The sequence below is a fragment of the Bombus fervidus genome, chromosome 4 (assembly GCF_041682495.2).
Source record: "Bombus fervidus isolate BK054 chromosome 4, iyBomFerv1, whole genome shotgun sequence".
Taxonomy (NCBI): Eukaryota; Metazoa; Arthropoda; class Insecta; order Hymenoptera; family Apidae; genus Bombus; species Bombus fervidus.
The window spans coordinates 33,454-177,632 of NC_091520.1; positions in this window are offsets into that span (position 1 = coordinate 33,454).

The window sequence follows — 144,179 nt, forward strand, 5'->3', positions numbered from 1 at the left end:
ATTCCAACCCTGTAGAAAGCATTCCAACCCTGTAGAAAGCATTCCAACCCTCTAGAAATCATTCCAACTCTGTACGAAGCATCCCAACTCTGTACGAAGCATCCCAACTCTGTACGAAGCATTCCAACTCTGTACGAAGCATTCCAACTCTGTACGAAGCATTCCAACTCTGTACGGAGCATTCCAACTCTGTAGAACTTTTTCCAACTATGTACAAAGTTTTCCAACCCTGTCGAAAGCCTTCCAACTCTGTACAAAGGTATTCCAACTCTGTCGAAAGCATTCCAACCCTCTAGAAAGCATTCCAACCCTGTACAATGGTATTCCAGCTCTGTCGACAGCATTCCAACCCTGTAGAAAGCATTTCAACCCTGTACAATGGTATTCCAACTCTGTCGAAAGCATTCCAACCCCCTAGAAAGCATTCCAACCCTGTACAATGATATTCCAACTCTGTCGAAAGCATGCCAACCCTGTAGAAAGCCTTCCAACTCTGTACAAAGGTATTCCAACTCTGTCGAAAGCATTCCAACCCTCTAGAAAGCATTCCAACCCTTTACAATGGTATTCCAACTCTGTCGAAAGCATTCCAACCCTGTAGAAAGCATTCCAACCCTGTAGAAAGCATTCCAACCCTCTAGAAATCATTCCAACTCTGTACGAAGCATCCCAACTCTGTACGAAGCATCCCAACTCTGTACGAAGCATTCCAACTCTGTACGAAGCATTCCAACTCTGTACGGAGCATTCCAACTCTGTAGAACGTTTTCCAACTCTGTACAAAGTTTTCCAAACCTGTAGAAAGCATTCCAACCCTGTACAAAGGTATTCCAACCCTGTAGAAAGCACGCCTACTCTGTCGAAAGCATTCCAACCCTGTAGAAAGCATTAAAACCCTGTAGAAAGCATTCCAACTCTGTAGAAAGCATTCCAACCCTGTCGAAAGCATGCCAACCCTGTAGAAAGCCTTCCAACTCTGTACAAAGGTATTCCAACTCTGTCGAAAGCATTCCAACCCTCTAGAAAGCATTCCAACCCTTTACAATGGTATTCCAACTCTGTCGAAAGCATTCCAACCCTGTAGAAAGCATTCCAACCCTGTAGAAAGCATTCCAATCCTCTAGAAATCATTCCAACTCTGTACGAAGCATCCCAACTCTGTACGAAGCATCCCAACTCTGTACGAAGCATTCCAACTCTGTACGAAGCATTCCAATTCTGTACGGAGCATTCCAACTCTGTAGAACGTTTTCCAACTCTGTACAAAGTTTTCCAAACCTGTAGAAAGCATTCCAACCCTGTACAAAGGTATTCCAACCCTGTAGAAAGCACGCCTACTCTGTCGAAAGCATTCCAACCCTGTAGAAAGCATTAAAACCCTGTAGAAAGCATTCCAACTCTGTAGAAAGCATTCCAACCCTGTAGAAAGCATTCCAACTCTGTACAAAGGTATTCCAACTCTGTACAAAGGTATTCCAACTCTGTAGAAAGAATTCCAACCCTGTACACAACATTCTGACTCTGTACAAAGGTATTCCAACCCTGTAGAAAGCATTCCAACTCTGTACAAAGGTACTCCAACTCTGTCGAAAGCATTCCCACCCTATCGAAGGCATTCCAACCCTGTCGAAAGCATTCCAACCCCCTAGAAAGCATTCAAACACTGTAGAAAGTATTCCAAAGCTGTACAAAGCTGTTCCAACCCTGCACAAAGTAATTCCAACCCTGTAGAAAGCATTCCAACTCTGTAGAACGCATTCCAACCCTGTAGAAAGCATTCCAACTCTGTACAAAAGAATTCCAAACCTGTAGAAAGCATTCCAACTCTGTACAAAGGTATTCCAAACCTGTAGAAAGCATTCCAACTCTGTAGAAAGGTATTCCAACTCTGTAGAAAGAATTCCAACCCTGTACATAACATTCTGACTCTGTACAAAGGTATTCCAACCCTGTAGAAAGCATTCCAACTCTGTACAAAGGTATTCCAACTCTGTCGAAAGCATTCCAACCCTGTAGAAAGCATTTCAACCCTGTAGAAAGCATTCCAACACTGTAGAAAGCATTCCAACCCTGTAGAAAGTATTCCAACCCTGTAGAAAGCATTCCAACTCTGTACAAAGGTATTCCAACTCTGTAGAACGAATTCCAACCCTGTACATAACATTCTGACTCTGTACAAAGGTATTCCAACTCTGTCGAAAGCATTCCAACCCTGTTGAAAGCATTCCAACTCTGTACAATGGTATTCCAACAATGTCGAAAGCATTCCAACCCTGTCGAAAGCATCCCAACCCTGTAGAAAGTATTCCCACACTGTACAAAACGGTTCCAACCCTGTACAAAGGTATTCCAACTCTGTCGAAAGCATTCCAACCCTGTAGAAAGCATTCCAACCCTGTAGAAAGCATTCCAACTCTGTACAAAGGTATTCCAACCCTGTAGAAAGCATTCCAACTCTGTACAAAGGTATTCCAACTCTGTCGAAAGCACTCCATCCCTGTCGAAAGCATTCCAACCCTCTAGAAAGCATTCCAACCCACTAGAAAGCATTCCAACCCTCTAGAAAGCATTCCAACCCTCTAGAAAGCATTCCAACCCTCTAGAAAGCATTCCAACCCTCTAGAAAGCATTCCAACCCTCTAGAAAGCATTCCAACCCTCTAGAAAGCATTCCAACCCTCTAGAAAGCATTCCAACCCTCTAGAAAGCATTCCAACCCTCTAGAAAGCATTCCAACCCTGTAGAAAGTATTCCCACCCTGTACAAAGCTGTGCCAACCCTGTACAAAGGTATCCCAACTCTGTAGAAAGCATTCCAACTCTGTACAAAGGTATTCCAACCCTGTAGAAAGTATTCCAACTCTGTACGGAGCATTCCAACTCTGTAGAACTTTTTCCAACTATGTACAAAGTTTTCCAACACTGTAGAAAGCATTCCAACCCTGTACAATGGTATTCCAACTCTGTCGAAAGCATTCCAACCCTCTAGAAAGCATTCCAACCCTTTACAATGGTATTCCAACTCTGTCGAAAGCATTCCAACCCTGTAGAAAGCATTCCAACCCTGTAGAAAGCATTCCAACCCTCTAGAAATCATTCCAACTCTGTACGAAGCATCACAACTCTGTACGAAGCATCCCAACTCTGTACGAAGCATTCCAACTCTGTACGAAGCATTCCAACTCTGTACGAAGCATTCCAACTCTGTACGGAGCATTCCAACTCTGTAGAACGTTTTCCAACTCTGTACAAAGTTTTCCAACCCTGTAGAAAGCATTCCAACCCTGTACAATGGTATTCCAACTCTGTCGAAAGCATTCCAACCCTCTAGAAAGCATTGCAACCCTGTACAAAGGTATTCCAACTCTGTCGAAAGCATTCCAACCCTCTAGAAAGCATTCCAACCCTTTACAATGGTATTCCAACTCTGTCGAAAGCATTCCAACCCTGTAGAAAGCATTCCAACCCTGTAGAAAGCATTCCAACCCTCTAGAAATCATTCCAACTCTGTACGAAGCATCCCAACTCTGTACGAAGCATCCCAACTCTGTACGAAGCATTCCAACTCTGTACGAAGCTTTCCAACTCTGCACGAAGCATTCCAACTCTGTACGGAGCATTCCAACTCTGTAGAACTTTTTCCAACTATGTACAAAGTTTTCCAACACTGTAGAAAGCATTCCAACCCTGTACAATGGTATTCCAACTCTGTCGAAAGCATTCCAACCCTCTAGAAAGCATTCCAACCCTGTACAATGGTATTCCAACTCTGTCGAAACCATTCCAACCCTGTCGAAAGCCTTCCAACTCTGTACAAAGGTATTCCAACTCTGTCGAAAGCATTCCAACCCTCTAGAAAGCATTCCAACCCTGTACAATGGTATTCCAGCTCTGTCGACAGCATTCCAACCCTGTAGAAAGCATTTCAACCCTGTACAATGGTATTCCAACTCTGTCGAAAGCATTCCAACCCCCTAGAAAGCATTCCAACCCTGTACAATGATATTCCAACTCTGTCGAAAGCATCCCAACCCTGTAGAAAGCCTTCCAACTCTGTACAAAGGTATTCCAACTCTGTCGAAAGCATTCCAACCCTCTAGAAAGCATTCCAACCCTTTACAATGGTATTCCAACTCTGTCGAAAGCATTCCAACCCTGTAGAAAGCATTCCAACCCTGTAGAAAGCATTCCAACCCTCTAGAAATCATTCCAACTCTGTACGAAGCATCCCAACTCTGTACGAAGCATCCCAACTCTGTACGAAGCATTCCAACTCTGTACGAAGCATTCCAACTCTGTACGGAGCATTCCAACTCTGTAGAACGTTTTCCAACTCTGTACAAAGTTTTCCAAACCTGTAGAAAGCATTCCAACCCTGTACAAAGGTATTCCAACCCTGTAGAAAGCACGCCTACTCTGTCGAAAGCATTCCAACCCTGTAGAAAGCATTAAAACCCTGTAGAAAGCATTCCAACTCTGTAGAAAGCATTCCAACCCTGTAGAAAGCATTCCAACTCTGTACAAAGGTATTCCAACTCTGTCGAAAGCATTCCAACCCTGTAGAAAGCATTTCAACCCTGTAGAAAGCATTTCAACACTGTAGAAAGCATTCCAACACTGTAGAAAGCATTCCAACCCTGTAGAAAGTATTCCAACCCTGTAGAAAGCATTCCAACTCTGTACAAAGGTATTCCAACTCTGTAGAACGAATTCCAACCCTGTACATAACATTCTGACTCTGTACAAAGGTATTCCAACTCTGTCGAAAGCATTCCAACCCTGTTGAAAGCATTCCAACTCTGTACAAAGGTATTCCAACTCTGTCGAAAGCATTCCAACCCTCTAGAAAGCATTCCAACCCTTTACAATGGTATTCCAACTCTGTCGAAAGCATTCCAACCCTGTAGAAAGCATTAAAACCCTGTAGAAAGCATTCCAACTCTGTAGAAAGCATTCCAACCCTGTAGAAAGCATTCCAACTCTGTACAAAGGTATTCCAACTCTGTCGAAAGCATTCCAACTCTGTAGAACGAATTCCAACCCTGTACATAACATTCTGACTCTGTACAAAGGTATTCCAACTCTGTCGAAAGCATTCCAACCCTGTCGAAAGCATCCCAACCCTGTAGAAAGTATTCCCACCCTGTACAAAACGGTTCCAACCCTGTACAAAGGTATTCCAACTCTGTCGAAAGCATTCCAACCCTGTAGAAAGCATTCCAACCCTGTAGAAAGCATTCCAACTCTGTACAAAGGTATTCCAACCCTGTAGAAAGTATTCCAACTCTGTACGGAGCATTCCAACTCTGTAGAACTTTTTCCAACTATGTACAAAGTTTTCCAACACTGTAGAAAGCATTCCAACCCTGTACAATGGTATTCCAACTCTGTCGAAAGCATTCCAACCCTCTAGAAAGCATTCCAACCCTTTACAATGGTATTCCAACTCTGTCGAAAGCATTCCAACCCTGTAGAAAGCATTCCAACCCTGTAGAAAGCATTCCAACCCTCTAGAAATCATTCCAACTCTGTACGAAGCATCCCAACTCTGTACGAAGCATCCCAACTCTGTACGAAGCATTCCAACTCTGTACGAAGCATTCCAACTCTGTACGATTCATTCCAACTCTGTACGGAGCATTCCAACTCTGTAGAACGTTTTCCAACTCTGTACAAAGTTTTCCAACCCTGTAGAAAGCATTCCAACCCTGTACAATGGTATTCCAACTCTGTCGAAAGCATTCCAACCCTCTAGAAAGCATTGCAACCCTGTACAATGGTGTTCCAACTCTGTCGAAACCATTCCAACCCTGTCGAAAGCCTTCCAACTCTGTACAAAGGTATTCCGACTCGGTCGAAAGCATTCCAACCCTGTCTAAAGCATTCCAACCCTGTCGAAAGCATTCCAACCCTGTCGAAAGCATTCCAACCCTGTCGAAAGCATTCCAACTCTGTACAAAGGTATTCCAACCCTGTAGAAAGCATTCCCACTCTGTACAAAGGTATTCCAACTCTGTCGAAAGCATTCCAACACTGTCGAAAGCATTCCAACCCTGTAGAAAGCATTCCAACCCTGTAGAAAGCATTCCAACCCTGTATAAATGTATTCCAACTCTGTCGAAAGCATTCCAACCCTGTAGAAAGCATTCCAACCCTGTACAATGGTATTCCAACCCTGTACAATGGTATTCCAACCCTGTAGAAAGCCTTCCAACTCTGTACCAAGGTATTCCAACCCTCTAGAAAGCATTCCAACTCTGTAGAAAGCATTCCAACTCTGTAGAAAGCATTCCAACACTGTACAAAGTATTCCAACTCTGTACGGAGCATTCCAACTCTGTAGAACTTTTTCCAACTATGTACAAAGTTTTCCAACACTGTAGAAAGCATTCCAACCCTGTACAATGGTATTCCAACACTGTCGAAAGCATTCCAACCCTCTAGAAAGCATTCCAACCCTGTACAATGGTATTCCAACTCTGTCGAAACCATTCCAACCCTGTCGAAAGCCTTCCAACTCTGTACAAAGGTATTCCAACTCTGTCGAAAGCATTCCAACCCTCTAGAAAGCATTCCAACCCTGTAATATGGTATTCCAGCTCTGTCGACAGCATTCCAACCCTGTAGAAAGCATTTCAACCCTGTACAATGGTATTCCAACTCTGTCGAAAGCATTCCAACCCCCTAGAAAGCATTCCAACCCTGTACAATGATATTCCAACTCTGTCGAAAGCATCCCAACCCTGTAGAAAGCCTCCCAACTCTGTACAAAGGTATTCCAACTCTGTCGAAAGCATTCCAACCCTCTAGAAAGCATTCCAACCCTTTACAATGGTATTCCAACTCTGTCGAAAGCATTCCAACCCTGTAGAAAGCATTCCAACCCTGTAGAAAGCATTCCAACCCTCTAGAAATCATTCCAACTCTGTACGAAGCATCCCAACTCTGTACGAAGCATCCCAACTCTGTACGAAGCATTCCAACTCTGTACGAAGCTTTCCAACTCTGCACGAAGCATTCCAACTCTGTACGGAGCATTCCAACTCTGTAGAACTTTTTCCAACTATGTACAAAGTTTTCCAACACTGTAGAAAGCATTCCAACCCTGTACAATGGTATTCCAACTCTGTCGAAAGCATTCCAACCCTCTAGAAAGCATTCCAACCCTGTACAATGGTATTCCAACTCTGTCGAAACCATTCCAACCCTGTCGAAAGCCTTCCAACTCTGTACAAAGGTATTCCAACTCTGTCGAAAGCATTCCAACCCTCTAGAAAGCATTCCAACCCTGTACAATGGTATTCCAGCTCTGTCGACAGCATTCCAACCCTGTAGAAAGCATTTCAACCCTGTACAATGGTATTCCAACTCTGTCGAAAGCATTCCAACCCCCTAGAAAGCATTCCAACCCTGTACAATGATATTCCAACTCTGTCGAAAGCATCCCAACCCTGTAGAAAGCCTTCCAACTCTGTACAAAGGTATTCCAACTCTGTCGAAAGCATTCCAACCCTCTAGAAAGCATTCCAACCCTTTACAATGGTATTCCAACTCTGTCGAAAGCATTCCAACCCTGTAGAAAGCATTCCAACCCTGTAGAAAGCATTCCAACCCTCTAGAAATCATTCCAACTCTGTACGAAGCATCCCAACTCTGTACGAAGCATCCCAACTCTGTACGAAGCATTCCAACTCTGTACGAAGCATTCCAACTCTGTACGGAGCATTCCAACTCTGTAGAACGTTTTCCAACTCTGTACAAAGTTTTCCAAACCTGTAGAAAGCATTCCAACCCTGTACAAAGGTATTCCAACCCTGTAGAAAGCACGCCTACTCTGTCGAAAGCATTCCAACCCTGTAGAAAGCATTAAAACCCTGTAGAAAGCATTCCAACTCTGTAGAAAGCATTCCAACCCTGTAGAAAGCATTCCAACTCTGTACAAAGGTATTCCAACTCTGTCGAAAGCATTCCAACCCTGTAGAAAGCATTTCAACCCTGTAGAAAGCATTTCAACCCTGTAGAAAGCATTCCAACACTGTAGAAAGCATTCCAACCCTGTAGAAAGTATTCCAACCCTGTAGAAAGCATTCCAACTCTGTACAAAGGTATTCCAACTCTGTAGAACGAATTCCAACCCTGTACATAACATTCTGACTCTGTACAAAGGTATTCCAACTCTGTCGAAAGCATTCCAACCCTGTTGAAAGCATTCCAACTCTGTACAAAGGTATTCCAACTCTGTCGAAAGCATTCCAACCCTCTAGAAAGCATTCCAACCCTTTACAATGGTATTCCAACTCTGTCGAAAGCATTCCAACCCTGTAGAAAGCATTAAAACCCTGTAGAAAGCATTCCAACTCTGTAGAAAGCATTCCAACCCTGTAGAAAGCATTCCAACTCTGTACAAAGGTATTCCAACTCTGTCGAAAGCATTCCAACTCTGTAGAACGAATTCCAACCCTGTACATAACATTCTGACTCTGTACAAAGGTATTCCAACTCTGTCGAAAGCATTCCAACCCTGTCGAAAGCATCCCAACCCTGTAGAAAGTATTCCCACCCTGTACAAAACGGTTCCAACCCTGTACAAAGGTATTCCAACTCTGTCGAAAGCATTCCAACCCTGTAGAAAGCATTCCAACCCTGTAGAAAGCATTCCAACTCTGTACAAAGGTATTCCAACCCTGTAGAAAGCATTCCAACTCTGTACAAAGGTATTCCAACTCTGTCGAAAGCACTCCATCCCTGTCGAAAGCATTCCAACCCTCTAGAAAGCATTCCAACCCTCTAGAAAGCATTCCAACCCTCTAGAAAGCATTCCAACCCTCTAGAAAGCATTCCAACCCTCTAGAAAGCATTCCAACCCTCTAGAAAGCATTCCAACCCTCTAGAAAGCATTCCAACCCTCTAGAAAGCATTCCAACCCTCTAGAAAGCATTCCAACCCTGTAGAAAGTATTCCCACCCTGTACAAAGCTGTGCCAACCCTGTACAAAGGTATCCCAACTCTGTAGAAAGCATTCCAACTCTGTACAAAGGTATTCCAACCCTGTAGAAAGCATTCCAACTCTGTACAAAGGTATTCCAACTCTGTAGAAAGAATTCGAACCCTGTACATAACATTCGGACTCTGTACAAAGGTATTCCAACTCTGTCGAAAGTATTCCAACCCTGTAGAAAGCATTCCAACTCTGTACAAAGGTATTCCAAACCTGTAGAAAGCATTCCAACCTTGTACAAAGGTATTCCATCTCTGTAGAAGGAATTCCAACCCTGTACATAACATTCTGACTCTGTACAAAGGTATTCCAACTCTGTCGAAAGCATTCCAACCCTGTAGGAAGCATTCCAACCCTGTCGGAAGCATTCCAACCCTGTCGGAAGCATTCCAACCCTGTAGAAAGCATTCCAACCCTGTAGAAAGCATTCCAACCCTGTAGAAAGCATTCCAACCCTGTAGAAAGTATTCCCACCCTGTACAAAGCTGTGCCAACCCTGTACAAAGGTATCCCAACTCTGTAGAAAGCATTCCAACTCTGTACAAAGGTATTCCAACCCTGTAGAAAGCATTCCAACTCTGTACAAAGGTATTCCAAACCTGTAGAAAGCATTCCAACCTTGTACAAAGGTATTCCAACTCTGTAGAAAGAATTCCAACCCTGTACATAACATTCTGACTCTGTACAAAGGTATTCCAACTCTGTCGAAAGCATTCCAACCCTGTAGAATGTATTCCAACTCTGTACAAATGTATTTCAAACCTGTAGAAAGCATTCCAACTCTGTACAAAGGTATTCCAACTCTGTAGAAAGAATTCCAGTCCTGTACATAACATTCTGACTCTGTACAAAGGTATTCCAACCCTGTACAAAGGTAGTCCAACCCTGTAGAAAGCATTCCATCTCTGTAGAAAGCAGTCCAAACGTGTAGAAAGCATTCCAACTCTGTACAAAGGTATTCCAAACCTGTAGAAAGCATTCCAACTCAGTACAAAGGTATTCCAACTCTGTAGAAAGAATTCCAACCCTGTACATAACATTCTGACTCTGTACAAAGGTATTCCAACTCTGTCGAAAGCATTCCAACCCTGTAGAAAGCATTCCAACTCTGTACAAATGTATTCCAAACCTGTAGAAAGCATTCGAACTCTGTACAAAGGTATTCCAACTCTGTAGGTAGAATTCCAACCCTGTACATAACATTCTGACTCTGTGCAAAGGTATTCCAACTCTGTAGAAAGAATTCCAACCCTGTACATAAGATTCTGACTCTGTACAAAGGTATTCCAACTCTGTCGAACGCATTCCAACCCTGTAAAAAGCATTCCAACTCTGTACAAAGGTATTCCACACCTGTAGAAAGCATTCCAACTCTGTACAAAGGTATTCCAACCCTGTAGAAAGCATTCCAACTATGTACAAATGTATTCCAACTCTGTAGAAAGAATTCCAACCCTGTACATAAAATTCTGACTCTGTACAAAGGTATTCCAACTCTATCGAAAGATTTCCAACCCTGTAGAAAGCATTCCAACTCTGTCGAACGCATTCCAACACTGTAGAAAGCATTCCAACTCTGTACAAAGGTATTCCAAACCTGTAGAAAGCATTCCAACTCTGTAGAATGCATTCCAACCCTGTAGAAAGCATTCCAACCCTGTAGAAAGCATTCCAACTCAGTACAAAGGTATTCCAACTCTGTAGAAAGAATTCCAACCCTGTACATAACATTCTGACTCTGTACAAAGGTATTCCAACTCTGTCGAAAGCATTCCAACCCTGTAGAAAGCATTCCAACTCTGTACAAATGTATTCCAAACCTGTAGAAAGCATTCGAACTCTGTACAAAGGTATTCCAACTCTGTAGGTAGAATTCCAACCCTGTACATAACATTCTGACTCTGTGCAAAGGTATTCCAACTCTGTAGAAGGAATTCCAACCCTGTACATAAGATTCTGACTCTGTACAAAGGTATTCCAACTCTGTCGAACGCATTCGAACCCTGTAAAAAGCATTCCAACTCTGTACAAAGGTATTCCACACCTGTAGAAAGCATTCCAACTCTGTACAAAGGTATTCCAACCCTGTAGAAAGCATTCCAACTATGTACAAAGGTATTCCAACTCTGTAGAAAGAATTCCAACCCTGTACATAAAATTCTGACTCTGTACAAAGGTATTCCAACTCTATCGAAAGCATTCCAACCCTGTAGAAAGCATTCCTACTCTGTACAAATGTATTTCAAACCTGTAGAAAGCATTCGAACTCTGTCGAACGCATTCCAACCCTGTAGAAAGCATTCCAACTCTGTACAAAGGTGTTCCAAACCTGTAGAAAGCATTCCAACTCTGTAGAAAGCATTCCAACCCTGTAGAAAGCATTCCAACCCTGTAGAAAGCATTCCAACTCAGTACAAAGGTATTCCAACTCTGTAGAAAGAATTCCAACCCTGTACATAAAATTCTGACTCTGTACAAAGGTATTCCAACTCTATCGAAAGCATTCCAACCCTGTAGAAAGCATTCCTACTCTGTACAAATGTATTTCAAACCTGTAGAAAGCATTCGAACTCTGTCGAACGCATTCCAACCCTGTAGAAAGCATTCCAACTCTGTACAAAGGTATTCCAAACCTGTAGAAAGCATTCCAACTCTGTAGAAAGGTATTCCAACTCTGTAGAAAGAATTCCAACCCTGTACATAACATTCTGACTCTGTACAAAGGTATTCCAACCCTGTAGAAAGCATTCCAACTCTGTACAAAGGTATTCCAACTCTGTCGGAAGAATTCCAACCCTGTAGAAAGCATTCCAACCCTGTAGAAAGCATTCCAACTCTGTACAATGGTATTCCAACCCTGTAGAAAGCATTCCAACCCTGTAGAAAGCATTCCAACTCTGTCGAACGCATTCCAACCCTGTAGAAAGCATTCCAACTCTGTACAAAGGTGTTCCAAACCTGTAGAAAGCATTCCAACTCTGTAGAAAGCATTCCAACCCTGTAGAAAGCATTCCAACCCTGTAGAAAGCATTCCAACTCAGTACAAAGGTATTCCAACTCTGTAGAAAGAATTCCAACCCTGTACATAACATTCTGACTCTGTACAAAGGTATTCCAACTCTGTCGAACGCATTCCAACCCTGTAAAAAGCATTCCAACTCTGTACAAAGGTATTCCACACCTGTGGAAAGCATTCCAACTCTGTACAAAGGTATTCCAACCCTGTAGAAAGCATTCCAACTATGTACAAATGTATTCCAACTCTGTAGAAAGAATTCCAACCCTGTACATAAAATTCTGACTCTGTACAAAGGTATTCCAACTCTATCGAATGCATTCCAACCCTGTAGAAAGCATTCCAACTCTGTCGAACGCATTCCAACCCTGTAGAAAGCATTCCAACTCTGTACAAAGGTATTCCAAACCTGTAGAAAGCATTCCAACTCTGTAGAATGCATTCCAACCCTGTAGAAAGCATTCCAACCCTGTAGAAAGCATTCCAACTCAGCAAAAAGGTATTCCAACTCTGTAGAATGAATTCCAACCCTGTACATAACATTCTGACTCTGTACAAAGGTATTCCAACTCTGTCGAAAGCATTCCAACCCTGTAGAAAGCATTCCAACTCTGTACAAATGTATTCCAAACCTGTAGAAAGCATTCGAACTCTGTACAAAGGTATTCCAACTCTGTAGGTAGAATTCCAACCCTGTACATAACATTCTGACTCTGTGCAAAGGTATTCCAACTCTGTAGAAAGAATTCCAACCCTGTACATAAGATTCTGACTCTGTACAAAGGTATTCCAACTCTGTCGAACGCATTCGAACCCTGTAAAAAGCATTCCAACCCTGTCGAAAGCATTCCAACCCTGTACATATAATTCTGACTCTGTACAAAGGTATTCCAACTCTGTAGAAAGCATTCCAACCCTGTACATAAGATTCTGACTCTGTACAAAGGTATTCCAACTCTGTAGAAAGAATTCCAACCCTGTACATAACATTCTGACTCTGTACAAAGGTATTCCAACTCTGTCGAAAGCATTCCAACCCTGTCGAAAGCATTCGAACCCTTTAGAAAGCATTCCAACCCTGTAGAAAGTATTCCAACCCTGTAGAAAGCTTTCCAACTCTGTACAAAGGTATTCCAAACCTGTAGAAAGCATTCCAACCTTGTACAAAGGTATTCCAACCCTGTAGAAAGCATTCCAACTCTGTACAAACGTATTCCAACTCTGTAGAAAGAATTCCAACCCTGTACATATAATTCTGACTCTGTACAAAGGTATTCCAACTCTGTAGAAAGCATTCCAACACTGTAGAAAGCATTCCAACGCTCTAGAAAGCATTCCAACCCTCTAGAAAGCATTCCAACTCTGTACAAAGGTATTCCAACCCTGTAGAAAGCATTCCAACTCTGTACAAAGGTATTCCAAACCTGTAGAAAGCATTCCAACTCTGTACAAAGGTATTCCAACTCTGTAGAAAGCATTCCAACCCTGTAGAAAGCATTCCAACCCTGTAGAAAGTATTCCAACCCTGTACCAAGGTATTCCAACTCTGTACAAAGGTATTCCAACTCTGTAGAAAGAATTCCAACCCTGTACATAACATTCTGACTCTGTACAAAGGTATTCCAACTCTGTAGAAAGCATTCCAACCCTGTAGAAAGCATTCCAACCCTGTAGAAAGCATTCCAACCCTGTAGAAAGCATTCCAACCCTGTAGAAAGTATTCCAACCCTGTACCAAGGTATTCCAACCCTGTACCAAGGTATTCCAACTCTGTACAAAGGTATTCCAACTCTGTAGAAAGAATTCCAACCCTGTACATATCATTCTGACTCTGTACAAAGGTATTCCAACTCTGTAGAAAGCACTCCAACACTGTAGAAAGCATTCCAACGATCTAGAAAGCATTCCAACCCTCTAGAAAGCATTCCAACTCTGTACAAAGGTATTCCAACTCTGTACAAAGGTATTCCAACCCTGTAGAAAGCATTCCAACTGTGTACAAAGGTATTCCAACTCTGTAGAAAGCATTCCAACCCTGTAGAAAGTATTCCAACCCTGTAGAAAGCATTCCAACTCTGTACAAAGGTATTCCAACTCTGTAGAAAGAATGCCCACCCTGTACATGACATTCTGACTCTGTACAGAGGTATTCCAACTCTGTCGAAAGCATTCCAACCCTGTAGAAAGCATTCCAACTCTGTACAAAGGTATTCCAAACCTGTAGAAAGCATTCCAACTCTGTACAAAGGTATTCCAAACCTGTAGAAAGCATTCCAACTCTGTACAAAGGTATTCCAACTCTGTAGAAAGAATTCCAACCCTGTACATAACATTCTGACTCTGTACAAAGGTATTCCAACTCTGTCGATAGCATTCCAACCCTGTAGAAAGCATTCCAACCCTGCAGAAAGCATTAAAACCCTGTAGAAAGCATTCCAACCCTTTAGAAAGCATTCCAATTCTGTGCAAAGGTATTCCAACCCTATAGAAAGCATTCCAACTCTGTAGATAGAATTCCAACCCTGTACATAACATTCTGACTCTGTGCAAAGGTATTCCAACTCTGTAGAAAGAATTCCAACCCTGTACATAAGATTCTGACTCTGTACAAAGGTATTCCAACTCTGTCGAACGCATTCCAACCCTGTAAAAAGCATTCCAACTCTGTACAAAGGTATTCCACACCTGTAGAAAGCATTCCAACTCTGTACAAAGGTATTCCAAACCTGTAGAAACCATTCCAACTCTGTACAAAGGTATTCCAACTCTGTCGAAAGCATTCCAACCCTGTCGAACGCATTCCAACCCTTTAGAAAGCATTCCAACCCTGTAGAAAGTATTCCAACGCTGTACAAAGCTGTTCCAACCCTGTACAAAGGTATTGCAACTCTGTACAAAGGTATTCCAAACCTGAAGAAAGCATTCCAACTCTGTAGAAAGCATTCCAACCCTGTAGAAAGCATTCCAACCCTGTAGAAAGCATTCCAACTCAGTACAAAGGTATTCCAACTCTGTAGAAAGAATTCCAGCCCTGGACATAACATTCTGACTCTGTACAAAGGTATTCCAACTCTGTCGAAAGCATTCCAACCCTGTAGAAAGCATTCCAACTCTGTACAAATGTATTCCAAACCTGCAGAAAGCATTCGAACTCTGTACAAAGGTATTCCAACTCTGTAGGTAGAATTCCAACCCTGTACATAACATTCTGACTCTGTGCAAAGGTATTCCAACTCTGTAGAAAGAATTCCAACCCTGTACATAAGATTCTGACTCTGTACAAAGGTATTCCAACCCTGTAGAAAGCATTCCAACTCTGTACAAAGGTATTCCAACATTGTCGAAAGCATTCCAACCCTGTCGAAAGCATTCCAACCCTGTCGAAAGCATTCCAACCCTGTAGAAAGCATTGCAACTCTGTACAAAGGTATTCCAACCCTGTAGAAAGTATTCCAACCCTGTACAAAGCTGTTCCAACCCTGTACAAAGGTATTCCAACTCTGTAGAAAACATTCCAACACTGTAGAAAGCATTCCAACGCTCTAGAAAGCATTCCAACCCTCTAGAAAGCATTCCAACTCTGTAGAAAGCATTCCAACTCTGTACAAAGGTATTCCAACCCTGTAGAAAGCATTAAAACCCTGTAGAAAGAATTCCAACCCTGTACATTATAACGTTATACATTATAAGGTAATAGTATATAACGTTATACGTTATAACGTAATGCTACATAACGTTATACGTTATAATGTAATAGTATATAACGTTATACGTAACATCGTAGTGCTACAGAACGTTATACGTTATAACATAGTGCTACATAACGTTATACGTTATAATGTAATAGTATATAACGTTATTCGTTATAACGTAAGGCTACATAACGTTATACGTTATATGGTAATAGTATACAACGTTATAGGTAATAAGCTAATAGTATGTAACGTTATAACGTAATAGTATACAACGTTATACGTTATAACGTAATGCTACATAACGTTATACGTTATAAGGCAATAGTATATAACGTTATACGTTATAACGTAGTGCTACATAACGCTATACGTTATACGGTAATGCTACATAACGTTATACGTTATAAGGTAATAGTATATAACGTTATACGTTATAACGTAATGCTACATAACGTTATACGTTATAAGGTAATAGTATATAACGTTATACGTTATAACGTAATGCTACATAACGTTATACGTTATAAGGTAATAGTATATAACGTTATACGTTATAACGTAATGCTACATAACGTTATACGTTATATGGCAGTAGTATACAACGTTATACGTTATAACGTAATGCTCCCTAACGTTATACGTTATAAGGTAATAGTATACAACGTTATACGTTATAAGGTAATCGTATATAACGTAATACGTTATAACGTAATGCTACATAACATTATACGTTCTAAGGTAATAGTATGTAACGTTATACGTTATAACGTAATGCTACATAACGTTATACGTTATAAGGTAATAGTATATAACGTTATACGTTATAACGTAGTGCTACATAACGCTATACGTTATAACGTAATGCTACATAACGTTATACGTTATAAGGTAATAGTATATAACGTTATACGTTATAACGTAATGCTACATAACGTTATACGTTATAAGGTAATAGTATATAACGTTATACGTTATAACGTAATGCTACATAACGTTATACGTTATATGGTAATAGTATACAACGTTATAGGTAATACGCTAATAGTATGTAACGTTACAACGTAACAGTATACAACGTTATACGTTATAACGTAATGCTACATAACGTTATACGTTATAATGTAATAGTATACAACGTTATACGTAATATCGTAGTGCTACAGAACGTTATACGTTATAACGTAATAGTATATAACGTTATACGTTATAAGGTAATAGTATATAACGTATAACGTTATAAGGTAATAGTATATAACGTTATACGTTATAACGTAGTGCTACATAACGCTATACGTTATAACGTAATGCTACATAACGTTATACGTTATAAGGTAATAGTATATAACGTAATACGTTATAACGTAATGCTACAGAACGTTATACGTTATAAGGTACTAGTATATAACGTAATACGTTATAACGTAATGCTACATAACATTATACGTTATAAGGTAATAGTATGTAACGTTATACGTTATAACGTAATGCTACATAACGTTATACGTTATAAGGTAATAGTATATAACGTTATACGTTATAACGTAGTGCTACATAACGCTATACGTTATAACGAAATGTTACATAACGTTATACGTTATAAGGTAATATTATATAACGTTATACGTTATAACGTAATGCTACATAACGTTATACGTTATATGGTAAAAGTATACAACGTTATAGGTAATACGCTAATAGTATGTAACGTTACAACGTAACAGTATACAACGTTATACGTTATAACGTAATGCTACATAACGTTATACGTTATAATGTAATAGTATACAACGTTATACGTAATATCGTAGTGCTACAGAACGTTATACGTTATAACGTAATAGTATATAACGTTATACGTTATAAGGTAATAGTATATAACGTATAACGTTATAAGGTAATAGTATATAACGTTATACGTTATAACGTAGTGCTACATAACGCTATACGTTATAACGTAATGCTACATAACGTTATACGTTATAAGGTAATAGTATATAACGTAATAAGTTATAACGTAATGCTACAGAACGTTATACGTTATAAGGTAATAGTATATAACGTATAACGTTATAAGGTAATAGTATATAACGTTATACGTTATAACGTAGTGCTACATAACGCTATACGTTATAACGTAATGCTACATAACGTTATACGTTATAAGGTAATAGTATATAACGTAATACGTTATAACGTAATGCTACAGAACGTTATACGTTATAGGGCAATAGTATACAACGTTATAGGTAATACGCTAATAGTATGTAACGTTACAACGTAACAGTATACAACGTTATACGTTATAACGTAATGCTACATAACGTTATACGTTATAATGTAATAGTATACAACGTTATACGTTATAACGTAATGCTACATAACGTTATACGTTATATGGTAATAGTATACAACGTTATAGGTAATAAGCTAATAGTATGTAACGTTATAACGTAATAGTAGACAACGTTATACGTTATAACGTAATGCTACATAACGTTATACGTAATAAGGTAATAGTATATAACGTTATACGTTATAACGTAATGCTACATAACGTTATACGTTATAAGGTAATAGTATATAACGTTATACGTTATAACGTAATGCTACATAACGTTATACGTTATAAGGTAATAGTATATAACGTTATACGTTATAACGTAATGCTACATAACGTTATACGTTATATGGTAATAGTATACAACGTTATAGGTAATACGCTAATAGTATGTAACGTTACAACGTAACAGTATACAGCGTTATACGTTATAACGTAATGCTACATAACGTTATACGTTATAATGTAATAGTATACAACGTTATACGTAATATCGTAGTGCTACAGAACGTTATACGTTATAACGTAATAGTATATAACGTTATACGTTATAAGGTAATAGTATATAACGTATAACGTTATAAGGTAATAGTACATAACGTTATACGTTATAACGTAGTGCTACATAACGCAATACGTTATAACGTAATGCTACATAACGTTATACGTTATAAGGTAATAGTATATAACGTAATACGTTATAACGTAATGCTACAGAACGTTATACGTTATAAGGTAATAGTATATAACGTAATACGTTATAACGTAATGCTACATAACATTATACGTTATAAGGTAATAGTATGTAACGTTATACGTTATAACGTAATGCTACATAACGTTATACGTTATAAGGTAATAGTATATAACGTTATACGTTATAACGTAGTGCTACATAACGCTATACGTTATAACGTAATGCTACATAACGTTATACGTTATAAGGTAATAGTATATAACGTTATACGTTATAACGTAATGCTACATAACGTTATACGTTATAAGGTAATAGTATATAACGTTATACGTTATAACGTAATGCTACATAACGTTATACGTTATATGGTAATAGTATACAACGTTATAGGTAATACGCTAATAGTATGTAACGTTACAACGTAACAGTATACAACGTTATACGTTATAACGTAATGCTACATAACGTTATACGTTATAATGTAATAGTATACAACGTTATACGTAATATCGTAGTGCTACAGAACGTTATACGTTATAACGTAATAGTATATAACGTTATACGTTATAAGGTAATAGTATATAACGTATAACGTTATAAGGTAATAGTATATAACGTTATACGTTATAACGTAGTGCTACATAACGCTATACGTTATAACGTAATGCTACATAACGTTATACGTTATAAGGTAATAGTATATAACGTAATACGTTATAACGTAATGCTACAGAACGTTATACGTTATAAGGCAATAGTATACAACGTTATAGGTAATACGCTAATAGTATGTAACGTTACAACGTAACAGTATACAACGTTATACGTTATAACGTAATGCTACATAACGTTATACGTTATAATGTAATAGTATACAACGTTATACGTTATAACGTAATGCTACATAACGTTATACGTTATATGGTAATAGTATACAACGTTATAGGTAATAAGCTAATAGTATGTAACGTTATAACGTAATAGTAGACAACGTTATACGTTATAACGTAATGCTACATAACGTTATACGTAATAAGGTAATAGTATATAACGTTATACGTTATAACGTAATGCTACATAACGTTATACGTTATAAGGTGATAGTATGTAACGTTATACGTTATAACGTAATGCTACATAACGCTATACGTTATAACGTAATGCTACATAACGTTATACGTAATAAGGTAATAGTATATAACGTTATACGTTATAACGTAATGCTATATAACGTTATACGTTATAAGGTAATAGCATATAACGTTATACGTTATAACGTAATGCTACATAACGCTCTACGTTATAACGTAATGCTACATAACGTTATACGTAATAAGGTAATAGTATATAACGTTATACGTTATAACGTAATGCGACAGAACGTTATACGTTATAACGTAATAGTATATAACGTGATACGTTATAAGGTAATAGTATATAACGTATAACGTTATAAGGTAATAGTATATAACGTTATACGTAATACGGTAATAGTATATAACGTTATACGTTATAACGTAGTGCTACATAACGCTATACGTTATAACGTAATGCTACATAACGTTATACGTTATAAGGTAATAGTATATAACGTTATACGTTATAACGTAATGCTACATAACGTTATACGTTATAAGATAATAGTATATAACGCTATACGTTATAACGTAATGCTACATAACGTTATACGTTATAAGGTAATAGTATATAACGCTATACGGTATAACGTAATGCTACATAACGTTATACGTTATAAGGTAATAGTATATAACGTTATACGTTATAACGTAATGCGACAGAACGTTATACGTTATAACGTAATAGTATATAACGTGATACGTTATAAGGTAATAGTATATAACGTATAACGTTATAAGGTAATAGTATATAACGTTATACGTTATAAGGTAATAGTATATAACGTTATACGTTATAAGGTAATAGTATATAACGTTATACGTTATAACGTAATGCTACATAACGTTATACGTTATAAGGTAATAGTATATAACGTTATACGTTATAACGTAATAGTATATAACGTTATACGTTATAACGTAATGCTACATAACGTTATACGTTATATGGTAATAGTGTACAACGTTATAGGAAATAAGCTAATAGTATGTAACGTTATAACGTAATAGTATACAACGTTATACGTTATAACGTAATGCTACATAACGTTATACGTTATAAGGTAATAGTATATAACGTTATACGTTATAACGTAATGCTACATAACGTTATCCGTTATAAGGTAATAGTATATAACGTATAACGTTATAAGGTAACAGTATTTAACGTATAACGATATACGGTAATAGTATATAACGTTATACGTTATAACGTAATGCTACATAACGTTATACGTTATATGGTAGTAGTATAAAACGTTATACGCTATAACGTAATGCTACATAACGCTATACGTTATAACGTAATGCTACATAACGTTATACGTTATAACGTAATGCTACATAACGTTATACGTTATAAGGTAATAGTATGTAACGTTATACGTTATAACGTAATGCTACATAACGTTATACGTTATAAGGTAATAGTATATAACGTTATACGTAATATCGTAGTGCTACAGAACGTTATACGTTATAACGTAATAGTATATAACGTTATACGTTATAAGGTAATAGTATATAACGTATAACGTTATAAGGTAATAGTATATAACGTTATACGTTATAACGTAGTGCTACATAACGCTATACGTTATAACGTAATGCTACATAACGTTATACGTTATAAGGTAATAGTATATAACGTAATACGTTATAACGTAATGGTACAGAACGTTATACGTTATAAGGTAATAGTATACAACGTATAATGTTATAAGGTAACAGTATTTAACGTATAACGATATACGGTAATAGTATATAACGTTATACGTTATAACGTAATGCTACATAACGTTATACGTTATATGGTAGTAGTATAAAACGTTATACGCTATAACGTAATGCTACATAACGCTATACGTTATAACGTAATGCTACATAACGTTATACGTTATAACGTAATGCTACATAACGTTATACGTTATAAGGTAATAGTATGTAACGTTATACGTTATAACGTAATACTACATAACGTTATACGTTATAAGGTAATAGTATATAACGTTATACGTAATATCGTAGTGCTACTGAACGTTATACGTTATAACGTAATAGTATATAACGTTATACGTTATAAGGTAATAGTATATAACGTATAACGTTATAAGGTAATAGTATATAACGTTATACGTTATAACGTAGTGCTACATAACGCTATACGTTATAACGTAATGCTACATAACGTTATACGTTATAAGGTAATAGTATATAACGTAATAGGTTATAACGTAATGGTACAGAACGTTATACGTTATAAGGCAATAGTATATAACGATATACGTTATAACGTAGTGCTACATAACGCTATACGTTATAACGTAATGCTACATAACGTTATACGTTATAACGTAATGCTACATAACGTTATACGTTATAAGGTAATAGTATGTAACGTTATACGTTATAACGTAATGCTACATAACGTTATACGTTATAAGGTAATAGTATATAACGTTATACGTTATAACGTAATGCTACATAACGTTATACGTTATAAGGCAATAGTATATAACGTTATACGTTATACCGTAGTGCTACATAACGCTATACGTTATAACGTAATGCTACATAACGTTATACGTTATAACGTAATGCTACATAACGTTATACGTTATAAGGTAATAGTATGTAACGTTATACGTTATAACGTAATGCTACATAACGCTATACGTTATATCGTAATGCTACATAACGTTATACGTAATAAGGTAATAGTATATAACGTTATACGTTATGACGTAATGCTACATAACGTTATACGTTATAAGGTAATAGTATATAACGTTATACGTTATAACGTAATGCTACATAACGTTATACGTTATATGGTAATAGTATACAACGTTATAGGTAATAAGCTAATAGTATGTAACGTTATAACGTAATAGTATACAACGTTATACGTTATAACGTAATGCTACATAACGTTATACGTAATAAGGTAATAGTATATAACGTTATACGTTATAACGTAATGCTACATAACGTTATACGTTATAACGTAATGCTACATAACGTTATACGTTATAAGGTAATAGTATGTAACGTTATACGTTATAACGTAATGCTACATAACGCTATACGTTATATCGTAATGCTACATAACGTTATACGTAATAAGGTAATAGTATATAACGTTATACGTTATGACGTAATGCTACATAACGTTATACGTTATAAGGTAATAGTATATAACGTTATACGTTATAACGTAATGCTACATAACGTTATACGTTATATGGTAATAGTATACAACGTTATAGGTAATAAGCTAATAGTATGTAACGTTATAACGTAATAGTATACAACGTTATACGTTATAACGTAATGCTACATAACGTTATACGTAATAAGGTAATAGTATATAACGTTATACGTTATAACGTAATGCTACATAACGTTATACGTTGTAAGGTAATAGTATGTAACGTTATACGTTATAACGTAATGCTACATAACGCTATACGTTATAACGTAATGCTACATAACGTTATACGTTATAAGGTAATAGTATATAACGTTATACGTTATAACGTAATGCTACATAACGTTATACGTTATAAGGTAATAGTATATAACGTTATACGTTATAACGTAATGCTACATAACGTTATACGTTATAAGGTAATAGTATATAACGTTATACGTTATAACGTAATGCTACATAACGTTATACGTTATAAGGTAATAGTATATAACGTTATACGTTATAACGTAATGCTACATAACGTTATACGTTATATGGTAATAGTATACAACGTTATAGGTAATACGCTAATAGTATGTAACGTTACAACGTAACAGTATACAACGTTATACGTTATAACGTAATGCTACATAACGTTATACGTTATAATGTAATAGTATACAACGTTATACGTAATATCGTAGTGCTACAGAACGTTATACGTTATAACGTAATAGTATATAACGTTATACGTTATAAGGTAATAGTATATAACGTATAACGTTATAAGGTAATAGTATATAACGTTATACGTTATAACGTAGTGCTACATAACGCTATACGTTATAACGTAATGCTACATAACGTTATACGTTATAAGGTAATAGTATATAACGTAATACGTTATAACGTAATGCTACAGAACGTTATACGTTATAAGGCAATAGTATACAACGTTATACGTAATATCGTAGTGCTACAGAACGTTATACGTTATAACGTAATAGTATATAACGTTATACGTTATAAGGTAATAGTATATAACGTATAACGTTATAAGGTAATAGTATATAACGTTATACGTTATAACGTAATGCTATATAACGTTATACGTTATAAGGTAATAGCATATAACGTTTTACGTTATAACGTAATGCTACATAACGCTCTACGTTATAACGTAATGCTACATAACGTTATACGTTATAATGTAATAGTATACAACGTTATACGTAATATCGTAGTGCTACAGAACGTTATACGTTATAACGTAATAGTATATAACGTTATACGTTATAAGGTAATAGTATATAACGTATAACGTTATAAGGTAATAGTATATAACGTTATACGTTATAACGTAGTGCTACATAACGCTATACGTTATAACGTAATGCTACATAACGTTATACGTTATAAGGTAATAGTATATAACGTAATACGTTATAACGTAATGCTACAGAACGTTATACGTTATAAGGCAATAGTATACAACGTTATAGGTAATACGCTAATAGTATGTAACGTTACAACGTAACAGTATACAACGTTATACGTTATAACGTAATGCTACATAACGTTATACGTTATAATGTAATAGTATACAACGTTATACGTTATAACGTAATGCTACATAACGTTATACGTTATATGGTAATAGTATACAACGTTATAGGTAATAAGCTAATAGTATGTAACGTTATAACGTAATAGTAGACAACGTTATACGTTATAACGTAATGCTACATAACGTTATACGTAATAAGGTAATAGTATATAACGTTATACGTTATAACGTAATGCTACATAACGTTATACGTTATAAGGTGATAGTATGTAACGTTATACGTTATAACGTAATGCTACATAACGCTATACGTTATAACGTAATGCTACATAACGTTATACGTAATAAGGTAATAGTATATAACGTTATACGTTATAACGTAATGCTATATAACGTTATACGTTATAAGGTAATAGCATATAACGTTATACGTTATAACGTAATGCTACATAACGCTCTACGTTATAACGTAATGCGACATAACGTTATACGTAATAAGGTAATAGTATATAACGTTATACGTTATAACGTAATGCGACAGAACGTTATACGTTATAACGTAATAGTATATAACGTGATACGTTATAAGGTAATAGTATATAACGTATAACGTTATAAGGTAATAGTATATAACGTTATACGTAATACGGTAATAGTATATAACGTTATACGTTATAACGTAGTGCTACATAACGCTATACGTTATAACGTAATGCTACATAACGTTATACGTTATAAGGTAATAGTATATAACGTTATACGTTATAACGTAATGCTACATAACGTTATACGTTATAAGATAATAGTATATAACGCTATACGTTGTAACGTAATGCTACATAACGTTATACGTTATAAGGTAATAGTATATAACGCTATACGGTATAACGTAATGCTACATAACGTTATACGTTATAAGGTAATAGTATATAACGTTATACGTTATAACGTAATGCGACAGAACGTTATACGTTATAACGTAATAGTATATAACGTGATACGTTATAAGGTAATAGTATATAACGTATAACGTTATAAGGTAATAGTATATAACGTTATACGTTATAAGGTAATAGTATATAACGTTATACGTTATAAGGTAATAGTATATAACGTTATACGTTATAACGTAATGCTACATAACGTTATACGTTATAAGGTAATAGTATATAACGTTATACGTTATAACGTAATAGTATATAACGTTATACGTTATAACGTAATGCTACATAACGTTATACGTTATATGGTAATAGTGTACAACGTTATAGGAAATAAGCTAATAGTATGTAACGTTATAACGTAATAGTATACAACGTTATACGTTATAACGTAATGCTACATAACGTTATACGTTATAAGGTAATAGTATATAACGTTATACGTTATAACGTAATGCTACATAACGTTATCCGTTATAAGGTAATAGTATATAACGTATAACGTTATAAGGTAACAGTATTTAACGTATAACGATATACGGTAATAGTATATAACGTTATACGTTATAACGTAATGCTACATAACGTTATACGTTATATGGTAGTAGTATAAAACGTTATACGCTATAACGTAATGCTACATAACGCTATACGTTATAACGTAATGCTACATAACGTTATACGTTATAACGTAATGCTACATAACGTTATACGTTATAAGGTAATAGTATGTAACGTTATACGTTATAACGTAATGCTACATAACGTTATACGTTATAAGGTAATAGTATATAACGTTATACGTAATATCGTAGTGCTACAGAACGTTATACGTTATAACGTAATAGTATATAACGTTATACGTTATAAGGTAATAGTATATAACGTATAACGTTATAAGGTAATAGTATATAACGTTATACGTTATAACGTAGTGCTACATAACGCTATACGTTATAACGTAATGCTACATAACGTTATACGTTATAAGGTAATAGTATATAACGTAATACGTTATAACGTAATGGTACAGAACGTTATACGTTATAAGGTAATAGTATACAACGTATAATGTTATAAGGTAACAGTATTTAACGTATAACGATATACGGTAATAGTATATAACGTTATACGTTATAACGTAATGCTACATAACGTTATACGTTATATGGTAGTAGTATAAAACGTTATACGCTATAACGTAATGCTACATAACGCTATACGTTATAACGTAATGCTACATAACGTTATACGTTATAACGTAATGCTACATAACGTTATACGTTATAAGGTAATAGTATGTAACGTTATACGTTATAACGTAATACTACATAACGTTATACGTTATAAGGTAATAGTATATAACGTTATACGTAATATCGTAGTGCTACTGAACGTTATACGTTATAACGTAATAGTATATAACGTTATACGTTATAAGGTAATAGTATATAACGTATAACGTTATAAGGTAATAGTATATAACGTTATACGTTATAACGTAGTGCTACATAACGCTATACGTTATAACGTAATGCTACATAACGTTATACGTTATAAGGTAATAGTATATAACGTAATAGGTTATAACGTAATGGTACAGAACGTTATACGTTATAAGGCAATAGTATATAACGATATACGTTATAACGTAGTGCTACATAACGCTATACGTTATAACGTAATGCTACATAACGTTATACGTTATAACGTAATGCTACATAACGTTATACGTTATAAGGTAATAGTATGTAACGTTATACGTTATAACGTAATGCTACATAACGTTATACGTTATAAGGTAATAGTATATAACGTTATACGTTATAACGTAATGCTACATAACGTTATACGTTATAAGGCAATAGTATATAACGTTATACGTTATACCGTAGTGCTACATAACGCTATACGTTATAACGTAATGCTACATAACGTTATACGTTATAACGTAATGCTACATAACGTTATACGTTATAAGGTAATAGTATGTAACGTTATACGTTATAACGTAATGCTACATAACGCTATACGTTATATCGTAATGCTACATAACGTTATACGTAATAAGGTAATAGTATATAACGTTATACGTTATGACGTAATGCTACATAACGTTATACGTTATAAGGTAATAGTATATAACGTTATACGTTATAACGTAATGCTACATAACGTTATACGTTATATGGTAATAGTATACAACGTTATAGGTAATAAGCTAATAGTATGTAACGTTATAACGTAATAGTATACAACGTTATACGTTATAACGTAATGCTACATAACGTTATACGTAATAAGGTAATAGTATATAACGTTATACGTTATAACGTAATGCTACATAACGTTATACGTTGTAAGGTAATAGTATGTAACGTTATACGTTATAACGTAATGCTACATAACGCTATACGTTATAACGTAATGCTACATAACGTTATACGTTATAAGGTAATAGTATATAACGTTATACGTTATAACGTAATGCTACATAACGTTATACGTTATAAGGTAATAGTATATAACGTTATACGTTATAACGTAATGCTACATAACGTTATACGTTATATGGTAATAGTATACAACGTTATAGGTAATACGCTAATAGTATGTAACGTTACAACGTAACAGTATACAACGTTATACGTTATAACGTAATGCTACATAACGTTATACGTTATAATGTAATAGTATACAACGTTATACGTAATATCGTAGTGCTACAGAACGTTATACGTTATAACGTAATAGTATATAACGTTATACGTTATAAGGTAATAGTATATAACGTATAACGTTATAAGGTAATAGTATATAACGTTATACGTTATAACGTAGTGCTACATAACGCTATACGTTATAACGTAATGCTACATAACGTTATACGTTATAAGGTAATAGTATATAACGTAATACGTTATAACGTAATGCTACAGAACGTTATACGTTATAAGGCAATAGTATACAACGTTATACGTAATATCGTAGTGCTACAGAACGTTATACGTTATAACGTAATAGTATATAACGTTATACGTTATAAGGTAATAGTATATAACGTATAACGTTATAAGGTAATAGTATATAACGTTATACGTTATAACGTAATGCTATATAACGTTATACGTTATAAGGTAATAGCATATAACGTTTTACGTTATAACGTAATGCTACATAACGCTCTACGTTATAACGTAATGCTACATAACGTTATACGTAATAAGGTAATAGTATATAACGTTATACGTTATAACGTAATGCGACAGAACGTTATACGTTATAACGTAATAGTATATAACGTGATACGTTATAAGGTAATAGTATATAACGTATAACGTTATAAGGTAATAGTATATAACGTTATACGTAATAAGGTAATAGTATATAACGTTATACGTTATAACGTAGTGCTACATAACGCTATACGTTATAACGTAATGCTACATAACGTTATACGTTATAAGGTAATAGTATATAACGTTATACGTTATGACGTAATGCTACATAACGTTATACGTTATAACGTAATAGTATATAACGTGATACGTTATAAGGTAATAGTATATAACGTTATACGTTATAACGTAATAGTATATAACGTTATACGTTATAACGTAATGCTACAGAACGTTATACGTTATAAGGCAATAGTATACAACGTTATACGTAATATCGTAGTGCTACAGAACGTTATACGTTATAACGTAATAGTATATAACGTTATACGTTATAAGGTAATAGTATATAACGTTATACGTTATAAGGTAATAGTATATAACGTATAACGTTATAAGGTAATAGTATATAACGCTATACGTTATAACGTAATGCTACATAACGTTATACGTTATAAGGTAATAGTATATAACGCTATACGTTATAACGTAATGCTACATAACGTTATACGTAATAAGGTAATAGTATATAACGTTATACGTTATAACGTAATGCGACAGAACGTTATACGTTATAACGTAATAGTATATAACGTGATACGTTATAAGGTAATAGTATATAACGTATAACGTTATAAGGTAATAGTATATAACGTTATACGTTATAAGGTAATAGTATATAACGTTATACGTTATAAGGTAATAGTATATAACGTTATACGTTATAAGGTAATAGTATATAACGTTATACGTTATAACGTAATGCTACATAACGTTATACGTTATAAGGTAATAGTATATAACGTTATACGTTATAACGTAATAGTATATAACGTTATACGTTATAACGTAATGCTACATAACGTTATACGTTATATGGTAATAGTGTACAACGTTATAGGAAATAAGCTAATAGTATGTAACGTTATAACGTAATAGTATACAACGTTATACGTTATAACGTAATGCTACATAACGTTATACGTTATAAGGTAATAGTATATAACGTTATACGTTATAACGTAATGCTACATAACGTTATCCGTTATAAGGTAATAGTATATAACGTATAACGTTATAAGGTAACAGTATTTAACGTATAACGATATACGGTAATAGTATATAACGTTATACGTTATAACGTAATGCTACATAACGTTATACGTTATATGGCAGTAGTATAAAACGTTATACGCTATAACGTAATGCTACATAACGCTATACGTTATAACGTAATGCTACATAACGTTATACGTTATATGGTAATAGTGTACAACGTTATAGGAAATAAGCTAATAGTATGTAACGTTATACGTAATATCGTAGTGCTACAGAACGTTATACGTTATAACGTAATAGTATATAACGTTATACGTTATAAGGTAATAGTATATAACGTATAACGTTATAAGGTAATAGTATATAACGTTATACGTTATAACGTAGTGCTACATAACGCTATACGTTATAACGTAATGCTACATAACGTTATACGTTATAAGGTAATAGTATATAACGTAATACGTTATAACGTAATCGTACAGAACGTTATACGTTATAAGGTAATAGTATACAACGTATAATGTTATAAGGTAACAGTATTTAACGTATAACGATATACGGTAATAGTATATAACGTTATACGTTATAACGTAATGCTACATAACGTTATACGTTATATGGTAGTAGTATAAAACGTTATACGCTATAACGTAATGCTACATAACGCTATACGTTATAACGTAATGCTACATAACGTTATACGTTATAACGTAATGCTACATAACGTTATACGTTATAAGGTAATAGTATGTAACGTTATACGTTATAACGTAATACTACATAACGTTATACGTTATAAGGTAATAGTATATAACGTTATACGTAATATCGTAGTGCTACTGAACGTTATACGTTATAACGTAATAGTATATAACGTTATACGTTATAAGGTAATAGTATATAACGTATAACGTTATAAGGTAATAGTATATAACGTTATACGTTATAACGTAGTGCTACATAACGCTATACGTTATAACGTAATGCTACATAACGTTATACGTTATAAGGTAATAGTATATAACGTAATAGGTTATAACGTAATGGTACAGAACGTTATACGTTATAAGGCAATAGTATATAACGATATACGTTATAACGTAGTGCTACATAACGCTATACGTTATAACGTAATGCTACATAACGTTATACGTTATAAGGTAATAGTATGTAACGTTATACGTTATAACGTAATGCTACATAACGTTATACGTTATAAGGTAATAGTATATAACGTTATACGTTATAACGTAATGCTACATAACGTTATACGTTATAAGGCAATAGTATATAACGTTATACGTTATACCGTAGTGCTACATAACGCTATACGTTATAACGTAATGCTACATAACGTTATACGTTCTTACGTAATGCTACATAACGTTATACGTTATAAGGTAATAGTATGTAACGTTATACGTTATAACGTAATGCTACATAACGCTATACGTTATATCGTAATGCTACATAACGTTATACGTAATAAGGTAATAGTATATAACGTTATACGTTATGACGTAATGCTACATAACGTTATACGTTATAAGGTAATAGTATATAACGTTATACGTTATAACGTAATGCTACATAACGTTATACGTTATATGGTAATAGTATACAACGTTATAGGTAATAAGCTAATAGTATGTAACGTTATAACGTAATAGTATACAACGTTATACGTTATAACGTAATGCTACATAACGTTATACGTAATAAGGTAATAGTATATAACGTTATACGTTATAACGTAATGCTACATAACGTTATACGTTGTAAGGTAATAGTATGTAACGTTATACGTTATAACGTAATGCTACATAACGCTATACGTTATAACGTAATGCTACATAACGTTATACGTTATAAGGTAATAGTATATAACGTTATACGTTATAACGTAATGCTACATAACGTTATACGTTATAAGGTAATAGTATATAACGTTATACGTTATAACGTAATGCTACATAACGTTATACGTTATAACGTAATGCTACATAACGTTATACGTTATAAGGTAATAGTATATAACGTTATACGTTATAACGTAATGCTACATAACGTTATACGTTATAAGGTAATAGTATATAACGTTATACGTTATAACGTAATGCTACATAACGTTATACGTTATATGGTAATAGTATACAACGTTATAGGTAATACGCTAATAGTATGTAACGTTACAACGTAACAGTATACAACGTTATACGTTATAACGTAATGCTACATAACGTTATACGTTATAATGTAATAGTATACAACGTTATACGTAATATCGTAGTGCTACAGAACGTTATACGATATAACGTAATAGTATATAACGTTATACGTTATAAGGTAATAGTATATAACGTATAACGTTATAAGGTAATAGTATATAACGTTATACGTTTTCACGTAGTGCTACATAACGCTATACGTTATAACGTAATGCTACATAACGCTATACGTTATAACGTAATGCTACATAACGTTATACGTTATAAGGTAATAGTATATAACGTAATACGTTATAACGTAATGCTACAGAACGTTATACGTTATAAGGCAATAGTATACAACGTTATAGGTAATACGCTAATAGTATGTAACGTTACAACGTAACAGTATACAACGTTATACGTTATAACGTAATGCTACATAACGTTATACGTTATAATGTAATAGTATACAACGTTATACGTTATAACGTAATGCTACATAACGTGATACGTTATATGGTAATAGTATACAACGTTAGAGGTAATAAGCTAATAGTATGTAACGTTACAACGTAACAGTATACAACGTTATACGTTATAACGTAATGCTACATAACGTGATACGTTATAATGTAATAGTAGACAACGTTATACGTTATAACGTAATGCTACATAACGTTATACGTAATAAGGTAATAGTATATAACGTTATACGTTATAACGTAATGCTACATAACGTTATACGTTATAAGGTAATAGTATGTAACGTTATACGTTATAACGTAATGCTACATAACGCTATACGTTATAACGTAATGCTACATAACGTTATACGTAATAAGGTAATAGTATATAACGTTATACGTTATAACGTAATGCTATATAACGTTATACGTTATAAGGTAATAGCATATAACGTTATACGTTATAACGTAATGCTACATAACGCTCTACGTTATAACGTAATGCTACATAACGTTATACGTAATAAGGTAATAGTATATAACGTTATACGTTATAACGTAATGCGACAGAACGTTATACGTTATAACGTAATAGTATATAACGTGATACGTTATAAGGTAATAGTATATAACGTATAACGTTATAAGGTAATAGTATATAACGTTATACGTAATAAGGTAATAGTATATAACGTTATACGTTATAACGTAGTGCTACATAACGCTATACGTTATAACGTAATGCTACATAACGTTATACGTTATAAGGTAATAGTATATAACGTTATACGTTATAACGTAATGCTACATAACGTTATACGTTATAAGGTAATAGTATATAACGCTATACGTTATAACGTAATGCTGCATAACGTTATACGTTATAAGGTAATAGTATATAACGCTATACGTTATAACGTAATGCTACATAACGTTATACGTAATAAGGTAATAGTATATAACGTTATACGTTATAACGTAATGCGACAGAACGTTATACGTTATAACGTAATATTATATAACGTAATAGGTTATAACGTAATGGTACAGAACGTTATACGTTATAAGGTAATAGTATATAACGTTATACGTTATAAGGTAATAGTATATAACGTTATACGTTATAAGGTAATAGTATATAACGTTATACGTTATAAGGTAATAGTATATAACGTTATACGTTATAACGTAATGCTACATAACGTTATACGTTATAAGGTAATAGTATATAACGTTATACGTTATAACGTAATAGTATATAACGTTATACGTTATAACGTAATGCTACATAACGTTATACGTTATATGGTAATAGTGTACAACGTTATAGGAAATAAGCTAATAGTATGTAACGTTATAACGTAATAGTATACAACGTTATACGTTATAACGTAATGCTACATAACGTTATACGTTATAAGGTAATAGTATATAACGTTATACGTTATAACGTAATGCTACATAACGTTATCCGTTATAAGGTAATAGTATATAACGTATAACGTTATAAGGTAACAGTATTTAACGTATAACGATATACGGTAATAGTATATAACGTTATACGTTATAACGTAATGCTACATAACGTTATACGTTATATGGTAGTAGAATAAAACGTTATACGCTATAACGTAATGCTACATAACGCTATACGTTATAACGTAATGCTACATAACGTTATACGTTATAACGTAATGCTACATAACGTTATACGTTATAAGGTAATAGTATGTAACGTTATACGTTATAACGTAATGCTACATAACGTTATACGTTATAAGGTAATATATATATAACGTTATACGTAATATCGTAGTGCTACAGAACGTTATACGTTATAACGTAATAGTATATAACGTAATACGTTATAACGTAATGGTACAGAACGTTATACGTTATAAGGTAATAGTATACAACGTATAATGTTATAAGGTAACAGTATTTAACGTATAACGATATACGGTAATAGTATATAACGTTATACGTTATAACGTAATGCTACATAACGTTATACGTTATATGGTAGTAGTATAAAACGTTATACGCTATAACGTAATGCTACATAACGCTATACGTTATAACGTAATGCTACATAACGTTATACGTTATAACGTAATGCTACATAACGTTATACGTTATAAGGTAATAGTATGTAACGTTATACGTTATAACGTAATACTACATAACGTTATACGTTATAAGGTAATAGTATATAACGTTATACGTAATATCGTAGTGCTACTGAACGTTATACGTTATAACGTAATAGTATATAACGTTATACGTTATAAGGTAATAGTATATAACGTATAACGTTATAAGGTAATAGTATATAACGTTATACGTTATAACGTAGTGCTACATAACGCTATACGTTATAACGTAATGCTACAAAACGTTATACGTAATAAGGTAATAGTATATAACGTTATACGTTATAACGTAATGCGACATAACGTAATACGTTATAACGTAGTGCTACATAACGCTATACGTTATAACGTAATGCTACATAACGTTATACGTTATAACGTAATGCTACATAACGTTATACGTTATAAGATAATAGTATGTAACGTTATACGTTATAACGTAATGCTACATAACGTTATACGTTATAAGGTAATAGTATATAACGTTATACGTTATAACGTAATGCTACATAACGTTATACGTTATAAGGCAATAGTATATAACGTTATACGTTGTAACATAGTGCTACATAACGCTATACGTTATAACGTAATGCTACATAACGTTATACGTTATAACGTAATGCTACATAACATTAGACGTTATAAGGTAATAGTATGTAACGTTATACGTTATAACGTAATGCTACATAACGCTATACGCTATAACGTAATGCTACAGAACGTTATACGTTATATGGTAATAGTATATAACGTTATACGTTATAACGTAATGCTACATAACGTTATACGTTATAAGGTAATAGTATATAACGTTATACGTTATAACGTAATGCTACATAACGTTATACGTTATAAGGCAATAGTATATAACGTTATACGTTATAACGTAGTGCTACATAACGCTATACGTTATAACGTAATGCTACATAACGTTATACGTTATAAGGTAATAGTATATAACGTTATACGGTATAACGTAATGCTACATAACGTTATACGTTATAAGGTAATAGTATATAACGTATAACGTTATAAGGTAACAGTATTTAACGTATAACGATATACGGAAATAGTACGTAACGTTATACGTTATAACGTAATGCTACATAACGTTATACGTTATAAGGTAATAGTATATAACGTTATACGTTATAAGGTAATTGTATATAACGTTATACGTTATAACGTAGTGCTAGATATCGTTATACGTTATAAGGTAATAGTATGTAACGTTATACGTTATAACGTAATGCTACATAACGTTATACGTTATAAGGTAATAGTATATAACGTTATACGTTATAAGGTAATTGTATATAACGTTATACGTTGTAACATAGTGCTACATAACGCTATACGTTATAACGTAATGCTACATAACGTTATACGTTATAACGTAATGCTACATAACATTAGACGTTATAAGGTAATAGTATGTAACGTTATACGTTATAACGTAATGCTACATAACGCTATACGCTATAACGTAATGCTACAGAACGTTATACGTAATAAGGTAATAGTATATAACGTTATACGTTATAACGTAATGCTACATAACGTTATACGTTATATGGTAATAGTATACAACGTTATAGGTAATAAGCTAATAGTATGTAACGTTATAACGTAATAGTATGCAACGTTATACGTTATAACGTAATGCTACATAACGTTATACGTTATAATGTAATAGTATATAACGTTATACGTAATATCGTAGTGCTACAGAACGTTATACGTTATAACGTAATAGTATATAACATATAACGTTATAAAGTAATAGTATATAACGTTATACGTTATAACGTAATGCTACATAACGTTATACGTTATAATGTAATAGTATATAACGTTATACGTAATATCGTAGTGCTACAGAACGTTATACGTTATAACGTAATAGTATATATCGTTATACGTTATATGGTAATAGTATATAACGTTATACGTTATAACGTAATGCTACATAACGTTATACGTTATAAGGTAATAGTATATAACGTTATACGTTATAACGTAATGCTACATAACGTTATACGTTATAACGCAATAGTATATAACGTTATACGTTATAACGTAGTGCTACATAACGCTATACGTTATAACGTAATGCTACATAACGTTATACGTTATAAGGTAATAGTATATAACGTTATACGGTATAACGTAATGCTACATAACGTTATACGTTATAAGGTAATAGTATATAACGTATAACGTTATAAGGTAACAGTATTTAACGTATAACGATATACGGAAATAGTACGTAACGTTATACGTTATAACGTAATGCTACATAACGTTATACGTTATAAGGTAATAGTATATAACGTTATACGTTATAAGGTAATTGTATATAACGTTATACGTTATAACGTAGTGCTAGATATCGTTATACGTTATAAGGTAATAGTATGTAACGTTATACGTTATAACGTAATGCTACATAACGCTATACGTTATAAGGTAATAGTATATAACGTTATACGTTATAACGTAGTGCTACATAACGCTATACGTTATGAGGTAATAGTATGTAATGTTATACGTTATAACGTAATGCTACATAACGTTATACGTTATAAGGTAATAGTATATAACGTTATACGTTATAACGTAATGCTACATAACGTTATACGTTATAAGACAATAGTATATAACGTTATACGTTGTAACGTAGTGCTACATAACGCTATACGTTATAACGTAATGCTACATAACGTTATACGTTATAACGTAATGCTACATAACGTTATACGTTATAAGGTAATAGTATGTAACGTTATACGTTATAACGTAATGCTACATAACGCTATACGTTATAACGTAATGCTACATAACGTTATACGTAATAAGGTAATAGTATATAACGTTATACGTTATAACGTAATGCTACATAACGTTATACGTTATAAGGTAATAGTATATAACGTTATACGTTATAACGTAGTGCTACATAACGCTATACGTTATGAGGTAATAGTATGTAATGTTATACGTTATAACGTAATGCTACATAACGTTATACGTTATAAGGTAATAGTATATAACGTTATACGTTATAACGTAATGCTACATAACGTTATACGTTATATGGTAATAGTATACAACGTTATAGGTAATAAGCTAATAGTATGTAACGTTATAACGTAATAGTATGCAACGTTATACGTTATAACGTAATGCTACATAACGTTATACGTTATAATGTAATAGTATATAACGTTATACGTAATATCGTAGTGCTACAGAACGTTATACGTTATAACGTAATAGTATATAACGTTATACGTAATATCGTAGTGCTACAGAACGTTATACGTTATAACGTAATAGTATATATCGTTATACGTTATATGGTAATAGTATATAACGTTATACGTTATAACGTAATGCTACATAACGTTATACGTTATAAGGTAATAGTATATAACGTTATACGTTATAACGTAATGCTACATAACGTTATACGTTATAAGGCAATAGTATATAACGTTATACGTTATAACGTAGTGCTACATAACGCTATACGTTATAACGTAATGCTACATAACGTTATACGTTATAAGGTAATAGTATATAACGTTATACGGTATAACGTAATGCTACATAACGTTATACGTTATAAGGTAATAGTATATAACGTATAACGTTATAAGGTAACAGTATTTAACGTATAACGATATACGGAAATAGTACGTAACGTTATACGTTATAACGTAATGCTACATAACGTTATACGTTATAAGGTAATAGTATATAACGTTATACGTTATAAGGTAATTGTATATAACGTTATACGTTATAACGTAGTGCTAGATATCGTTATACGTTATAAGGTAATAGTATGTAACGTTATACGTTATAACGTAATGCTACATAACGCTATACGTTATAAGGTAATAGTATATAACGTTATACGTTATAACGTAGTGCTACATAACGCTATACGTTATGAGGTAATAGTATGTAATGTTATACGTTATAACGTAATGCTACATAACGTTATACGTTATAAGGTAATAGTATATAACGTTATACGTTATAACGTAATGCTACATAACGTTATACGTTATAAGACAATAGTATATAACGTTATACGTTGTAACGTAGTGCTACATAACGCTATACGTTATAACGTAATGCTACATAACGTTATACGTTATAACGTAATGCTACATAACGTTATACGTTATAAGGTAATAGTATGTAACGTTATACGTTATAACGTAATGCTACATAACGCTATACGTTATAACGTAATGCTACATAACGTTATACGTAATAAGGTAATAGTATATAACGTTATACGTTATAACGTAATGCTACATAACGTTATACGTTATAAGGTAATAGTATATAACGTTATACGTTATAACGTAATGCTACATAACGTTATACGTTATATGGTAATAGTATACAACGTTATAGGTAATAAGCTAATAGTATGTAACGTTATAACGTAATAGTATGCAACGTTATACGTTATAACGTAATGCTACATAACGTTATACGTTATAATGTAATAGTATATAACGTTATACGTAATATCGTAGTGCTACAGAACGTTATACGTTATAACGTAATAGTATATAACATATAACGTTATAAGGTAATAGTATATAACGTTATACGTTATAACGTAATGCTACATAACGTTATACGTTATAATGTAATAGTATATAACGTTATACGTAATATCGTAGTGCTACAGAACGTTATACGTTATAACGTAATAGTATATATCGTTATACGTTATATGGTAATAGTATATAACGTTATACGTTATAACGTAATGCTACATAACGTTATACGTTATAAGGTAATAGTATATAACGTTATACGTTATAACGTAATGCTACATAACGTTATACGTTATAAGGCAATAGTATATAACGTTATACGTTATAACGTAGTGCTACATAACGCTATACGTTATAACGTAATGCTACATAACGTTATACGTTATAAGGTAATAGTATATAACGTTATACGGTATAACGTAATGCTACATAACGTTATACGTTATAAGGTAATAGTATATAACGTATAACGTTATAAGGTAACAGTATTTAACGTATAACGATATACGGAAAGAGTACGTAACGTTATACGTTATAACGTAATGCTACATAACGTTATACGTTATAAGGTAATAGTATATAACGTTATACGTTGTAACGTAGTGCTACATAACGTTATACGTTATAACGTAATGCTACATAACGTTATACGTTATAAGGTAATAGTATGTAACGTTATACGTTATAACGTAATGCTACATAACGCTATACGTTATAACGTAATGCTACATAACGTTATACGTAATAAGGTAATAGTATATAACGTTATACGTTATAACGTAATGCTACATAACGTTATACGTTATAAGGTAATAGTATATAACGTTATACGTTATAACGTAATGCTACATAACGTTATACGTTATATGGTAATAGTATACAACGTTATAGGTAATAAGCTAATAGTATGTAACGTTATAACGTAATAGTATACAACGTTATACGTAATAAGGTAATAGTATATAACGTTATACGTTATAACGTAATGCTACATAACGTTATACGTTATATGGTAATAGTATACAACGTTATACGTAATATCGTAGTGCTACAGAACGTTATACGTTATAACGTAATAGTATATAACGTTATACGTTATAAGATAATAGTATATAACGTATAACGTTATAAGGTAATAGTATATAACGTAATACGTTATAACGTAGTGCTACATAACGTAATACGTTGTAACGTAGTGCTACATAACGCTATACGTTATAACGTAATGCTACATAACGTTATACGTTATAACGTAATGCTACATAACGTTATACGTTATAATGTAATAGTATATAACGTTATACGTAATATCGTAGTGCTACAGAACGTTATACGTTATAACGTAATAGTATATATCGTTATACGTTATATGGTAATAGTATATAACGTTATACGTTATAACGTAATGCTACATAACGTTATACGTTATAAGGTAATAGTATATAACGTTATACGTTATAACGTAATGCTACATAACGTTATACGTTATAAGGCAATAGTATATAACGTTATACGTTATAACGTAGTGCTACATAACGCTATACGTTATAACGTAATGCTACATAACGTTATACGTTATAAGGTAATAGTATATAACGTTATACGGTATAACGTAATGCTACATAACGTTATACGTTATAAGGTAATAGTATATAACGTATAACGTTATAAGGTAACAGTATTTAAGGTATAACGATATACGGAAATAGTACGTAACGTTATACGTTATAACGTAATGCTACATAACGTTATACGTTATAAGGTAATAGTATATAACGTTATACGTTATAAGGTAATTGTATATATCGTTATACGTTATAACGTAGTGCTAGATATCGTTATACGTTATAAGGTAATAGTATGTAACGTTATACGTTATAACGTAATGCTACATAACGCTATACGTTATAAGGTAATAGTATATAACGTTATACGTTATAACGCAGTGCTACGTAACGCTATACGTTATAACGTAATGCTACATAACGTTATACGTAATAAGGTAATAGTATATAACGTTATACGTTATAACGTAATGCTACATAACGTTATACGTTATAAGGTAATAGTATATAACGTTATACGTTATAACGTAATGCTACATAACGTTATACGTTATGAGGTAATAGTATGTCACGTTATACGTTATAACGTAATGCTACATAACGTTATACGTTATAAGGTAATCGTATATAACGTTATAGGTTATAACGTAATGCTACATAGCGTTATACGTTATAAGGCAATAGTATATAACGTTATACGTTGTAACGTAGTGCTACATAACGCTATACGTTATAACGTAATGCTACATAACGTTATACGTTATAACGTAATGCTACATAACGTTATACGTTATAAGGTAATAGTATGTAACGTTATACGTTATAACGTAATGCTACATAACGCTATACGTTATAACGTAATGCTACATAACGTTATACGTAATAAGGTAATAGTATATAACGTTATACGTTATAACGTAATGCTACATAACGTTATACGTTATAAGGTAATAGTATATAACGTTATACGTTATAACGTAATGCTACATAACGTTATACGTTATATGGTAATAGTATACAACGTTATAGGTAATAAGCTAATAGTATGTAACGTTATAACGTAATAGTATACAACGTTATACGTTATAACGTAATGCTACATAACGTTATACGTAATAAGGTAATAGTATATAACGTTATACGTTATAACGTAATGCTACATAACGTTATACGTTATATGGTAATGGTATACAACGTTATAGGTAATAAGCTAATAGTATGTAACGTTATAAGGTAATAGTATATAACGTTATACGTTATAACGTAGTGCTACATAACGCTATACGTTATAACGTAATGCTACATAACGTTATACGTTATAAGGTAATAGTATATAACGTAATACGTTATAACGTAATGCTACAGAACGTTATACGTTATAACGTAATGCTACATAACGTTATATGTTATAAGGTAATAGTATATAACGTATAACGTTATAAGGTAATAGTATGTAACGTTATACGTTATAACGTAATGCTACATAACGCTATACGTTATAACGTAATGCTACATAACGTTATACGTAATAAGGTAATAGTATATAACGTTATACGTTATAACGTAATGCTACATAACGTTATACGTTATAAGGTAATAGTATATAACGTTATACGTTATAACGTAATGCTACATAACGTTATACGTTATATGGTAATAGTATACAACGTTATAGGTAATAAGCTAATAGTAGGTAACGTTATAACGTAATAGTATACAACGTTATACGTTATAACGTAATGCTACATAACGTTATACGTAATAAGGTAATAGTATATAACGTTATACGTTATAACGTAATGCGACAGAACGTTATACGTTATAACGTAATAGTATATAACGTGATACGTTATAAGGTAATGGTATATAACGTATAACGTTATAAGGTAATAGTATATAACGTTATACGTTATAAGGTAATAGTATATAACGTTATACGTTATAAGGTAATAGTATATAACGTTATACGTTATAAGGTAATAGTATATAACGTTATACGTTATAACGTAATGCTACATAACGTTATACGTTATAAGGTAATAGTATATAACGTTATACGTTATAACGTAATAGTATATAACGTTATACGTTATAACGTAATGCTACATAACGTTATACGTTATATAGTAATAGTGTACAACGTTATAGGAAATAAGTTAATAGTATGTAACGTTATAACGTAATAGTATACAACGTTATACGTTATAACGTAATGCTACATAACGTTATACGTTATAAGGTAATAGTATATAACGTTATACGTTATAACGTAATGCTACATAACGTTATCCGTTATAAGGTAATAGTATATAACGTATAACGTTATAAGGTAACAGTATTTAACGTATAACGATATACGGTAATAGTATATAACGTTATACGCTATAACGTAATGCTACATAACGTCATACGTTATATGGTAGTAGTATAAAACGTTATACGCTATAACGTAATGCTACATAACGCTATACGTTATAACGTAATGCTACATAACGCTATACGTTATAAGGTAATAGTATATAACGTTATACGTTATACGTTATAAGGCAATAGTATATAACGTTATACGTTGTAACGTAGTGCTACATAACGCTATACGTTATAACGTAATGCTACATAACGTTATACGTTATAACGTAATGCTACATAACGTTATACGTTATAAGGTAATAGTATGTAACGTTATACGTTATAACGTAATGCTACATAACGCTATACGTTATAACGTAATGCTACATAACGTTATACGTAATAAGGTAATAGTATATAACGTTATACGTTATACGTTATAAGGCAATAGTATATAACGTTATACGTTGTAACGTAGTGCTACATAACGCTATACGTTATAACGTAATGCTACATAACGTTATACGTTATAACGTAATGCTACATAACGTTATACGTTATAAGGTAATAGTATGTAACGTTATACGTTATAACGTAATGCTACATAAAGCTATACGTTATAAGGTAATAGTATGTAACGTTATACGTTATAACGTAATGCTACATAACGCTATACGTTATAACGTAATGCTACATAACGTTATACGTAATAAGGTAATAGTATATAACGTTATACGTTATAACGTAATGCTACATAACGTTATACGTAATAAGGTAATAGTATATAACGTTATACGTTATAACGTAATGCTACATAACGTTATACGTAATAAGGTAATAGTATATAACGTTATACGTTATAACGTAATGCTACATAACGTTATACGTTATATTGTAGTGCTACATAACGCTGTACGTTATAACGAAATGCTACATAACGTTATACGTTATAACGTAATGCTACATAACGTTATATGTTATAAGGTAATAGTATATAACGTATAACGTTATAAGGTAATAGTATGTAACGTTATACGTTATAACGTAATGCTACATAACGCTATACGTTATAACGTAATGCTACATAACGTTATACGTAATAAGGTAATAGTATATAACGTTATACGTTATAACGTAATGCTACATAACGTTATACGTTATAAGGTAATAGTATATAACGTTATACGTTATAACGTAATGCTACATAACGTTATACGTTATATGGTAATAGTATACAACGTTATAGGTAATAAGCTAATAGTAGGTAACGTTATAACGTAATAGTATACAACGTTATACGTTATAACGTAATGCTACATAACGTTATACGTAATAAGGTAATAGTATATAACGTTATACGTTATAACGTAATGCGACAGAACGTTATACGTTATAACGTAATAGTATATAACGTGATACGTTATAAGGTAATAGTATATAACGTATAACGTTATAAGGTAATAGTATATAACGTTATACGTTATAAGGTAATAGTATATAACGTTATACGTTATAAGGTAATAGTATATAACGTTATACGTTATAAGGTAATAGTATATAACGTTATACGTTATAACGTAATGCTACATAACGTTATACGTTATAAGGTAATAGTATATAACGTTATACGTTATAACGTAATAGTATATAACGTTATACGTTATAACGTAATGCTACATAACGTTATTTGTTATATAGTAATAGTGTACAACGTTATAGGAAATAAGTTAATAGTATGTAACGTTATAACGTAATAGTATACAACGTTATACGTTATAACGTAATGCTACATAACGTTATACGTTATAAGGTAATAGTATATAACGTTATACGTTATAACGTAATGCTACATAACGTTCTCCGTTATAAGGTAATAGTATATAACGTATAACGTTATAAGGTAACAGTATTTAACGTATAACGATATACGGTAATAGTATATAACGTTATACGTTATAACGTAATGCTACATAACGTTATACGTTATATGGTAGTAGTATAAAACGTTATACGCTATAACGTAATGCTACATAACGCTATACGTTATAACGTAATGCTATATAACGCTATACGTTATAAGGTAATAGTATATAACGTTATACGTTATACGTTATAGGGCAATAGTATATAACGTTATACGTTGTAACGTAGTGCTACATAACGCTATACGTTATAACGTAATGCTACATAACGTTATACGTTATAACGTAATGCTACATAACGTTATACGTTATAAGGTAATAGTATGTAACGTTATACGTTATAACGTAATGCTACATAACGCTATACGTTATAACGTAATGCTACATAACGTTATACGTAATAAGGTAATAGTATATAACGTTATACGTTATAACGTAATGCTACATAAGGTTATACGTAATAAGGTAATAGTATATAACGTTATACGTTATAACGTAATGCTACATAACGTTATACGTTATATGGTAATAGTATACAACGTTATAGGTAATAAGCTAATAGTATGTAACGTTATAAGGTAATAGTATATAACGTTATACGTTATAACGTAGTGCTACATAACGCTATACGTTATAACGTAATGCTACATAACGTTATACGTTATAAGGTAATAGTATATAACGTTATACGTTATAACGTAGTGCTACATAACGCTATACGTTATAACGTAATGCTACATAACGTTATACGTTATAAGGCAATAGTATATAACGTTATACGTTATATTGTAGTGCTACATAACGCTATACGTTATAACGTAATGCTACATAACGTTATACGTTATAACGTAATGCTACATAACGTTATATGTTATAAGGTAATAGTATATAACGTATAACGTTATAAGGTAATAGTATGTAACGTTATACGTTATAACGTAATGCTACATAACGCTATACGTTATAACGTAATGCTACATAACGTTATACGTAATAAGGTAATAGTATATAACGTTATACGTTATAACGTAATGCTACATAACGTTATACGTTATAAGGTAATAGTATATAACGTTATACGTTATAACGTAATGCTACATAACGTTATACGTTATATTGTAATAGTATACAACGTTATAGGTAATAAGCTAATAGTAGGTAACGTTATAACGTAATAGTATACAACGTTATACGTTATAACGTAATGCTACATAACGTTATACGTAATAAGGTAATAGTATATAACGTTATACGTTATAACGTAATGCGACAGAACGTTATACGTTATAACGTAATAGTATATAACGTGATACGTTATAAGGTAATAGTATATAACGTATAACGTTATAAGGTAATAGTATATAACGTTATACGTTATAAGGTAATAGTATATAACGTTATACGTTATAAGGTAATAGTATATAACGTTATACGTTATAAGGTAATAGTATATAACGTTATACGTTATAAGGTAATAGTATATAACGTTATACGTTGTAACGTAATGCTACATAACGTTATACGTTATAAGGTAATAGTATATAACGTTATACGTTATAACGTAATAGTATATAACGTTATACGTTATAACGTAATGCTACATAACGTTATACGTTATATAGTAATAGTGTACAACGTTATAGGAAATAAGCTAATAGTATGTAACGTTATAACGTAATAGTATACAACCTTATACGTTATAACGTAATGCTACATAACGTTATACGTTATAAGGTAATAGTATATAACGTTATACGTTATAACGTAATGCTACATAACGTTATCCGTTATAAGGTAATAGTATATAACGTATAACGTTATAAGGTAACAGTATTTAACGTATAACGATATACGGTAATAGTATATAACGTTATACGTTATAACGTAATGCTACATAACGTTATACGTTATATGGTAGTAGTATAAAACGTTATACGCTATAACGTAATGCTACATAACGCTATACGTTATAACGTAATGCTACATAACGCTATACGTTATAACGTAATGCTTCATAACGTTATACGTTATAACGTAATGCTACATAACGTTATACGTTATAAGGTAATAGTATATAACGTTATACGTTATAACGTAATGCTACATAACGTTATACGTTATATGGTAATAGTATACAACGTTATAGGTAATAAGCTAATAGTAGGTAACGTTATAACGTAATAGTATACAACGTTATACGTTATAACGTAATGCTACATAACGTTATACGTAATAAGGTAATAGTATATAACGTTATACGTTATAACGTAATGCGACAGAACGTTATACGTTATAACGTAATAGTATATAACGTGATACGTTATAAGGTAATAGTATATAACGTATAACGTTATAAGGTAATAGTATATAACGTTATACGTTATAAGGTAATAGTATATAACGTTATACGTTACAAGGTAATAGTATATAACGTTATACGTTATAAGGTAATAGTATATAACGTTATACGTTATAAGGTAATAGTATATAACGTTATACGTTGTAACGTAATGCTACATAACGTTATACGTTATAAGGTAATAGTATATAACGTTATACGTTATAACGTAATAGTATATAACGTATAACGTTATAAGGTAATAGTTGTCGCATAGTTGTCACCAGGCAGCGAGTTCTGGAATCGTCGATTTCGGACCGTTATTTCTAACAAAGAAGTCGGCCTGCGTGATCATTATGCGCTCGTCGATAGAATGTATGTTTTTCGTCCGGCAGATAATAGGATATATCTGCGACGCTGGAGGAACGCGAGCGACGGTTGGAAATATGATATCTACTGAGCCTCGTGGCGTAACACAAATGAAATTCGAATATTTATAAAATTCTACATTACTGTTAAAAGATTAAAAATATCGCGGTCGAAAACATTCTAAAAGTTATGGTTCTAAGAACGAACAATCACCAGCATTAATTCCAATCGCAATGAATTAAATTTTAAAAAATATTTCAAGCCTTCATAGCAACATTAAGATATTTCATTATAATACTTTTTTACGCATGAAATCGCTCACAATTTCATACATGTAAACAGTATGACATATATATACATGTAATAAATGTATGTAATGTAATAATGTAAATATATACATGTAAATATAAATTATACATTCATAGTAAAGTTTTGTATTTTAGCAGTCATGGTAACAAAGGAATATGTCTTATAGCAGTATTTTCAGTAATAAACGTAGTAATAAGGGGTGCATTAATAAGGGACTCTGAAAAATAAACAAAGCAGTAGCCAGAAGGGCTACTAAAATTCAATCGTCTTCCACTCTATATAAACCCGATCAACGCGCCGAGAGTGGAACTGAATATTCTTGTTTCGCAACGCTAATTTACTACTAATATTTATGAAGCAAAAAATTCTCAAAATCAAACGCGAAGAGTGCTTCGTTATATCTGCAATATCAATTAATTTATCATTAAAAAAAAAAAAAAAGAAAAGTCTGAAAATTCCCGAAACGAGACGCAACGCTAATAAATTTAAATCTACGCACTCGTATTTAAACAATACGCAACACTAATAGCGAGAGATCGTAGTGCAACCATTTAGGAGGTTGCTGATGAACGACCACACTTGCACAGCTCTTGCAGCTGTATCGTGTGATCCAGGAACAGTGTCCGACAAATACAGTCGGAAGGTTTGTGCATTCTGTAAACGCAACTCTACTTAACAAAACGCGATAATTCGTTGTCGCAACGCTAAAGGGAAAAATAAGTAGAACTCGCGATGGAACAACATCGCAACGCTAACTCTCAAAGTGAATTTAATGAAAATTATTATTTACTATATGAAAAAGCTACTTTAAATATTCTGGTATTGCTACTTGCAATACTATAAAATTAATTAAACACTTTTATAATCTAATTTTAAACAATGCAAAACAGGAAAAATTCTAAAAATTGCAAAAGGCAATCGCGATATCGCAATTCGCAACTCTAAAGCAAACGCGATTATCATTTTATCGCAACTCTAATACAACCCGTAATTAATTTATCGCAACACTAATAAGAAAAATCACGAGTGGAGGGCTGGCATATCGCAGTGCAACCATTTAGGAGGTTGCCGATGAACGATCACACTTGCACAGCTCTTCCAGCTGTATCGTGTGAGCCAGAAACAGTGTCCGACAAATGCAGTCGGAGGGTTTGGGCATTTTATAAACGCAACTCTACTTAAGAAAACGCGATCATTCATTATCGCAACGCTAACAGGAAAAATTAGTAGAACTCGCGATGGAACAATATCGCAACGCTAACTCTTAAAGTGAATTTAATGAAAATTGTTCTTTACTATATGAAAAAGCTACTTCAAATATTCTGATGCTGAAACTTGCAATACTATAAAATTAATTGAAAACTAACATTTTTATAATCTAATTTTAAACAACAGAAAAGAGGATAAATTCTGATACGTATAGTTCTATAAGAAATTCTAAAAATTCATAATAAAATTTGCAAAAGACGATTCACTACTCTAAAGCAAACGCGATTATCATTTTATCGCAACTCTAATTCAAACCGTAATCATTTTCTCGCCACACTAATGCAAAGCCGCGATATTATTTCGCAACTCTAATACAATCCGTTATTAATTCGTCGCAACACTAATACGAAAAATCGCGATTGGCCCAATGGGACGATGGACCGATATATACATCGGCCAAAAACTACTACTACTATTACTACAAACACTAAAAGCGAGCATAGTGACAAAGTAGTAACGATAATGACTTCCCATGCTCTGGACGACCCAGAGGATGGGTAGCCATTGGTAGTTGCCCTCTTGAGTGACAGTTTGTCGGGCCTCTTCGGCATATAGCCTCTTCTTTCTTCGAGCGCAATGCCCGCTGAAACTTAAATCTAAGCTCGAGACTTCTAAATCGCAAACAAAAAAAAAACTTATAAAGGTGAAATAAAAATATAAACCGCGGAAGCTGATGGAAGTGCGCATGGACTGGCCAACGATCACAGCTGTGATCGTTGTCCACTCGCATGTGCGTGCTCGAGCGATAAACGTTCGTTTCGAGCCCACTCGCGACCGCGACCGCGAAATTCGAAAAATCGAGGGGCAAAACCAAAGACGAGAGCATGCTCTACTCGTGCCGGTTTCACCGTCGATTTTTCAAATCAATTTCCAGAAACAGGTTGGTCACACGAAAACGCGCCTACCCGACCAGAGACTGTGCCAACCTGCCCGGCCCTACCTACTTATAATTAACAGACACACCAGAAAGTATACTACCTATCCTACCTAGCGCTATATTTAAAAATGGCAAAACAGGCACACCAACACACTCGCTCCACGGTTCTCACGCAAACGCCCGGGTGCAAAGGACCTACACTAGAGAGGACGTCCCGGGACGCCTCCGACACCCGAGCTTAGCAAACATGCACACTCTAAGGGTACGTACTTTTTTCCTGAAATCGACTGTCGAAGGCTAGTGATCATTGCGTACAACGTGATAAAACACGTCTCCAGAAATTATATTTTTTAAATGAATACAAGTAAACTTGGAATTATATTTGCAATTGATAGCAATATTATGAGTGCATATACACTTAATCGCGTGGATGATATTATCACAAAATATGATTGTATCGAGACGTAAATTGAATCGATATATGTCTCGATATTTTTAATATTTGAAGTTTTAACGAATGAAAAAAAGCGACGCAATTCCACGGCCTAATAACACGCATACACAATGTGGAAATTACGTCGTGCACGATACACTAACGCATCGTCAGTCGCTGAGAAATTATTACATTACTTAATTCTAGATCATCGTGCCCAATGTCTTTCTCCCATTCAAGTAGCACCTGGGCACGTGAATGAGATCCTGACAATGGGCACGGAAAGGGTTAAACCTGAAAATCCTGATCTAAAAAGATGATTAGTTTGTCCAATTTTTATTTAACGGGCTAACTTTCTTTGATTTTATATGTCATTACTTCGTTTCATATTGTAATAACTCTACTTTATTAATTTCATAAATAAGAACAAAATTTTAATATTGCAAAAGAGGTAGCGTTAATTGAAAAAGGATTAAGATTCGATCAAATGGAACAGTTGACTCTAAATATATTACTAAGAAAGAAATAATCTCAGGCGATCTCTTTATCAAAGCACATACTCGAAAATGCAGAAGCAGTGTTCAAAATTATTGCTTTGATTAAAACACCTGCCTGTCGCGAAGTGTCTTCTTGCACGTAAAATTTCACACATTTTTGTACGGAAAAAAATGAATTTTACTTAATATTGACTTACCCGATAAACGTGACTTAATATTGTCACGATCAATTCATTGCTAAAAATCAAGTATATTTATGTCATACAGGTATATTCGTGTAGATATTTGTCATTTGCAAATATTCATACGGAATATTAACATGTATATTTATAAATTACATATTATATAAATAACACGAATATATTCGGAAATGTATATGTTTAACCTAACTATTAAAAAACTAATTATTATAATCGCGATATGCAAGAAGACCTATCCTAAAACTAATAAATTTGAAAAAAGAATGTTACTACTCACGGGTATAAAAAATACCCGCGGTCACTATGCTCGCAAGAAATTCTACGTAATACAACCGGTCACCCGTGCCGATTCGGACCTTTCATCCTACGACATGATTGAGTGACCGGAGGAACAGAAATGCATGCGACTCACGATAAGATGCGAGGAACGTAGTCATCGATGATATGGTAGCTCAGGGAAAGTCGTCGTGAAGACCGTTATCAAGGAGGAGTCATGCAATCCCATCATGGAAAAAGCTGTAACAATGCATCGAATATTATTATTTGCTCATAGATATAACGTTAATTAATTGGAAAATTTAAAGCAGTGGAGGATTAATGTCTATTAATCTTCATTAAAATTTTAATGACAATAATCAAATTAGGAGTAGCAAATTGAAATATAAACAATAGAATTAAACAATTTACATATTTCTTACATTCTTGGCTTTTGAAGCACCACTAGGTCCTTTTCAGGAAGCAGGAGAAAGAGGAAGGAGTGATAAACCTTTAACAAAACATATGTCTTCTTATAGATATATAAATAATACATGCGTGAATAATTTATTTTGAAAATTAAGTAATGATTCAGCAAAAAATTTTTTAATAACGTAATATGGAATTCTATGAAATCCTTAAACTCTAATAACAATAAAAAAGTTAAACTGTTAGTGAACTCTAATTACTGTAACAACTGAAACTCTGATATTAAAGTATAAAATCAGACTTGTTTTTTCATTTTGAATAATTAAAGCAAAATATAAGGAATAAAATTAGTTGGAGTACAATATGCAAAAATTCTTACATGCTTAGTTTTGAAGCATCACTGCTTCCTTCCAGAAGCACTGGAAAAAGTAGAAATTATGAAAAACTGAAACAAAACATATGAAATATTATAATTTGTTCTTAGAAATATATCGTTCATTGTTAGAAAAAGTCTAAACTCTATTTAAAGTTGAAATATTAAAGAAATAAAAATTGAAATTGTGTTAAAATCCAACTACTATAAAAATTTTTCTCATTATATTATATTAATTTTTTCTCATTTCAATATACAAAAATATAATAATTTCGCAATAGATTGTTTTCTAATAACAATTAAATGATTTGCATAATTTCCTATATATTAATATAAAAACATTAATTAATTACTTAATAGTATATCTGATTATTAACGATAATCTATATACCCGAAACATTTTTATATGTGAACAGTTTTAAATGTGATTTATTTCACCTCTTTTTCTTTCTTCTTAATATTTTCAACAAATTATGCAACTATTTATAAAATGATGTTATTATATGCCAATTGTAAGCTGTATAGCAATTATTTAGCAAATATCGATTACTATTGATCCAATAAAAAAAGAAAATAGTCGTGCACGTACCTCTGCTTTGTTATAATACTTCAATCGTTACCAAATCTGCATGAGAAATCAACGACTCGATTTATTAATAATCATCTATGACGTCCATCTTGTTTCAGTTCGAATTATGGAATTGTTAATCGCTTGTGGCGTCTGTGATCTGGACCCCTATTCTTTCAATCATGTAACCAGCCAATAATCTACACAAAAGAAAACCAACAATTTCAAATAAATGTACGACAAGACCAATAATTTGCAATAACAGAAGAAACTATAGTAAAGGCCGGTAATGTGAATAAAGTAATAATAGAACCCAAATTCTACCTCAAAGATCGATAATATGAACGATCAATAACTGTAAATTGACAAATACGCAGTCAATGATAAAAGTAAAAGAAAATTTTGAGATACAATATAATTTTACTAAGATGATAATCAATAAACGATTAAATACGAACGTACTATTTGAATGAACCAGATAGAAGCGTAGAATCGTTGATAAAGTCGAAATAAAACAACAGGATGACGCCCGAATTTTCGCTGCACGACTTTCAGAAACATGTCACCGCTCGGTTAGGTTGGAACTACGACTTTCCAATATTCCGGACCAATAGGAGCGCTTCATATGACGTCACAATTCATTGCGCCAATAGGTACGCTCGATTTGACTTCGCAATATATTCCGCTAATAAGAACGCTCGATTTTCGTATACACGAGCACGCGCAAATTTATTGTATTCAAACAGTCAAATTGATGGAATTGAGAAATAGAAAACATATTTAAGACAATGTTCAGTAACAATTACGAATAAGATTATGTTCTTAATGAAAATCTTTTATATTACATGAGTGTAGCTGCTACTATTAAACAAAATATTCTATTAGTAAGAATATCATTACGGTATATTGCTTAATTATTCATACAATTATTAATAAATATATTTCAATGATTCAAACATTGTAATAAATAGAAAAACGTGACAAAAATGTTAGCAATTTACAATGGTCTTTGAGAATTAATAGCGGAACTATCATGAAAAGAGAAATTTCTTTAATTGAGAATAATTTATTATCATTATTTACTGTGCTATTAATTGATATAAAAATTCTAAAATTTTTATTACTATAACATGATCTTATATTTGAAAGTAAAACAACGCGTAAGAACATATTAGATTTATATATTTAATAATTAATTATTGAATAATGGTATATGCTTGTAATTAAGTTATGAAAATTGATAAAATATTATAATGAATCATCAAAGTAGAAAATGTTTGTAAAAGAATCCCGAAAAATAAATAATTATTACAAATGGAAATATTATGTAGATTCTTTCACTTCTCGACTCCTGACCACTAGTCAACTTCATCTTTGGCTATTATAATAAAATTATGTTTGTCATAAACTGATATTGAATATTGATTAAAACAGTTCTACGTCAAAAAGTAGTACCATAGAAATGCAAATTTAGTTTCAACTGATAAAAAATATAAAAATTATAGAAATGGTTATTATAATAAATTGTTGAAAGCGTTAATTTACAATAAAAATTAAAAAATGATTAAATTCGTTTGTGTTATAATGGAAAAACCAACTTTTAAGATATCAACAAACCGTTACCGTTCGATTGGCATTTCGGCACATTGTCAAGTGCATACCAGTGGTATATAAGGAACACGAGATTAACACACAGCATGCGCATTCTAAGGTACATACTATTTTCCTGAAATCGACTGACGAAGGCTAGTGATTGCGTAAAACGTAATAAAACACGTCTAAGGAAATGATATCGTTAAAATAAACGTAAGAAGACTTGGAATTATAATTGTAATTGACGGCAATATTAAAAGCAATGGTTACACTTAATCTGGTGGATAATATTATCAGAAATTGTCTCGACATTTTTCATATTTGAAGTTGTAACGAATGAGAAAATGCGATGCAATTCCACGGCCTAACAACACACACGCACGCACACGCACACACGCGCGCGCACACACACATACACAATGTGAAAATAACGTCGTTATTTCGTCGTTATATCGCACGATACACTAACACATCGTCGAGACTCAATCAAATGGAATAATTGACTCTAAATATATTACTACGAAAGAAATAATCTCAGGCGATCTCTTCATCAAACCACATACTCGAAAAAGCAGAAGCAGTGTTCAAAATTATTGCTTTGATTAAAACACCTGCCTGTCGCGAAGCGTCTTCTTGCACGTAAGATTTCACACATTTTTGTACGGAAAAAAATGAATTTTACTTAATATTGACTTACCTGATAAACGTGACTTAATATTGTCACGATCAATTCATTGCTAAAAATCAAGTACATTTATGTCATACAGGTATATTCGTGTAGATATTTGCCATTTGCAAATATTCATACGGAATATTAACACGCATATTTATAAATAACACGAATATATTCGGAAATGTATATGTTTAACCTAACTGTTAAAAAACTAATTATTATAATCGCGATATGCAAGAAAACCTATCCTAAACTAATAAATTTGAAAAAAGAATGTTACTAGTCGCGGGTATAAAAAAATACCCGCGGTCACTGTGCTCGCAAGAAATTCTACGTAATACAATCGGTCACCCGTGCCGATTCGGACCTTTCATCCTACGACATGATTGAGTGACCGGAGGAACAGAAATGCATGCGACTCACCGTTCGATGCGAAGAAACAGAGGACGTTACCCTGGATGCTGTGGTATCCCAGCGAATATTATCAGGAAGACTAACACCAGGCTGGAACCGTAGAAAGTCCAATGGTACAAAAAATAGAGGTTGCCAAAAATCTGTTACAGAAGAAAACACGATAAGTGTTTGCTGACTATTTGAAAAGTTGAAGATAATGAAAAATGAAGGTTTATTAACTTTAGTAACTTTAGTAATAATAAAGGTTGAAATTCTAATAAACTTTAATAAGTATAAAAACTCAAACTCTAATATGAAAATTTAAAATCTAACAATTAAGAATCTAATGATTTCTGAAATATGTTAGTCATTTGTTTCGTAATTCGGTACGAAGACTTTAACACTTATTTTATTTTAATGAAAGAATAACCTCGGAAAATGCTAACCTTCCAAATTTTCAATCAAATCGTATGTCTTAATCGATAGTGATCGAAGAAAAATATACAGAATAGACATAATTGAAGTACGATATGTAAAAGTACTTACATTCTTGGCTTTGGAGCCACTGTTAAAACATTCCCAAAGAAGACGAAGAAATTGAAGCAGTGATATGTCTATAACAAAACATAAGATATCGTTAATATCGTTAATACATAATAACAAACTTAAAACTTTAGTAATAATAAAGACTAAACTCTAATAAGTATGTAAATTGGAACTCTAATATAAAAATTTGAGAACAAAATATTCAGTGATTTTTGATACGTATCAGACAGTTTTATTGTACTTTAATGTTAAGACTTTAAAACTTTATTTCAATTAAAGAGGACATTTACAGCTTTCTGAATTATCAATCACTTTGATTTTATAATTAACAATATTTCAAACAAAATATAATAAATAGAACAAATTGAAATGCAATATATAAAACTACTTACATTCTTGAGCTCCTGGAGAGGCTTTATCCTCTTGAGGGTGGCACTGACTCTAATACCGAAAACGAATATTCAACAACATAAATATATAAAAAAAGAAAAATAAAAGACTACGTTACCGCGACCGCTTAAATTATGATCGGCGAACAAGAACTCTAATATCGCGTACAAATTTGATTGATAAAATTTTAGTACTTTCGCGTATGATTATTCGATCGAATTTAATCAAAACTATCGTGACTTTAAAATATTGAAAAGAAACTATTGCGTAGCAAACACTGACTCTACAACCGCATTGCGCGCGGTCACAAATATTCCCTGAAAATAAAGCAGTTTAGGGGCGGGGGTGGGGGGTGGAAAAGAAGCGAAACGTCGTTTCGACAATTTTCTTCTTTTTCCTATCGAACGTTTATTTAGAAAATACTGCTATTTCTTTATACTTAAAAATTATTATTAAGAAATTGGAACAAGTATGAAAATGTAAGTTGAAAATTGTGAAATATTTCTCGATAGCTAACAAATGCTTACGAATACCGTGATTGCAATGCAATCGCTTGCAAAAATTATACTGTTCGCAATTAGAATATATACTGTGAATTTTCGTTATTAGAATACGAAATATACATTCCACTAAAACACTATAGTCGCGAGTTATAAATATTTGCAAGAATTCAAAAGTTCGCCACTAAATATACTTAAGGAATACTTGACAAACGCACGCGAAACCTTGTTTCGAAGTATTTGAATCTAACTGTTACCAAGTTGCAAGTTTTGCGACGTTAACTGTAGCAAATTTACATAATACAACAAAAGAAATTGAATTTCATAAGTGATTTATTGAGATATAACTCAATTTGAAACAATAAGACAATTCGTTAAAAATTCGTTTGAAATAAGCGAATGATTTCATAAATCGGAAATAGAATAATAATTTACTTAATCGAAGCTATTGACACAGCACATGCAATGTCACGTCTTGGGAGGATCATTCGAGTCATTGTACTAAACTGTTTAACATTCTTTAACATCACCACAATAATCTTCCCTTAAAAATGGGAAAATAAAAAGAAGCCCGGACAAACAGGCAATAAAAGACAAATCGCGGCGCGAACTCTTTCGTTCGCGATCTTTTGAAAGAATCAATGGACTCGCGCGACGCACTCCCGTGCACAAAATAATCGCAAGACTCAGTGGCAAAGAAGAATCGATTTTTATATTTCATTCCAAGTCAGATAAGTATCATTGTACAGAATGGACTCAGAATGGATTTGAGAGTCAAGACATATCCCACGGTGTCCAACGGTGTCCAACGGTGTCCAACGGTGTCCAACGGTGTCCAACGGTGTCCAACGGTGTCCAACGGCGTCCGACGTTACTGTGAAATAAGTTAAGGTATTAAATAATAAATGTTCTTGTATTAAATGTTTTTTTTTTTTCTTGAATAACACCTACATCACTGTATGCGATATTTAAAATTCTTATTTAATACTTACTTATAAGTCAAGTTCTTTTTTAATGCCTCTCAAATTAAACGAGTAAATTTACTCGTTATAGTAGTAACATAAAATGGCCCTTTTTTCTTCATTGGCGCCTGCATCGATGTAAGTGATACAGATATTAATTATGTAGCGAATAATATTCTTCGCTAGATCTATCAAAGGATTTATTAGGCTATTAGCGAGAGATTTATTGATCCTTTAAAGAATGGTTTAATTGCTATAAATTAAAGTTTTAAATGTTGTTAATTAATGTTCCCATTGGCATAAATTAATAGTTTAATTGTTATTAATTACTCGCTTAAATGTTGTTAATTATTAGTTGGATTGTTATAAATTAATGGTCTAAAAGTTGTTAATTAATTGTTTGATTGTTATAAATTAATGGTATAACTGTTATTAAGTAATGGCTTAAATATTACAAATTAGTGCATTAATTGTTCTTCAGTAATGGTTCAAATGTTGTTAATTAACGGTTTGATTGTTATAAATTAATAGCTTAAATGTTACAAATTAATAGCTTAAATGTTATAAATTAATAGCTTAAATGTTATAAATTAATGGCTTAGGTGATATAAATTAATAGTTTAAATGTTATAAATTAATGGTTTAAATGTTATAAATTAATGGTTTAAATGTTATAAACTAATAGTTTAAACATTACAAATTAATAGCTTAAATATTATGAATTAATAGCTTAAATGTTATAAATTAATAGCTTAAATGTTATAAATTAATAGCTTAAGTGTTGTAAATTAACGGTTTAGACGTTATAAATTACTAGTTCAATGTTATTGTTAATATTTTTTGTTTATTTATCGTATATTTAAGTTCTCCTTCGATGTTCACTCTCCGGCAGTTCAGGCGCTAAAGAGTTCGCGCGCCACTTCTGGGTCCCTTATATACCTTTACAAATTATCGAGATGTCAATCAAAGGGTAACGATCTTTTGACAAAGCAAAAGACGGTTTTTCCATTATCACAAAATCACATTGACCAATTTCTTAATTTTTATCGTAAATAGGCGCCTTCAACGATTTAATACGATATCCATTTTTATCGTTTTAGTAGTTCCTACAAGCTAAAACTATATTCACGCTTCTTTGATACTAGTTTTCGACTATCAGTTAGTTTGAACAGAAAGGGAAACAAAGCCTAACGGCAGTCGATGACGTTACTGTGAAATAAGTTAAGGTATTAAATAATTAGATAGATAAAATTCATATTAAACATTATATTATATTATCGATATTGGTTCATTTACTCGTGCTAATTACAAAAGAAAATGTTCTTTTTTCTTAAATAACACCTACATCACTGTGTCCGATATTTAAAATTCTTATTTAATGCTTACTTAAAAGTCAGGTACCTTTTTAATTCTTCTAAAGTTAAACAAGTAAATTTACTCGTTATAGTTGTAACATAAAATGGCTTTTTTTCTTCGATACCGCCTGCATCGTGATACTGATATTAATTATGTAGCGAATAATATGAATTAATTGGCTGTAATCGCGATTAGGTATTTCTTCGTTAGATCTATCAAACGATTTATTAGGCTATTAGCGAGCCCGTGGGGGCGGCCGTACAAGGTGGTAACTGGCCAGGGTCATCGGGACGCTGTTTCCGCGGCAGGACAGCGACGCGGGGCGGTCGGGATCGTCCCTCTCCTCCGGCGGGGGCGAGACGTCGTCAACAGCAGCGGTGGCGACGACGTCGACGGAGCGGAGCGAGGAGCTGCAGGTCACTCAGGAGGAGCTTCTCGCGGCGACTAAGAAGATGGCGTCCCGGGATGTGGCACCGGGTCCGGACGGAGTTCCGGGCCGAGTCTGGGCGGAGACGATGGAGGTGGTGGCCCCTCGCGTGCGGCACCTGTTTACCCGATGCCTGAGGGAGGGCATCTACCCGCGGATATGGCGGATGGCGAGATTGGTCCTGCTGCGAAAGGAGGGTCGTCCGCCGGAGTCGCCGTCAGCGTACAGGCCGATATGCCTGCTGGACGAGATCGGGAAGCTCCTCGAGAGGGTGATCGCCGCCCGTCTGGAGGCCCATATCTCGGGGCGGGTTCCCGGATGGCACGACAGTCAGTACGGCTTTCGCCGGGGTCGCTCCACGGTGGATGCTGTGAAGCGGGTTAGGAGCATGGCGGAGGACATGGTTTCCCGCTACGGAACGGCGGTAGCGGTCTCCCTGGACGTCAGCAATGCCTTCAACTCTATCCCCTGGGCGAGGATAATGGAGGCTCTGCGACATTTCGAGGTGCCGGCGTACCTGGTTGAGGTCATCGGAGCCTACCTAAACGATAGGTGGATCACCTTCACTGGGAAGAACGGGGAAGAGAGAAGGCGCGTGGAGCGCGGCGTCCCGCAGGGTTCGGTGTTGGGACCAATCTTGTGGATCACGGCCTACGACTCCGTCCTTCGATGCCCGATGCCCCCGGGCACGGGCTTGGTCTGTTACGCCGACGATACCTTGGTACTAGCCGGGGGACGGTGGTGGAGTGAGACCGTGATTCTCGCGGAAGACGCTGTGGCATGCGCGGTGCGCGCTATTCAGCGACTGGGATTGAACGTGTCGCCGGCCAAGTCGGAGGCCCTATGGTTCTTCGACCGCCGCCGCAGGGGATCCCCTCCCGATGGTTTGTCCGTGGCCATAAATGGCGAAGCGGTGCCGGTGAAGTGTCGTATGAGGTACCTGGGCCTCACCATCGACAGTCGGTGGACGTTCGGACCACATTTCGAGCTCCTGGTCCCGAGGGTGACGGCTGCAGCCAACGCCTTGTGCGGCCTTCTTCCGAATATAGGCGGAGCAGGGTCGGGAGTCCGCCGACTCTACGAGGGAGTGATCCGGTCCCGGGTCCTCTATGGGGCACCGGTGTGGGCCCAAGACCTGATGGCCAACCGCCGCAGTCGTACCCTGGTGAGGAGACTGCAAAGGACGATCGCTATCCGAATAGCCAGAGGATATCGAACAATATCCTACGAGTCGGCGACAGTGCTGGCGGCGTCCCCCCCGTTCGAGCTGCGGGCCCTCGAGCTCTGTCGGGTGCATGAACACCTGAGGGCACCGCCTTCGACGGTGGCGCTGTCGCTGGGCGGCCTCTCGGCCTCGAACGTCCGGGAAGAGGCAAAGCTGGAGATCTGGGAGCGGTGGCGCTCCCAGCTGATGGAGGAGGACGCCAGGCGGCCACACCGAGCCGTCCGCGCCGTGCTTCCCAATTGGGAGGCTTGGAGAGATCAAGGCGGGGTTCCGCTCACCTTCAGGACGACACAGATGCTCGCCGGACACGGGGTCTTCGGTGAGTACCTGCTGAAGATCGGGCGGGAGGTGACGTCCACCTGTCACCACTGCGGGGAAGAGGAGGACACGGCACAGCACACGCTGGAGTTCTGTCCAGCGTGGGCGGAACCGCGGCGCGTCCTGCAGCTCGACATCGGCGAGAGGTTGGCTCCGGAAGCGGTCGTTGAGGCCATGCTCCGAGGGCCCCGGGAGTTTAACGCTGTCCGCGCCTACTGCGAGGAGGTTATGCAGAGAAAGGAGCGGGCAGAGAGGGACCGGAAGAGAAGAGCCGATCCCAGTAGATCATCGCATCAACGTCGCAGGGGCTCCGTACGACGCAAGGGCGCGGCGCCGCCGTCGCTGCCCCGGGTGCGCCAGATTAGGGGACGTGGCGCTAGGAGGAGTGGTTCCCCCTAGCTTCCCAACTCAAGCCGGGATGCCTCCCTAGACAACTACAACGGCAGGGAGATAGACGACGAGGCTGCACTCGGTAGTGATTCGCAAGAGACCCCGGGTGCACCTCCGAACGTCGGGATGACCACCGTGGGGTTTTAGTCGGTAGGAGTCCGACACTACACGGTCGTTGCTACGCAGCGCCGAGTGTCCATGAGGATTTCCCCACGATAAAAAAAAAAAAAAAAAAAAAAAAAAGGCTATTAGCGAGAGACTTATTGATTCCTTGAAGAATGGTTTGATTGTTATAAATTAATGTTTTAAATGTTGTTAACAAATGTTTCCATTGCTATAAATTAATAGTTTAATTGTTATTAATTAGTTGCTTAAATATTGTTAATTATTGGTTGTGAGGTGGTTGGGTCGTGATAGGTACTGAAAAATCACTCATATATATTTAATAATAGATATTTATTATAATATATTCTGTGTATATACGATGTGTAGAACTCGCGAATGTTATATTGGCGGTTCGCGATTATTATCAGTAACGGTTCGCGATTCGCAATTACAAATTCGATTTCTGATTGATGCGTTTTGATGCGCGATATAAGCTCGAATGATGATTGCCTAAGATGCCGTGGAACTCTGATCAGTTATTACGAACTACCAACTATTGCTTCGGGCTGATATGTAACGACTGACTTTCCGTCACGATGATGCCGCGAAGGAAAACTGTATTGGGGTGTCTCTTAGGATGCGAGATCATCGGATTCGTTGAGGAAAGCCTTGAATCGGAAAGTGAGGAAAATGGACGCCGTTGCTAATTGGCTCATTTTTGTGTTGATGGTTGGAAAAGAATGCTAACTGCCCTTGAAAGAAAGTCGCTGGCGGGAAGTATCGTACGTGAGAAAAGCAGTTTTCTGGTATCTTCGGAGGTGATAGGTTTAGGGATTGCTAAGAGAAAGACTGTTTGTCCCTGTATTTTCGTCCAGTCGCGGGGAGACGCGATAGCGTTGAAGCGCGTCAACGGGAGTTCTAAATTCCCGTTACGATTAAACGAATCGACACCACGAGCAGGGCGATCCCCTTATTTCTTATAGGATAATAGGGGTGTTTGGTTTTAAATATAACTGGAATCTACAGTTATATAATCTATATCTATTTATTTAACCAGCCTACAATACTTGTTGCGTCGACAGATATTGTTTGACTTCGTCGTGTCGGAAAGTACAATAATTGATTGACCCGAAGGTTGATCGATTTGATGGGTAGAGCACCGAGAACTTGACTTTTGATATTTTTCGATATTCGTTAAATTCGCGATTTTATTCGTCAGGGCTTACGATGTATGCGGTATGATTTCTGAAAATAGACTAACTGCCCTAGGATAAATTCCTTGTCCTCTCGGGGAGACGACCCCCACCGCGCTCAGATCACGCCGCCGCTCGCGCCGATGATCACGTATGCCGACTACTTTGTGAAAATAAAGAACGGACCGAAATCGACGTTTCTGGAACTCGCGGCCGGGTGGCAACCATGCGCTCGTCGATACATTGTATGTTCCGTCGGGAAGATGAGACGATTCGTATATGACGCTGGAAGACCGCGAGAGACGGTTAGAAACATGATCCATATCAAGTTTCGCGACGTAACACTTTCGATATACCTGCTCTGAAGAATGAATATTGAACCATCTTCTAGTCTATCAATTTCAAGTTCAAGAAAACTCTTTACTTCTTTCGAACTCGTAATTTTGAATTCTTTATTAAAATTGTTGAACAATTTATCGATTAGAGATTCGTCTGAAGCTGCTACCAGTCCATCGTCTACGTATATGGTCATCAACAGTAATTTGTCATCTTCTGTATGAATATAAAAGCAAGGATCTGCGTTACTATGATAAAATTTTAAATCTGAAATAAATTTTGTGAAACGTTCCGTCCAACATCTTGGAGACTGCTTTAAGCCATATAGACTTTTTAGCAATTTACAAACGCGATTTGTACCATCGTCAAAACCTTTAGATTGTTTCATATAGATGTCTTCTTTCAGACTTCCATATAAAAATGCGGTTTTAATGTCAAACTGTCCAAGGTATAAATTATTTTTGGCAGCAATACTGAGCATTAATCTAATTGTGTCAAACCGAGCAACGGGACGATAGGTTTCCTTATAATCTATGCCTTCTTTCTGTGAACACGCTTTAATCGCAAGTCGCGCTTTGTATCGTTCCGAATTGTCCGGATTTTGCTTTACCGTTAAAACCCACCTATTGCTAAGTATCTTTTGATCTTTTGGTTTTTCTACAAGGATCCACGTCTTATTTTCCTGGTGCGATTTCATTTCATCATGCATAGCCGCTTTCCATAATTCTTTCTTTTCGGATCTCATCGATTCGTTAAAATCTACCGGTAATTTTTCCGCTACGTACATTGCTGGACTACCATAAAAATCGGTTCGTTTGATCTTATCTCTATCTCTCAGTTGTCTCACATTCTCGTTGGTTACATGAGATTGTTTTCCATGTTCACTCACTGCGCTTTCATACGTACATGCTCTATCGCTCTGCGTACACACATCTTCACGCTCGACAATTATCGGTAAACTTATATTAACGAATTTTGCAGTTTCTAGTTCGGGCATAAATATTGCGTCACGGCTTATTATTACATTTCTTACGGTCGGCACGTATACTCGATACTCTCATCCGTCATCTAGATAGCCTACCAAATATCCTTTGTTAGCCTTTTTGTCAAGTTTACTTCTCTTTTCCGCAGGTATGTGTGCAAAGCACTCAGTACAGAAAACTCTAAACTTTTCTACATCTGACGATTCCCCGTACCACAATTCATATGGTGTTTTAATCTCTTGTCCTGTTGGCCCTGTCTTATTTATGACATGCACTGCTGTGTTCATGGCTTCGGCCCATAAAAACAGCGGTAGATTTGGTTTCGAATGTAGCATTGACCGGCCTGCCTCTACTATTGCACTATTTTCTCTTTCTGCGACGCCATTCTGTTCGGGAGTGTATGGGACGTTAACCGTGTGCCTAATTCTCTGGCTTAATTCTCTGTTGTTCCCTTTTACAATTATTACTTTTTGTTACCAGCGCCACCGATGTTGCCTGGTCGTCTTTCTTCCATCTGGTTTTTTCTGCCATCAGTCTGGTACTAAGCTTGTCTAGGGTTTTCCTTTCTTCCTCCACTGACTCCCACGCACTGTGAAAATGATCAAATTTGCTTGGTAACGCCGATAAAATGAGTGTTATCAGCGTTCTCTCGGCAACTTCACCTTCAAGGGCTTTCATCTTCGCCGCTATCAGTTCCAACTTCGACAAGTTGTGGGACACATTTTCAGATTCTTCCCATTTAAAATTGAAGAACTGCTTCTGGATCATATTTAAATTTTCATTTGACTTCATATCATATACTGCGTTTAATTTCTTCCACATTTCATGTGCTGTTGTGCAGCATAAAAGAAGATCCAACAGTTTCCTTCCTACCGAGGTCACAATTAATATCCTCGCTAACCGATCTGCCTTCAAAAATCTTTCACGGGCGATTCCCTTTTCCGTACTGTTACCTGGATGATACAGATTCCCTTCACACACGTTGATCAGGTCGTCATTTTCCTCCAAAAGTGTATAATAAGTATGATAAGTGCATAATAAAACGCCATTGGAGCCAGTTTTCTTCGCCACGTAACATCTCGATCTTTGCACTTGCTGATTCCATTTTAGCACTATCTCTTACTTTACCAAGCACAACACTTTAACACTTTATTCACTTCGCGTTGCTACCTTACAATTTACAGCCCTGGGCCCATAACCTGTTATGGTTATGCGATGTTTGTGGAATTAAAGAAATGCGTGGGTAAATTGTAAGGTATTGTAAGTGATATATTTATTGTGAAAGTTAAGTACAAAATGTGGAATATATGTAAGCTGGTCCAGATCCGCACGCTAGCAATGTTACCATGCGACTAAAAAATCGCTGAAGCCAACGTAGCATGTGTGCCGCTTATGGTCTGTCGTCGACGCATTCTTTAATCTATGCGCTAATGATGACCTCCGCGCCTGAGAAAGCTGAAGACCACATGTAGAGTTTTCCTACAAGTGTCGAACACTTCAACATGTCCAAAGCCTTTCCAACTATGGAGAACGTTCTCCAACTCTGTCCAAAGCATTCCAACTCTGTAGAAAGCATTCCAACTCTGTAGAAAGCATTCCAACTCTGTACAAATGTTTTCCAACTCTGTAGAACGCTTTCCAACACTGTCGAAAGCATTCCAACTCTGTCCAAAGCATTCCAACTCTGTACAAAGCATTCCAACTCTGTACAAAGCATTCCAACTCTGCAGAAAGCATTCCAACTCTGTAGGAAGCATTCCAACTCTGTAGAAAGCATACCAACTCTGTAGAAAGCATACCAACTCTGTAGAAAGCATACCAACTCTGTACAAATCTTTTCCAACTCTGTACAAATCTTTTCCAACTCTGTACAAATGTTTACCAACTCTGTAGAACGTTTTCCAACACTGTCGAAAGCATTCCAACCCTGTCGAAAGCATTCCAACCCTGTAGAAAGCATTCCAACACTGTACAAAGCTATTCCAACTCTGTAGAAAGGTATTCCAACTCTGTAGAAAGCATACCAACTCTGTAGAAAGCATTCCAACACTGTACAAATGTTTTCCAAATCTGTAGAACGTTTTCCAACACTGTCGAAAGCATTCAAACTCTGTCCAAAGCATTCCAACTCTGTACAAAGCATTCCAACTCTGTAGAACGTTTCCCAACTCTGTCGAAAGCATTCCAACACTGCAGAAAGCATTCCAATTCTGTACAAAGCATTCCAACACTGTACAAAGGTATTCCAATTCTGTAGAAAGCATTCCAACTCTGTCGAAAGCATTCCAACGCTGTCGAAAGCATTCCAACCCCGTAGAAGGAATTCCAACCCTGTAGAAAGCATTCCAACCCCGTAGAAGGAATTCCAACCCTGCAGAAAGCATTCCAACTCAGTCGAAAGCATTCCAACTCTGTAGAAAGCATTCCAATTCTGTTGAAAGCATTCCAACTCTGCAGAAAGCATTCCAACTATGCAGAAAGCATTCCAACTCTGTACAAAGCATTCCAAATCTGTCCAAAACACTCCAGCTCTGTAGAAAGCATTCCAACTGTGTAGAAATTATTCCAACTCTGTAGAAAGCACTCCATCTCTGTAGAAAGCAATCCAACTCTGTAGAAAACATTCCAACTCTGTAGAAAGCATTCCAACTCTGTAGATAGCATTCCAATTCTGTTGAAAGCATTCCAACTCTGTAGAAAGCATTTCAACTCTGTACAAATGTTTTCCAACTCTGTAGAACGTTTTCCAACACTGTCGAAAGCATTCCAACTCTGTCCAAAGCATTCCAACTCTGTACAAAGCATTCCAACTCTGTACAAAGCATTCCAACTCTGTAGAACGTTTCCCAACTCTGTCGAAAGCATTCCAACTCTGCAGAAAGCATTCCAATTCTGTACAAAGCATTCCAACACTGTACAAAGGTATTCCAACTCTGCAGAAAGCATTCCAACTTTGCAGAACGTTTCCCAAATCTGTCGAAAGCATTCCAACTCTGCACAAAACATTCCAACTCTGTAGAACGTTTCCCAACTCGGTCGAAATCATTCCAACTCTGCAGAACGCATTCCAACTCTGTACAAAGCATTCGAACCCTGTAGAAGGCATTGAAATACTGTAGAAAGCATTCCAACCCTGTACTTAACATTCTGACTCTGTACAAAGGTCTTCCAACTCTGTCGAAAGCATTTCAACCCTGTCGAAAGCATTCCAACCCTGTCGAAAGCATTCCAACTCTGCAGAACGTTTCCCAACTCTGTCGAAAGCATTCCAACTCTGCAGAAAGCATTCCAACTCTGTAGGAAGCTTTCCAACCCTGTAGAAAGCATTCCAACTCTGTACAAAGGTATTCCAACCCAGTAGAAAGCATTCCAACTCTGTACAAAGGTACTCCAACTCTGTCGAAAGCATTCCCACCCTGTCGAAAGCATTCCAACCCTGTCGAAAGCATTCCAACCCTCTAGAAAGCATTCAAACCCTGTAGAAAGCATTCCAACTCTGTACAAAGGTATTCCAACTCTGTAGAAAGAATTCCAACCCTGTACATAACATTCTGGCTCTGTACAAAGGTATTCCAACTCTGTCGAAAGCGTTCCAACCCTGTAGAAAGCATTCCAACCCTGTAAAAAGCATTCCAACCCTGTAGAAAGCATTCCAACCCTATAGAAGGCATTCCAACCCTGTAGAAAGCATTCCAACCCTGTAGAAAGTATTCCAACCATGTAGAAAGCATTCCAACTCTGTACAAAGGTATTCCAACTCTGTAGAAAGAATTCCAACCCTCTAGAAAGCATTCAAACCCTGTAGAAAGTATTCCAAAGCTGTACAAGGCTGTTCCAACCCTGTACAAAGGAATTCCAACTCTGTAGGAAGCTTTCCAACCCTGTAGAAAGCATTCCAACTCTGTACAAAGGTATTCCAACCCTGTAGAAAGCATTCCAACTCTGTACAAAGGTATTCCAACTCTGCCGAAAGCGTTCCAACCCTGTAGAAAGCATGCCAACCCTGTAGAAAGCAATCCAACCCTGTAGAAAGCACGCCAACCCTGTAGAAAGCATTCCAACCCTGTAGAAAGCATACCAACTCTGCAGAAAGCATTCCAACACTGTACAAATGTTTTCCAAATCTGTAGAACGTTTTCCAACACTGTCGAAAGCATTCCAACTCTGTCCAAAGCATTCCAACTCTGTACAAAGCATTCGAACTCTGTAGAAAGAATTCCAACCCTGTACATAACATTCTGGCTCTGTACAAAGGTATTCCAACTCTGTCGAAAGCGTTCCAACCCTGTAGAAAGCATTCCAACCCTGTAAAAAGCATTCCAACCCTGTAGAAAGCATTCCAACCCTGTCGAAAGCATTCCAACCCTGTAGAAAGCATTCCAACCCTGTCGAAAGCATTCCAACCCTCTAGAAAGCATTCCAACTCTGTACAAAGGTATTCCAATCCTGTAGAAAGCATTCCAACTCTGTACAAAGGTATTCCAACTCTGCCGAAAGCGTTCCAACCCTGTAGAAAGCATGCCAACCCTGTAGAAAGCAATCCAACCCTGTAGAAAGCACGCCAACCCTGTACAAAGGTATTCCAACTCTGTAGAAAGAATTCCAACCCTGTACATAACATTCTGACTCTGTACAAAGGTATTCCATCTCTGTCGAAAGCATTCCAACCCTGTTGAAAGCATTCCAACCCTGTCGAAAGCATTGCAACCCTCTAGAAAGCATTCCAACCCTGTAGAACGCATTCCAACTCTGTACAAAGGTATTCCAACACTGTAGAAAGCATTCCAACCCTGTAAAAAGCACGCCAACCCTGTAGAAAGCATTCCAACCCTGTAGAAAGCATACCAACTCTGCAGAAAGCATTCCAACACTGTACAAATGTTTTCCAAATCTGTAGAACGTTTTCCAACACTGTCGAAAGCATTCCAACTCTGTCCAAAGCATTCCAACTCTGTACAAAGCATTCGAACTCTGTAGAAAGAATTCCAACCCTGTACATAACATTCGGGCTCTGTACAAAGGTATTCCAACTCTGTCGAAAGCGTTCCAACCCTGTAGAAAGCATTCCAACCCTGTAAAAAGCATTCCAACCCTGTAGAAAGCATTCCAACCCTGTCGAAAGCATTCCAACCCTGTAGAAAGCATTCCAACCCTGTCGAAAGCATTCCAACCCTCTAGAAAGCATTCCAACTCTGTACAAAGGTATTCCAATCCTGTAGAAAGCATTCCAACTCTGTACAAAGGTATTCCAACTCTGCCGAAAGCGTTCCAACCCTGTAGAAAGCATTCCAACCCTGTCGAAAGCATTCCAACCCTCTAGAAAGCATTCCAACTCTGTACAAAGGTATTCCAATCCTGTAGAAAGCATTCCAACTCTGTACAAAGGTATTCCAACTCTGCCGAAAGCGTTCCAACCCTGTAGAAAGCATGCCAACCCTGTAGAAAGCAATCCAACCCTGTAGAAAGCACGCCAACCCTGTACAAAGGTATTCCAACTCTGTAGAAAGAATTCCAACCCTGTACATAACATTCTGACTCTGTACAAAGGTATTCCATCTCTGTCGAAAGCATTCCAACCCTGTTGAAAGCATTCCAACCCTGTCGAAAGCATTGCAACCCTCTAGAAAGCATTCCAACCCTGTAGAAAGCATTCCAACTCTGTACAAAGGTATTCCAACTCTGTAGAAAGAATTCCAACCCTGTACATAACATTCTGGCTCTGTACAAAGGTGTTCCAACTCTGTCGAAAGCGTTCCAACACTGTAGAAAGCATTCCAACCCTGTAAAAAGCATTCCAACCCTGTAGAAAGCATTCCAACTCTGTACAAGGGTATTCCAACTCTGTAGAAAGAATTCCAACCCTGTACATAACATTCCGACTCTGTACAAAGGTATTCCAACTCTGTCGAAAGCATTCCAACCCTGTAGAAAGCATTCCAACTCTGTACAAAGGTATTCCAACTCTGTAGAAAGAATTCCAACCCTGTACATAACATTCTGACTCTGTACAAAGGTATTCCAACTCTGTCGAACGCATTCCAACCCTGTAGAAAGCATTCCAACTCTGTACAAAGGTATTCCAACTCTGTACAAAGAATTCCAACCCTGTACATAACATTCTGACACTGTACAAAGGTATTCCAACTCTGTCGAACGCATTCCAACCCTGTAGAAAGCATTCCAACTCTGTACAAAGGTATTCCAAACTTGTAGAAAGCATTCCAGCTCTGTACAAAGGCATTCCAACTCTGTAGAAAGAATTCCATCCCTGTACATAACATTCTGACTCTGTACAAAGGTATTCCAACTCTGTCGAACGCATTCCAACCCTGTAGAAAGCATTCCAACTCTGTACAAGGGTATTCCAACTCTGTAGAAAGAATTCCAACCCTGTACATAACATTCTGACTCTGTACAAAGGTATTCCAACTCTGTAGAAAGAATTCCAACCCTGTACATAACATTCTGACTCTGTACAAAGGTATTCCATCTCTGTCGAAAGCATTCCAACCCTGTTGAAAGCATTCCAACCCTGTCGAAAGCATTGCAACCCTCTAGAAAGCATTCCAACCCTGTAGAAAGCATTCCAACTCTGTACAAAGGTATTCCAACTCTGTAGAAAGAATTCCAACCCTGTACATAACATTCTGGCTCTGTACAAAGGTATTCCAACTCTGTCGAAAGCGTTCCAACACTGTAGAAAGCATTCCAACCCTGTAAAAAGCACGCCAACCCTGTAGAAAGCATTCCAACCCTGTAGAAAGCATACCAACTCTGCAGAAAGCATTCCAACACTGTACAAATGTTTTCCAAATCTGTAGAACGTTTTCCAACACTGTCGAAAGCATTCCAACTCTGTCCAAAGCATTCCAACTCTGTACAAAGCATTCGAACTCTGTAGAAAGAATTCCAACCCTGTACATAACATTCGGGCTCTGTACAAAGGTATTCCAACTCTGTCGAAAGCGTTCCAACCCTGTAGAAAGCATTCCAACCCTGTAAAAAGCATTCCAACCCTGTAGAAAGCATTCCAACCCTGTCGAAAGCATTCCAACCCTGTAGAAAGCATTCCAACCCTGTCGAAAGCATTCCAACCCTCTAGAAAGCATTCCAACTCTGTACAAAGGTATTCCAATCCTGTAGAAAGCATTCCAACTCTGTACAAAGGTATTCCAACTCTGCCGAAAGCGTTCCAACCCTGTAGAAAGCATTCCAACCCTGTCGAAAGCATTCCAACCCTCTAGAAAGCATTCCAACTCTGTACAAAGGTATTCCAATCCTGTAGAAAGCATTCCAACTCTGTACAAAGGTATTCCAACTCTGCCGAAAGCGTTCCAACCCTGTAGAAAGCATGCCAACCCTGTAGAAAGCAATCCAACCCTGTAGAAAGCACGCCAACCCTGTACAAAGGTATTCCAACTCTGTAGAAAGAATTCCAACCCTGTACATAACATTCTGACTCTGTACAAAGGTATTCCATCTCTGTCGAAAGCATTCCAACCCTGTTGAAAGCATTCCAACCCTGTCGAAAGCATTGCAACCCTCTAGAAAGCATTCCAACCCTGTAGAAAGCATTCCAACTCTGTACAAAGGTATTCCAACTCTGTAGAAAGAATTCCAACCCTGTACATAACATTCTGGCTCTGTACAAAGGTATTCCAACTCTGTCGAAAGCGTTCCAACACTGTAGAAAGCATTCCAACCCTGTAAAAAGCATTCCAACCCTGTAGAAAGCATTCCAACTCTGTACAAGGGTATTCCAACTCTGTAGAAAGAATTCCAACCCTGTACATAACATTCTGACTCTGTACAAAGGTATTCCAACTCTGTCGAAAGCATTCCAACCCTCTAGAAAGCATTCCAACCCTGTAGAAAGCATTCCAACTCTGTACAAAGGTATTCCAACTCTGTAGAAAGAATTCCAACCCTGTACATAACATTCTGGCTCTGTACAAAGGTATTCCAACTCTGTCGAAAGCGTTCCAACACTGTAGAAAGCATTCCAACCCTGTAAAAAGCATTCCAACCCTGTAGAAAGCATTCCAACTCTGTACAAGGGTATTCCAACTCTGTAGAAAGAATTCCAACCCTGTACATAACATTCTGACTCTGTACAAAGGTATTCCAACTCTGTCGAAAGCATTCCAACCCTGTAGAAAGCATTCCAACTCTGTACAAAGGTATTCCAACTCTGTAGAAAGAATTCCAACCCTGTACATAACATTCTGACTCTGTACAAAGGTATTCCAACTCTGTCGAACGCATTCCAACCATGTAGAAAGCATTCCAACTCTGTACAAAGAATTCCAACCCTGTACATAACATTCTGACTCTGTACAAAGGTATTCCAACTCTGTCGAACGCATTCCAACCCTGTAGAAAGCATTCCAACTCTGTACAAAGGTATTCCAAACTTGTAGAAAGCATTCCAGCTCTGTACAAAGGCATTCCAACTCTGTAGAAAGAATTCCATCCCTGTACATAACATTCTGACTCTGTACAAAGGTATTCCAACTCTGTCGAACGCATTCCAACCCTGTAGAAAGCATTCCAACTCTGTACAAAGGTATCCCAAACATGTAGAAAGCATTCCAACTCTGTACAAAGGTATTCCAAACCTGTAGAAAGCATTCCAACTCTTTACAAAGTTATTCCAACTCTGTCGAAAGCATTCCAACCCTGTCGAAATCATTCCATCCCTGTAGAAAGTATTCCCACCCTGGACAAAGCTGTTCCAACCCTGTACAAAGGTATTCCAACTCTGTCGAAAGCATTCCAACCCTGTAGAAAGCATTCCAACCCTGTAGAAAGCATTCCAACCCTGTACAATGGTATTCCAACCCTGTAGAAAGCATTCCAACTCTGTACAAAGGTATTCCAAATCTGTCGAAAGCATTCCAACCCTGTAGAAAGCATTCCAACCCTGTCGAAAGCATTTCAACCCTGTAGAAAGTATTCCAACCCTGTAGAAAGCATTCCAACTCTGTACAAAGGTATTCCAACTCTGTACAAAGGTATTCCAACTCTGTAGAAAGAATTCCAACCCTGTACATAACATTCTGACTCTGTACAAAGGGATTCCATCTCTGTACATAACATTCTGACTCTGTACAAAGGTATTCCAACCCTGTAGAAAGTATTCCAACCCTGTACAAAGGTATTCCAACACTGTAGAAAGAATTCCAACCATGTACAACACATTCTGACTCTGTACAAAGTTATTCCAACTCTGTCGAATGCATTCCAACCCTGTAGAAAGCATTCCAACTCTGTACAAAGGTATTCCAACTCTGTAGAAAGAATTCCAACCCTGTACATAACATGCTGACTCTGTACAAAGGTATTCCAGCCCTGTAGAAAGCATTCCATCTCTGTCGAAAGCATTCGAACCCTTTAGAAAGCATTCCAACCCTGTAGAAAGTATTCCAACCCTGTACAAAGGTATTCCAACTCTGTACAAAGGTATTCCAACTCTGTAGAAAGTATACCAACCCTGTACATAACATTCTGACTCTGTACAAAGTTATTCCAACCCTGTAGAAAGCATTCCAACTCTGTACAAATGTATTCCAAACCTGTAGAAAGCATTCCAACTCTGTACAAAGGTATTCCAACTCTGTAGAAAGAATTCCAACGCTGTACATAACATTCTGGCTCTGTACAAAGGTATTCCAACTCTGTCGAAAGCATTCCAACCCTGTAGAAAGCATTCCAACCCTGTAGAAAGCATTAAAACCCTGTAGAAAGCATTCCAACCCTGTAGAAAGCATTCCAACCCTGTAGAAAGCATTCCAACTCTGTACAAAGGTATTCCAACCCTGTAGGAAGCATTCCAACTCTGTACAAATGTATTCCAACTCTGTAGAAAGAATTCCAACCCTGTACATAACATTCTGACTCTGTACAAAGGTATTCCAACCCTGTAGAAAGAATTCCAACTCTGTACAAAGGTATTCCAACTCTGTAGAAAGAATTCCAACCCTGTACATAACATTCTGACTCTGTACAAAGGTATTCCAACCCTGTAGAAAGTATTCCAACCCTGTACAAAGGTATTCCAACTCTGTAGAAAGAATTCCAACAATGTACATAACATTCTGACTCTGTACAAAGGTATTCCAACCCTGTAGAAAGTATTCCAACCCTGTCGAAAGCATTCCAACCCTTTCGAAAGCATTCCAACCCTGTAGAATGTATTCCAAAGCTGTACAAAGGTATTCCAACCCTGTAGAAAGTATTCCAACTCTGTACAAAGCTATTCCAACCCTGTAGAAAGCATTCCAACTCTGTACAAATGTACTCCAACTCTGTAGAAAGAATTCCAACGCTGTACATAACATTCTGACTCTGTACAAAGGTATTCCAACCCTGTAGAAAGCATTCCAACCCTGTCGAAAGCATTCCAACCCTTTCGAAAGCATTCCAACCCTCTAGAAATTATTCCAACCCTGTAGAAAGTATTCCAACCCTGTAGAAAGCATTCCAACCCTGTAGAAGGCATTCCAACCCTGTAGAAAGCATTCCAACCCTGTACAAAGGTATTCCAACCCTGTAGAAGGCATTCCAACTCTGTACAAATGTATTCCAACTCTGTAGAAAGAATTCCAACCCTGTACATAACATTCTGACTCTGTACAAAGGTATTCCAACCCTGTAGAAAGTATTCCAACCCTGTACAAAGGTATTCCAACTCTGTACAAAGGTATTCCAACTCTGTCGAAAGCATTCCAACCCTCTCGAAAGCATTCCAACCCTGTAGAAAGTATTCCAAAGCTGTACAAAGCTGTTCCAACCCTGTACAAAGGTATTCCAACTCTGTAGAAAGCATTCCAACCCTGTAGAAGGCATTCCAACCCTGTAGAAAGCATTCCAACCCTGTAGAAAGTATTCCAACCCTGTAGAAAGCATTCCAACTCTGTACAAAGGTATTCCAACTCTGTAGAAAGAATTCCAACCCTGTACATAACATTCTGGCTCTGTACAAAGGTATTCCAACTCTGTCGAAAGCATTCCAACCCTGTAGAAAGCATTCCAACCCTGTACAAAGCATTAAAACCCTGTAGAAAGCATTCCAACCCTGTAGAAAGCATTCCAACTCTGTACAAATGTATTCCAACTCTGTAGAAAGAATTCCAACCCTGTACATAAGATTCTGACTCTGTACAAAGATATTCCAACCCTGTAGAAAGCATTCCAACTCTGTACAAAGGTATTCCAACTCTGTAGAAAGAATTCCAAGCCTGTACATAACATTCTGACTCTGTACAAAGGTATTCCAAATCTGTCGAAAGCATTCCAACCCTGTCGAAAGCATTCGAACCCTTTAGAAAGCATTCCAACCCTGTAGAAAGTATTCCAACGCTGTACAAAGCTGGTCCAACCCTGTACAAAGGTATTCCAACTCTGTACAAAGGTATTCCAACTCTGTAGAAAGAATTCCAACCCTGTACATAACATTCTAACTCTGTACAAAGGTACTCCAACTCTGTCGAAAGCATTCCAACCCTGTAGAAAGCATTCCAACCCTGTAGAAAGCATTCCAACCCTGTAAAAAGCATTAAAACACTGTAGAAAGCATTCCAACCCTGTAGAAAGCATTCCAACTCTGTACAAAGGTATTCCAACCCTGTAGAAAGCATTCCAACTATGAACAAAGGTCTTCCAACTCTGTAGAAAGAATTCCAACCCTGTACATAACATTCTGACTCTGTACAAAGGTATTCCAACTCTGTCGAAAGCATTCCAACCCCGTCGAAAGCATTCCAACCCTGTCGAAAGCATTCCAACCCTCTAGAAAGCATTCCATCCCTGTAGAAATTATTCCAACCCTGTACAAAGGTATTCCAACTCTGTACAAAGGTATTCCATCTCTGTAGAAAGAATTCCAACCCTGTAGAAAGGTATTCCAACTCTGTAGAAAGAATTCCAACCATGTACAACACATTCTCACTCTGTACAAAGGTATTCCAACTCTGTAGAAAGCATTCCAACCCTGTAGAAAGCATTCCAACTCTGTACAAATGTATTCCAACTCTGTAGAAAGAATTCCAACCCTGTACATAACATTCTGACTCTGTACAAAGATATTCCAACCCTGTAGAAAGCATTCCAACTCTGTACAAAGGTATTCCAACTCTGTAGAAAGAATTCCAACCCTGTACATAACATTCTGACTCTGTACAAAGGTATTCCAACCCTGTAGAAAGTATTCCAACCCTGTACAAAGGTATTCCAACTCTGTAGAAAGAATTCCAACCATGTACAACACATTCTGACTCTGTACAAAGGTATTCCAACTCTGTCGAAAGCATTCCAACCCTGTAGAAAGCATTCCAACTCTGTACAAAGGTATTCCAACTCTGTAGAAAGAATTCCAAGCCTGTACATAACATTCTGACTCTGTACAAAGGTATTCCAAATCTGTCGAAAGCATTCCAACCCTGTCGAAAGCATTCGAACCCTTTAGAAAGCATTCCAACCCTGTAGAAAGTATTCCAACGCTGTACAAAGCTGGTCCAACCCTGTACAAAGGTATTCCAACTCTGTACAAAGGTATTCCAACTCTGTAGAAAGAATTCCAACCGTGTACATAACATTCTGACTCTGTACAAAGGTATTCCAACTCTGTCGAAAGCATTCCAACCCTGTAGAAAGCATTCCAACCCTGTAGAAAGCATTAAAACACTGTAGAAAGCATTCCAACCCTGTAGAAAGCATTCCAACTCTGTACAAAGGTATTCCAAGCCTGTAGAAAGGTATTCCAACTCTGTACATAACATTCTGACTCTGTACAAAGGTATTCCAACCCTGTAGAAAGTATTCCAACCCTGTACAAAGGTATTCCAACACTGTAGAAAGAATTCCAACCATGTACAACACATTCTGACTCTGTACAAAGGTATTCCAACTCTGTCGAACGCATTCCAACCCTGTCGAAAGCATTCCAACCCTCTCGAAAGCATTCCAACCCTGTAGAAAGTATTCCAAAGCTGTACAAAGCTGTTCCAACCCTGTAAAAAGGTATTCCAACTCTGTAGAAAGCATTCCAACCCTGTAGAAGGCATTCCAACCCTGTAGAAAGCATTCCAACCCTGTAGAAAGTATTCCAACCCTGTAGAAAGCATTCCAACTCTGTACAAAGCTATTCCAACTCTGTAGAAAGAATTCCAACCCTGTACATAACATTCTGACTCTGTACAAAGGTATTCCAACTCTGTCGAAAGCATTCCAACCCTGTAGAAAGCATTCCAACCCTGTAGAAAGCATTAAAACTCTGTAGAAAGCATTCCAACCCTGTAGAAAGAATTCGAACTCTGTACAAATGTATTCCAACTCTGTAGAAAGAATTCCAACCCTGTACATAACATTCTGACTATGTACAAAGATATTCCAACCCTGTAGAAAGCATTCCAACTCTGTACAAATGTATTCCAACTCTGTAGAAAGAATTCCAACCCTGTACATAAGATTCTGACTCTGTACAAAGATATTCCTACCCTGTAGAAAGCATTCCAACTCTGTACAAAGGTATTCCAACTCTGTAGAAAGAATTCCAAGCCTGTACATAACATTCTGACTCTGTACAAAGGTATTCCAAATCTGTCGAAAGCATTCCAACCCTGTCGAAAGCATTCGAACCCTTTAGAAAGCATTCCAATCCTGTAGAAAGTATTCCAACGCTGTACAAAGCTGGTCCAACCCTGTACAAAGGTATTCCAACTCTGTACAAAGGTATTCCAACTCTGTAGAAAGAATTCCAACCCTGTACATAACATTCTAACTCTGTACAAAGGTATTCCAACTCTGTCGAAAGCATTCCAACCCTGTAGAAAGCATTCCAACCCTGTAGAAAGCATTCCAACCCCGGAGAAAGCATTAAAACACTGTAGAAAGCATTCCAACCCTGTAGAAAGCATTCCAACTCTGTACAAAGGTACTCCAACCCTGTAGAAAGGTATTCCAACTCTGTACATAACATTCTGACTCTGGACAAAGGTATTCCAACCCTGTAGAAAGTATTCCAACCCTGTACAAAGGTATTCCAACTCTGTAGAAAGAATTCCAACCATGTACAACACATTCTGACTCTGTACAAAGGTATTCCAACTCTGTCGAACGCATTCCAACCCTGTCGAAAGCATTCCAACCCTCCCGAAAGAATTCCAACCCTGTAGAAAGTATTCCAAAGCTGTACAAAGCTGTTCCAACCCTGTACAAAGGTATTCCAACTCTGTAGAAAGCATTCCAACCCTGTAGAAGGCATTCCAACCCTGTAGAAAGCATTCCAACCCTGTAGAAAGTATTCCAACCCTGTAGAAAGCATTCCAACTCTGTACAAAGGTATTCCAACTCTGTAGAAAGAATTCCAACCCTGTACATAACATTCTGACTCTGTACAAAGGTATTCCAACTCTGTCGAAAGCATACCAACCCTGCAGAAGGCATTCCAACTCTGTACAAAGGTATTCCAACTCTGTAGAAAGAATTCCAACCCTGTACATAACATTCTGACTCTGTACAAAGGTATTCCAAATCTGTCGAAAGCATTCCAACCCTGTCGAAAGCATTCGAACCCTTTAGAAGGCATTCCAACCCTGTAGAAAGTATTCCAAAGCTGTACAAAGCTGGTCCAACCCTGTACAAAGGAATTCCAACTCTGTAGAAAGCATTCCAACCCTGTAGAAGGCATTCCAACCCTGTAGAAAGCATTCCAACCCTGTAGAAAGTATTCCAACCCTGTAGAAAGCATTCCAACTCTGTACAAAGGTATTCCAACTCTGTAGAAAGAATTCCAACCCTGTACATAACATTCTGACTCTGTACAAAGGTATTCCAACTCTGTCGAAAGCATACCAACCCTGCAGAAGGCATTCCAACTCTGTACAAAGGTATTCCAACTCTGTAGAAAGAATTCCAACCCTGTACATAACATTCTGACTCTGTACAAAGGTATTCCAAATCTGTCGAAAGCATTCCAACCCTGTCGAAAGCATTCGAACCCTTTAGAAGGCATTCCAACCCTGTAGAAAGTATTCCAAAGCTGTACAAAGCTGGTCCAACCCTGTACAAAGGAATTCCAACTCTGTACAAACGTATTCCAACTCTGTAGAAAGAATTCCAACCCTGTACATAACATTCTGACTCTGTACAAAGGTATTCCAACTCTGTCGAAAGCATTCCAACCCTGTAGAAAGCATTCCGACCCTGTAGAAAGCATTAAAACACTGTAGAAAGCATTCCAACCCTGTAGAAAGCATTCCAACTCTGTACAAAGGTATTCCAACCCTGTAGAAAGCATTCCAACTATGAACAAAGGTCTTCCAACTCTGTAGAAAGAATTCCAACCCTGTACATAACATTCTGACTCTGTACAAAGGTATTCCAACTCTGTCGAAAGCATTCCAACCCCAATCGAAAGCATTCCAACCCTGTCGAAAGCATTCCAACCCTCTAGAAAGATTCCATCCCTGTAGAAATTATTCCAACCCTGTACAAAGGTATTCCAACTCTGTACAAATGTATTCCAACTCTGTAGAAAGAATTCCATCCCTGTAGAAAGGTATTCCAACTCTGTAGAAAGAATTCCAACCCTGTACATAACATTCTGACTCTGTGCAAAGGTATTCCAACTCTGTCGAAAGCATACCAACCCTGCAGAAAGCATTCCAACTCTGTACAAAGGTATTCCAACTCTGTAGAAAGAATTCCAACCCTGTACATAACATTCTGACTCTGTACAAAGGTACTCCAACTCTGTCGAAAGCATTCCAACCCTGTAGAAAGCATTCCAACCCTGTAGAAAGCATTCCAACCCTGTAAAAAGCATTAAAACACTGTAGAAAGCATTCCAACCCTGTAGAAAGCATTCCAACTCTGTACAAAGGTATTCCAACCCTGTAGAAAGCATTCCAACTATGAACAAAGGTCTTCCAACTCTGTAGAAAGAATTCCAACCCTGTACATAACATTCTGACTCTGTACAAAGGTATTCCAACTCTGTCGAAAGCATTCCAACCCCGTCGAAAGCATTCCAACCCTGTCGAAAGCATTCCAACCCTCTAGAAAGCATTCCATCCCTGTAGAAATTATTCCAACCCTGTACAAAGGTATTCCAACTCTGTACAAAGGTATTCCATCTCTGTAGAAAGAATTCCAACCCTGTAGAAAGGTATTCCAACTCTGTAGAAAGAATTCCAACCATGTACAACACATTCTCACTCTGTACAAAGGTATTCCAACTCTGTAGAAAGCATTCCAACCCTGTAGAAAGCATTCCAACTCTGTACAAATGTATTCCAACTCTGTAGAAAGAATTCCAACCCTGTACATAACATTCTGACTCTGTACAAAGATATTCCAACCCTGTAGAAAGCATTCCAACTCTGTACAAAGGTATTCCAACTCTGTAGAAAGAATTCCAACCCTGTACATAACATTCTGACTCTGTACAAAGGTATTCCAACCCTGTAGAAAGTATTCCAACCCTGTACAAAGGTATTCCAACTCTGTAGAAAGAATTCCAACCATGTACAACACATTCTGACTCTGTACAAAGGTATTCCAACTCTGTCGAAAGCATTCCAACCCTGTAGAAAGCATTCCAACTCTGTACAAAGGTATTCCAACTCTGTAGAAAGAATTCCAAGCCTGTACATAACATTCTGACTCTGTACAAAGGTATTCCAAATCTGTCGAAAGCATTCCAACCCTGTCGAAAGCATTCGAACCCTTTAGAAAGCATTCCAACCCTGTAGAAAGTATTCCAACGCTGTACAAAGCTGGTCCAACCCTGTACAAAGGTATTCCAACTCTGTACAAAGGTATTCCAACTCTGTAGAAAGAATTCCAACCGTGTACATAACATTCTGACTCTGTACAAAGGTATTCCAACTCTGTCGAAAGCATTCCAACCCTGTAGAAAGCATTCCAACCCTGTAGAAAGCATTAAAACACTGTAGAAAGCATTCCAACCCTGTAGAAAGCATTCCAACTCTGTACAAAGGTATTCCAAGCCTGTAGAAAGGTATTCCAACTCTGTACATAACATTCTGACTCTGTACAAAGGTATTCCAACCCTGTAGAAAGTATTCCAACCCTGTACAAAGGTATTCCAACACTGTAGAAAGAATTCCAACCATGTACAACACATTCTGACTCTGTACAAAGGTATTCCAACTCTGTCGAACGCATTCCAACCCTGTCGAAAGCATTCCAACCCTCTCGAAAGCATTCCAACCCTGTAGAAAGTATTCCAAAGCTGTACAAAGCTGTTCCAACCCTGTAAAAAGGTATTCCAACTCTGTAGAAAGCATTCCAACCCTGTAGAAGGCATTCCAACCCTGTAGAAAGCATTCCAACCCTGTAGAAAGTATTCCAACCCTGTAGAAAGCATTCCAACTCTGTACAAAGCTATTCCAACTCTGTAGAAAGAATTCCAACCCTGTACATAACATTCTGACTCTGTACAAAGGTATTCCAACTCTGTCGAAAGCATTCCAACCCTGTAGAAAGCATTCCAACCCTGTAGAAAGCATTAAAACTCTGTAGAAAGCATTCCAACCCTGTAGAAAGAATTCGAACTCTGTACAAATGTATTCCAACTCTGTAGAAAGAATTCCAACCCTGTACATAACATTCTGACTATGTACAAAGATATTCCAACCCTGTAGAAAGCATTCCAACTCTGTACAAATGTATTCCAACTCTGTAGAAAGAATTCCAACCCTGTACATAAGATTCTGACTCTGTACAAAGATATTCCTACCCTGTAGAAAGCATTCCAACTCCGTACAAAGGTATTCCTACTCTGTAGAAAGAATTCCAAGCCTGTACATAACATTCTGACTCTGTACAAAGGTATTCCAAATCTGTCGAAAGCATTCCAACCCTGTCGAAAGCATTCGAACCCTTTAGAAAGCATTCCAATCCTGTAGAAAGTATTCCAACGCTGTACAAAGCTGGTCCAACCCTGTACAAAGGTATTCCAACTCTGTACAAAGGTATTCCAACTCTGTAGAAAGAATTCCAACCCTGTACATAACATTCTAACTCTGTACAAAGGTATTCCAACTCTGTCGAAAGCATTCCAACCCTGTAGAAAGCATTCCAACCCTGTAGAAAGCATTCCAACCCCGGAGAAAGCATTAAAACACTGTAGAAAGCATTCCAACCCTGTAGAAAGCATTCCAACTCTGTACAAAGGTACTCCAACCCTGTAGAAAGGTATTCCAACTCTGTACATAACATTCTGACTCTGGACAAAGGTATTCCAACCCTGTAGAAAGTATTCCAACCCTGTACAAAGGTATTCCAACTCTGTAGAAAGAATTCCAACCATGTACAACACATTCTGACTCTGTACAAAGGTATTCCAACTCTGTCGAACGCATTCCAACCCTGTCGAAAGCATTCCAACCCTCCCGAAAGAATTCCAACCCTGTAGAAAGTATTCCAAAGCTGTACAAAGCTGTTCCAACCCTGTACAAAGGTATTCCAACTCTGTAGAAAGCATTCCAACCCTGTAGAATGCATTCCAACCCTGTAGAAAGCATTCCAACCCTGTAGAAAGTATTCCAACCCTGTAGAAAGCATTCCAACTCTGTACAAAGGTATTCCAACTCTGTAGAAAGAATTCCAACCCTGTACATAACATTCTGACTCTGTACAAAGGTATTCCAACTCTGTCGAAAGCATACCAACCCTGCAGAAGGCATTCCAACTCTGTACAAAGGTATTCCAACTCTGTAGAAAGAATTCCAACCCTGTACATAACATTCTGACTCTGTACAAAGGTATTCCAAATCTGTCGAAAGCATTCCAACCCTGTCGAAAGCATTCGAACCCTTTAGAAGGCATTCCAACCCTGTAGAAAGTATTCCAAAGCTGTACAAAGCTGGTCCAACCCTGTACAAAGGAATTCCAACTCTGTAGAAAGCATTCCAACCCTGTAGAAGGCATTCCAACCCTGTAGAAAGCATTCCAACCCTGTAGAAAGTATTCCAACCCTGTAGAAAGCATTCCAACTCTGTACAAAGGTATTCCAACTCTGTAGAAAGAATTCCAACCCTGTACATAACATTCTGACTCTGTACAAAGGTATTCCAACTCTGTCGAAAGCATACCAACCCTGCAGAAGGCATTCCAACTCTGTACAAAGGTATTCCAACTCTGTAGAAAGAATTCCAACCCTGTACATAACATTCTGACTCTGTACAAAGGTATTCCAAATCTGTCGAAAGCATTCCAACCCTGTCGAAAGCATTCGAACCCTTTAGAAGGCATTCCAACCCTGTAGAAAGTATTCCAAAGCTGTACAAAGCTGGTCCAACCCTGTACAAAGGAATTCCAACTCTGTACAAACGTATTCCAACTCTGTAGAAAGAATTCCAACCCTGTACATAACATTCTGACTCTGTACAAAGGTATTCCAACTCTGTCGAAAGCATTCCAACCCTGTAGAAAGCATTCCGACCCTGTAGAAAGCATTAAAACACTGTAGAAAGCATTCCAACCCTGTAGAAAGCATTCCAACTCTGTACAAAGGTATTCCAACCCTGTAGAAAGCATTCCAACTATGAACAAAGGTCTTCCAACTCTGTAGAAAGAATTCCAACCCTGTACATAACATTCTGACTCTGTACAAAGGTATTCCAACTCTGTCGAAAGCATTCCAACCCCAATCGAAAGCATTCCAACCCTGTCGAAAGCATTCCAACCCTCTAGAAAGATTCCATCCCTGTAGAAATTATTCCAACCCTGTACAAAGGTATTCCAACTCTGTACAAATGTATTCCAACTCTGTAGAAAGAATTCCATCCCTGTAGAAAGGTATTCCAACTCTGTAGAAAGAATTCCAACCCTGTACATAACATTCTGACTCTGTGCAAAGGTATTCCAACTCTGTCGAAAGCATACCAACCCTGCAGAAAGCATTCCAACTCTGTACAAAGGTATTCCAACTCTGTAGAAAGAATTCCAACCCTGTACATAACATTCTGACTCTGTGCAAAGGTATTCCAACTCTGTCGAAAGCATACCAACCCTGCAGAAAGCATTCCAACTCTGTACAAAGGTATTCCAACTCTGTAGAAAGAATTCCAACCCTGTACATAACATTCTGGCTCTGTACAAAGGTATTCCAACTCTGTCGAAAGCATTCCAACACTGTAGAAAGCATTCCAACCCTGTAGAAAGCATTAAAACCCTGTAGAAAGCATTCCAACCCTGTAGAAAGCATTCGAACTCTGTACAACTGTATTCCAACTCTGTAGAAAGAATTCCAACCCTGTACATAACATTCTGACTATGTACAAAGATATTCCAACCCTGTAGAAAGCATTCCACTCTCTACAAATGTATTCCAACTCTGTAGAAAGAATTCCAACCCTGTACATAAGATTCTGACTCTGTACAAAGATATTCCAACCCTGTAGAAAGCATTCCAACTCTGTACAAAGGTATTCCAACTCTGTAGAAAGAATTCCAAGCCTGTACATAACATTCTAACTCTGTACAAAGGTATTCCAACTCTGTCGAAAGCATTCCAACCCTGTAGAAAGCATTCCAACCATGTACAACACATTCTGACTCTGTACAAAGGTATTCCAACTCTGTCGAAAGCATTCCAACCCTGTAGAGAGCATTCCAACCCTGTAGAAAGCATTAAAACACTGTAGAAAGCATTCCAACCCTGTAGAAAGCATTCGAACTCTGTACAACTGTATTCCAACTCTGTAGAAAGAATTCCAACCCTGTACATAACATTCTGACTCTGGACAAAGGTATTCCAACCCTGTAGAAAGTATTCCAACTCTGTACAAAGGTATTCCAACTCTGTAGAAAGAATTCCAACCCTGTAGAAAGTATTCCTACCCTGTACAAAGGTATTCCAACTCTGTAGAAAGAATTCCAACCCTGTAGAAAGCATTCCAACTCTGTACAAAGGTATTCCAACCCTGTAGGAAGCATTCCAACTCTGTACAAATGTCTTCCAACTCTGTTGAAAGAATTCCAACCCTGTACATAACGTTCTGACTCTGTACAAAGGTATTCCAACTCTGTCGAAAGCATTCCAACCCTGTCGAAAGCATTCCAACCCTGTCGAAAGCATTCCAACCCTCTAGAAGGCATTCCAACCCTGTAGAAATTATGCCAACCCTGTACAAAGGTATTCCAACTCTGTACAAAGGTATTCCCACTCTGTAGAAAGAATTCCAACCCTGTAGAAAGCATTCCAACTCTGTACAAAGGTATTCCAACGCTGTAGAAAGCATTCCAACTCTGTACAAAGGTATTCCAACTCTGTCGAAGGCGTTCCAACCCTGTAGAAAGCATTCCAACCCTGTAGAAGTCATTCCAACCCTGTAGAAAGCCTTCCAACCCTGTAGAAAGTATTCCAACCCTGCAGAAAGCATTCCAACTCTGTACAAAGGTATTCCAACTCTGTAGAAAGAATTCCAACCCTGTACATAACATTCTGACTCTGTACAAAGGTCTTCCAACTCTGTCGAAAGCATTCCAACCATGTAGAAAGCATTCCAACTCTGTACAAAGGTATTCCAAACCTGTAGAAAGCATTCCAACTCTGTACAAAGGTACTCCAAACCTGTAGAAAGCATTCCAACTCTGTACAAAGGTATTCCAACGCTGTAGAAAGAATTCCAGCCCTGTACATAACATTCTGGCTCTGTACAAAGGTATTCCAACTCTGTCGAAAGCATTCCAACCCTGTAGAAAGCATTCCAACCCTGTAGTAAGCATTACAACCCTGTAGAAAGCATTCCAACCCTGTAGAAAGCATTCCAACTCTGTACAAAGGTATTCCAACTCTGTAGAAAGCATTCCAACCCTGTAGAAAGCATTCCAACCCTGTAGAAAGCATTCCAACTCTGTCGAAAGCATTCCAACCCTGTAGAAAGCATTCCAACCCTGTAGAAAGCATTAAAACCCTGTAGAAAGCATTCCAACCCTGCAGAAAGCATTCCAACTCTGTACAAAGGTATTCCAACCCTGTAGAAAGCATTCCAACTCTGTACAAATGTATTCCAACTCTGTAGAAAGAATTCCAACCCTGTACATAACATTCTGACACTGTACAATGGTATCCCAAACCTGTAGGAAGCATTCCAACCCTGTACAAAGGTATTCCAACTCTGTAGAAAGAATTCCAACCCTGTACATTATAATGTTATACATTATAAGGTAATAGTATATAACGTTATACGTTATAACGTAATGCTACATAACGTTATACGTTATAAGGCAATAGTATATAACGTTATACGCAATATCGTAGTGCTACAGAACGTTATACGTTATAAGGTAATAGTATATAACGTTATACGTTATAACGTAGTGCTACATAACGCTATACGTTATAACGTAATGCTACATAACGTTATACGTTATAAGGTAATAGTATATAACGTTATACGTTATAACGTAATGCTACATAACGTTATACGTTATAAGGTAATAGTATATAACGTTATACGTTATAACGTAGTGCTACATAACGCTATACGTTATAAGGTAATAGTATATAACGTTATACGTTATAACGTAGTGCTACATAACGCTATACGTTATAACGTAATGCTACATAACGCTATACGTTATAACGTAATGCTACATAACGTTATACGTTATAAGGAAATAGCATATAACGTTATACGTTATAACGTAATGCTACATAACGTTATACGTTATACGGTAATAGTATATAACGTTATACGTTATAACATAATGCTACATAACGTTATACGTTATAAGGTAATAGTATATAACGTTATACGTTATAACGTAATGCTACATAACGTTATACGTTATACGGTAATAGTATATAACGTTATACGTTATAACGTAATGCTACATAACGTTATACGTTATATGGTAGTAGTATACAACGTTATACGTTATAACGTAATGCTACATAACGTTATACGTTATATGGCAGTAGTATACAACGTTATACGCTATAACGTAATGCTACATAACGTTATACGTTATAAGGTAATACTATATAACGTTATACGTTATAAGGTAATTGTATATAATGTTATACGTTATAACGTAATGCTACATAACGTTATACGTTATAAGGTAATAGTATGTAACGTTATACGCTATAACGTAATGCTACATAACGTTATACGTTATATGGTAGTAGTATAGAACGTTATACGCTATAACGTAATGCTACATAACGTTATACGTCATAACGTAATGCTACATAACGTTATACGTTATAAGGTAATAGTATATAACGTTATACGTTATAACGTAGTGCTACATAACGCTATACGTTATAACGTAATGCTACATAACGTTATACGTTATATGGTAATAGTATATAACGTTATACGTTATAACGTAATGCTACATAATGTTATACGTTATAAGGTAATGCTACATAACGTTATACGTTATAAGGTAATAGTATATAACGTTATACGTTATAACGTAATGCAACATAACGTTATACGTTATATGGTAATAGTATACAACGTTATAGGTAATAAGCTAATAGTATGTAACGTTATAACGTAATAGTATACAACGTTATACGTTATAACGTCATGGTACATAACGTTATACGTTATAACGTAATAGTATATAACGTTATACGTAATATCGTAGTGCTACAGAACGTTATACGTTATAACGTAATAGTACATAACGTTATACGTTATAAGGTAATAGTATATAACATATAACGTTATAAGGTAACAGTATATAACGTTATACGTCATAACGTAATGCTACATAACGTTATGCGTTATAAGGTAATAGTATATAACGTTATACGTTATAACGTAATGCTACATAACGTTATACGTTACAAGGTAATAGTATATAACGTTATACGTTATAACGTAATAGTACATAACGTTATACGTAATATCGTAGTGCTACAGAACGTTATACGTCATAACGTAATGGTACATAACGTTATACGTTATAAGGTAATAGTATATAACGTTATACGTTATAACGTAATGCTACATAACGCTATACGTTATAAGGTAATGCTACATAACGTTATACGTTATAAGGTAATAGTATATAACGTTATACGTTATAACGTAATGCTACATAACGTTATACGTTATAAGGTAATAGTATATAACGTTATGCGTTATAACGTATTGCTACATAACGTTATACGTTATAAGGTAATAGTATATAACGTTATACGTTATAACGTAATGCTACATAACTTTATACGTTATATGGTAATAGTATACAACGGTATAGGTAATAACCTAATAGTATGTAACGTTATAACGTAATAGTATACGACGTTATACGTTATAACGTAACGCTACATAACGTTATACGTTATAATGTAATAGTATATAACGTTATACGTAATATCGTAGTGCTACATAACGCTATACCTTATATGGTAATGCTACACAACGTCATATGTTATAAGGTAATAGTATATAACGTTATACGTTATAACGTAATGCTACATAACGTTATACGTTATATGGTAATAGTATACAACGTTATAGGTAATAAGCTAATAGTATGTAACGTTATAACGTAATAGTATACAACGTTATACGTTATAACGTCATGGTACATAACGTTATACGTTATAACGTAATAGTATATAACGTTATAGGTAATATCGTGGTGCTCCAGAACGTTATACGTTATAACGTAATAGTATATAACGTTATACGTTATAAGGTAGTAGTATATAACATATAACGTTATAAGGTAACAGTATATAACGTTATACGTCATAACGTAATGCTACATAACGTTATACGTTATAAGGTAATAGTATATAACGTTATACGTTATTACGTAATGCTACATAACGTTATACGTTATAAGGCAATAGTATATAACGTTATACGTTATAACGTAGTGCTACATAACGCTATACGTTATAAGGGAATGCTACATAACTTTATACGTTATAAGGTAATAGTATATAACGTTATACGTTATAACGTAATGCTACATAACGTTATACGTTTTAAGGTAATAGTATATAACGTTATACGTTATAACGTAATGCTACATAACGTTATACGTTATAAGGTAATAGTATATAACGTTATACGTTATAACGTAATGCTACATAACGTTATACGTTATAAGGTAATAGTATATAACGTTATACGTTATAACGTAATGCTACATAACTTTATACGTTATATGGTAATAGTATACAACGGTATAGGTAATAACCTAATAGTATGTAACGTTATAACGTAATAGTATACAACGTTATACGTTATAACGTAACGCTACATAACGTAATACGTTATAATGTAATAGTATATAACGTTATACGTAATATCGTAGTGCTACATAACGCTATACGTTATAAGGTAATGCTACACAACGTTATACGTTATAAGGTAATAGTATATAACGTTATACGTTATAACGTAATGCTACATAACTTTATACGTTATATGGTAATAGTATACAACGGTATAGGTAATAACCTAATAGTATGTAACGTTATAACGTAATAGTATACAACGTTATACGTTATAACGTAACGCTACATAACGTAATACGTTATAATGTAATAGTATATAACGTTATACGTAATATCGTAGTGCTACATAACGCTATACGTTATAAGGTAATCCTACACAACGTTATATGTTATAAGGTAATAGTATATAACGTTATACGTTATTACGTAATGCTACATAACGTTATACGTTATAAGGCAATAGTATATAACGTTATACGTTATAACGTAGTGCTACATAACGCTATACGTTATAAGGGAATGCTACATAACTTTATACGTTATAAGGTAATAGTATATAACGTTATACGTTATAACGTAATGCTACATAACGTTATACGTTTTAAGGTAATAGTATATAACGTTATACGTTATAACGTAATGCTACATAACGTTATACGTTATAATGTAATAGTATATAACGTTATACGTTATAACGTAATGCTACATAACGTTATACGTTATAAGGTAATAGTATATAACGTTATACGTTATAACGTAATGCTACATAACTTTATACGTTATATGGTAATAGTATACAACGGTATAGGTAATAACCTAATAGTATGTAACGTTATAACGTAATAGTATACAACGTTATACGTTATAACGTAACGCTACATAACGTAATACGTTATAATGTAATAGTATATAACGTTATACGTAATATCGTAGTGCTACATAACGCTATACGTTATAAGGTAATGCTACACAACGTTATACGTTATAAGGTAATAGTATATAACGTTATACGTTATAACGTAATGCTACATAACTTTATACGTTATATGGTAATAGTATACAACGGTATAGGTTATAACCTAATAGTATGTAACGTTATAACGTAATAGTATACAACGTTATACGTTATAACGTAACGCTACATAACGTTATACGTTATAAGGTAATAGTATATAACGTTATACGTTATAACGTAGTGCTACATATCGCTATACGTTATAACGTAATGCTACATAACGTTATACGTTATAAGGTAATAGTATATAACGTTATACGTTATAACGTAATGCTATATAACGTTATACGTTATAAGGTAATAGTATATAACGATATATGTAATATCGTAGTGCTACAGAACGTTATACGTTATAACGTAATAGTATATAACGTTATACGTTATAAGGTAATAGTATATAACGTATAACGCTATAAGGTAATAGTATATAACGTCATACGTTTTAACGTAGTGCTACATATCGCTATACGTTATAACGTAATGCTACATAACGTTATACGTTATAACGTAGTGCTACATATCGTTATACGTTATAACGTAATGCTACATAACGTTATACGTTATAAGGTAATAGTATATAACGTTATACGTTATAACGTAATGCTACATAACGTTATACGTTATAAGAAAATAGTATATAACGTTATACGTTATAACGTAGTGCTACATATCGCTATACGTTATAACGTAATGCTACATAACATTATACGTTATAACGTAGTGCTTCATATCGTTATACGTTATAACGTAATGCTACATAACGTTATACGTTATAAGGTTGTAGTATATAACGTTGTACGTTATAACGTAGTGCTACATAACGCTATACGTTATAATGTAATGCTACATAACGTTATACGTTATAAGGTAATTGTATATAACGTTATACGTTATAACGTAATGCTACATAACGTTATACGATATAAGGTAATAGTATATAACGTCAGAAGTTATAACGTAGTGCTACATAACGCTATACGTTATAACGTAATGCTACATAACGTTATACGTTATAAGGAAATAGTATATAACGTTATACGTTATAAGGTAATAGTATATAACGTTATACGTTATAACGTAGTGCTACATATCGCTATACGTTATAACGTAATGCTACATAACGTTATACGTTAGAAGGTAATAGTATATAACGTTATACGTTATAACGTAATGCTACATAACGTTATACGTTATAAGGTAATAGTATATAACGTTATACGTTATAACGTAGTGCTACATATCGCTATACGTTATAACGTAATGCTACATAACTTTATACGTTATATGGTAATAGTATACAACGGTATAGGTAATAACCTAATAGTATGTAACGTTATAACGTAATAGTATAGAACGTTATACGTTATAACGTAATGCTACATAACGTTACACGTTATAAGGTAATAGTATATAACGTTATACGTTATAACGTAGTGCTACATATCGCTATACGTTATAACGTAATGCTACATAACGTTATACGTTATAAGGTAATAGTATATAACGTTATACGTTATAACGTAATAGTATACAACGGTATACGTTATAACGTAATGCTACATAACGTTATACGTTATAAGGTAACAGTATATAACGTTATACGTTATAACGTAATGCTACATAACGTTATACGATATAAGGTAATAGTATATAACGTTATACGTTATAAGGTAATTGTATATAACGTTATACGTTATAACGTAATGCTACATAACGTTATACGTAATAAGGTAATAGTATATAACGTTATACGTTACAAAGTAATGCTACATAACGTTATACGTGATAAGGTTATAGTATATAACGTTATACGTTATGACGTAATGGTACATAGCGTTATACGTTCTAGCGTAATAGTATACCGCGTTATACGTTATAACGTAATACTACATAACGTTGTACGTTATAAGGTAATAGTATATAACGTTATACGTTATAACGTAATGCTACATAACGGTATACGTTATAACGTAATAGTATACAACGTTATACGTTATAACGTAATGCTACATAACGTTATACGTTATAAGGTAATAGTATATAACGTTATACGTTATAAGGTAATAGTATATAACGTTATACGTTATAACGTAATAGTATACAACGGTATACGTTATAACGTAATGCTACATAACGTTATACGTTATAAGGTAACAGTATATAACGTTATACGTTATAACGTAATGCTACATAACGTTATACGATATAAGGTAATAGTATATAACGTTATACGTTATAAGGTAATTGTATATAACGTTATACGTTATAACGTAATGCTACATAACGTTATACGTGATAAGGTTATAGTATATAACGTTATACGTTATGACGTAATGGTACATAACGTTATACGTTCTAGCGTAATAGTATACCACGTTATACGTTATAACGTAATACTACATAACGTTGTACGTTATAAGGTAATAGTATATAACGTTATACGTTATAACGTAATGCTACATGACGATATACGTTATAACGTAATGCTACATAACGTTATACGTTATAACGTAATGCTACATAACGTTATACGTTATAAGGTAATAGTATATAACGTTAGAAGTTATAAGGTAGTGCTACATAACGCAATACGTTGTAACGTAATGCTACATAACGTTATACGTTATAAGGAAATAATATATAACGTTATACGTTATTAGGTAATAGTATATAACGTTATACGTTATCAGGTAATAGTATATAACGTTGTACGTTATAAGGTAATGCTACATAACGTTATACGTTAGAAGGTACTAGTATATAACGTTATACGTTATAACGTAACGCTACATAACGTTATACGTTATAAGGTAATAGTATATAACGTTATACGTTATAAGGTAATGCTACATAACGTTATACGTTATAACGTAATGCTACATAACGTTATACGTTATAAGGTAATAGTATATAACGTTAGAAGTTATAAGGTAGTGCTACATAACGCAATACGTTGTAACGTAATGCTACATAACTTTATACGTTATATGGTAATAGTATACAACGGTATAGGTAATAACCTAATAGTATGTAACGTTATAACGTAATAGTATACAACGTTATACGTTATAACGTAACGCTACATAACGTAATACGTTATAATGTAATAGTATATAACGTTATACGTAATATCGTAGTGCTACATAACGCTATACGTTATAAGGTAATGCTACACAACGTTATACGTTATAAGGTAATAGTATATAACGTTATACGTTATAACGTAATGCTACATAACTTTATACGTTATATGGTAATAGTATACAACGGTATAGGTTATAACCTAATAGTATGTAACGTTATAACGTAATAGTATACAACGTTATACGTTATAACGTAACGCTACATAACGTAATACGTTATAATGTAATAGTATATAACGTTATACGTAATATCGTAGTGCTACATAACGCTATACGTTATAAGGTAATCCTACACAACGTTATATGTTATAAGGTAATAGTATATAACGTTATACGTTATAACGTAATGCTACATAACGTTATACGTTATAAGGTAATAGTATATAACGTTATACGTTATAACGTAGTGCTACATATCGCTATACGTTATAACGTAATGCTACATAACGTTATACGTTATAAGGTAATAGTATATAACGTTATACGTTATAACGTAATGCTATATAACGTTATACGTTATAAGGTAATAGTATATAACGATATATGTAATATCGTAGTGCTACAGAACGTTATACGTTATAACGTAATAGTATATAACGTTATACGTTATAAGGTAATAGTATATAACGTATAACGCTATAAGGTAATAGTATATAACGTCATACGTTTTAACGTAGTGCTACATATCGCTATACGTTATAACGTAATGCTACATAACGTTATACGTTATAAGGAAATAGTATATAACGTTATACGTTATAAGGTAATAGTATATAACGTTATACGTTATAACGTAGTGCTACATATCGCTATACGTTATAACGTAATGCTACATAACGTTATACGTTAGAAGGTAATAGTATATAACGTTATACGTTATAACGTAATGCTACATAACGTTATACGTTATAAGGTAATAGTATATAACGTTATACGTTATAACGTAGTGCTACATATCGCTATACGTTATAACGTAATGCTACATAACTTTATACGTTATAAGGTAATAGTATATAACGTTATACGTTATAACGTAATGCTACATAACTTTATACGTTATATGGTAATAGTATACAACGGTATAGGTTATAACCTAATAGTATGTAACGTTATAACGTAATAGTATACAACGTTATACGTTATAACGTAACGCTACATAACGTAATACGTTATAATGTAATAGTATATAACGTTATACGTAATATCGTAGTGCTACATAACGCTATACGTTATAAGGTAATCCTACACAACGTTATATGTTATAAGGTAATAGTATATAACGTTATACGTTATAACGTAATGCTACATAACGTTATACGTTATAAGGTAATAGTATATAACGTTATACGTTATAACGTAGTGCTACATATCGCTATACGTTATAACGTAATGCTACATAATGTTATACGTTATAAGGTAATAGTATATAACGTTATACGTTATAACGTAATGCTATATAACGTTATACGTTATAAGGTAATAGTATATAACGATATATGTAATATCGTAGTGCTACAGAACGTTATACGTTATAACGTAATAGTATATAACGTTATACGTTATAAGGTAATAGTATATAACGTATAACGCTATAAGGTAATAGTATATAACGTCATACGTTTTAACGTAGTGCTACATATCGCTATACGTTATAACGTAATGCTACATAACGTTATACGTTATAAGGAAATAGTATATAACGTTATACGTTATAAGGTAATAGTATATAACGTTATACGTTATAACGTAGTGCTACATATCGCTATACGTTATAACGTAATGCTACATAACGTTATACGTTAGAAGGTAATAGTATATAACGTTATACGTTATAACGTAATGCTACATAACGTTATACGTTATAAGGTAATAGTATATAACGTTATACGTTATAACGTAGTGCTACATATCGCTATACGTTATAACGTAATGCTACATAACTTTATACGTTATATGGTAATAGTATACAACGGTATAGGTAATGACCTAATAGTATGTAACGTTATAACGTAATAGTATAGAACGTTATACGTTATAACGTAATGCTACATAACGTTACACGTTATAAGGTAATAGTATATAACGTTATACGTTATAACGTAGTGCTACATATCGCTATACGTTATAACGTAATGCTACATAACGTTATACGTTATAAGGTAATAGTATATAACGTTATACGTTATAAGGTAATAGTATATAACGTTAGAAGTTATAACGTAGTGCTACATAACGCTATACGTTATAACGTAATGCTACATAACGTTATACGTTATAAGGAAATAGTATATAACGTTATACGTTATAACGTAATGCTACATAACGTTATACGTTATAAGGTAATAGTATATAACGTTAGAAGTTATAAGGTAGTGCTACATAACGCAATACGTTGTAACGTAATGCTACATAACGTTATACGTTATAAGGAAATAATATATAACGTTATACGTTATTAGGTAATAGTATATAACGTTATACGTTATCAGGTAATAGTATATAACGTTGTACGTTATAAGGTAATGCTACATAACGTTATACGTTAGAAGGTACTAGTATATAACGTTATACGTTATAACGTAACGCTACATAACGTTATACGTTATAAGGTAATAGTATATAACGTTATACGTTATAAGGTAATGCTACATAACGTTATACGTAATAAGGTAATAGTATATAACGTTATACGTTACAAAGTAATGCTACATAACGTTATACGTGATAAGGTTATAGTATATAACGTTATACGTTATGACGTAATGGTACATAACGTTATACGTTCTAGCGTAATAGTATACCACGTTATACGTTAGAACGTAATACTACATAACGTTGTACGTTATAAGGTAATAGTATATAACGTTATACGTTATAACGTAATGCTACATAACGGTATACGTTATAACGTAATAGTATACAACGTTATACGTTATAACGTAATGCTACATAACGTTATACGTTATAAGGTAATAGTATATAACGTTATACGTTATAAGGTAATAGTATATAACGTTATACGTTATAACGTAATAGTATACAACGGTATACGTTATAACGTAATGCTACATAACGTTATACGTTATAAGGTAACAGTATATAACGTTATACGTTATAACGTAATGCTACATAACGTTATACGATATAAGGTAATAGTATATAACGTTATACGTTATAAGGTAATTGTATATAACGTTATACGTTATAACGTAATGCTACATAACGTTATACGTGATAAGGTTATAGTATATAACGTTATACGTTATGACGTAATGCTACATAACGTTATACGTTCTAGCGTAATAGTATACCACGTTATACATTATAACGTAATACTACATAACGTTGTACGTTATAAGGTAATAGTATATAACGTTATACGTTATAAGGTAATAGTATATAACATTATACGTTATAACGTAATGCTACATAACGTTATACGTTATATGGTAATAGTATACAACGTTATAGGTAATAAGCTAATAGTATGTAACGTTATAACGTAATAGTATACAAGATTATACGTTATAACGTAATACTACATAACGTTATACGTTATAAGGTAATGCTACATAACGTTATACGTTATAAGGTAATAGTATATAACGTTATACGTTATAAGGTAATAGTATATAACGTATAACGTTATAAGGTAATAGTATATAACGTTATACGTTATAACGTAATGCTACATAACGTTATACGTTATAATGTAATAGTATATAACGTTATACGTAATAACGTAGTGCTACATAACGCTATACGTTATAACGTAGTGCTACATAACGCTATACGTTATAACGTAATGCTACATAACGTTATACGTTATAAGGTAATAGTATATAACGTTATACGTTATAAGGTAATAGTATATAACGTTATACGTTATAACGTAATAGTATACAACGGTATACGTTATAACGTAATGCTACATAACGTTATACGTTATAAGGTAACAGTATATAACGTTATACGTTATAACGTAATGCTACATAACGTTGTACGATATAAGGTAATAGTATATAACGTTATACGTTATAAGGTAATTGTATATAACGTTATACGTTATAACGTAATGCTACATAACGTTATACGTTATAAGGTAATAGTATATAACGTTATACGTTATAACGTAATGCTACATAACGTTATACGTGATAAGGTTATAGTATATAACGTTATACGCTATGACGTAATGGTACATTACGTCATACGTTCTAACGTAATCGTATACCACGTTATACGTTATAACGTAATGCTACATAACGTTATACGTTATAAGGTAATAGTATATAACGTTATACGGTATAACGTAATGCTACATAACGGTATACGTTATAACGTAATAGTATACAACGTTATACGTTATAACGTAATGCTACATAACGTTATACGTTATAACGTAACGCTACATAACGTTATACGTTATAAGGTAATAGTATATAACGTTATACGTTATAAGGTAATTGTATATAACGTTATACGTTATAACGTAATGCTACATAACGTTATACGTTATAAGGTAATAGTATATAACGTCAGAAGTTATAACGTAGTGCTACATAACGCTATACGTTATAACGTAATGCTACACAACGTTATACGTAATAAGGAAATAGTATATAACGTTATACGTTATAAGGTAATAGTATATAACGTTATACGTTATAACGTAGTGCCACATATCGCTATACGTTATAACGTAATGCTACATAACGTTATACGTTATAAGGTAATAGTATATAACGTTATACGTTATAACGTAATGCTACATAACGTTATACGTTATACGGTAATAGTATATAACGTTATACGTTATAACGTAATGCTACATAACGTTATACGTTATAAGGTAATAGTATATAACGTTATACGTTATAACGTAATGCTACATAACGTTATACGTTATAAGGTAATAGTATATAACGTTAGAAGTTATAACGTAGTGCTACATAACGCTATACGTTATAACGTAATGCTACATAACGTTATACGTTATAAGGAAATAGTATATAACGTTATACGTTATAAGGTAATAGTATATAACGTTATACGTTATAACGTAGTGCCACATATCGCTATACGTTATAACGTAATGCTACATAACGTTATACGTTATAAGGTAATAGTATATAACGTTATACGTTATAACGTAATGCTATATAACGTTATACGTTATAAGGTAATAGTATATAACGTTATACGTTATAACGTAATGCTACATAACGTTATACGTTATACGGTAATAGTATATAACGTTATACGTTATAACATAATGCTACATAACGTTATACGTTATAAGGTAATAGTATATAACGTTATACGTTATAACGTAATGCTACATAACGTTATACGTTATACGGTAATAGTATATAACGTTATACGTTATAACGTAATGCTACATAACGTTATACGTTATAAGGTAATAGTATATAACGTATAACGTTATAGGGTAACAGTATTTAACGTATAACGATATACGGTAATAGTATATAACGTTATTCGTTATAACGTAATGCTACATAACGTTATACGTTATATGGTAGTAGTATACAACGTTATACGTTATAACGTAATGCTACCTAACGTTATACGTTATAAGGTAATAGTATATAACGTTATACGTTATAACGTAATGCTACATAACGTTATACGTTATAAGGTAATAGTATATAACGTTATACGTTATAAGGTAATAGTATATATAAGGTAATAGTATATAACGTATAACGTTATAAGGTAACAGTACTTAACGTATAACGATATACGGTAATAGTATATAACGTTATACGTTATAACGTAATGCTACATAACGTTATACGTTATAAGGTAATAGTATATAACGTTATACGTTATAACGTAATGCTACATAACGTTATACGTTATACGGTAATAGTATATAACGTTATACGTTATAACGTAATGCTACATAACGTTATACGTTATAAGGTAATAGTATATAACGTTATACGTTATAACGTAATGCTACATAACGTTATACGTGATAAGGTTATAGTATATAACGTTATACGTTATGACGTAATGGTACATAACGTTATACGTTCTAACGTAATCGTATACCACGTTATACGTTATAACGTAATGCTACATAACGTTATACGTTATAAGGTAATAGCATATAACGTTATACTTTATAACGTAATGCTACATAACGTTATACGTTATAAGGTAATAGTATATAACGTTATACGTTATAAGGTAATTGTATATAACGTTATACGTTATAACGTAATGCTACATAACGTTATACGTTATAAGGTAATAGTATATAACGTTATACGTTATAACGTAGTGCCACATATCGCTATACGTTATAACGTAATGCTACATAACGTTATACGTTATAAGGTAATAGTATATAACGTTATACGTTATAACGTAATGCTATATAACGTTATACGTTATAAGGTAATAGTATATAACGTTATACGTTATAACGTAATGCTACATAACGTTATACGTTATACGGTAATAGTATATAACGTTATACGTTATAACATAATGCTACATAACGTTATACGTTATAAGGTAATAGTATATAACGTTATACGTTATAACGTAATGCTACATAACGTTATACGTTATACGGTAATAGTATATAACGTTATACGTTATAACGTAATGCTACATAACGTTATACGTTATATGGTAGTAGTATACAACGTTATACGTTATAACGTAATGCTACCTAACGTTATACGTTATAAGGTAATAGTATATAACGTTATACGTTATAAGGTAATAATATATAACGTATAACGTTATAAGGTAACAGTACTTAACGTATAACGATATACGGTAATAGTATATAACGTTATACGTTATGACGTATTGCTACATAACGTTATACGTTATAAGGTAATAGTATGTAACGTTATACGTTATAACGTAATGCTACATAACGTTATACGTTATATGGTAGTAGTATACAACGTTATACGTTATAACGTAATGCTACCTAACGTTATACGTTATAAGGTAATAGTATATAACGTTATACGTTATAAGGTAATAGTATATAACGTATAACGTTATAAGGTAACAGTACTTAACGTATAACGATATACGGTAATAGTATATAACGTTATACGTTATAACGTAATGCTACATAACGTTATACGTTATAAGGTAATAGTATATAACGTTATACGTTATAACGTAATGCTACATAACGTTATACGTTATACGGTAATAGTATATAACGTTATACGTTATAACGTAATGCTACATAACGTTATACGTTATAAGGTAATAGTATATAACGTTATACGTTATAACGTAATGCTACATAACGTTATACGTGATAAGGTTATAGTATATAACGTTATACGTTATGACGTAATGCTACATAACGTTATACGTTATAAGGTAATAGTATATAACGTTATACGTTATAACGTAATGCTACATAACGTTATACGTTATAAGGTAATAGTATGTAACGTTATACGTTATAACGTAATGCTACATAACGTTATACGTTATATGGTAGTAGTATACAACGTTATACGTTATAACGTAATGCTACCTAACGTTATACGTTATAAGGTAATAGTATATAACGTTATACGTTATAAGGTAATAGTATATAACGTATAACGTTATAAGGTAACAGTACTTAACGTATAACGATATACGGTAATAGTATATAACGTTATACGTTATGACGTATTGCTACATAACGTTATACGTTATAAGGTAATAGTATGTAACGTTATACGTTATAACGTAATGCTACATAACGTTATACGTTATATGGTAGTAGTATACAACGTTATACGTTATAACGTAATGCTACCTAACGTTATACGTTATAAGGTAATAGTATATAACGTTATACGTTATAAGGTAATAGTATATAACGTATAACGTTATAAGGTAACAGTACTTAACGTATAACGATATACGGTAATAGTATATAACGTTATACGTTATAACGTAATGCTACATAACGTTATACGTTATAAGGTAATAGTATATAACGTTATACGTTATAACGTAATGCTACATAACGTTATACGTTATACGGTAATAGTATATAACGTTATACGTTATAACGTAATGCTACATAACGTTATACGTTATAAGGTAATAGTATATAACGTTATACGTTATAACGTAATGCTACATAACGTTATACGTGATAAGGTTATAGTATATAACGTTATACGTTATGACGTAATGGTACATAACGTTATACGTTCTAACGTAATCGTATACCACGTTATACGTTATAACGTAATGCTACATAACGTTATACGTTATAAAGTAATAGCATATAACGTTATACTTTATAACGTAATGCTACATAACGTTATACGTTATAAGGTAATAGTATATAACGTTATACGTTATAAGGTAATTGTATATAACGTTATACGTTATAACGTAATGCTACATAACGTTATACGTTATAAGGTAATAGTATATAACGTTATACGTTATAACGTAGTGCCACATATCGCTATACGTTATAACGTAATGCTACATAACGTTATACGTTATAAGGTAATAGTATATAACGTTATACGTTATAACGTAATGCTACATAACGTTATACGTTATACGGTAATAGTATATAACGTTATACGTTATAACGTAATGCTACATAACGTTATACGTTATAAGGTAATAGTATATAACGTTATACGTTATAACGTAATGCTACATAACGTTATACGTTATAAGGTAATAGTATATAACGTCAGAAGTTATAACGTAGTGCTACATAACGCTATACGTTATAACGTAATGCTACATAACGTTATACGTTATAAGGAAATAGTATATAACGTTATACGTTATAAGGTAATAGTATATAACGTTATACGTTATAACGTAGTGCCACATATCGCTATACGTTATAACGTAATGCTACATAACGTTATACGTTATAAGGTAATAGTATATAACGTTATACGTTATAACGTAATGCTATATAACGTTATACGTTATAAGGTAATAGTATATAACGTTATACGTTATAACGTAATGCTACATAACGTTATACGTTATACGGTAATAGTATATAACGTTATACGTTATAACATAATGCTACATAACGTTATACGTTATAAGGTAATAGTATATAACGTTATACGTTATAACGTAATGCTACATAACGTTATACGTTATACGGTAATAGTATATAACGTTATACGTTATAACGTAATGCTACATAACGTTATACGTTATAAGGTAATAGTATATAACGTATAACGTTATAGGGTAACAGTATTTAACGTATAACGATATACGGTAATAGTATATAACGTTATTCGTTATAACGTAATGCTACATAACGTTATACGTTATATGGTAGTAGTATACAACGTTATACGTTATAACGTAATGCTACCTAACGTTATACGTTATAAGGTAATAGTATATAACGTTATACGTTATAACGTAATGCTACATAACGTTATACGTTATAAGGTAATAGTATATAACGTCAGAAGTTATAACGTAGTGCTACATAACGCTATACGTTATAACGTAATGCTACATAACGTTATACGTTATAAGGAAATAGTATATAACGTTATACGTTATAACGTAATGCTATATAACGTTATACGTTATAAGGTAATAGTATATAACGTTATACGTTATAAGGTAATAGTATATAACGTATAACGTTATAAGGTAACAGTACTTAACGTATAACGATATACGGTAATAGTATATAACGTTATACGTTATAACGTAATGCTACATAACGTTATACGTTATAAGGTAATAGTATATAACGTTATACGTTATAACGTAATGCTACATAACGTTATACGTTATACGGTAATAGTATATAACGTTATACGTTATAACGTAATGCTACATAACGTTATACGTTATAAGGTAATAGTATATAACGTTATACGTTATAACGTAATGCTACATAACGTTATACGTGATAAGGTTATAGTATATAACGTTATACGTTATGACGTAATGGTACATAACGTTATACGTTCTAACGTAATCGTATACCACGTTATACGTTATAACGTAATGCTACATAACGTTATACGTTATAAGGTAATAGCATATAACGTTATACTTTATAACGTAATGCTACATAACGTTATACGTTATAAGGTAATAGTATATAACGTTATACGTTATAAGGTAATTGTATATAACGTTATACGTTATAACGTAATGCTACATAACGTTATACGTTATAAGGTAATAGTATATAACGTTATACGTTATAACGTAGTGCCACATATCGCTATACGTTATAACGTAATGCTACATAACGTTATACGTTATAAGGTAATAGTATATAACGTTATACGTTATAACGTAATGCTATATAACGTTATACGTTATAAGGTAATAGTATATAACGTTATACGTTATAACGTAATGCTACATAACGTTATACGTTATACGGTAATAGTATATAACGTTATACGTTATAACATAATGCTACATAACGTTATACGTTATAAGGTAATAGTATATAACGTTATACGTTATAACGTAATGCTACATAACGTTATACGTTATACGGTAATAGTATATAACGTTATACGTTATAACGTAATGCTACATAACGTTATACGTTATATGGTAGTAGTATACAACGTTATACGTTATAACGTAATGCTACCTAACGTTATACGTTATAAGGTAATAGTATATAACGTTATACGTTATAAGGTAATAATATATAACGTATAACGTTATAAGGTAACAGTACTTAACGTATAACGATATACGGTAATAGTATATAACGTTATACGTTATGACGTATTGCTACATAACGTTATACGTTATAAGGTAATAGTATGTAACGTTATACGTTATAACGTAATGCTACATAACGTTATACGTTATATGGTAGTAGTATACAACGTTATACGTTATAACGTAATGCTACCTAACGTTATACGTTATAAGGTAATAGTATATAACGTTATACGTTATAAGGTAATAGTATATAACGTATAACGTTATAAGGTAACAGTACTTAACGTATAACGATATACGGTAATAGTATATAACGTTATACGTTATAACGTAATGCTACATAACGTTATACGTTATAAGGTAATAGTATATAACGTTATACGTTATAACGTAATGCTACATAACGTTATACGTTATACGGTAATAGTATATAACGTTATACGTTATAACGTAATGCTACATAACGTTATACGTTATAAGGTAATAGTATATAACGTTATACGTTATAACGTAATGCTACATAACGTTATACGTGATAAGGTTATAGTATATAACGTTATACGTGATAAGGTTATAGTATATAACGTTATACGTTATGACGTAATGGTACATAACGTTATACGTTCTAACGTAATCGTATACCACGTTATACGTTATAACGTAATGCTACATAACGTTATACGTTATAAAGTAATAGCATATAACGTTATACTTTATAACGTAATGCTACATAACGTTATACGTTATAAGGTAATAGTATATAACGTTATACGTTATAAGGTAATTGTATATAACGTTATACGTTATAACGTAATGCTACATAACGTTATACGTTATAAGGTAATAGTATATAACGTTATACGTTATAACGTAGTGCCACATATCGCTATACGTTATAACGTAATGCTACATAACGTTATACGTTATAAGGTAATAGTATATAACGTTATACGTTATAACGTAATGCTATATAACGTTATACGTTATAAGGTAATAGTATATAACGTTATACGTTATAACGTAATGCTACATAACGTTATACGTTATACGGTAATAGTATATAACGTTATACGTTATAACATAATGCTACATAACGTTATACGTTATAAGGTAATAATATATAACGTATAACGTTATAAGGTAACAGTACTTAACGTATAACGATATACGGTAATAGTATATAACGTTATACGTTATAACGTATTGCTACATAACGTTATACGTTATAAGGTAATAGTATGTAACGTTATACGTTATAACGTAATGCTACATAACGTTATACGTTATATGGTAGTAGTATACAACGTTATACGCTATAACGTAATGCTACATAACGTTATACGTTATAAGGTAATAGTATATAACGTTATACGTTATAAGGTAATAATATATAACGTATAACGTTATAACGTAATGCTACATAACGTTATACGTTATATGGTAATAGTAGACAACGTTATAGGTAATAAGCTAATAGTATGTAACGTTATACGTTATAACGTAATAGTATACAACGGTATACGTTATAACGTAATGCTACATAACGTTATACGTTATAAGGTAATAGTATATAACGTTATACGTTATAAGGTAATAGTATATAACGTATAACGTTATAAGGTAATAGTATATAACGTTATACGTTATAGCGTAATGCTACATAACGTTATACGTTATAAGGTAATAGTATATAACGTTATACGTAATAACGTAGTGCTACATAACGCTATACGTTATAACGTAGTGCTACATAACGCTATACGTTATAACGTAATGCTACATAACGTTATACGTTATAAGGTAATAGTATATAACGTTATACGTTATAAGGTAATAGTATATAACGTTATACATTATAACGTAATAGTATACAACGGTATACGTTATAACGTAATGCTACATAACGTTATACGTTATAAGGTAACAGTATATAACGTTATACGTTATAACGTAATGCTACATAACGTTATACGTTATAAGGTAATAGTATATAACGTTATACGTTATAACGTAATGCTACATAACGTTATACGTGATAAGGTTATAGTATATAACGTTATACGTTATGACGTAATGGTACATAACGTTATACGTTCTAACGTAATCGTATACCACGTTATACGTTATAACGTAATGCTACATAACGTTATACGTTATAAGGTAATAGTATATAACGTTATACGTTATAACGTAATGCTACATAACGTTATACGATATAAGGTAATAGTATATAACGTTATACGTTATAAGGTAATTGTATATAACGTTATACGTTATAACGTAATGCTACATAACGTTATACGTTATAAGGTAATAGTATATAACGTTATACGTTATAACGTAATGCTACATAACGTTGTACGTTATAACGTAATGCTACATAACGTTATACGTTATAAGGTAATAGTATATAACGTTATACGTTATAACGTAATGCTACATAACGTTATACGTTATATGGTAATAGTAGACAACGTTATAGGTAATAAGCTAATAGTATGTAACGTTATACGTTATAACGTAATAGTATACAACGGTATACGTTATAACGTAATGCTACATAACGTTATACGTTATAAGGTAATAGTATATAACGTTATACGTTATAAGGTAATAGTATATAACGTATAACGTTATAAGGTAATAGTATATAACGTTATACGTTATAGCGTAATGCTACATAACGTTATACGTTATAAGGTAATAGTATATAACGTTATACGTAATAACGTAGTGCTACATAACGCTATACGTTATAACGTAATCGTATACCACGTTATACGTTATAACGTAATGCAACATAACGTTATACGTTACAAGGTAATAGTATATAACGTTATACGTTATAACGTAATGCTACATAACGGTATACGTTATAACGTAATAGTATACAACGTTATACGTTATAACGTAATGCTACATAACGTTATACGTTATAAGGTAACAGTATATAACGTTATACGTTATAACGTAATGCTACATAACGTTATACGTTATAAGGTAATAGTATATAACGTTATACGTTATAACGTAATGCTACATAACGTTATACGTGATAAGGTTATAGTATATAACGTTATACGTTATGACGTAATGCTACATAACGTTATACGTGATAAGGCTATAGTATATAACGTTATACGTTATGACGTAATGGTACATAACGTTATACGTTCTAACGTAATCGTATACCACGTTATACGTTATAACGTAATGCAACATAACGTTATACGTTACAAGGTAATAGTATATAACGTTATACGTTATAACGTAATGCTACATAACGGTATACGTTATAACGTAATAGTATACAACGTTATACGTTATAACGTAATGCTACATAACGTTATACGTTATAACGTAATGCTACATAACGTTATACGTTATAAGGTAATAGTATATAACGTTATACGTTATAAGGTAATAGTATATAACGTATAACGTTATAAGGTAACAGTACTTAACGTATAACGATATACGGTAATAGTATATAACGTTATACGTTATAACGTAATGCTACATAACGTTATACGTTATAAGGTAATAGTATATAACGTTATACGTTATAACGTAATGCTACATAACGTTATACGTGATAAGGTTATAGTATATAACGTTATACGTTATAACGTAATGCTACATAACGTTATACGTTATAAGTTAATAGTATATAACGTATAACGTTATAGGGTAACAGTATTTAACGTATAACGATATACGGTAATAGTATATAACGTTATACGTTATAACGTAATGCTACATAACGTTATACGTTATATGGTAGTAGTATACAACGTTATACGTTATAACGTAATGCTACCTAACGTTATACGTTATAAGGTAATAGTTTATAACGTTATACGTTATAAGGTAATAGTATATAACGTATAACGTTATAAGGTAACAGTACTTAACGTATAACGATATACGGTAATAGTATATAACGTTTTACGTTATAACGTAATGCTACATAACGTTATACGTTATAAGGTAATAGTATATAACGTTATACGTTATAACGTAATGCTACATAACGTTATACGTTATACGGTAATAGTATATAACGTTATACGTTATAACGTAATGCTACATAACGTTATACGTTATAAGGTAATAGTATATAATGTTATACGTGATAACGTAATGCTACATAACGTTATACGTGATAAGGTTATAGTATATAACGTTATACGTTATGACGTAATGGTACATAACGTTATACGTTCTAACGTAATCGTATACCACGTTATACGTTATAACGTAATGCTACATAACGTTATATGTTATAAGGTAATAGTATATAACGTTATACTTTATAACGTAATGCTACATAACGGTTTACGTTATAACGTAATAGTATACAACGTTATACGTTATAACGTAATGCTACATAACGTTATACGTTATAACGTAATGCTACATAACGTTATACGTTATAACGTAATGCTACATAACGTTATACGTTATAAGGTAATAGTATATAACGTCAGAAGTTATAACGTAGTGCTACATAACGCTATACGTTATAACGTAATCCTACATAACGTTATACGTTATAAGGAAATAGTATATAACGTTATACGTTATAAGGTAATAGTATATAACGTTATACGTTATAACGTAGTGCCACATATCGCTATACGTTATAACGTAATGCTACATAACGTTATGCGTCATAAGGTAATAGTATATAACGTTATACGTTATAACGTAATGCTATATAACGTTATACGTTATAAGGTAATAGTATATAACGTTATACGTTATAACGTAATGCTACATAACGTCATACGTTATACGGTAATAGTATATAACGTTATACGTTATAACATAATGCTACATAACGTTATACGTTATAAGGTAATAGTATATAACGTTATACGTTATAACGTAATGCTACATAACGTTATACGTTATACGGTAATAGTATATAACGTTATACGTTATAACGTAATGCTACATAACGTTATACGTTATAAGGTAATAGTATATAACATTATACGTTATAACGTAATGCTACATAACGTTATACGTTATATGGTAGTAGTATACAACGTTATACGTTATAACGTAATGCTACCTAACGTTATACGTTATAAGGTAATAGTATATAACGTTATACGTTATAAGGTAATAGTATATAACGTATAACGTTATAAGGTAACAGTACTTAACGTATAACGATATACGGTAATAGTATATAACGTTATACGTTATAAGGTAATAGTATATAACGTATAACGTTATAAGGTAATAGTATATAACGTTATACGTTATAGCGTAATGCTACATAACGTTATACGTTATAAGGTAATAGTATATAACGTTATACGTTATAAGGTAATAGTATATAACGTATAACGTTATAAGGTAACAGTACTTAACGTATAACGATATACGGTAATAGTATATAACGTTATACGTTATAAGGTAATAGTATTTAACGTATAACGATATACGGTAATAGTATATAACGTTATACGTTATAACGTAATGCTACATAACGTTATACGTTATATGGTAGTAGTATACAACGTTATACGTTATAACGTAATGCTACCTAACGTTATACGTTATAAGGTAATAGTATATAACGTTATACGTTATAAGGTAATAATATATAACGTATAACGTTATAAGGTAACAGTACTTAACGTATAACGATATACGGTAATAGTATATAACGTTATACGTTATAACGTATTGCTACATAACGTTATACGTTATAAGGTAATAGTATGTAACGTTATACGTTATAACGTAATGCTACATAACGTTATACGTTATATGGTAGTAGTATACAACGTTATACGCTATAACGTAATGCTACATAACGTTGTACGTTATAACGTAATGCTACATAACGTTATACGTTATAAGGTAATAGTATATAACGTTATACGTTATAACGTAATGCTACATAACGTTATACGTTATATGGTAATAGTAGACAACGTTATAGGTAATAAGCTAATAGTATGTAACGTTATACGTTATAACGTAATAGTATACAACGGTATACGTTATAACGTAATGCTACATAACGTTATACGTTATAAGGTAATAGTATATAACGTTATACGTTATAAGGTAATAGTATATAACGTATAACGTTATAAGGTAATAGTATATAACGTTATACGTTATAGCGTAATGCTACATAACGTTATACGTTATAAGGTAATAGTATATAACGTTATACGTAATAACGTAGTGCTACATAACGCTATACGTTATAACGTAGTGCTACATAACGCTATACGTTATAACGTAATGCTACATAACGTTATACGTTATAAGGTAATAGTATATAACGTTATACGTTATAACGTAATGCTACATAACGTTATACGTTATACGGTAATAGTATATAACGTTATACGTTATAACGTAATGCTACATAACGTTATACGTTATAAGGTAATAGTATATAACGTTATACGTTATAACGTAATGCTACATAACGTTATACGTTATAAGGTAATAGTATATAACGTCAGAAGTTATAACGTAGTGCTACATAACGCTATACGTTATAACGTAATGCTACATAACGTTATACGTTATAAGGAAATAGTATATAACGTTATACGTTATAAGGTAATAGTATATAACGTTATACGTTATAACGTAGTGCCACATATCGCTATACGTTATAACGTAATGCTACATAACGTTATACGTTATAAGGTAATAGTATATAACGTTATACGTTATAACGTAATGCTATATAACGTTATACGTTATAAGGTAATGCTACATAACGTTATACGTTATACGGTAATAGTATATAACGTTATACGTTATACGGTAATAGTATATAACGTTATACGTTATAACATAATGCTACATAACGTTATACGTTATAAGGTAATAGTATATAACGTTATACGTTATAACGTAATGCTACATAACGTTATACGTTATACGGTAATAGTATATAACGTTATACGTTATAACGTAATGCTACATAACGTTATACGTTATAAGGTAATAGTATATAACGTATAACGTTATAGGGTAACAGTATTTAACGTATAACGATATACGGTAATAGTATATAACGTTATACGTTATAACGTAATGCTACATAACGTTATACGTTATATGGTAGTAGTATACAACGTTATACGTTATAACGTAATGCTACCTAACGTTATACGTTATAAGGTAATAGTATATAACGTTATACGTTATAACGTAATGCTACATAACGTTATACGTTATAAGGTAATAGTATATAACGTCAGAAGTTATAACGTAGTGCTACATAACGCTATACGTTATAACGTAATGCTACATAACGTTATACGTTATAAGGAAATAGTATATAACGTTATACGTTATAACGTAATGCTATATAACGTTATACGTTATAAGGTAATAGTATATAACGTTATACGTTATAACGTAATGCTACATAACGTTATACGTTATACGGTAATAGTATATAACGTTATACGTTATAACATAATGCTACATAACGTTATACGTTATAAGGTAATAGTATATAACGTTATACGTTATAACGTAATGCTACATAACGTTATACGTTATACGGTAATAGTATATAACGTTATACGTTATAACGTAATGCTACATAACGTTATACGTTATAAGGTAATAGTATATAACGTTATACGTTATAACGTAATGCCTCATAACGTTATACGTTATAACGTAATGCTACATAACGTTATACGTTATAAGGTAATAGTATATAACGTTATACGTTATAACGTAATGCTACATAACGTTATACGTTATAAGGTAATAGTATATAACGTTATACGTTATAACGTAATGCTACATAACGTTATACGTTATACGGTAATAGTATATAACGTTATACGTTATAACGTAATGCTACCTAACGTTATACGTTATAAGGTAATAGTATATAACGTTATACGTTATAACGTAATGCTACATAACGTTATACGTTATAAGGTAATAGTATATAACGTCAGAAGTTATAACGTAGTGCTACATAACGCTATACGTTATAACGTAATGCTACATAACGTTAAACGTTATAAGGAAATAGTATATAACGTTATACGTTATAACGTAATGCTATATAACGTTATACGTTATAAGGTAATAGTATATAACGTTATACGTTATAACGTAATGCTACATAACGTTATACGTGATAAGGTTATAGTATATAACGTTATACGTTATGACGTAATGGTACATAACGTTATACGTTCTAACGTAATCGTATACCACGTTATACGTTATAACGTAATGCTACATAACGTTATATGTTATAAGGTAATAGTATATAACGTTATACTTTATAACGTAATGCTACATAACGGTTTACGTTATAACGTAATAGTATACAACGTTATACGTTATAACGTAATGCTACATAACGTTATACGTTATAACGTAATGCTACATAACGTTATACGTTATAACGTAATGCTACATAACGTTATACGTTATAAGGTAATAGTATATAACGTCAGAAGTTATAACGTAGTGCTACATAACGCTATACGTTATAACGTAATCCTACATAACGTTATACGTTATAAGGAAATAGTATATAACGTTATACGTTATAAGGTAATAGTATATAACGTTATACGTTATAACGTAGTGCCACATATCGCTATACGTTATAACGTAATGCTACATAACGTTATGCGTCATAAGGTAATAGTATATAACGTTATACGTTATAACGTAATGCTATATAACGTTATACGTTATAAGGTAATAGTATATAACGTTATACGTTATAACGTAATGCTACATAACGTCATACGTTATACGGTAATAGTATATAACGTTATACGTTATAACGTAATGCTACATAACGTTATACGTTATATGGTAGTAGTATACAACGTTATACGTTATAACGTAATGCTACATAACGTTATACGTTATAACGTAATGCTACATAACGTTATACGTTATAACGTAATGCTACATAACGTTATACGTTATAAGGTAATAGTATATAACGTCAGAAGTTATAACGTAGTGCTACATAACGCTATACGTTATAACGTAATCCTACATAACGTTATACGTTATAAGGAAATAGTATATAACGTTATACGTTATAAGGTAATAGTATATAACGTTATACGTTATAACGTAGTGCCACATATCGCTATACGTTATAACGTAATGCTACATAACGTTATGCGTCATAAGGTAATAGTATATAACGTTATACGTTATAACGTAATGCTATATAACGTTATACGTTATAAGGTAATAGTATATAACGTTATACGTTATAACGTAATGCTACATAACGTCATACGTTATACGGTAATAGTATATAACGCTATACGTTATAACGTAATCCTACATAACGTTATACGTTATAAGGTAATAGTATATAACGTTATACGTTATAACGTAATGCTACATAACGTTATACGTTATACGGTAATAGTATATAACGTTATACGTTATAACGTAATGCTACATAACGTTATACGTTATAAGGTAATAGTATATAACATTATACGTTATAACGTAATGCTACATAACGTTATACGTTATATGGTAGTAGTATACAACGTTATACGTTATAACGTAATGCTACCTAACGTTATACGTTATAAGGTAATAGTATATAACGTTATACGTTATAAGGTAATAGTATATAACGTATAACGTTATAAGGTAACAGTACTTAACGTATAACGATATACGGTAATAGTATATAACGTTATACGTTATAAGGTAATAGTATATAACGTATAACGTTATAAGGTAATAGTATATAACGTTATACGTTATAGCGTAATGCTACATAACGTTATACGTTATAAGGTAATAGTATATAACGTTATACGTTATAAGGTAATAGTATATAACGTATAACGTTATAAGGTAACAGTACTTAACGTATAACGATATACGGTAATAGTATATAACGTTATACGTTATAAGGTAATAGTATTTAACGTATAACGATATACGGTAATAGTATATAACGTTATACGTTATAACGTAATGCTACATAACGTTATACGTTATATGGTAGTAGTATACAACGTTATACGTTATAACGTAATGCTACCTAACGTTATACGTTATAAGGTAATAGTATATAACGTTATACGTTATAAGGTAATAATATATAACGTATAACGTTATAAGGTAACAGTACTTAACGTATAACGATATACGGTAATAGTATATAACGTTATACGTTATAACGTATTGCTACATAACGTTATACGTTATAAGGTAATAGTATGTAACGTTATACGTTATAACGTAATGCTACATAACGTTATACGTTATATGGTAGTAGTATACAACGTTATACGCTATAACGTAATGCTACATAACGTTGTACGTTATAACGTAATGCTACATAACGTTATACGTTATAAGGTAATAGTATATAACGTTATACGTTATAACGTAATGCTACATAACGTTATACGTTATATGGTAATAGTAGACAACGTTATAGGTAATAAGCTAATAGTATGTAACGTTATACGTTATAACGTAATAGTATACAACGGTATACGTTATAACGTAATGCTACATAACGTTATACGTTATAAGGTAATAGTATATAACGTTATACGTTATAAGGTAATAGTATATAACGTATAACGTTATAAGGTAATAGTATATAACGTTATACGTTATAGCGTAATGCTACATAACGTTATACGTTATAAGGTAATAGTATATAACGTTATACGTAATAACGTAGTGCTACATAACGCTATACGTTATAACGTAGTGCTACATAACGCTATACGTTATAACGTAATGCTACATAACGTTATACGTTATAAGGTAATAGTATATAACGTTATACGTTATAACGTAATGCTACATAACGTTATACGTTATACGGTAATAGTATATAACGTTATACGTTATAACGTAATGCTACATAACGTTATACGTTATAAGGTAATAGTATATAACGTTATACGTTATAACGTAATGCTACATAACGTTATACGTTATAAGGTAATAGTATATAACGTCAGAAGTTATAACGTAGTGCTACATAACGCTATACGTTATAACGTAATGCTACATAACGTTATACGTTATAAGGAAATAGTATATAACGTTATACGTTATAAGGTAATAGTATATAACGTTATACGTTATAACGTAGTGCCACATATCGCTATACGTTATAACGTAATGCTACATAACGTTATACGTTATAAGGTAATAGTATATAACGTTATACGTTATAACGTAATGCTATATAACGTTATACGTTATAAGGTAATAGTATATAACGTTATACGTTATAACGTAATGCTACATAACGTTATACGTTATACGGTAATAGTATATAACGTTATACGTTATAACATAATGCTACATAACGTTATACGTTATAAGGTAATAGTATATAACGTTATACGTTATAACGTAATGCTACATAACGTTATACGTTATACGGTAATAGTATATAACGTTATACGTTATAACGTAATGCTACATAACGTTATACGTTATAAGGTAATAGTATATAACGTATAACGTTATAGGGTAACAGTATTTAACGTATAACGATATACGGTAATAGTATATAACGTTATACGTTATAACGTAATGCTACATAACGTTATACGTTATATGGTAGTAGTATACAACGTTATACGTTATAACGTAATGCTACCTAACGTTATACGTTATAAGGTAATAGTATATAACGTTATACGTTATAACGTAATGCTACATAACGTTATACGTTATAAGGTAATAGTATATAACGTCAGAAGTTATAACGTAGTGCTACATAACGCTATACGTTATAACGTAATGCTACATAACGTTATACGTTATAAGGAAATAGTATATAACGTTATACGTTATAACGTAATGCTATATAACGTTATACGTTATAAGGTAATAGTATATAACGTTATACGTTATAACGTAATGCTACATAACGTTATACGTTATACGGTAATAGTATATAACGTTATACGTTATAACATAATGCTACATAACGTTATACGTTATAAGGTAATAGTATATAACGTTATACGTTATAACGTAATGCTACATAACGTTATACGTTATACGGTAATAGTATATAACGTTATACGTTATAACGTAATGCTACATAACGTTATACGTTATAAGGTAATAGTATATAACGTATAACGTTATAGGGTAACAGTATTTAACGTATAACGATATAAGGTAATAGTATATAACGTTATACGTTATAACGTAATGCTACATAACGTTATACGTTATATGGTAGTAGTATACAACGTTATACGTTATAACGTAATGCTACCTAACGTTATACGTTATAAGGTAATAGTATATAACGTTATACGTTATAAGGTAATAGTATATAACGTATAACGTTATAAGGTAACAGTACTTAACGTATAACGATATACGGTAATAGTATATAACGTTATACGTTATAACGTAATGCTACATAACGTTATACGTTATAAGGTAATAGTATATAACGTTATACGTTATAACGTAATGCTACATAACGTTATACGTTATACGGTAATAGTATATAACGTTATACGTTATAACGTAATGCTACATAACGTTATACGTGATAAGGTTATAGTATATAACGTTATACGTTATGACGTAATGGTACATAACGTTATACGTTCTAACGTAATCGTATACCACGTTATACGTTATAACGTAATGCTACATAACGTTATACGTTATAAGGTAATAGCATATAACGTTATACTTTATAACGTAATGCTACATAACGTTATACGTTATAAGGTAATAGTATATAACGTTATACGTTATAAGGTAATTGTATATAACGTTATACGTTATAAGGTAATAGTATCTAACGTTATACGTTATAACGTAATGCTACATAACGTTATACGTTATAAGGTAATAGTATATAACATTATACGTTATAACGTAATGCTACATAACGTTATACGTTATATGGTAGTAGTATACAACGTTATACGCTATAACGTAATGCTACATAACGTTGTACGTTATAACGTAATGCTACATAACGTTATACGTTATAAGGTAATAGTATATAACGTTATACGTTATAACGTAATGCTATATAACGTTATACGTTATAAGGTAATAGTATATAACGTTATACGTTATAACGTAATGCTACATAACGTTATACGTTATACGGTAATAGTATATAACGTTATACGTTATAACATAATGCTACATAACGTTATACGTTATAAGGTAATAGTATATAACGTTATACGTTATAACGTAATGCTACATAACGTTATACGTTATACGGTAATAGTATATAACGTTATACGTTATAACATAATGCTACATAACGTTATACGTTATAAGGTAATAGTATATAACGTTATACGTTATAACGTAATGCTACATAACGTTATACGTTATACGGTAATAGTATATAACGTTATACGTTATAACGTAATGCTACATAACGTTATACGTTATAAGGTAATAGTATATAACGTATAACGTTATAGGGTAACAGTATTTAACGTATAACGATATAAGGTAATAGTATATAACGTTATACGTTATAACGTAATGCTACATAACGTTATACGTTATATGGTAGTAGTATACAACGTTATACGTTATAACGTAATGCTACCTAACGTTATACGTTATAAGGTAATAGTATATAACGTTATACGTTATAAGGTAATAGTATATAACGTATAACGTTATAAGGTAACAGTACTTAACGTATAACGATATACGGTAATAGTATATAACGTTATACGTTATAACGTAATGCTACATAACGTTATACGTTATAAGGTAATAGTATATAACGTTATACGTTATAACGTAATGCTACATAACGTTATACGTTATACGGTAATAGTATATAACGTTATACGTTATAACGTAATGCTACATAACGTTATACGTGATAAGGTTATAGTATATAACGTTATACGTTATGACGTAATGGTACATAACGTTATACGTTCTAACGTAATCGTATACCACGTTATACGTTATAACGTAATGCTACATAACGTTATACGTTATAAGGTAATAGCATATAACGTTATACTTTATAACGTAATGCTACATAACGTTATACGTTATAAGGTAATAGTATATAACGTTATACGTTATAAGGTAATTGTATATAACGTTATACGTTATAAGGTAATAGTATCTAACGTTATACGTTATAACGTAATGCTACATAACGTTATACGTTATAAGGTAATAGTATATAACATTATACGTTATAACGTAATGCTACATAACGTTATACGTTATAAGGTAATAGTATATAACGTCAGAAGTTATAACGTAGTGCCACATATCGCTATACGTTATAACGTAATGCTACATAACGTTATGCGTCATAAGGTAATAGTATATAACGTTATACGTTATAACGTAATGCTATATAACGTTATACGTTATAAGGTAATAGTATATAACGTTATACGTTATAACGTAATGCTACATAACGTTATACGTTATACGGTAATAGTATATAACGTTATACGTTATAACATAATGCTACATAACGTTATACGTTATAAGGTAATAGTATATAACGTTATACGTTATAACGTAATGCTACATAACGTTATACGTTATACGGTAATAGTATATAACGTTATACGTTATAACGTAATGCTACATAACGTTATACGTTATAAGGTAATAGTATATAACATTATACGTTATAACGTAATGCTACATAACGTTATACGTTATATGGTAGTAGTATACAACGTTATACGTTATAACGTAATGCTACCTAACGTTATACGTTATAAGGTAATAGTATATAACGTTATACGTTATAAGGTAATAGTATATAACGTATAACGTTATAAGGTAACAGTACTTAACGTATAACGATATACGGTAATAGTATATAACGTTATACGTTATAAGGTAATAGTATATAACGTATAACGTTATAAGGTAATAGTATATAACGTTATACGTTATAGCGTAATGCTACATAACGTTATACGTTATAAGGTAATAGTATATAACGTTATACGTTATAAGGTAATAGTATATAACGTATAACGTTATAAGGTAACAGTACTTAACGTATAACGATATACGGTAATAGTATATAACGTTATACGTTATAAGGTAATAGTATTTAACGTATAACGATATACGGTAATAGTATATAACGTTATACGTTATAACGTAATGCTACATAACGTTATACGTTATATGGTAGTAGTATACAACGTTATACGTTATAACGTAATGCTACCTAACGTTATGCGTTATAAGGTAATAGTATATAACGTTATACGTTATAAGGTAATAATATATAACGTATAACGTTATAAGGTAACAGTACTTAACGTATAACGATATACGGTAATAGTATATAACGTTATACGTTATAACGTATTGCTACATAACGTTATACGTTATAAGGTAATAGTATGTAACGTTATACGTTATAACGTAATGCTACATAACGTTATACGTTATATGGTAGTAGTATACAACGTTATACGCTATAACGTAATGCTACATAACGTTGTACGTTATAACGTAATGCTACATAACGTTATACGTTATAAGGTAATAGTATATAACGTTATACGTTATAACGTAATGCTACATAACGTTATACGTTATATGGTAATAGTAGACAACGTTATAGGTAATAAGCTAATAGTATGTAACGTTATACGTTATAACGTAATAGTATACAACGGTATACGTTATAACGTAATGCTACATAACGTTATACGTTATAAGGTAATAGTATATAACGTTATACGTTATAAGGTAATAGTATATAACGTATAACGTTATAAGGTAATAGTATATAACGTTATACGTTATAGCGTAATGCTACATAACGTTATACGTTATAAGGTAATAGTATATAACGTTATACGTAATAACGTAGTGCTACATAACGCTATACGTTATAACGTAGTGCTACATAACGCTATACGTTATAACGTAATGCTACATAACGTTATACGTTATAAGGTAATAGTATATAACGTTATACGTTATAACGTAATGCTACATAACGTTATACGTTATACGGTAATAGTATATAACGTTATACGTTATAACGTAATGCTACATAACGTTATACGTTATAAGGTAATAGTATATAACGTTATACGTTATAACGTAATGCTACATAACGTTATACGTTATAAGGTAATAGTATATAACGTCAGAAGTTATAACGTAGTGCTACATAACGCTATACGTTATAACGTAATGCTACATAACGTTATACGTTATAAGGAAATAGTATATAACGTTATACGTTATAAGGTAATAGTATATAACGTTATACGTTATAACGTAGTGCCACATATCGCTATACGTTATAACGTAATGCTACATAACGTTATACGTTATAAGGTAATAGTATATAACGTTATACGTTATAACGTAATGCTATATAACGTTATACGTTATAAGGTAATAGTATATAACGTTATACGTTATAACGTAATGCTACATAACGTTATACGTTATACGGTAATAGTATATAACGTTATACGTTATAACATAATGCTACATAACGTTATACGTTATAAGGTAATAGTATATAACGTTATACGTTATAACGTAATGCTACATAACGTTATACGTTATACGGTAATAGTATATAACGTTATACGTTATAACGTAATGCTACATAACGTTATACGTTATAAGGTAATAGTATATAACGTATAACGTTATAGGGTAACAGTATTTAACGTATAACGATATACGGTAATAGTATATAACGTTATACGTTATAACGTAATGCTACATAACGTTATACGTTATATGGTAGTAGTATACAACGTTATACGTTATAACGTAATGCTACCTAACGTTATACGTTATAAGGTAATAGTATACAACGTTATACGTTATAACGTAATGCTACATAACGTTATACGTTATAAGGTAATAGTATATAACGTCAGAAGTTATAACGTAGTGCTACATAACGCTATACGTTATAACGTAATGCTACATAACGTTATACGTTATAAGGAAATAGTATATAACGTTATACGTTATAACGTAATGCTATATAACGTTATACGTTATAAGGTAATAGTATATAACGTTATACGTTATAACGTAATGCTACATAACGTTATACGTTATACGGTAATAGTATATAACGTTATACGTTATAACATAATGCTACATAACGTTATACGTTATAAGGTAATAGTATATAACGTTATACGTTATAACGTAATGCTACATAACGTTATACGTTATACGGTAATAGTATATAACGTTATACGTTATAACGTAATGCTACATAACGTTATACGTTATAAGGTAATAGTATATAACGTATAACGTTATAGGGTAACAGTATTTAACGTATAACGATATAAGGTAATAGTATATAACGTTATACGTTATAACGTAATGCTACATAACGTTATACGTTATATGGTAGTAGTATACAACGTTATACGTTATAACGTAATGCTACCTAACGTTATACGTTATAAGGTAATAGTATATAACGTTATACGTTATAAGGTAATAGTATATAACGTATAACGTTATAAGGTAACAGTACTTAACGTATAACGATATACGGTAATAGTATATAACGTTATACGTTATAACGTAATGCTACATAACGTTATACGTTATAAGGTAATAGTATATAACGTTATACGTTATAACGTAATGCTACATAACGTTATACGTTATACGGTAATAGTATATAACGTTATACGTTATAACGTAATGCTACATAACGTTATACGTTATAAGGTAATAGTATATAACGTTATACGTTATAACGTAATGCTACATAACGTTATACGTGATAAGGTTATAGTATATAACGTTATACGTTATGACGTAATGGTACATAACGTTATACGTTCTAACGTAATCGTATACCACGTTATACGTTATAACGTAATGCTACATAACGTTATACGTTATAAGGTAATAGCATATAACGTTATACTTTATAACGTAATGCTACATAACGTTATACGTTATAAGGTAATAGTATATAACGTTATACGTTATAAGGTAATTGTATATAACGTTATACGTTATAACGTAATGCTACATAACGTTATACGTTATAAGGTAATAGTATATAACGTTATACGTTATAACGTAGTGCCACATATCGCTATACGTTATAACGTAATGCTACATAACGTTATACGTTATAAGGTAATAGTATATAACGTTATACGTTATAACGTAATGCTATATAACGTTATACGTTATAAGGTAAGAGTATATAACGTTATACGTTATAACGTAATGCTACATAACGTTATACGTTATACGGTAATAGTATATAACGTTATACGTTATAACATAATGCTACATAACGTTATACGTTATAAGGTAATAGTATATAACGTTATACGTTATAACGTAATGCTACATAACGTTATACGTTATACGGTAATAGTATATAACGTTATACGTTATAACGTAATGCTACATAACGTTATACGTTATATGGTAGTAGTATACAACGTTATACGTTATAACGTAATGCTACCTAACGTTATACGTTATAAGGTAATGGTATATAACGTTATACGTTATAAGGTAATAATATATAACGTATAACGTTATAAGGTAACAGTACTTAACGTATAACGATATACGGTAATAGTATATAACGTTATACGTTATAACGTATTGCTACATAACGTTATACGTTATAAGGTAATAGTATGTAACGTTATACGTTATAACGTAATGCTACATAACGTTATACGTTATATGGTAGTAGTATACAACGTTATACGCTATAACGTAATGCTACATAACGTTGTACGTTATAACGTAATGCTACATAACGTTATACGTTATAAGGTAATAGTATATAACGTTATACGTTATAACGTAATGCTACATAACGTTATACGTTATATGGTAATAGTAGACAACGTTATAGGTAATAAGCTAATAGTATGTAACGTTATACGTTATAACGTAATAGTATACAACGGTATACGTTATAACGTAATGCTACATAACGTTATACGTTATAAGGTAATAGTATATAACGTTATACGTTATAAGGTAATAGTATATAACGTATAACGTTATAAGGTAATAGTATATAACGTTATACGTTATAGCGTAATGCTACATAACGTTATACGTTATAAGGTAATAGTATATAACGTTATACGTAATAACGTAGTGCTACATAACGTTATACGTTATAAGGTAATAGTATATAACGTTATACGTTATAACGTAATGCTACATAACGTTATACGTGATAAGGTTATAGTATATAACGTTATACGTTATGACGTAATGGTACATAACGTTATACGTTCTAAAGTAATCGTATACCACGTTATACGTTATAACGTAATGCTACATAACGTTATACGTTATAAGGTAATAGTATATAACGTTATACGTTATAACGTAATGCTACATAACGTTATACGTTATAAGGTAATAGTATATAACGTTATACGTTATAAGGTAATAGTATATAACGTATAACGTTATAAGGTAATAGTATATAACGTTATACGTTATAAGGTAATAGTATATAACGTTATACGTTATAACGTAATAGTATACAACGGTATACGTTATAACGTAATGCTACATAACGTTATACGTTATAAGGTAACAGTATATAACGTTATACGTTATAACGTAATGCTACATAACGTTATACGTTATAAGGTAATAGTATATAACGTTATACGTTATAACGTAATGCTACATAACGTTATACGTGATAAGGTTATAGTATATAACGTTATACGTTATGACGTAATGGTACATAACGTTATACGTTCTAAAGTAATCGTATACCACGTTATACGTTATAACGTAATGCTACATAACGTTATACGTTATAAGGTAATAGTATATAACGTTATACGTTATAACGTAATGCTACATAACGTTATACGATATAAGGTAATAGTATATAACGTTATACGTTATAAGGTAATTGTATATAACGTTATACGTTATAACGTAATGCTACATAACGTTATACGTTATAAGGTAATAGTATATAACGTTATACGTTATAACGTAATGCTACATAACGTTATACGTGATAAGGCTATAGTATATAACGTTATACGTTATGACGTAATGGTACATAACGTTATACGTTCTAACGTAATCGTATACCACGTTATACGTTATAACGTAATGCAACATAACGTTATACGTTACAAGGTAATAGTATATAACGTTATACGTTATAACGTAATGCTACATAACGGTATACGTTATAACGTAATAGTATACAACGTTATACGTTATAACGTAATGCTACATAACGTTATACGTTATAACGTAATGCTACATAACGTTATACGTTATAAGGTAATAGTATATAACGTTATACGTTATAAGGTAATAGTATATAACGTATAACGTTATAAGGTAACAGTACTTAACGTATAACGATATACGGTAATAGTATATAACGTTATACGTTATAACGTAATGCTACATAACGTTATACGTTATAAGGTAATAGTATATAACGTTATACGTTATAACGTAATGCTACATAACGTTATACGTTATACGGTAATAGTATATAACGTTATACGTTATAACGTAATGCTACATAACGTTATACGTTATAAGGTAATAGTATATAACGTTATACGTTATAACGTAATGCTACATAACGTTATACGTGATAAGGTTATAGTATATAACGTTATACGTTATAACGTAATGCTACATAACGTTATACGTTATAAGTTAATAGTATATAACGTATAACGTTATAGGGTAACAGTATTTAACGTATAACGATATACGGTAATAGTATATAACGTTATACGTTATAACGTAATGCTACATAACGTTATACGTTATATGGTAGTAGTATACAACGTTATACGTTATAACGTAATGCTACCTAACGTTATACGTTATAAGGTAATAGTTTATAACGTTATACGTTATAAGGTAATAGTATATAACGTATAACGTTATAAGGTAACAGTACTTAACGTATAACGATATACGGTAATAGTATATAACGTTTTACGTTATAACGTAATGCTACATAACGTTATACGTTATAAGGTAATAGTATATAACGTTATACGTTATAACGTAATGCTACATAACGTTATACGTTATACGGTAATAGTATATAACGTTATACGTTATAACGTAATGCTACATAACGTTATACGTTATAAGGTAATAGTATATAACGTTATACGTGATAACGTAATGCTACATAACGTTATACGTGATAAGGTTATAGTATATAACGTTATACGTTATGACGTAATGGTACATAACGTTATACGTTCTAACGTAATCGTATACCACGTTATACGTTATAACGTAATGCTACATAACGTTATATGTTATAAGGTAATAGTAAATAACGTTATACTTTATAACGTAATGCTACATAACGGTATACGTTATAACGTAATAGTATACAACGTTATACGTTATAACGTAATGCTACATAACGTTATACGTTATAACGTAATGCTACATAACGTTATACGTTATAACGTAATGCTACATAACGTTATACGTTATAAGGTAATAGTATATAACGTCAGAAGTTATAACGTAGTGCTACATAACGCTATACGTTTTAACGTAATCCTACATAACGTTATACGTTATAAGGAAATAGTATATAACGTTATACGTTATAAGGTAATAGTATATAACGTTATACGTTATAACGTAGTGCCACATATCGCTATACGTTATAACGTAATGCTACATAACGTTATGCGTCATAAGGTAATAGTATATAACGTTATACGTTATAACGTAATGCTATATAACGTTATACGTTATAAGGTAATAGTATATAACGTTATACGTTATAACGTAATGCTACATAACGTTATACGTTATACGGTAATAGTATATAACGTTATACGTTATAACATAATGCTACATAACGTTATACGTTATAAGGTAATAGTATATAACGTTATACGTTATAACGTAATGCTACATAACGTTATACGTTATACGGTAATAGTATATAACGTTATACGTTATAACGTAATGCTACATAACGTAATACGTTATAAGGTAATAGTATATAACATTATACGTTATAACGTAATGCTACATAACGTTATACGTTATATGGTAGTAGTATACAACGTTATACGTTATAACGTAATGCTACCTAACGTTATACGTTATAAGGTAATAGTATATAACGTTATACGTTATAAGGTAATAGTATATAACGTATAACGTTATAAGGTAACAGTACTTAACGTATAACGATATACGGTAATAGTATATAACGTTATACGTTATAAGGTAATAGTATATAACGTATAACGTTATAAGGTAATAGTATATAACGTTATACGTTATAGCGTAATGCTACATAACGTTATACGTTATAAGGTAATAGTATATAACGTTATACGTTATAAGGTAATAGTATATAACGTATAACGTTATAAGGTAACAGTACTTAACGTATAACGATATACGGTAATAGTATATAACGTTATACGTTATAAGGTAATAGTATTTAACGTATAACGATATACGGTAATAGTATATAACGTTATACGTTATAACGTAATGCTACATAACGTTATACGTTATATGGTAGTAGTATACAACGTTATACGTTATAACGTAATGCTACCTAACGTTATACGTTATAAGGTAATAGTATATAACGTTATACGTTATAAGGTAATAATATATAACGTATAACGTTATAAGGTAACAGTACTTAACGTATAACGATATACGGTAATAGTATATAACGTTATACGTTATAACGTATTGCTACATAACGTTATACGTTATAAGGTAATAGTATGTAACGTTATACGTTATAACGTAATGCTACATAACGTTATACGTTATATGGTAGTAGTATACAACGTTATACGCTATAACGTAATGCTACATAACGTTGTACGTTATAACGTAATGCTACATAACGTTATACGTTATAAGGTAATAGTATATAACGTTATACGTTATAACGTAATGCTACATAACGTTATACGTTATATGGTAATAGTAGACAACGTTATAGGTAATAAGCTAATAGTATGTAACGTTATACGTTATAACGTAATAGTATACAACGGTATACGTTATAACGTAATGCTACATAACGTTATACGTTATAAGGTAATAGTATATAACGTTATACGTTATAAGGTAATAGTATATAACGTATAACGTTATAAGGTAATAGTATATAACGTTATACGTTATAGCGTAATGCTACATAACGTTATACGTTATAAGGTAATAGTATATAACGTTATACGTAATAACGTAGTGCTACATAACGCTATACGTTATAACGTAGTGCTACATAACGCTATACGTTATAACGTAATGCTACATAACGTTATACGTTATAAGGTAATAGTATATAACGTTATACGTTATAAGGTAATAGTATATAACGTTATACGTTATAACGTAATAGTATACAACGGTATACGTTATAACGTAATGCTACATAACGTTATACGTTATAAGGTAACAGTATATAACGTTATACGTTATAACGTAATGCTACATAACGTTATACGTTATAAGGTAATAGTATATAACGTTATACGTTATAACGTAATGCTACATAACGTTATACGTGATAAGGTTATAGTATATAACGTTATACGTTATGACGTAATGGTACATAACGTTATACGTTCTAACGTAATCGTATACCACGTTATACGTTATAACGTAATGCTACATAACGTTATACGATATAAGGTAATAGTATATAACGTTATACGTTATAACGTAATGCTACATAACGTTATACGATATAAGGTAATAGTATATAACGTTATACGTTATAAGGTAATTGTATATAACGTTATACGTTATAACGTAATGCTACATAACGTTATACGTTATAAGGTAATAGTATATAACGTTATACGTTATAAGGTAATAGTATATAACATTATACGTTATAACGTAATGCTACATAACGTTATACGTTATATGGTAGTAGTATACAACGTTATACGTTATAACGTAATGCTACCTAACGTTATACGTTATAAGGTAATAGTATATAACGTTATACGTTATAAGGTAATAGTATATAACGTATAACGTTATAAGGTAACAGTACTTAACGTATAACGATATACGGTAATAGTATATAACGTTATACGTTATAAGGTAATAGTATATAACGTATAACGTTATAAGGTAATAGTATATAACGTTATACGTTATAGCGTAATGCTACATAACGTTATACGTTATAAGGTAATAGTATATAACGTTATACGTAATAACGTAGTGCTACATAACGCTATACGTTATAACGTAATAGTATACAACGGTATACGTTATAACGTAATGCTACATAACGTTATACGTTATAAGGTAACAGTATATAACGTTATACGTTATAACGTAATGCTACATAACGTTATACGATATAAGGTAATAGTATATAACGTTATACGTTATAAGGTAATTGTATATAACGTTATACGTTATAACGTAATGCTACATAACGTTATACGCTATAAGGTAATAGTATATAACGTTATACGTTATAACGTAATGCTACATAACGTTATACGTGATAAGGTTATAGTATATAACGTTATACGTTATGACGTAATGGTACATAACGTTATACGTTCTAACGTAATCGTATACCACGTTATACGTTATAACGTAATGCTACATAACGTTATACGTTATAAGGTAATAGTATATAACATTATACGTTATAACGTAATGCTACATAACGGTATACGTTATAACGTAATGCTACATAACGTTATACGTTATAAGGTAACAGTATATAACGTTATACGTTATAACGTAATGCTACATAACGTTATACGATATAAGGTAATAGTATATAACGTTATACGTTATGAGGTAATTGTATATAACGTTATACGTTATAACGTAATGCTACATAACGTTATATGTTATAAGGTAATAGTATATAACGTTATACGTTATAACGTAATGCTACATAACGTTATACGTGATAAGGCTATAGTATATAACGTTATACGTTATGACGTAATGGTACATAACGTTATACGTTCTAACGTAATCGTATACCACGTTATACGTTATAACGTAATGCTACATAACGTTATACGTTACAAGGTAATAGTATATAACGTTATACGTTATAACGTAATGCTACATAACGGTATACGTTATAACGTAATAGTATACAACGATATACGTTATAACGTAATGCTACATAACGTTATACGTTATAACGTAATGCTACATAACGTTATACGTTATAACGTAATAGTATATAACGTTATACGTTATAAGGTAATAGTATATAACGTATAACGTTATAAGGTAACAGTACTTAACGTATAACGATATACGGTAATAGTATATAACGTTATACGTTATAACGTAATGCTACATAACGTTATACGTTATAAGGTAATAGTATATAACGTTATACGTTATAACGTAATGCTACATAACGTTATACGTTATACGGTAATAGTATATAACGTTATACGTTATAACATAATGCTACATAACGTTATACGTTATAAGGTAATAGTATATAACGTTATACGTTATAACGTAATGCTACATAACGTTATACGTTATACGGTAATAGTATATAACGTTATACGTTATAACGTAATGCTACATAACGTAATACGTTATAAGGTAATAGTATATAACATTATACGTTATAACGTAATGCTACATAACGTTATACGTTATATGGTAGTAGTATACAACGTTATACGTTATAACGTAATGCTACCTAACGTTATACGTTATAAGGTAATAGTATATAACGTTATACGTTATAAGGTAATAGTATATAACGTTATACGTTATAACGTAATGCTACATAACGTTATACGTTATATGGTAATAGTAGACAACGTTATAGGTAATAAGCTAATAGTATGTAACGTTATACGTTATAACGTAATAGTATACAACGGTATACGTTATAACGTAATGCTACATAACGTTATACGTTATAAGGTAATAGTATATAACGTTATACGTTATAAGGTAATAGTATATAACGTATAACGTTATAAGGTAATAGTATATAACGTTATACGTTATAAGGTAATAGTATAAAACGTTATACGTTATAAGGTAATAGTATATAACGTATAACGTTATAAGGTAACAGTACCTAACGTATAACGATATACGGTAATAGTATATAACGTTATACGTTATGACGTAATGCTACATAACGCTATACGTTATAACGTAATGCTACATAACGTTATACGTTATAAGGAAATAGTATATAACGTTATACGTTACAAGGTAATAGTATATAACGTTATACGTTATAACGTAATGCTACATAACGGTATACGTTATAACGTAATAGTATACAACGTTATACGTTATAACGTAATGCTACATAACGTTATACGTTATAACGTAATGCTACATAACGTTATACGTTATAAGGTAATAGTATATAACGTTATACGTCATAAGGTAATTGTATATAACGTTATACGTTATAACGTAATGCTACATAACGTTATACGTTATAAGGTAATAGTATATAACGTCAGAAGTTATAACGTAGTGCTACATAACGCTATACGTTATAACGTAATGCTACATAACGTTATACGTTATAAGGAAATAGCATATAACGTTATACGTTATAAGGTAATAGTATATAACGTTATACGTTATAACGTAGTGCCACATATCGCTATACGTTATAACGTAATGCTACATAACGTTATACGTTATAAGGTAATAGTATATAACGTTATACGTTATAACGTAATGCTATATAACGTTATACGTTATAAGGTAATAGTATATAACGTTATACGTTATAACGTAATGCTACATAACGTTATACGTTATACGGTAATAGTATATAACGTTATACGTTATAACATAATACTACATAACGTTATACGTTATAAGGTAATAGTATATAACGTTATACGTTATAACGTAATGCTACATAACGTTATACGTTATACGGTAATAGTATATAACGTTATACGTTATAACATAATACTACATAACGTTATACGTTCTAACGTAATCGTATACCACGTTATACGTTATAACGTAATGCTACATAACGTTATACGTTACAAGGTAATAGTATATAACGTTATACGTTATAACGTAATGCTACATAACGGTATACGTTATAACGTAATAGTATACAACGTTATACGTTATAACGTAATGCTACATGACGTTATACGTTATAACGTAATGCTACATAACGTTATACGTTATAAGGTAATAGTATATAACGTTATACGTTATAAGGTAATAGTCTATAACGTATAACGTTATAAGGTAACAGTACTTAACGTATAACGATATACGGTAATAGTATATAACGTTATACGTTATAACGTAATGCTACATAACGCTATACGTTATAACGTAATGCTACATAACGTTATACGTTATAAGGAAATAGTATATAACGTTATACGTTATAAGGTAATAGTATAAAACGTTATACGTTATAAGGTAATAGTATATAACGTATAACGTTATAAGGTAACAGTACCTAACGTATAACGATATACGGTAATAGTATATAACGTTATACGTTATGACGTAATGCTACATAACGCTATACGTTATAACGTAATGCTACATAACGTTATACGTTATAAGGAAATAGTATATAACGTTATACGTTACAAGGTAATAGTATATAACGTTATACGTTATAACGTAATGCTACATAACGGTATACGTTATAACGTAATAGTATACAACGTTATACGTTATAACGTAATGCTACATAACGTTATACGTTATAACGTAATGCTACATAACGTTATACGTTATAAGGTAATAGTATATAACGTTATACGTCATAAGGTAATTGTATATAACGTTATACGTTATAACGTAATGCTACATAACGTTATACGTTATAAGGTAATAGTATATAACGTCAGAAGTTATAACGTAGTGCTACATAACGCTATACGTTATAACGTAATGCTACATAACGTTATACGTTATAAGGAAATAGCATATAACGTTATACGTTATAAGGTAATAGTATATAACGTTATACGTTATAACGTAGTGCCACATATCGCTATACGTTATAACGTAATGCTACATAACGTTATACGTTATAAGGTAATAGTATATAACGTTATACGTTATAACGTAATGCTATATAACGTTATACGTTATAAGGTAATAGTATATAACGTTATACGTTATAACGTAATGCTACATAACGTTATACGTTATACGGTAATAGTATATAACGTTATACGTTATAACATAATACTACATAACGTTATACGTTATAAGGTAATAGTATATAACGTTATACGTTATAACGTAATGCTACATAGCCTAATCGTTATATGGTAGTAGTATACAACGTCATACGCTATAACGTAATGCTACATAACGGTATACGTTATAACGTAATAGTATACAACGTTATACGTTATAACGTAATGCTACATAACGTTATACGTTACAAGGTAATAGTATATAACGTTATACGTTATAACGTAATGCTACATAACGGTATACGTTATAACGTAATGCTACATAACGTTATACGTTATAAGGTAATAGTATATAACGTTATACGTTATAACGTAATGCTACATAACGTTATACGTTATACGGTAATAGTATATAACGTTATACGTTATAACGTAATGCTACATAACGTTATACGTTACAAGGTAATAGTATATAACGTTATACGTTATAACGTAATGCTACATGACGGTATACGTTATAACGTAATAGTATACAACGTTATACGTTATAACGTAATGCTACATAACGTTATACGTTATAACGTAATGCTACATAACGTTATACGTTATAAGGTAATAGTATATAACGTTATACGTTATAAGGTAATAGTATATAACGTATAACGTTATAAGGTAACAGTACTTAACGTATAACGATATACGGTAATAGTATATAACGTTATACGTTATAACGTAATGCTACATAACGTTATACGTTATAAGGTAATAGTATATAACGTTATACGTTATGACGTAATGGTACATAACGTTATACGTTCTAACGTAATCGTATACCACGTTATACGTTATAACGTAATGCTACATAACGTTATACGTTATAAGGTAATAGTATATAACGTTATACGTTATAACGTAATGCTACATAACGGTATACGTTATAACGTAATAGTATACAACGTTATACGTTATAACGTAATGCTACATAACGTTATACGTTATAACGTAATGCTACATAACGTTATACGTTATAAGGTAATAGTATATAACGTTATACGTCATAAGGTAATTGTATATAACGTTATACGTTATAACGTAATGCTACATAACGTTATACGTTATAAGGTCATAGTATATAACGTCAGAAGTTATAACGTAGTGCTACATAACGCTATACGTTATAACGTAATGCTACATAACGTTATACGTTATAAGGAAATAGTATATAACGTTATACGTTATAAGGTAATAGTACATAACGTTATACGTTATAACGTAGTGCCACATATCGCTATACGTTATAACGTAATGCTACATAACGTTATACGTTATAAGGTAATAGTATATAACGTTATACGTTATAACGTAATGCTATATAACGTTATACGTTATAAGGTAATAGTATATAACGTTATACGTTATAACGTAATGCTACATAACGTTATACGTTATACGGTAATAGTATATAACGTTATACGTTATAACATAATACTACATAACGTTATACGTCATAAGGTAATAGTATATAACGTTATACGTTATAACGTAATGCTACATAACGTTATACGTTATATGGTAGTAGTATACAACGTTATACGCTATAACGTAATGCTACATAACGTTGTACGTTATAACGTAATGCTACATAACGTTATACGTTATAAGGTAATAGTATATAACGTTATACGTTATAACGTAATGCTACATAACGTTATACGTTATAAGGTAATAGTATATAACGTTATACGTCATAAGGTAATTGTATATAACGTTATACGTTATAACGTAATGCTACGTAACGTTATACGTTATAAGGTAATAGTATATAACGTCAGAAGTTATAACGTAGTGCTACATAACGCTATACGTTATAACGTAATGCTACATAACGTTATACGTTATAAGGAAATAGCATATAACGTTATACGTTATAAGGTAATAGTATATAACGTTATACGTTATAACGTAGTGCCACATATCGCTATACGTTATAACGTAATGCTACATAACGTTATACGTTATAAGGTAATAGTATATAACGTTATACGTTATAACGTAATGCTATATAACGTTATACGTTATAAGGTAATAGTATATAACGTTATACGTTATAACGTAATGCTACATAACGTTATACGTTATACGGTAATAGTATATAACGTTATACGTTATAACATAATACTACATAACGTTATACGTTATAAGGTAATAGTATATAACGTTATACGTTATAACGTAATGCTACATAGCCTAATCGTTATATGGTAGTAGTATACAACGTCATACGCTATAACGTAATGCTACATAACGGTATACGTTATAACGTAATAGTATACAACGTTATACGTTATAACGTAATGCTACATAACGTTATACGTTACAAGGTAATAGTATATAACGTTATACGTTATAACGTAATGCTACATAACGGTATACGTTATAACGTAATGCTACATAACGTTATACGTTATAAGGTAATAGTATATAACGTTATACGTTATAACGTAATGCTACATAACGTTATACGTTATACGGTAATAGTATATAACGTTATACGTTATAACGTAATGCTACATAACGTTATACGTTACAAGGTAATAGTATATAACGTTATACGTTATAACGTAATGCTACATGACGGTATACGTTATAACGTAATAGTATACAACGTTATACGTTATAACGTAATGCTACATAACGTTATACGTTATAACGTAATGCTACATAACGTTATACGTTATAAGGTAATAGTATATAACGTTATACGTTATAAGGTAATAGTATATAACGTATAACGTTATAAGGTAACAGTACTTAACGTATAACGATATACGGTAATAGTATATAACGTTATACGTTATAACGTAATGCTACATAACGTTATACGTTATAAGGTAATAGTATATAACGTTATACGTTATGACGTAATGGTACATAACGTTATACGTTCTAACGTAATCGTATACCACGTTATACGTTATAACGTAATGCTACATAACGTTATACGTTATAAGGTAATAGTATATAACGTTATACGTTATAACGTAATGCTACATAACGGTATACGTTATAACGTAATAGTATACAACGTTATACGTTATAACGTAATGCTACATAACGTTATACGTTATAACGTAATGCTACATAACGTTATACGTTATAAGGTAATAGTATATAACGTTATACGTCATAAGGTAATTGTATATAACGTTATACGTTATAACGTAATGCTACATAACGTTATACGTTATAAGGTCATAGTATATAACGTCAGAAGTTATAACGTAGTGCTACATAACGCTATACGTTATAACGTAATGCTACATAACGTTATACGTTATAAGGAAATAGTATATAACGTTATACGTTATAAGGTAATAGTACATAACGTTATACGTTATAACGTAGTGCCACATATCGCTATACGTTATAACGTAATGCTACATAACGTTATACGTTATAAGGTAATAGTATATAACGTTATACGTTATAACGTAATGCTATATAACGTTATACGTTATAAGGTAATAGTATATAACGTTATACGTTATAACGTAATGCTACATAACGTTATACGTTATACGGTAATAGTATATAACGTTATACGTTATAACATAATACTACATAACGTTATACGTCATAAGGTAATAGTATATAACGTTATACGTTATAACGTAATGCTACATAACGTTATACGTTATATGGTAGTAGTATACAACGTTATACGCTATAACGTAATGCTACATAACGTTGTACGTTATAACGTAATGCTACATAACGTTATACGTTATAAGGTAATAGTATATAACGTTATACGTTATAACGTAATGCTACATAACGTTATACGTTATAAGCTAATAGTATATAACGTTATACGTTATAACGTAATGCTACATAACGTTATACGTTATATGGTAATAGTATACAACGTTATAGGTAATAAGCTAATAGTATGTAACGTTATACGTTATAACGTAATAGTATAGAACGGTATACGTTATAACGTAATGCTACATAACGTTATGCGTTATAAGGTAATAGTATATAACGTTATACGTAATAACGTAGTGCTACATAACGCTATACGTTATAACGTAGTGCTACATAACGCTATACGTTATAACGTAATGCTACATAACGTTATACGTTACAAGGTAATAGTATATAACGTTATACGTTATAAGGTAATAGTATATAACGTTATACGTTATAACGTAATAGTATACAACGGTATACGTTATAACGTAATGCTACATAACGTTGTACATTATAAGGTAACAGTATATAACGTTATACGATATAAGGTAATAGTATATAACGTTATACGTTATAAGGTAATTGTATATAACGTTATACGTTATAACGTAATGCTACATAACGTTATACGTTATAAGGTAATAGTATATAACGTTATACGTTATAACGTAATGCTACATAACGTTATACGTGATAAGGTTATAGTTTATAACGTTATACGTTATGACGTAATGGTACATAACGTTATACGTTCTAACGTAATCGTATACCACGTTATACGTTATAACGTAATGCTGCATAACGTTATACGTTATAAGGTAATAGTATATAACGTTATACGTTATAACGTAATGCTACATAACGGTATACGTTATATCGTAATAGTATACAACGTTATACGTTATAACGTAATGCTACATAACGTTATACGTTATAACGTAATGCTACATAACGTTATACCTTATAAGGTAATAGTATATAACGTTATACGTTATAACGTAATAGTATACAACGGTATACGTTATAACGTAATGCTACATAACGTTATACGTTATAAGGTTATAGTATATAACGTTATACGTTATAACGTAATGCTACATAACGGTATACGTTATAACGTAATAGTATATAACGTTATACGTTATAAGGTAATGCTACATAACGTTATACGTTAGAAGGTACTAGTATATAACGTTATACGTTATAACGTAAGGCTACATAACGTTATACGTTATAAGGTAATAGTATATAACGTTATACGTTATAAGGTAATTGTATATAACGTTATACGTTATAACGTAATGCTACATAACGTTATACGTTATAAGGTAATAGTATATAACGTTATACGTTATAAGGTAATAGTATATAACGTATAACGTTATAAGGTAATAGTATATCACGTTATACGTTATAAGGTAATAGTATATAACGATATAGGTTATAAGGTAATAGTATATAACGTTATACGTTATACTTTAATGCTACATAACGTTATACGTTATAAGGTAATAGTATATAACGTTATACGTTATAAGGTAATAGTATATAACGTATAACGTTATAAGGTAATAGTATACAACGTTATACGTTATAACGTAATGCTACATAACGCTAGACGTTATAACGTAATGCTACATAACGTTATACGTTATAAGGAGCCAGTATATAACGTTATACGTTATAAGGTAATAGTATATAACGTTATACGTTATAAGGTAATAGTATATAACGATATACGTTGTAAGGTAATACTATATAACGTTATACGTTATAAGGTAATAGTATATAACGTTATACGTTATACTTTAATGCTACATAACGTTATACGTTATAAGGTAATAGTATATAACATTATACGTTATAAGGTAATAGTATATAACGTATAACGTTATAAGGTAATAGTATACAACGTTATACGTTATAACGTAATGCTACATAACGCTATACGTTATAACGTAATGCTACATAACGTTATACGTTATAAGGAGCCAGTATATAACGTTATACGTTATAAGGTAATAGTATATAACGTTATACGTTATAAGGTAATAGTATATAACGATATACGTTGTAAGGTAATACTATATAACGTTATACGTTATAAGGTAATAGTATATAACGTTATACGTTATACTTTAATGCTACATAACGTTATACGTTATAAGGTAATAGTATATAACATTATACGTTATAAGGCAATGGTATATAACGTATAACGTTATAAGGTAATAGTATGCAACGTTATACGTTATAACGTAATGCTACATAACGCTATACGTTATAACGGAATGCTACATAACGTTATACGTTATAAGGAGCTAGTATAAAACGTTATGCGTTATAAGGTAATAGTATATAACGTTATACGTTATCAGGTAATAGTATATAGCGTTATACGTTATAAGGTAATGCTACATAACGTTAAACGTTAGAAGATAATAGTATATATCGTTAAACGTTATAACGTAACGCTACATAACGTTATACGTTATAACGTAATGCTACATAACGTTATACGTTATAACATAATAGTATATAACGTTATACGTTATAAGGTAATAGTATATAACGTCATACGTTATAAGGTAATAGTATATAACGTTATACGTTATAACGTAATAGTATACAACGGTATACGTTATAACGTAATGCTACATAACGTTATACGTTATAAGGTTATAGTATATAACGTTATACGTTATAACGTAATGCTACATAACGGTATACGTTATAACGTAATAGTATATAACGTTATACGTTATAAGGTAATGCTACATAACGTTATACGTTATAAGGTTATAGTATATAACGTTATACGTTATAACGTAATGCTACATAACGGTATACGTTATAACGTAATAGTATATAACGTTATACGTTATAAGGTAATGCTACATAACGTTATACGTTAGAAGGTACTAGTATATAACGTTATACGTTATAACGTAAGGCTACATAACGTTATACGTTATAAGGTAATAGTATATAACGTTATACGTTATAAGGTAATTGTATATAACGTTATACGTTATAACGTAATGCTACATAACGTTATACGTTATAAGGTAATAGTATATAACGTTATACGTTATAAGGTAATAGTATATAACGTATAACGTTATAAGGTAATAGTATATCACGTTATACGTTATAAGGTAATAGTATATAACGATATAGGTTATAAGGTAATAGTATATAACGTTATACGTTATACTTTAATGCTACATAACGTTATACGTTATAAGGTAATAGTATATAACGTTATACGTTATAAGGTAATAGTATATAACGTATAACGTTATAAGGTAATAGTATACAACGTTATACGTTATAACGTAATGCTACATAACGCTAGACGTTATAACGTAATGCTACATAACGTTATACGTTATAAGGAGCCAGTATATAACGTTATACGTTATAAGGTAATAGTATATAACGTTATACGTTATAAGGTAATAGTATATAACGATATACGTTGTAAGGTAATACTATATAACGTTATTCGTTATAAGGTAATAGTATATAACGTTATACGTTATACTTTAATGCTACATAACGTTATACGTTATAAGGTAATAGTATATAACATTATACGTTAAAAGGTAATAGTATATAACGTATAACGTTATAAGGTAATAGTATACAACGTTATACGTTATAACGTAATGCTACATAACGCTATACGTTATAACGTAATGCTACATAACGTTATACGTTATAAGGAGCCAGTATATAACGTTATACGTTATAAGGTAATAGTATATAACGTTATACGTTATAAGGTAATAGTATATAACGTTATACGTTATAAGGTAATAGTATATAACGATATACGTTGTAAGGTAATACTATATAACGTTATACGTTATAAGGTAATAGTATATAACGTTATACGTTATACTTTAATGCTACATAACGTTATACGTTATAAGGTAATAGTATATAACATTATACGTTATAAGGCAATAGTATATAACGTATAACGTTATAAGGTAATAGTATGCAACGTTATACGTTATAACGTAATGCTACATAACGCTATACGTTATAACGGAATGCTACATAACGTTATACGTTATAAGGAGCTAGTATAAAACGTTATGCGTTATAAGGTAATAGTATATAACGTTATACGTTATCAGGTAATAGTATATAGCGTTATACGTTATAAGGTAATGCTACATAACGTTAAACGTTAGAAGATAATAGTATATATCGTTAAACGTTATAACGTAACGCTACATAACGTTATACGTTATAACGTAATGCTACATAACGTTATACGTTATAACATAATAGTATATAACGTTATACGTTATAAGGTAATAGTATATAACGTCATACGTTATAAGGTAATAGTATATAACGTTATACGTTATAACGTAATAGTATACAACGGTATACGTTATAACGTAATGCTACATAACGTATTACGTTATAAGGTTATAGTATATAACGTTATACGTTATAACGTAATGCTACATAACGGTATACGTTATAACGTAATAGTATATAACGTTACACGTTATAAGGTAATGCTACATAACGTTATACGTTAGAAGGTACTAGTATATAACGTTATACGTTATAACGTAAGGCTACATGACGTTATACGTTATAAGGTAATAGTATATAACGTTATACGTTATAAGGTAATTGTATATAACGTTATACGTTATAACGTAATGCTACATAACGTTATACGTTATAAGGTAATAGTATATAACGTATAACGTTATAAGGTAACAGTATTTAACGTATAACGATATAAGGTAATAATATATAACGTTATACGTTTAACGTAATGCTACATAACGTTATACGTTATATGGTAGTAGTATACAACGATATACGTTATAACGTAATGCTGCATAACGTTATACGATATAAGGTAATAGTATATCACGTTATACGTTATAAGGTAATAGTATATAACGATATAGGTTATAAGGTAATAGTATATAACGTTATACGTTATACTTTAATGCTACATAACGTTATACGTTATAAGGTAATAGTATACAACGTTATACGTTATAAGGTAATAGTATATAACGTATAACGTTATAAGGTAATAGTATACAACGTTATACGTTATAACGTAATGCTACATAACGCAATACGTTATAACGTAATGCTATATAACGTTATACGTTATAAGGAGCCGGTATATAACGTTATACGTTATAAGGTAATAGTATATAACGTTATACGTTATCAGGTAATAGTATATAACGTTATACGTTATAAGGTAATGCTACATAACGTTATACGTTAGAAGGTAATAGTATATAACGTTAAACGTTATAACGTAACGCTACATAACGTTATACGTCATAACGTAATGCTACATAACGTTATACGTTATAACATAATAGTATATAACGTTATACGTTATAAGGAAATAGTATATAACGTTATACGTTATAACGTACTGCTACATAACGTTATACGTTATAAGGTAATAGTATATCACGTTATACGTTATCAGGTAATAGTATATAACGTTATACGTTATAAGGTAATGCTACATAACTTTATACGTTAGAAGGTAATAGTATATAACGTTATACGTTATAACGTAACGCTACATAACGTTATACGTTATAAGGTAGTAGTATATAACGTATAACGTTATAAGGTAACAGTATTTTACGTATAACGATATAAGGTTATAGTATATAACGTTATACGTTATCAGGTAATAGTGTATAACGTTATACGTAATAACGTAGTGCTACATAACGTTATACGTTATAAGGTAATAGTATATAACGTTATACGTTATAAGGTAATAGTATATAACGTTATACGTTATAAGGTAATTGTATATAACGCTATACCTTGTAACGTAATGCTACATAACGTTATACGTTATAAGGAGCCAGTATATAACGTTATACGTTATAAGGTAATAGTATATAACGTTATACGTTATCAGGTAATAGTATATAACGTTATACGTTATAAGGTAATAGTATATAACGTTATACGTTATAAGGTAATAGTATATAACGATATAGGTTATAAGGTAATAGTATATAACGTTATACGTTATACTTTAATGCTACATAACGTTATACGTTATAAGGTAATAGTATATAACGTTATACGTTATAAGGTAATAGTATATAACGTATAACGTTATAAGGTAATAGTATACAACGTTATACGTTATAACGTAATGCTACATAACGCTATACGTTATAACGTAATGCTACATAACGTTATACGTTATAACATAATAGTATATAACGTTATACGTTATAAGGAAATAGTATATAACGTCATACGTTATAAGGAAATAGTATATAACGTTATACGTTATAAGGTAATAGTGTATAACGTAATACGTTATCAGGTAATAGTATATAACGTTATACGTTATAAGGTAATGCTACATAACTTTATACGTTAGAAGGTAATAGTATATAACGTTATACGTTATAACGTAACGCTACATAACGTTATACGTTATAAGGTAGTAGTATTTAACGTATAACGTTATAAGGTAACAGTATTTTACGTATAACGATATAAGGTTATAGTATATAACGTTATACGTTATCAGGTAATAGTGTATGACGTCAAACGTTATAACGTAATGCGACATAACGATATACGTTTTAAGATAATAGTATATAACGTTATACGTTATAACGTAGTGCTACATAACGTTATACGTTATAACGTAATGCTACATAACGTTATACGTTATAAGGTAATAGTATATAACGGTATACGTAATAACGTAGTGCTACATAACGTTATACGTTATAAGGTAATAGTATATATCGTTATACGTTATAAGGTAATAGTATATAACGTTATACGTTATAAGGTAATAGTATATAACGTTATACGTAATAACGTAGTGCTACATAACGTTATACGTAATGGCGTAGTGCTACATAATGTTTTACGTTATAAGGAAATAGTATTAACGTTATACGTTATGTCGTAAAGCTACATAGCGCTACACGTTATAAGGTAATAGTATATAACGTTATACGTTATAACATAATGCTACATAACATAATACGTTATAAGCTAATAGTATATAACGTTATACGTAATAACGTAGTGCTACATAACGTTATGCGTTATAACGTAATAATACACAACGTTATACGTTATAACGTAGTGCTATTCCAACTCTGTACAAAGGTATCCCAACTCTGCCGAAAGCATTCCAACCCTGTAGAAAGCATTTCATCTCTGTACAAAGGTATTCCAACTCTGTCGAAAGCATTCCAACCCTGTAGAAAGTATTCCAACCCTGCATAAAGGTATTGCAACTCTGTCGAAAGCATTCCAACGCTGTAGAAAGCATTCCAACTCTGTACAAAGATATTCCAATTCTGTCGAAAGCATTCCAACACTGTAGAAAGCATTCCAACTCGGTCGAAAATATTCCAAGCCTGTAGAAAGCGTTCCAAGCATGTAGAAAGCATTCCAAGCATGTAGAAAGCATTCCAAGCATGTAGAAAGCATTCCAAGCATGTAGAA